This window comes from Protomyctophum bolini (assembly GCF_963924005.1).
Source record: "Protomyctophum bolini genome assembly, chromosome: 12".
NCBI classification, from domain to species: Eukaryota; Metazoa; Chordata; class Actinopteri; order Myctophiformes; family Myctophidae; genus Protomyctophum; species Protomyctophum bolini.
Genome location: NC_137873.1, coordinates 18477633 through 18616554, shown reverse-complemented (window position 1 = coordinate 18616554; position 138922 = coordinate 18477633). Strand labels below are relative to the sequence as shown.

At 42.4% G+C, this 138922-nt stretch overlaps 4 protein-coding genes across 8 annotated transcripts; 3 read left to right on the top strand and 1 right to left on the bottom strand.

Moving 5' to 3' along the window:
* Nucleotides 1-1901: 1901 nt before the first annotated feature.
* LOC308324857 (calcium-activated potassium channel subunit beta-2-like) lies at nt 1902-14126 on the top strand. 5 transcript variants are annotated; one of them, XM_080777175.1, is made up of 7 exons: nt 1914-2008; nt 4981-5183; nt 5723-5812; nt 6349-6471; nt 7153-7183; nt 8553-8748; nt 11152-14126. In XM_080777175.1, the coding sequence occupies exons 4-7, from the start codon at nt 6438-6440 to the stop codon at nt 11437-11439; spliced, it is 549 nt and encodes a 182-aa protein (XP_080633301.1). In that variant the 5' UTR covers nt 1914-2008; nt 4981-5183; nt 5723-5812; nt 6349-6437; the 3' UTR covers nt 11440-14126. The 5 variants fall into 5 exon arrangements, with proteins under 5 accessions (XP_080633298.1, XP_080633301.1, XP_080633297.1 ...); XM_080777171.1 differs by having other exon boundaries at nt 7010-7183; XM_080777172.1 differs by lacking the exon at nt 4981-5183 and having other exon boundaries at nt 1902-2008; nt 7010-7183.
* A 3162-nt stretch (nt 14127-17288) lies between these two features.
* Nucleotides 17289-52036, top strand: LOC308325890 (phosphatidylinositol 4,5-bisphosphate 3-kinase catalytic subunit alpha isoform). Its single transcript, XM_080778642.1, has 21 exons — nt 17289-17547; nt 18637-19057; nt 20843-21052; nt 22911-23161; nt 23821-24066; nt 25068-25153; nt 25754-25859; nt 26686-26838; nt 28558-28692; nt 29059-29183; nt 29564-29645; nt 30273-30437; nt 34082-34185; nt 34919-35090; nt 35830-35936; nt 36957-37078; nt 37896-37974; nt 41899-42069; nt 42696-42813; nt 44155-44306; nt 44809-52036. The coding sequence occupies exons 2-21, from the start codon at nt 18706-18708 to the stop codon at nt 45077-45079; spliced, it is 3207 nt and encodes a 1068-aa protein (XP_080634768.1). The 5' UTR covers nt 17289-17547; nt 18637-18705; the 3' UTR covers nt 45080-52036.
* Nucleotides 52037-55154: 3118 nt separating this feature from the next.
* Nucleotides 55155-59395, bottom strand: kcnmb3 (potassium calcium-activated channel subfamily M regulatory beta subunit 3; the record flags this gene model as incomplete). Its single annotated transcript, XM_080778936.1, has 4 exons — nt 55155-55568; nt 57192-57366; nt 58431-58634; nt 59313-59395. The coding sequence occupies 4 exons, from the start codon at nt 59393-59395 to the stop codon at nt 55155-55157; spliced, it is 876 nt and encodes a 291-aa protein (XP_080635062.1).
* Nucleotides 59396-62320: 2925 nt separating this feature from the next.
* On the top strand, nt 62321-81358 carry LOC308325166 (major facilitator superfamily domain-containing protein 8-like; the record flags this gene model as incomplete). Its single annotated transcript, XM_080777587.1, has 11 exons — nt 62321-62396; nt 63098-63283; nt 65190-65252; nt 65516-65635; nt 66396-66475; nt 70940-71210; nt 73412-73485; nt 77066-77279; nt 79042-79164; nt 79880-80010; nt 81061-81358. The coding sequence occupies 11 exons, from the start codon at nt 62321-62323 to the stop codon at nt 81139-81141; spliced, it is 1419 nt and encodes a 472-aa protein (XP_080633713.1). The 3' UTR covers nt 81142-81358.
* Between the last annotated feature and the right edge of the window lie 57564 nt (nt 81359-138922).

Genomic DNA, 138922 nt, shown 5'->3' with positions numbered 1-138922 from the left:
AGGCAGGCAGGCAGGCAGGCAGGCAGGCAGGCAGGCAGGCAGGCAGGCAGGCAGGCAGGCAGACAGACAGACAGACAGACAGACAGACAGACAGACAGACAGACAGACAGACAGACAGACAGACAGACAGACAGACAGACAGACAGACAGACAGACAGACAGACAGACAGACAGACAGACAGACAGACAGACAGACAGACAGACAGACAGACAGACAGACAGACAGACAGACAGACAGACAGACGTTATGGCTCCACTGCCTGCTCAGCAAGATCTATTTTTAGATGTAGAAAAACAAAGAAGAAGAATGGCCTTTCATATAACAATGCTGTTCCACCTCCAAATGTGTCTGAGAGACACGGCTTGTCATTCTTCTGGGACTATGTTTAGGACAAATATACAAATGCCATTCCATCTGCACACAGATGCCATTGTAACTTACAGTATATATTTACTATATAATATATAGTATCATATACAGTATATACAGTATTATATAGTATACCAGTAATACACCTGAGGGCAAGAAGCGACCTCGAGGTCGCGTGCACGCACCCGCCTCGTTGACGGCAGACTGCTGGGCGAGCATTGGCATTTTGGCATGGGGGATCAGATCAACATGGAATGAATTCTGTACTGGCCATATAAGGAGCATGTCTTGATTGTACAGGGTTTGATGAGGTCAGATCAACATATGGAATGTCAGAACAGGTCAGCTCCATACAGTATATGGAGATCTAAGGTTGGTAGTGTACAGGTGTACAGGGTTTGATGAGGGCCCAGGTAGGCAGGACCTGTTGAGAACTCTAGTTTTCGCCGGCTGCCGGGCACGGCTGCACTAATAACTTTGGGGCCGGCCCGTCTAGAGTTTGAAATTTGAATGGACAGGTATAAGTCAACACACACACGCACGCACGCACGCGCGCGCACGCACGCACGCACGCACGCACACACACACACACACACACACACACACACACACACACACACACACACACACACACACACACACACACACACACACACACACACACACATTATAGGCTATAGTTCTTCCATTTCTCTGTCTGGGCCACATCCTAACCCCTGACAGGTTACATATTTTTAATGTTCAGCTGTTATGGGATAACTCAACATGACTGTAATGAGTTTACCAACTCTCACCTGGGCTGGCTACTGTCCATGCCACTATCTAAATAACATTATGAGAGTGACCCATCACACTATATAGGCTATAGGGTTGAGAATGACCAGATTTCCACCTCTTCTTCTTTATTCTGACCTATATATTCTGACCAAAAAAATTATATAATGACGGCATTACCATTAAGTCCACACAGATCATTAGCCTACTCCACAACAACAACAACAACAACAACAACAACAACAACAACAACATTTAAACAGTTTAGTGTACCTACCTTTAATAAAGATCAACAAACAACATGTACCGTACATTGTAAATTTGTACATAATATTTAAATAAATCTAAATGGGACTGCCTCTGACTTTGTAAGGCTACAGTGACACCTTGTGGCCGAACTAAGTAACAACCATTTGATATTAATGATACAGCGCTGACCTGCGGTTGTTGTACTTACACAACAGAAGTTTGAACTAGAGGAACACAGGGGTTGTTAGAAAGAAATATGTCTCTCTCAAACGTCGCTGTGGGCATGCTGTAGTGTAGGCTATCTATTCTACTAGAAGTTTAACAACCTACTCACTCACACAGGACAGGCAGGGGTCGCCTGAAAGCCAGCTGTAGCCTACAGTTGAGTTGAGATTCATTGTAGCCTCCTTCAGTTCACCAACTCACGCAGGAGGGCATTGTGACGGTGCATTCCTATTACGGCATCCTGTTCACAGTCACTTGAGTTTAAATAAGAGGTACCGTAGCTGGCTGCTGTTCCCGAGAGTGCAGAACATGTTGGAGTGAGAGAGAGAGCCTTCATGCTGACAGTTGAATCCCCAAACTGGGATTATTTTAACAAGCTCCCAATAAGAGGTAGGACCTCACACTGTCACACATCACTCACAGTATGTCTGGCTAGTATAGGCTACAACTAAAGGCCGTTATTTTACTCTGACTCTGATGTAAATTACTCTAGATTTGAGATTTCAGTGTCTGTACCACATGGCAAACAGCCAGGCTATATGAGAAAGAAGACAAACGATTCTTTATGGTTTATGGTTATGTTTTTTCTTCATTTTAATAGATTCAGGAAGGCCTGAGGCAGCTTTTAATTTCAAAACACATTTTACAATGCACCTTTAAAGCAAAACAACACAGTGTCACATGCCTAAACTGAATTACAAATGAATAGATTTAGCATTTGAAGATTAAATTGATTTAACCTTACACTGTAAAAATAACAAAATCACACTCGTCTGAAGTGAGGGGCCGGGGCGTCCAGATTTTTGGGGACATGTTGATGTTCTCATGTCCGTGAAAAATGACACAGCCTAAATGTATTACGAGATGTATTTATATCAGCGAGAGGATGTACTGATTTACCCTAAACAAACATTAAAGTACATTTGGCTGGCACAAATGACATTATAATTTACCCTTAAAAAAACATTAAAGTCCATAGACTTGGCTGGCCTATGTAATTTTGGAAAGCCATGCAAAAAAATGAAACAAAAAAACATCATTGTTAATTTAAATAAGAGAGAATAGCCTACAAATGGAACTAAATGGCCCTATGTAAAACATGTAAAATATGCACAGCATATGGGTCACATGCATGCTGTGCATGCAACATGCATACAATGTTCCCTCTATGAAAATGTTGTGCATGTGCTATGTGTAAACTCAGCAGCACCATGCAGTACACCTGGCCACACACTAATAATCACGTCACGTCAGGCCAGTAAATGCTTCCCAAGATATTCTTCATCAAAGAGTCGCCTGATGGGAGCTAAGCTGTGAAATCCACTGTGGTCCCCCCTTGCACGTAATGTCATTGTCATGTTACAGTTACAGTTACATTCACTGTTGTCTTGGCAAGCTAGCCTGTTGCCTCCCACAATTTTCAAATGCTTCCGTCATACATATACTGTATATAGGCCTAGCATTCGGAAATTGTCGAGTAGTTGTCTGGCTACGCAAGATTACTGTAGCTTGTGCCTCAGCCAATTCACTGCCTCACAGGGTGTCTGCCCACTTTACGAGGGTCACAGATCCTTGTTATGGAGGACATTGGGACCCTGAAGGCCCCTAAAACCTGGGTTCTTCTTAAGTTCATCTGATTCTTGGATGTCAGGCTACCACAAAGGGATGGACCTTTGACCTACACATTCATTTATGTATTTGTGTTTTTATTTTATTCATGTGTTTATTTAATTTTGTTTATTTATCTAATTGTGGCAGAAATGGTCCTCCATATTAAAGCTCCACTAAGGAACTTTCCTCTTCTACACCCGATTTGACCTGGGTTTCCTGCGTTTTTTTAATTTATTTTTACCATTGAGCTAATAGAGTCTGACTGCTTGATCAGGGGATAAATTCATGTCAAACCAGAAACAGGATTGTGTCAGGGTCATGTCTCACCTAGACAGAGGGCAATGACTCAATAGAAGAACAGGGAGACAAAATACAATCAACCCAATTCTTATATTGTATTAACATAGTACATACCATACATACATACATTGGACAAAATTAAAATGTATTCCTTAAACAAGTTACATAATACCGCTTCATCCATAACTTGTGGCCTAGGACATATAGTTAATTTAAAGATATTATGGGACTATGTGAACCATAGCATCCTGCTAGCAGTACTGAGAGTACTAAGCATCTCGCTGCTCGCTCAGCCACAGAAGGTCCCTCTGCAGTGCCTTGTGAACATTCAGCCACAGAAGGTCCCTTTGCAGTGCCTTGTGAACCTTCAGCCGCCGGAGTACGAATGCATATGACGTCAATCTGTGATTAGAATAGCTCATACTGACCATGAAATAACCAAGTTTCACGTCATTTGCACAATTTTGTCCATGCCAACCCTTTCATCCACAATGTTCACAATTTTTCATTTTCATATTGTTGAAAGAACATTTCTGGTGTGTTTTCTTTAATCACATAATGAAATGTATATCAATGTCAGATTTAAAATAATAATAATAATAATATAATTATTATATATATATATATATATATATATATATACAGTATATTTTTATGTAATAGAGGATATGCGCGTGACATCATCATCATACACGGATGTTATGCAGGAACGACTACAAGTGGCAATAAAGTACTTTCTGGCCTTGACAGCCCATACATCCAAACAGAAATCTGATCTGATTGCATTAAGCTACATTAAACAACGTTAAACTCACTTTGCCACTCACGTTGCCACTCAATTTGCCACTCACTTTATGCATGCACATACCCTCTATATTTTATAAATCTCTCCATTTAAGACAAACCAAGGCAGCCGTGCCAAAGTCATGCACTGAGCCCAAAGTCATGCACTGCGCTTGAAAGTGACTCTACCTGTTCCAGCTTTCACACGACTGCCACATGGTCGTTCCTTATATGTGATTAGGGCAGAAGGTCACCTGCACCAGCTAGTTCAGCCTCTGTGGAGCGTGAAGCACTCCTGTATCATCTGCTGAACTCAAGTGCCTTTAATAGCAATGCCAAAGTCTGAGAGCCGGTAGACAGAGTCCAGGCAGTCAAACTGACTGTGTGTGTCCCTGTTTAGCTGAAATCAATACAGTTATGTGTGGAACTTGAGGCACTCCAGAGGTAATGTTGTTAGCATGCTTTTTGCTCATGAGAAATGTTGTACGTTTTGATGATACTACTGTCATTAATACTGAATGTACTTGTCATCTTTACTCTGTTGCTAGAAAGTATGCATGCACATGGCCGGCCGTTTTGTTGTGCGATATTGAAGCTGATTCTAAGTATAAGTTGTAGCTTCGGATTTCTTTTGGTAGTATTGTATTACATTGACGTTCTTTTCTCAGCAACATTTGTCGGTAAAGCAGCTGGGAGTGAAATTCAGCAAGGAAATTACTCATCCAAGGGGAACTTGTGTATTTGGCGTGTTCCTCTCTCTCACTCTCTTTGCTGCTCCTGGGGGAAATGTCTCATCCCTTACTAGAGTGAATAAAGTCATGTTTATTATGTTTACATGGGGTTGGACGCCATAATGCAGAGGATGTACAGTGTAAGTAACATAAGACTTTATACTGTATAGCCCATTGATGACAACTGTAAAATAATGATTAGACGAGATATGATTCTTTTCACAAGGTCATATTTTGGATTTATAGGCTTTAATACTAAATTATTATACATAATCATATAATTATTTATAGACAGCACAGCTTATCATCGTTCAAATTTATTTCAGCTAATTTATGTCTTTTGTTTGTGCATTTTTTATTTTGCGAAATGGACAAGTTAGACTTGCAACACGTGGCCATGTAAACGTCTCCTATATTACTTATGAATAACGGCCTGGCAATCTTCAAAGTGGGTTTTCATCGACCCTCACCTTAGTGCTGACCCTGGGGTGAACCAAACCTAATAACTCACAATGCCTGGATCATGTCTGCACATGACTCAGGGACTGAAACCTAATAATTTATGCTTCATCGTATGAACCGTGTAACTGATTTTCATCCATTATTTTTTTTGCGTTAATGCCTTTTAGCCTAACAAAGCTGCTTGGCACTGAATGCTGTGTTCGTTTCAAAACCGCAGGAGGACCCAGACAGAAACGGCAGTGTGGCACCACGAGGGGACCCAATGAGTTTGTGTTGACAGCACTAGGAGCCGTCCACACTGCTGCAGGTATGTCTCTCAGCAGCATTAACACCTTTCATCTGTTGCTATCCATCAGCTTGTCTCAACTTAACAGCATTTCTTTGTGTTTCAAAACGAGTTGTTTGCCTGGTTTGCACTGACCCCGTGAGCCTGGTGTGAGAGGGCTCCGCTCTGTTCCATGTGTTTAGGCTGCATCACATACTGAGGCTTCTTGTTGTAACGGTGGGTCGTTGTTTATATAGGGTTGTAAAAGAGTAAATACATATTGTTTCCTTTGTGCAAACGTGGATTTATTTTACGAGGCCAGTGTTTGATATGCACCAGAGGTACAGTATATTTTGTACCGCTCTTTATCTAAAACAAAAAGAGCTCCTTAGTCCTTATTACTTATTCACCTGCTTACTTTATCTAAATGAAAGTGAGCAGGTTTTCTTTTCAGAAGAAATAGAGGAGAAAATAAGTGCAGTTTATATGTTCAGGTGTACAGTGGACTACATTTACATAAATGTTTTATGGTTTGGGACGGATGGACATAAATCAACTCTATAACTCTTCCCACTCAGGTCTTTTCAACAACCTTTCCACTCCCCCCAGGGGAGCAGAGTAAGTCGTGGGTCATCAGGGAAAATGTTCTTCGTGGCAGGAGCCAGAAATGCTCAGGCAGGAGGACAAAGTAACAGCAGAAGGTAATGTGACTGTCTATAATAACTTTATATCAGTTATCGGCTCTGATCCAGTGATTCCCAACCTGTGGGCCCACTGGTGAGTTGTGAGGATATTGCAGGTGGGCCCCCAAATAATAATGGCAAAACACTTTTTGCCCCCCTTGATCATACTACAGCGTAGTTGCAAAAGCATCAAAAGTAGCAGATCTACAAGCTCGAAAGGTGGCGTGAAGCTATGTGTTTTGAGCTTGTAGAAATCTTGGACATAATGAGGCTTCCACCCGACAGGGACGATATAAAAACAAAACAAAAAACAAAACAATGGTATTTATTCTTTAAAGCCTTGAAAAATGTGTTCCCATTGTGACAGATAAATAGGAACTTAAAGTATACTACGTTATTTCCATTGATCGAATCTGGAACCTAATCGACCCTGATCCGGTAAAGGTTGAGAACTGCTCTAATAACCTTACCATGTTCTCCTCTCCTCCACCACTATACACTCTTTCAGCTCATGCCATTTAATCCCTTCAAATTATGCTTTTGAATTTCCTATCAGCCGGTCATTCTACCAGAAGACTCCTAAGGGTGATGTTTTGGACAAGAAGAAGCCTGTGACCGCCCTGAGGGCTGGTGAAGACCGGGCCATCTTCCTGGGTCTGGGAATGATCCTTTCCTCTGTTGCCATGTACTTTGTCCTAGGCATCACCATACTGCGCTCCTACTCAGACAGGTACCCACACTATGCACTTCTCCTACTCTGACAGGTAGCTGCACTATGCACTCCTCCTACGCTGACAGGTAACCACACTATACACTCCTACACACAGACAGGTACCCATACTGCGCTCCTACTCAGAAAGGTACCCACACTATGCACTTCTCTTACTCTGACAGGTGGCTGCACTATGCACTCCTCCTACGCTGACAGATAACCACATTATATACTCCTACACACAGACAGGTACCCATACTGTGCTCCTACCCAGACCGGTACCATTACTGTGCTCCTACACAGCAAAGATTCTTGAGCCAGTGGGCCACATTTGTTTTCACCCGGTCCTGTGACTCATATTTTGTCAGTCAGCTGAGGTGTGTTTTCTTACTCACTGCTTACAGATGTTGTTGTTGTTACAGAGTTGTTTTGAAATGATATAATGAATGGGGTATATACAATTATATGACACATAAATAAGGAAATCCTTTCCACAGCTGAGCTGACCCTGCTGGGTCGAATCCAACCTCAGGCACTTTTATTGCATCTCTTTCCCACCTTTCGAGTCCCTCTGCTGTCCTAAAATAAACAAAATATACAATGTCATTGAATAAAATAGTCTACAACTAGAACTGCACTCTGCCGAGTGCATACTTGCTTGTTGCACACTAGTAGGCCATAAATGGCCTACTAGTGCGCAAGCAGAGCGCGCAAGTACTTTCGACCGCTGGAAACAATCACATCTCAGTATCTCTGTGAAGGAACGTTTGAAATGTATAATCATTACGTGTAACTATTTGCTACCTAACTACTTTTTTACAGAAAAATGAAAATGAAGTTACAACATTACGTCATCGCTGAGAACTGCGACCATACGGTCCCAGTTCTCAGCGATGACGTAATGTTGTAACTGGTCCCAGCAAACCAGGCACAGACTTACGGTTGAAAAAAACTTGGCTTCACTTTGAAGAGACCAAGTGAAATGATTACTTGCGCGCTCTGCTTGCGCAAGTAATTATATGATGTGCTCGTTTGGGGCATGGCTGCCGTTCAGAACACATGCCAATAGGGAGCTGACCAATTCTGGATAACATGCTCTTCTGATTGACTTCCCACTCGACACAGCACTTCCTTGGGTTATCACTCCTCAATCCTCAGCAATAAACACATGCCAAGTGTTAAGTCCACCGGATGAGCGGTTCGCAAGATAGTGTGCCTGCAACTGTGTGGGCTGATACTCAAGAACCGTTCAACCGATTGACTCCACATTCCACACTTAGCTATTTCTTGAGTCAGTCAGCCTCCAAGTGTGAAGATATGTGAAGGACATGTAGTCCTTAAATTGTTTTGTGCATTAAAATGTGATTCTCATTCCATCCCGCCGCAGTGCATGGACAGAGGAGGGCATATGTGTTGTCGTCAACTCGTCCATCACGGCGGACATGAACTGCTCCTACAGCTGCGGGTCAGACTGCTGGCGGGCCTCCAAGTATCCCTGTCTGCAGGTGTATGTCAGCGTCAACAGCACAGGCCGCGTGGGACGCTTGTCTCACAACGAGGAGACACAGGACTCTAACTCTGAGGTGAGTACAGCGAGCGTCCCAGGGAACCCTCTGAGAGTGGCTGAACCCAGGGGTAGAAGTAGGCTACCCAGGGGTAGAAGTAGGCAATACCACCATGTAGAAATACCGGTAACTAGTCAAATGTTCACCCAATGTACTATGAATCCACCCATCGAATGCACAGGAATTACTATAAATGTCCCCCATCGTATGGGCTCAGACTGCATAATTCAGATAGTCTGAGGAGATGAGATTACCCAAATTACTCACTAATGCCCATCTAATGGTGCGCTTTTTACTATTGGTTTGTTCTCCTAGCCACCCCCGCCCACCCTTTTAGAGGGGGGGTGAGTGAAAATTACAAAAGTATTACTCATCTTTTTTTTGAGTGGTGCAACCACTCCAAGGAACAGCAATGTCCCTATGGGACTATGGGACTATGTGACTATGTCCCAATGTTTAGAGTACCAGTAGGGGCAAAAGTGGCGCTGTTGTGCCAGAAACAGAGAGAGAGAGAGAGAGAGAGAGACAGACAGGGGGAGAGGGCGAGGGGAGAGGTGAGTTGCACCACTCAGTTCACACGGGTATGATTTATTTATGTATATATCTTTCAAAAATAGTATAAAATAAAGCTTCATTGGTTAATATATGTCTTGTAATAATAATCTCAGCAAACTAACTAGTGACGTGAAGGTTTTCAGATAATTGTAGAGTTTTTTGGGGGGGGTTTTTAAGTACCATATTTGCCTCTGAGATGTAATGGAATAGAATTATAAAGTTATATAAGTAAACTTAAAAGTATAGCTCAAAATTGAACTTTAGCACAGTAGTTAAGTAAACGTGTACTAGTTACTTTGCACCACTGGCTGAACCATAACGTTGGCACATGCTGTCAGATGCCGTCTTGGTTGCCTAATTTAGATCAACTCTGGTACCTTCCAAGAAAACTTTATCGGACCTGGATTACTTCCCAGACACGTGAAAGGCCATGAATATTTTGTCAGCATGACAGATCTATTTGGGGTTATTCAACATTTCTGTTCATTTTCAGAGTAAAAATGTCTTGTAACTTTCTGATTTATTTTAACGCCCACACACAATGCAGCAGGTCAATCATGCTTGCTCTGTGTGGTGAAAATGCCTAAGGGGCCGGGTCCACTGAGTGCAGCAGCGTATGTTTTGAATTGTTTCCAAAGGGAGTGCTGTGTTTTTGGAAACGGCAGCAATGTGAGGCGCCGAGCATCTATTTTGCACGCACGTGTTCACATGTGGTTGTTGAGAGCTGATATATTTTTAACCGGTTCTGTAAAGCACTTTGTAAAGTTGTTTTTGTAATTGAGTCCAGAACTCGAACTTGAGTCCTGGCTAGGATTTGAGTCCAACTTGAATCACAGTAACCCATGACTTGTGACCTGACTTGGACTCAACAATCTCTGACTTTGCATTGAAGTCAAGTCTGTCCGAACACATTTTTTAAAGTAACTTTCAGGATTTCACTGTGTAGAGTTCACTTACGGTAAATGATATGGTATGTGTGCCAGAGGAGGGTGATTGGATGAATGACATGAATTTGATTTGTGCCAATAATGTGCACTTTGACACAGCCTTGAAGCAATGTGTATTGGTGGAGCAAACACTTGGTCATCTACACTCTCCCCAGACCAAAAGTAGAGGATAGCCATGACAAAAGACTATACACTTATCATAACCTAGTTTATTGGTGACCTTTTTCCCCAGCTGAAACAAACAAATAACGCTTCCAAATATCTGAGTTGAAAATATATCAGCTCTCAGCACAGGCCTTAGGCATTTTCACCACAACGAGCAAGCATGATTGACCTGCTGCATTGTGTGTGTGTGTGTGTGTGTGTGTGTGTGTGTGTGTGTGTGTGTGTGTGTGTGTGTGTGAGAGGACCGTGTCCCTAGACTCCCCACAAGTATGGTCAAATTTGAGAAATAGACATCAGTGAGGACCACATTTTCCTGGTCCTCATGAGATAAATGGTTATTTTATGTTTAAAAAATTATTTTTACAGATACGTTTACAATTAGGAAAATATTCAGTTTGTTGGGGTTTAGATCAGGATTAGACATTTATTGTCTGCGGTGTAAACGTCTTTAAATATATACTTTTTGAAACGCCTATGGGGAAAATGAATGGGGAATTATTTCCTGGGCCACTCGTCGTTCTGTAAGGGGGCGGAACTGTGACGCTCTATAAGCTCTGCTAGCCGTGACAAGGACTATACACATGGGGGGAAATTCTTATCATAACCAACTGAGTTGAAAATATATAGGTGTGTGTGTGTGTGTGTGTGTGTGTGTGTGTGTGTGTGTGTGTGTGTGTGTGTGTGTGTGTGTGTGTGTGTGTGTGTGTGTGTGTTCGTGTGCGTGCATGCGTGCCACAATCTCCTGTCCCTGCAGTGCTTATATGTGCCGAAGTGCCTGAAGGACAGCTGGCTCATGCACGCCATGGTCATGAACATCTCGGAGCGCCTGCAGGTGCACCAGCAGGTGCCCTGCTACTACGACCCAGACGACCAGCAGCAGGGCGTCGTCCTCCTGACCCGCATCTATGGACACAGTGCCGTCTTCCACTCGCTCTTCTGGCCCTCTTGCATGCTCACGGGAGGGGCCCTGATCATCCTGATGGTCAAACTGACACAGTACCTCTCCACACTGTCCGAGGAGATTGTGAAGTTCAAGCGGTGATAGCCTTGGATCAAGACTATACCACAGATGCATTTTATCGAGTCCAACTTTTGCTTTCTTATCTTCTATGATAATGACCAAGACTAAGATAGTCTTGGGCCCTAGCCCCCCTATAGTCAATGGACATCCATGCGCAAATTCCATACTTCTCTGGCCGCCCCGTCACTACCGTCACTGAGGCATACAGTGAACTTCTGACAGAATCCGACACAGACGGGATTAAAACACATATCTTTTGAAAAGAACAGAATAATGCAGTGCATACCGGTTCCTAATGTCTACATGGCTACAGTGTCTGTCGGTGGTGAGAGTAGAGTAGAGATGAAGACTATCATAAGATACGAAAGAAAATGTCAGACTCGATAAAATACACCTATGATAGTTTCGATCCAAGCTAAAGCAGTGAAAGCGGTGGGTGGCGGAGGGCCAGCAGCTGAAGGGAGCCACCCCCCATCATATGCCGGAGATGACACTAAGACATGAAAGGGATTATTTTAACCAAATGACCCCCCCTCACCTCCTCCTCTTGCAACTTCTCCGCTCTGGCGGGAGACATTTAGAACAGCTGGCTTCTTTTCCACACCGACGATGGAATGGTTTTTTTAAAGAGCACTGAATGTTCGAGACAGCTAACTGTCAAGCGTGTCACCTCGCTAGCGGTTAACGCGGAGCAGCCGTGAAGATGACTTTTAGTGTGCATGCTGTCCAAGAGCAAGCAAAAACACTTGTTAAAATGTTAACAAGGGAGCTCGGTGTACCTTGTTGTGGAATCCTGAACATGGCATTTTACAGACTGAGCATGTGTTTGTTCTTTCACCCCAGGTGATAATACTGAGCTGAATGTGAACCGACAGAGGAAGACTATGTTATGCTTGCTTGCTTGTAGATTTGCTATTTTTGCCCGCGCGTCACGGTCGTACGATGAAGTATAAATCAGACTCATGTTGGCAGTTGATTCTGTTGACTGTGCTAAATGGTGTGACTTTTCCAAATCAGATCATTTTGATACCCTGTGTGATTGTTATGAAACACACAATAAAGCATTGTTTTTTACCCACATTCCCAGTGAAATAATACATTATGTTTTCCAGGCAAATACCCAACATAATCAGTGACTTACTGAACGGATGTATAACTTCAGTGATTTTTGTTACTATCAAGTTGTCATCAATACTGTTGAACACAAGAGATAAATATTAACCACTTTAACCCTAGTCTCTCGAGACAGACTGTGGGTTCTCAGATTGCTTTAACCCTGACTCCATTTTTGGCATGTTTCAGCACATCTACAAGCTCATAGATCTAATCTATAAGATCTGATTTGGGGGAGGGGGGGTATGGCTGGTTACGTGGTTAACATATAGTTTACCAAATTACTCCAATTTGTGCCAAGACGTCTCCAGACATCCTTGGGAATTACTTTTTTTGAGGTGTGCACATAACCAGGTAGAATGCTCACAATGTCACTGGCTTTCGTTCCATGTCATCCTTCCTGTTCCTCTTCATAGTATCTAATAGAACACAAGTAGTGCAAATAATAATTGGCCCGATTTTGCTAACTTTAACACCACAAAACACATGAACTGTATAGGCCTGCATACACATTGGGTACCTAGATCAGTGGTTCTCAAAGTGGGGTCTGGGGACCCCCAGTGGTCCATGAGGGGGTTCTAGGGGGTCCCCAGCTAATTAGGAACCAATAGGACCCATGCAGGTCTGTAACTAAGTGTACAAATGGAACCAAATGGTAGTTATGGGGGTCTGTGGCCCAAACTGGGGGTCCTTGAAATTTTAAAGTTTGAGAACCATGCACTGATCTCAATTAGTAGCTTTTGTGGGAATGGTGGTAAAGATACTGATAGTGTTATAAATGCGGAACTTGAGAAACAGAATTTGGACATGGACCCGCATTTGATACACAGTTGTAACTTGTATCCCTGGTACCAGCGCGGTTTAGATGAGAGAGTTGCGACAACTCCGTTCACTTCGTGGGGCCAGTCCAATGTCTTCTATATACTATTAGACTTCTATTGGCGAAGAGCATGGCATAGTGTCATAAAGTCCTGGGCCGGAAGTTGACAGAATGTACTGGACTCAGCCCAGCTGATCTTAAATCCCTTTATTTTAGATCGTTTTTTGTAATAGTACAACATAAACATTACAGAGACTTTGTTGTCACTGGTTGCACACATGCCTAAAACTGCTGATATCTGCTGTTCTCATTGAAAACAGTGTATTTCAAACTCCACCTTGTCACACTGCATAGCTGCATGAGCAGTGCTCTAGTGCTATTTTCTGCCCCCTCAATGACGCCACTCTCTTAGTCTATACACCACTCTGCCTAGTACTAAGATCCTCTGTGTAAATATTACTCTCAGTCAGAGTGTATTTTGTATACTATACAGTATGTTTGTTTTTTTTTTACTGTTGAGTGACAAAACAATGTTGCCCAATATGAAAATCATCTGGGGACCCCCTCAAAACCACATATTGAGAACCACTGAATTAAACAATGCTACTGCAATACATTTAGGCGAGCCATTTGCTATACTGAATGTAGACTACCTGGCAGCACTGTTAAACACAGCTGTTGCCACATGAGTGATGAACCATTGTATGATGAAAGCTGTTGTTTAAATATTTCATTAGACGTGATCGATGATTTGAATAACAAAACTGCAAAGTGATCTTGTCTCATTTTTCCCCTCTCCTTTTCAGTGGTGTAAGTCGTAAGAAGTAGGCTACTCAGATGTGTTACTGAAGTAAAAGTAAAGTCCTGTATTATAAAGTAAAGGTAATTGGCTTAAAATGTACTTAAAGTACTCATTATTCAGAATGTTCCCTTTCACAATTATTTTTCAAAATATAAAAAAACAATCTCAAAATGTTAAAAAAAATTGCGTATCTACAACCTACAATACAACGTGACACGTGAGCTTGTAGATTTGATATTTTTAATAGCTGAAGTATCAAGGAAGCATTAAAGAATAGAAAGACTTAAGTAAATTAGCATACCTACTTATTTATTTTTTGTAGGGTAAGTGATATTTTTTGGTTAAAACATAAAAGCTAAAGCTATATATTGTTGCGACCAGTTATTAACTATGGAATCGTGCGTTTTTGTCACTCAAAATCCCCATATGGGGCGTTTTTCCTCACTCAAAAGTCTCGTGACATCACTATGACATCATTATCCCCATACATGGGGAAAGCCCCATATATTGTGCCCAGGTCTCGTGACATCACTATGACATCATCAAAATCCCCAATGGGGATTGGGGAAAGCCCCCATATAGTCCTGACGTCACTCGATCATCCCCTGGTTCTTCTCGGTTCACGGAAGTAATTTATCCATGGAGAATAACATGGGGTCATCTTAAAATCTTTTCATATAAGCATTGTGGTCCAAAAATAAACAAGCTGTCTCTGCGTTATTGTCAGGGAGGTGTCTCTGTATCGTTTGCAACAGTCAGTCAGTCACTCATATCATATCATATGATACAGTCTGTTTCTAGCAAAAATGTAACTAATTCAGTAGCAGTGCCAAAATAGCGTTTTCTCTCAGTCAGTCGATTCTTCATATCCATATTGAGTGAAATGGCCAGGATGACATGTTTATTGTTCAAACACAGTACTTATATGAGGCGATCTCATATATTCCTGCATAACTTCCGGGTATGATGATGATGTCACATGCATACCCTCTATTGTGCCCAGGTCTCGTGACATCACTATGACATCAGGGATGATAGTAAATCAGGGATCATATCATAGTAAATGCGACCTGCTGTCGCAATTAAGCCCATATATGGAGATCCCTGATGTCATCAATATTAGGCTATATGGATGGATCTGACATACTGTACGTGTATGTCAGATCCGGTTCTGACATTCCATATGTTGATCCTTCCCCATCCATACTTCCTCTTCGATGTCAACCTTTTGACTGATACCTGTCCATTTAAACTCTATACGGGCGTGCCCCAAAGTTATTTGTGCAGCCGCACCTGGCAGCCAGCCACCTGTGCCCTCATCAAACCCTGTACACTCAAGACACTGCCACTGCTGCCACCCTTAGATCTCCATATATGGAGCTGTTCTGTTCTGACATTCCATTGTTGATCTGACCTCATCCTGTACACTCAAGACACGCTCCATATATGGCCAGTGCACGCGACCTCGCCCTCGGGCGTCTTACTGGTGATACTTTGCTATAGAGTTTGTTCAGTAACTAACAATCATTTTCGCCTTGATGAAGACCTCTCATGGTCAAAACACATTGGCAGTTGCCTTTTAATTCAACAAAGGATATCCCTCTTTTTACTACAGTGTCTGTTTTTCTACATTTTCAGGAATAGGTTGCAAAATTATAATTATCAGCTTCATTTTTATAGTCTTCCAGTTACAATTTTGTCTTTGTTTGTGTCACCAATTTCTCTTGTTGAATCTGTATGCTCCTGATTGGATGAAATTCATGGTATTCTGATCTGAAAATGTAGCCTATTTTCTGTTTAATGATAAGCTAGAGAGACATGGAGAGCTGTTACTGAACAAACAGCTATAACGAGTACTATCAGAATATAGAGCTATTTAACACTTATCAACCAAATATTTATTAATTTGGTTGATTTATTTATTACCAAATAAAAATAGCAAATGGTCTAATGCCTTCCTGGAATTTGATTCCTGCTGTAGAAATATTTGTCTTGGGGCTTTGCATTACTACTGTACCTACAAATAGAACATTGTCTTGATGACTCATGAGCACATGACTCTGGCAGATATACTGTACTGTAGGCTCGAACCATTCAACTTACAGTAGCTGTAGGCTATACAGGCTGACCACCGGTCCACTGATAACGGATACTGGACTGATAACGGATAACGGATAACTGATAACGGTTAATTAATTGACATTAATTAATTAATTGACATTAATTAACATTATTAACCGTTAATGTCATTTTTTAATCATAAATATGAAATAAAATTACAAAATGAGTCCATCACACAATAAGGGTGTTGTAGTAGTCTACAGCAATATCGAAAATGCCAGGGGGCAATTAATTAGAATGCCCCACCGCCCCTCCCCCCCTTTTCCCCTCACTGTATATGTATCTTTTCCCTTTTTGCTTCCTATATGATGAATTCCTGTTCTGTTTTTTAACTACATAGAAGTGTCTATTTGTATGTCTCTAAATGTTTTGATGAATTGAACAATGTGGACCCTGTTGTAAACAAGTGTAATGCTTAATTGGGTCGTCCACTCACAGTTAACAGTCTTTGTATTGAGTTTGTGCTTGAAATGTACTGTAATTCTACAAACTGTTAATAAATATTTCAATCAATCAATCAATCAATCAATCAATCAATCAATCAAATCCATGTCATGTCAAAGCATTGACATGCTATAACAATGAAATTGAAGTGGGAACTGTAACCGAAATTAAACTGCGACGGCCGACGACAAGCTTCAGGCTATTCCTAAACCCAGCGAAACCATGAATAGGCAGAGCAGATAGAGAAGATAATTAAAAACAAATAGGCTACATATGGTATTTTTGACTGAAAACTTTCACTTTTATTGCCAAGAGTAGGCCTACTTATACTTTGAAGTACTGGAGTTGTGTAGCTACTTTTGTCCAACACCGGTGGACTCTTTATTTTATGTAATATAGTATTTTCTACACTGTGGTATGGTTACGGTATTGCTACTTTTACTTTAAGTAAAAAGAGTACTTTCTCCACCAGTAGGTGGTGGGCGGTCCGTTAGGTTATGATGAGCCTGATGCTGCTGCTGCTACGCTAGCCGACGCTGTGTGGAAGCTAAGCACTTCGCTAGCATTGACACCGCTTGTGTTTATGTGGGGAATGGAATGGCACGATGATGATGGACAACAACACGATGGAGCTCCTTTACAAGCGTCTTCCTCAGCGATACACTGACAGTATCATCAACAGCTACCGTTAGAGGGATCAGGGACCGAAGACAGGGGCCCTTTGTCGTGGGGTGTCCCCTGCCCTCCCCGGTGCGGTGGTCCCCCTCAGCCGTGTGGATGGACGCGAGCCCAGCGACGCCCGGCGGTCCAGAGGTCTAGGACGGGACGGGTACCTCCTCCTCCTTCTCTAGCTAATGCTAATGCTAAACGCTCCAGCTGTCTGCATAGTATTGGCGGCTAACCCGGCTAGCTGCTCTCTGCTAGCTTGGCTAGCTGGCTGGCGTTACATTTGGGTGGTTTAGTGTTTTTTTTTCTGCTTGTGAAATTATGTGTCGAGACTGAGTCAGCTTCATATATCCACAACATGGTTTGCGAGATATTATATATATAAATATAGTTTTGTGCATTTTACTGCTAAAATGTAGTGCTAAAATGTAGCTTGTGTTTGTTGCACAGTTGAACTTGGGGGAACATATCTAGCATGTCCCATATTTTATCAAGGAGAGGGAACAGGAATGCAACATGATAGCATGTAGTGTTAGCCGCTGATGCTAACCACTGTTAGCTGGTTTGTTTACATTGTTTCGTATCCGTTTCATGCCACATCTGTATTGATAGTTTACACGAACTGACGCATATGCTGCGTACTTTGGACACACGCTGGAATACAGTTTAGCGCCGTACTTTACCAAATCGGATAGTGTTTATATTTAGTTTTTATTATTTATCCTTTATGACAGTTGTTAGCGTTAGCTAACTTTAGAATGGACGTGGGGACGTCCCCTCCTTTATGGGCAGTTGGATCATTAGCAAAGTTAGCAATGACATTTAAAAATGGGCATATCATGTGTTTGTTGTTGTCACCAGTGTCACACCTGCCACTTTATACGTCATACACATTTTTTTTTGGCTAACATTATGTTGTAAGTGGGGTGGGGGGTGTCTAATGTTAATGCAACCAAGCTAATGTAATTTACATTACAACACACTCACGCCCAGGGGTATCCTTCCATTTCTCTCTATAAAGTAACCAAGGTATGACCCATCCTGATGATGATATTTGGTTACTTTGCATGTACATTCTTTTTCTGCTGTCATCGTGCAAATCTGCCTCCACTCTAATCATGTTTTAGCATAAACATCTTGCACGATTATAATCGGGTCACTGGCTCTGATGTAATAATAATCTCTCTCTCTCTCTCTCTCTCTCTCTCTCTCTCTCTCTCTCTCTCTCTCTCTCTCTCTCTCTCTCTCTCAGTGGATAGACATTACTCAAGCTAATTACCAGGCGTTGTGCTGAAGACAACAGACTAGCGGCACCACCACCATGCCTCCCAGGCCGTCCTCGGGGGAGCTATGGGGGATGCACTTGATGCCCCCCAGCATCCAGGTGGACTGTCTGCTGCCGAACGGCATGATCCTGACGCTGGAGTGCCTCCGGGAAGCCACGCTGATCACAGTCAAACACGAGCTGTTCAAGGAGGCGCGGAAGTACCCGCTGCACCACCTGCTCCAGGAGGAAACCTCCTACATCTTCGTCAGCGTCACCCAGGAGGCGGAACGGGAGGAGTTCTACGACGAGACCCGGAGGCTGTGTGACCTCCGGCTCTTCCAGGCCTTCCTCAAAGTCATCGAGCCAGTGGGCAACAGGGAAGAGAAAATCCTCAACAGAGAGATTGGTATGACGATCATATGATCAATGCCATTTGGCTATTCTGAGTGGCCAAAGAGCATTGACCACGCCTCCAGGTCTTTAGTTTACTCAAGTTAGGGAATAAGACCTGGTACTTAAGACACACAAAATACAGCCCCTTATGTCCAAAACATCAGGATTTAAATTCAAAAGTAGCAGATCTACAAGCTGAAATGGATATTTTTGTGTGACGCTGTACTAGTATGATCAAGTAGGGTGTTATTTTACGAAAATACACAAAGTTAGAATATTGAGATAGGAGGTTTCTACCAGATGGCAGCGATATTGTGTTGGGGATTTTAGTCCATTATTATGATATGACATGCTGCCTTTCAGATCCAAATGGTAATGAAAGTGCATGCTTTTTATTAATATTATTTTTATATTATTATTGGGTTGGTGCCCCAATCTCCATCCTCCGTGAGGAGGAAGCCCAAAAGCCTTCGATGAGGCCTTTAGGAGGGCCATTCGAGCCACAAGCCTGCAGTACCACCGTTGCCCAGGTGGAGCCTGCAGAACCATTGCGGCTCAAGAAACCACCACTCCTGAATGAAGTGTCTGGTGCTGGGAGTCTGGTGCAACGCACAGGTTCTGGCGGTACTCCTGGTAAGAGCAGGAGTGAACCTGGTGAGAAGTAGGAGGGGCCTGGACAGGAGTCAACACACAGAGCCTAGTCCCTCCACATGCCAGAATTGTGCCTCCTAGTCCCGGCAGAGTAGTTCCGGAGTGGTTCCAACGGATTGTGTGGCCCTGGTCTTTCCCTAGTGGGTCTGATTGAAGGTAGATAGTAGACTAGATACTGGGACGTAAGTTGGTACTTGATCACCCCGGTTGGGTCACCCGAGTGAGGGATATTATGTTCGCGAGACCCGAAACCCCGATGACCTTGGGATACATCACTGAGGATACGTCCCAGGTGCATCCAAGCGATGTATTTTCGTTCGAAGGCCAAGCAAAATAAATTATTGGACTCTGGTTGCCGACCGAAAAGTCAAAATCCGACCGAGTCACTCAGACCAAAAAGGTCTTTATATGGATATATATGCAGCCCAACAAAACGTAGCCTACACCTGCCCAAAGCCAAAGTTTTTCAAGTTGTTTAACGACGTACTCGACTTAAGCTACTACGAGTAGCTTAAGTCAGCTTCTCTGTCCCGGAGAGCACGACTGGTGGATTGACAGTTAGTTGACGTTACTGTGTACTGGTTTGTCTTGCGCTGATTTGAATTAAAACACACACGTGGATAAAGAAGAGGGAAAAGTAGGAGCTGTTTTAAGTGCATTGAGTGTCGCGCCTTAATATTCCAAGAGACGAGACTTTTTCTCTCACACTCTACTGCAGCCGCAGTCTGTAGGGAACCTCTCTCTCTCCGTCTGTCCACATGTATGTCTGCCTGGCTGGGTCGGGTCTCTCGGAATGTAACAGATTTATTTTTTATTTCGGAACAATGTTTTTTGGATCCATGAAGAGCTCTACTGTGTAGTGTGTGTGTGAGCTAGCTAGCTAACGTTAATGTGTTTTTTGTCTTTTAACCTGTAGCACTAGCTAGCTATACTCGGGAAAATATTGAAGTTATTGAAAAAGAAGCCTATCCATCATTGCCGTAGGGAAAAAAACAATATATAATAAAATAAAAAATATATAATAAAATAAATTCCCTACAGACTCAGCCCAAAAATGACAGCCAACCGGAGACCAATCATTTATTTTGCTTGGCCTAATGTTGTTATTGACTTGACATTAATTCTGCTCTCTCCTGTCATCCCACAGGGTTTGCCATCGGGATGCCCATATGCGAGTTTGATCTGGTGAAAGACTCTGAGGTGCAGGACTTCAGGAGGAACATCCTGAACGTTTGTAAAGATGCTGTGGACCTCCGAGACGCAAACGGACCCCACAGCAGAGCCTTGTATGTGTACCCCCCCAACGTGGAGTCTGGAGTGGAGCTGCCCAAGCACATCTTCAACAAGCTGGACAAGGGTAAGATTCTAAAAATGTTATCTAAATCTTAATGGATCATTCAGTGATTTGGGTGATTTGGAAAACCCCCCTGTCTGCCCCGGTAACAAGATGTGCACAATCATGCACTACAGTGGGGTGACACGCGACAGGCCAACAGCACATACACCAAGACCCGCCCCCGCTCGATCATGATTAGCGGAAGGCCCCTCTCTATCCTGATTGGATGAAGGCTGTGCCACCTAGCCAAAGTTTTACCCCCAGGGGTTAAATGTTGACAGGGAGGAACTCCTTATATGGTCAGCACACTATAGTAGGGAGGATTATCATAACAAAACAAAAAAATATGTGATTTTTGAATTAAGTGAAATCACTGAATACGTTCTTTTTCTTCATAAAACGGTTAAAGGTATTTAACCGTTTTATGTCAAATGTCAGTCAAAATGTAAGATTGAGTACAAATGTTCGCTTTAAAAAAAACTGATTTCCACACATTTTCACTATATAAAAGAAATTGCTACAAGCACTAGAAGAAGTGACGCACTATGAATTTAAAAGTTAAAATATGGAGATAAGAGGTTTTCTGACTGACGGTAATGATATAGGGCTTACACAGCGGTTAAATAGAAATGATATAGGAAGGATAGTGCACACTGTCACATCCAAGTGCTGAGGTGCAGGACAAACAACAATACATGGAATGCAAATTAAAGTTAAATGAAAACGAAACATTAGATTACTTAGACATTAGATTATTTCGTGGTTTTTCTGGTGGTGAGGCCCTTGACATTGAGTTGGGGCACTGACAGGCCTTGGTTTTCAACGGTACTGGGGATGTCCCGAAGGGGAAATTCTCATGATTCACATGATCTTTCCCCAGCTATTGCTACTTGTGTGGGGAAGACTGCATACAGGCTGTCGTCTTGTTACCCAACAGGATTTATTTGTGTACATGTGTACTTCTGCAGAAATAAGATACAAACTAGATAAAATGCCCCTCGCGGCACAGGTCTCCACCAGGGCAGGTCAGGTTGTGGCCACCTGTTGGTGTCGCTATAACAGGCCAATGTGAAAAGGGTGGGATATATTCCTCAGCCTACTAGGAAAGTCTGTGAAAGATTTCACGTAAATTGCACGCTGAATTCATGATTTGAGGCTTATTGTTCAAAATGGGCCAATCCTGCAAACTTTGAAAGCCAATGTTGGCCAATTAGGATGGAATACGATATATCGGAAAGATCCGTCTTGAACACATGACTATAGAGATAGTTAGATAGAACGTTTTGCGGGATTTTTGGACAGAATCTGGAGGAGTAATATAAAAAAAGGTGTTTTTCTTGGTGGCGCTATAACAGGCCGTTGTGGAAAATTTGGGGCAGAGGTTCATCATTGGCATCCAGGGAGTGTGCGTGCAAAATTTGGCACCGACCGGGTTAGCAGCTTGCCTGCCATTGCTGGGGTTATTGAGTTTGACAATATCGATCGAGTTTCAGTATCCAGCACTCTGGTCTGACATTACACACAACCTCCTCCTCTCTCCCTCCCCTTCTGCCTCTTCCTCTCTTCATTCCTCTCCCTTCTTAGTCTTTTCTTACATATCGTTGCTGTCGGGCAGAAACCTCTTATCCAAATTCCAACTTTTTGTGTTTTTGTTTTTGTAAATTAACGCCCTACTTGATCATGCTACAGCATCACACAAGTATCAAAAGTAGCAGTTCTACAAGCTCGAAACGTGGCACGAAGTGGAGCTTGTAGATCTGCTACTTTAGATGTTCACGAATCTTGAAAAGTAACTGTTTTGGATTTACATATGAGGTTTCCACCCGACAGAGACAATATATTTGACGTACAGTACATGCATATATTTGTCTCTCTGCAGGACAAATCATCGTGGTGATCTGGGTGATCGTGTCGCCTAGCAACGACAAACAGAAATACACCCTGAAGATCAACCACGACTGCGTGCCGGAGCAGGTGATCGCTGAGGCCATCAGGAAGAAGACGCGCAGCATGCTGCTGTCCCATGAGCAGCTCAAGATGTGCGTGCAGGAGTACCAGGGAAAGTACATCCTCAAAGTGTGTGGCTGTGACGAGTATCTACTGGAGAAGTACCCCCTGAGTCAGTACAAGGTAATATAATCCTATTCTCCAGAGAGATCTCAGCCTTAACGTCATCCACTCAACCTAATTGCAGAAAGCAGCCTGACATTTATGACACGAGATTGAATTTTAATTCGACATCCCGGTGAAAATGCGCTGATGCAAGCCTGTGACATACGGCTCATATATACGATATACTCACAGCATTAATACAAAAATGCAGTTATAGTTCTGCTTCACCTCAGTGCCAAAGATGATGGTACTTGCAACTGTGATACTCCCAACAGCCAATTTCACAATAAACTTGGAAATGGAATCAGAGAGAGAGAGAGAGAGAGAGAGAGAGAGAGATTCACTCTCTTTATTTACTCTGGCAGTAATTTAGTTTAGTTTAAGTTTACCACAGTAGGCAATTGGTGCCCCCAAGCTAGACCTTTTATTGACCCTGCAGGGAAAATTCAGTTTCAGGTCCACCTTAGGGGACTACCTCAGGGTCACTTTGATAAAGGACCAGGAAGATCTTCTGTTTACAAGATGGCCTCTCTGCCCACTCTGTTACGGTGGGCGGTGGCCCATCAAAAACAAAGTACTTGGGCATCTGAGGTGTGCTTGGCATTCGTTGCTTGCTTGAAAGATAGTCCTAGTGTCGTTCATCGTATTTGTTGTCCACCCCCACCCCCCTCCAACAGTACGTGCGTAGTTGCATCATGCTGGGCCGGATGCCTAACCTGATGCTCATGGCAAAAGACAGCCTGTACTCCCAGCTGCCCATGGACACCTTCACCATGCCGTCTTACGCCCGCCGCATCTCCACCGCCACGCCCTACATGAACGGCGAGTCGGCTACCAAGTCACTGTGGACTATCAACGGAACGCTCCGGATCCGGATACTGTGTGCCACCTACGTCAACGTCAACATCAGAGACATCGACAAGGTACGGCTTACAAATAGTTCAAAACAGTGTGTTGTGCACATCCAGTTTGTCACTGGTTCTGGACACACAATGACAGTTTAAATCCCCCCAGCAATAGTAGTTTGGGGGGGGGGGGGGAATGAAGAAAGAAAATAGTACCGGTAGTTAATATAGCATCACAATCGTTTTAAGCGCTTTATCCATTTATATGTTGGCTATTCATTTTTGAGTGGTGCAACCACTCCTACAACCAGCAATGTCCGTGTACCTGTGTCTATGAGCACGAGTATGTTACTTATTTATACCAGTGGGGGGCGCCAGAAACAGAGAGAGGGGTAGTGCTGTGTCTCTAATGACAGAGAGAGAGAGAGAGAGAGAGAGAGAGGGGGGGGGAGGGTGGAATTGCACCACTCAGTTCACACGTGTGTGATTTTTATTATAACAGATGTATAAGCTCACAGCACGCCACTTCATGCCACTCTGCGAGCTTGTACATCTGCTATTTTTTAGAACTTTGGAAAAATATATACAGAATTTTGAATAATCTTAAAAAAAGTATTCTCGGGGTCCCTGGGACATTTTCATATGGGGGTCCACGTTAAAATGTACATCAATTCGGGGGTCCTTGAAAGTTTGAGAACCACTGCATATGGGACTGGGATTTTAGAAGTGAAACCTAGTAATACTGATTACTGACTTGGTTTCTGCTATCAATTGTACTGAACGTTGCGCTGAACGTAATTATCAGAAACCGTCAATACGGTTGAATTTCTACAATGAATCTTTTGTTTCCTTCTGGTTCATGGAATTCCGCACAGAGGGAATCAATGTCTTGTCTTCTGGTTTAACTTAGCAAAACAGATGGTTCATACAGATGTCACTCATAAACCAATTTTCCTCTTCTTAGTATTATGAAATGTGTTCTCAAAAAACAAAACATTAGAATATAAAGTGTTTTGTGTGGAGTATCAGAATTGGATTCCATCAAACTGAATGTCCTTGTCCTTGTGGTTGGCTTTCAGATCTACGTCAGGACAGGGATTTACCACGGTGGGGAGCAGCTGTGTGACAACGTTAACACTCAGCGCGTGCCTTGCTCCAACCCCAGGTATGTTGCTGTTGAGCCCAGCCTCATTTATGTCTTCAAGTAGAGGTTCACCGATACAATTATTTTTCTATACCGATTATTACTGGTTATTTGTCGATATCGAGTACTTATCCGATACCAATGTGTAATTAAAAAAATAATCGAGGACAGTGGTTCTCAAAGTGCGTCCCTCAGTGTTCTTTGAGTGGGTTTCAAATTGAACCCTCACAGGTGAAACAAAATGCACCCTGGTCCATTAGGTAACATTTGTACATTCTCAGCGTTATGGTTATGAAAAGAAAATGTTTGAGGACCATTCTGTTCTAGGAATAAATACATATTCAATTAATAATAGTTGGATTGCAGCTCCAAGTTAGTTAAGAGGATGAAACGGTAGCATTACAACAAGTTAAGAATTACAAAAATTACTATTTTAAAAATAAATATCAAGCGATTAATTGCATGGTACTGGAATGGCATAGACTGGCTGATACCGATGCCAGCATTTTGCACTATTGGGCGCTTTTTCGATAATGGTATCTGTAGAACAACTCTGTCTTTAAGCCTCCGCCATCGTCGTGACCGTCTCTCAGGTGTGATATTGTGTTTTTGTGTTGGCAGGTGGAACGAGTGGCTGAACTACGACATGTACATTCCAGACATCCCCTGTGCAGCCCGCCTCTGCCTCTCCATCTGCTCTGTGAAGGGCAGGAAAGGAGCAAAAGAGGTGAGACCAGACAAGTAGCTCTATCAGGGGTAAACTGGACACCAAGGTTTGCCCTATTGCCGGCCTGGGGCTTGTAAAAAATAAATAAGTAAAGTGTTTTCTTTTGTCCCAGGGGCTGGGAAGCAACCTCCCTTGCTTCACTATTCACACAATCTAAAGTACTGTATAGGTCAATGAACACGATTGAACGTCCTTGCAGCTCTGTTCAGAGCACCCTCTCTATATATATCTTCCTTGCTCTCTATCATTCTGACTATTCAATAGAAAGTACTGGTATGTTTTGTCCACCTACTTTGCCTACTGAGTGTGGTGAATGTGTTTCTATGGTAAAAGAAACACATTGTTGATTTTTGTTGTCCTAGAAAACTGCAGACAAGCATAATATAACATGAATACAGCAATTTCACTTCCCCCAAATTAAGTTCTATAGCAGGACTCAGTTTTGTGTGTTAACAGACTGCACATTTATGTGCAGAGTGAGATTTTGAGATAAAGACGCTAGACAGTATTTGCACTAACATCAAACTGTATACAACCCGATTCTACAGAAATGCAGCATCGCTATAAAGAGTAGGCTAATGAACCAGCAGATGTGAGGAGAGTCTCTCTTGTAAAGTACAAGCATTATTTATTTTGACAATTGGTATCGGGCATTGTCAGTAATTTCTTTGCATTTCAGTTTTTTGTCATATCTTCCCCATGCAACTCTTTTGTTTACAAAGCCTAAAAGCCACACAATTAAATTGTTCATTTCAATTTGACAGCCCTATGTGCTTTTTTTCATCATTTTGAATCCATACGTGTCATTGGTGTGTGTCCCTTCCAGGAGCACTGTCCGCTGGCCTGGGGCAACATCAACCTGTTTGACTACACACACACGCTGGTGTCGGGGAAGATGGCTCTGAACCTGTGGCCCGTCCCCCATGGCCTGGAAGACCTGCTCAACCCCATCGGCGTCACAGGCTCCAACCCCAACAAGGTCAGAGGTGTTCTCAGACCCCCTGGTTGTTGTTTTCCATTCATGAGTGTCAATTCAGCTGTTGAGAAATGTTCATACAATTTCAAACATTGTCAAAATGGGTGGAAATAGCAGACCTACAAGCTATGCTATTTGTTGTGAGATTGTAGAGCAGATGACCACATTAAAACAAACATACCTGATAACCTTCTTATCGTCATTGGCAGTCACTTCTATTGAAGTTATTTGTTTTATAATGTTTGTTTAAGAAGCCCAAAGACAAACAAATATAATTATTATGTAATGCAATTTCAAGATCGTGACAGCCCTACAAACGGCTTAACCAGAAAAGTTGGCAATAGATTGTGGATGTAAGCACGCACGCATGCACAGAGGTTGACATTAAAATCGATTAGCAAAATTAAAAAACATACAGTAGCTAAAACAGTTATGAACAACCTCGGAGAACAAGTTTTCCAGTCTGTCTCTAATGCAGTGGTTCTCAAAGTGAGGTCCGGGGTCTGCTATTTCTTTTTTTTCTTTTTGAAAAAGTGCTTTAAAATCTTCTCTTCTGCGGTGGTCCCTGGCACAAAGCCTTCTCAGATAGGGCTGAGCGGCTAAATATATATCAATTTGGGGGTCCTTGGCACAAAAAAGTGGTCTAATGGCTCTTTAGCACTACATAAACTAAGCGAACGGTGTAATAAAACATAATTCTTAGGTTCTGGGGGTTTCCATACGGTGTGGCTGGGTCGCAGATGAGCTTCAGATCTAAGAGCACACAACGCGTCATCTGTTATTCGTTTAGCTCAGTCGTTAGAGCACTCACCTCTTGACCACAAGGTCACAGGTTTCGCGGGCATCGCCAACTCAGCGAATGAGTAGCACGGCTTGGGTGTGGCAAGTCGTGCGGTAAGTATACTGGGAGCTGATGATAGGTGTTGCGCTCAACCACAGCAATCCATCTCCCACGGGTCTAGCGCACTGCGAAACAGGGATGTACTCCCGTGCTCTGGCTGATGCCGACAATAAGCCTGTCTGACCTACTTACTACTACTATTACTACTTATTAGTTTTATATAAAATGGTTCGTTTATATAGCACCTTTTATGCAAAGCGCTTTACAATCATGTGCATTACATTCACACACAAGACGGCAGAGGAAATCATGCAAGACACCAACCTGCTCTTCAGGAGCAATTAGGGGTTCAGTGTCTTGCTCATGGACACTTCGAGTAACACAGTGGGAGCCCGGGATCTACCGTAACCGGAAACCTTCCGGCCACTCTCTTCCTCCTGATCCACTGATGTGATATACCTGGAACGTTTCTGGTTGTGGAAGGTTCTTGGTTACCCTTTGTAGTGGGAAAAAAAGCCATAACATGGACCACAGTGGGAAGCCACAAAGTTTCACATTTCTGAGAGTCACTTATAAATGATTCACTGATACAGTACCTCTGTGCCATGTACTTAATGTGCCATTATTTTGGGGTTCTCAAACTTTCATTTCAAGGACCTCGGTTTGGTTACCGGTATTTAGTTTGTCCTGCATAATGCATGTTTTGTTGAGGGTGTCTACTGTTGTATACTATTTTTCATTATTGATGGTGTTCCTCTGTTAGCCTGTACCTACAGTGTTTTTCTTGCCCTGTAACTGTAACTGCTGTACTGCCTCTGGAGACTGAATTTCCGTCTTGGGGTCAATAAGTTATTTTCTTAAATTTCCTTTCAAACATCCAGGAAACGCCCTGTCTGGAGCTAGAGTTCGACTTCTTCAGCTGTCCTGTCAAGTTCCCTGACATGGCGACCATCGAAGATCACGCAAACTGGAACATCTCCAGGGAACTGGGCTTCAATTACAGCCACACCGGTTTGGTAAGGCCTAGCAAACGTGTGTGTGGTGTGTGTTTTGGGTGTGTGCGTTTTCATCATAACAAGGTGTGTGTGTGGTCTGCGTACGCACACATATGCATGTGTGTGAGCATACCTTTAAAGATAATTCATTAAAATTTTGGCATTTTAGCAGACACTTTTATCCAGAGCGTCTTAGAGTATATTTCATGTCTCCTTATTCCACCGATGGTATATTTTAAGTAAACAGTGCAAAGAAACTAGGACACCAGGTAAACATCAAACCTAGCACCTAAACAACATTGTGTCTCAATAGCAACCCACATGAAACTATGATCTAATTATAATATTGGCAAAGATGATTCATTTGTTGTGGTGTTATTTTTCCAGAGTAACAGATTGGCACGTGACAACCCTCTGACGGACAGTGACAATGAACAGCTCCGTCTGATTTGTAACAGAGACCCTCTGTCTGAAATCACAGAGCAGGAGAAAGACTTCCTATGGAGACACAGGTACAGTATGGCTGTCTGCTTGTTGAAAGTTGAGCACTACATCGATTCCTCCTCTATGCCAATTTAAATACATGCATTAAAAGGTCATTATAAATATGGAAACTATTCAGATTTTCATTGCGTCTTTGAACAATGTATTGGAAAACAATTTGTTAAAATGATCTGATGAAAATTATTGGTGAATTGCCATCATTCATGGGACACACAGAGTATTGAATATCAGTGTTGTAACACTTTTAAGCTCCTCTGTTATAGGCTGACCAAACTGTTTTAACTTACAATTGCTCATCCAAATAATATACAAAGTGAAATTGTGCAGACATGCTTTCATGTGGATGTTTGTATTTTCAACTATTCAATCTCTTCATGTCTTATTTCAGACACTACTGTGTCAATATACCAGAGATTCTTCCCAAGATCCTCCTGGCGGTGAAATGGAACTCCAGAGATGAGGTTGCACAGGTGGGGCGTCTCACGTTTCTGCTACTGACACAGTTACATTGTTGTATGGCACTGCTCCGTTGAGTTCATGTTAGACCAGGGGTCTTCAACAGGGGGCCGGGGACCCCTAGGTGGTCCTCAGAGGTATTGCAGGGGGGCTGCCAACTCTTTGTGTGAGATTATATTAACCACTTGAACCCTCACATCCCTATTCTGAGGGGAACATTAGTCGGAAATAGCAGATGTGCTATTTTTGGTGTAGAGGGAAGCAGACCAAGTACAGAGCCAGTATTGATGGTTTAAGCAGTTAAATGTCTGAAAACACACATTTATCATGAATCCAATATGTAGTGGGGGTCCTGCTTCATCTCTCTCTCAGCTAAGGGTTCCTGGGCCTGACAAACACTGAAGACACCTCCCTGTGTTAGACATTACTTTACATTACCTTGATACCACTCCGATAACACATTTATTAGTAAACACTTTCTAATAGATTCTAAAGTAGAGTCCCGACGGTTGTGCGCTTTTAGAGCTGCTATGTTTGCTGTTTGCGGTTACATACCGTATTGTATATAGGGTTAATATACAATCCTAGTCATTCTGTAATTTCTGTTCATTCTAACCAGGTGTGTTTTGTTTTATGTCCAGATGTACTGCCTTCTGAAGGACTGGCCTGCCATTAAGCCAGAGCTCGCCATGGAGCTGCTGGATTGTAACTTCCCCGACCCCATGATCAGAGAGTTTGCTGTGAAGTGCCTTGAGAAATACCTAACGGACGACAGACTCTCACAGTTCCTCATTCAGCTGGTTCAGGTGTGGGACAGGTTGCACCGTTACAACATGGCCTTCATTAACCCATTTGACCCTTGAAAGCCTATAGTGTTACTACGTTGTTATACTGTGCATTTCAATCCGGGAAAGCATCTGTGCTATTTTAGATGTATATAGCAAAATGTATTAACATTTTTCAGAATTTATATTGGGATTTAGAAGGATTTAAATGGGTTAAAGCAAGTAAGCCACACAACGGAGAGCTTAAAAACAGCTGAGATTAAATATTAATGATACAAAGCTTGTCCATTTAATAAGGGATGCACAACTTGGCATATTTTTACTTGCGCAAGCAGAGCGCGCAAGTAATAGTTTCGCTTGGTCTCTTCGAAGTGAAGCCAAGTTTTCTTCAACGGTAAATCTGTGCCTGGTTTGCTGGGACTAGTTACAACATTACGTCATCCTTGAGAGAGTACATGGTGTGTATATGATGTAATGTTACAAGTTACAAGTTACAAGTTACAACATTACGTCATATACACACCATGTACTCTCTCAAGGATGACGTAATGTTGTAACTAGTCCCAGCAAACCAGGCACAGATTTACCGTTGAAGAAAACTTGTCTTCACTTTTTGGAACCAAGTAACCACAGTATACTGCTAATCAAATTACAACTACATACTCTGTATGTAGTTGTAACTAGAACTGCACTCTGCCGAGTGCATACTTGCTTGTTGCACACTAGTAGGCCATAAATGGCCTACTAGTGCGCAAGCAGAGCGCGCAAGTACTTTCGACCGCTGGAAACTATCACATCTCAGTATCTCTGTGAAGGAACGTTTGAAATGTATAATCATTACGTGTAACTATTTGCTACCTAACTACTTTTTTACAGAAAAATGAATCATTGATATGTGATGAAAAAAAAGGTATATAAACTGGTATATAAACTAAAATATATTATACAGTGTAATTATTTTATTACTTATTGTAAATTGTCAATTGTTTTAAATGTATTTCATTTTGTACTATAGTGATATTAATACTAAATCATGATCAGAGTAATATATGTCTCTAACTTCAATTTCTGTAATAATACTTTCAAATTTGTTGAAATATACATGATCTAAAATACTTCCGAAATCTGTAGTTGGATTTGTATCTCAGTGATGACGTAAGAGAAATGGTCATCTGTGTAATCTGGTCCCACCAGATACCACATTACGTCATCGTTGAGAGCTGGGACCAGAGTACACGGTGTGTATATATATGTATGACTAGCTCTCAGTGATGACGTAAGAGATATGGTCATCTGTGTAGTCTGGTCCCAGCAGACCAGGCACAGATTTACAAATTACAAATCACATTACAACTACATACAGAGTATGTAGTTGTAATTTGATTAGCAGTATACTGTGGTTACTTGGTTCCAAAAAGTGAAGCCAAGTTTTTTTCAACCGTAAGTCTGTGCCTGGTTTGCTGGGACCAGTTACAACATTACGTCATCGTTGAGAACTGGGACCAGAGTACATGGTGTGTATGGGAAGCACCCTATGATCCGACGGACCATTGCTCCGAAGGAGCATTGGTCCGAGGTGCGCTGGGGGTCGGGAGAGGGTGGGTGGTTAGGTTTAGGTGTCTGCCCCGGGGGAGGTTAGGGTTAGGGTGAGGGTTTGAGGTAGGTTGTCGATCGGACCAATGGACCGTCGGCATATTGACGCGGACCCGGTGTGTATATGACGTAATGTTGTAACTTGTAACTAGTCCCAGCAAACCAGGCACAGACTGTATGTAGTTGTTCTAGTTACAACTACATACAGAGTATGTAGTTGTAATTTGATTAGCAGTATACTGTGGTTACTTGGTTCCAAAAGGTGAAGCCAAGTTTTTTCAACCGTAGGTTTGTGCCTGGTTTGCTGGGACCAGTTACAACATTACGTCATCGTTGAGAACTGGGACCAGAGTACATGGTGTGTATATGACGTAATGTTGTAACTTGTAACTTGTAACTTGTAACTAGTCCCAGCAAACCAGGCACAGACTTACGGTTGAAGAAAACTTGGCTTCACTTCGAAGAGACCAAGCGAAATGATTACTTGCGCGCTCTGCTTGCGCAAGTAACTACATACAGAGTATGTAGTTGTAATTTGATTAGCAGTATACTGTGGTTACTTGGTTCCAAAAAGTGAAGACAAGTTTTCTTCAACGGTAAATCTGTGCCTGGTTTGCTGGGACTAGTTACAACATTACGTCATCCTTGAGAGAGTACATGGTGTGTATATGACGTAATGTTGTAACTTGTAACTTGTAACTAGTCCCAGCAAACCAGGCACAGACTGTATGTAGTTGTTCTAGTTACAACTACATACAGAGTATGTAGTTGTAATTTGATTAGCAGTATACTGTGGTTACTTGGTTCCAAAAAGTGAAGACAAGTTTTCTTCAACGGTAAATCTGTGCCTGGTTTGCTGGGACTAGTTACAACATTACGTCATCCTTGAGAGAGTACATGGTGTGTATATGACGTAATGTTACAAGTTACAAGTTACAAGTTACAACATTACGTCATATACACACCATGTACTCTCTCAAGGATGACGTAATGTTGTAACTAGTCCCAGCAAACCAGGCACAGATTTACCGTTGAAGAAAACTTGGCTTCACTTCGAAGAGACCAAGCGAAACGATTACTTGCGCGCTCTGCTTGCGCAAGTAACTAGAACAACTACATACAGTCTGTGCCTGGTTTGCTGGGACTAGTTACAAGTTACAAGTTACAACATTACGTCATATACACACCATGTACTCTGGTCCCAGTTCACAACGATGACGTAATGTTGTAACTGGTCCCAGCAAACCAGGCACAAACCTACGGTTGAAAAAAACTTGGCTTCACTTTTTGGAACCAAGTAACCACAGTATACTGCTAATCAAATTACAACTACATACTCTGTATGTAGTTGTAATGTGATTTGTAATTTGTAAATCTGTGCCTGGTCTGCTGGGACCAGACTACACAGATGACCATATCTCTTACGTCATCACTGAGAGCTAGTCATACATATACACACCGTGTACTCTGGTCCCAGCTCTCAAAGATGACGTAATGTGGTATCTGCTGGGACCAGATTATACAGATGACAATTGACAATTTACAATAAGTAATAAAATAATTATACTGTATAATATATTTTAATTCAGTTTATATACCTTTTTTTTCATCACATTTTCTGTAAAAAAGTAGTTAGGTAGCAAATAGTTACACGTAATGATTATACATTTCAAACGTTCCTTCACAGAGATACTGAGATGTGATACTTTCCAGCGGTCGAAAGTAGGCCACTAGTAGGCCATTTATGGCCTACTAGTGTGCAACAAGCAAGTATGCACTCGGCAGAGTGCAGTTCTAGTTGTATATGTGAATAGTAGTTACATTATTGGTCGTTTTGACTTAGTGCTGATTAGTTGGCTATTCACTATGAATTGAGAGAACTAATTGGTGCAATAAAATATTTTGTTTCCAAAATGCAAGTATTGTGCTAGACATTGTGTTGTGTGCAGCCCTACCGCTAATGGCATTTCAAGTATGTCCCACAGACGCATGCTGATTTGTCCCTCATTGGCTTCAGTGTGTTGCTTGTGAGCACAGCATTTTACAGCACATCCTTTGTTGCCTGTACCCAGGTCCTGAAGTACGAGCAGTATCTGGATAACCCGCTAGCACGCTTTCTGCTGAAGAAGGCTTTGACCAACCAGCGGATAGGACACTTCTTCTTCTGGCATTTAAAGTGAGTCAATGTCACATTCCGTAGCTGCGTAAGCAGCCATACGAGTTGTTTATGTTCATGTTGAAAAGGTCGGCTCGTGTGAATGTCATCCGACAATCTAGTTTCAGGTCCGGTTGAGCCCGTTGGAAGTGTCATTGCTCTGTGGAAAATGCTGACCTCAGTGTTTTTTAACACAGCGCCCGTGTGTTGTGAGGACGTAAACACTCTCTCCTCCGTGCCTCCCTCTAGGCCTTTTTGATTATTTTCTTAACGATTATGCCATTGATTACTTTTTCAATTTATCAAATCAATATTTTCTTATCTTTTATACATGAGCGAAATGACTTGAATGTGGTTAATCTATTAGTCTGATTAACCACTTAAACCCCACGGTGTTGCACAAAATGAGCAAAAAATGGCTGATCTACCAGCTCACAACGGTGACATTGTGATTGCACAGCGCATTGTGAGCTTGTAGGTCTGCTATTTCTTCTACAGAATTTTTGAGGGGCACTAGCCCCTCCTATATTCATCTATAGTGTAGATTATTGTCCTAACACAAACATTAAATACCATTGACAATGAATGGAGAAATTACGTCATATGTGTCTGAGCAAATCGATATGTTACGTCATAATTATGTAGAATGATAAGAGCTTCACACGGGTGTGAATTATTTTTCTATTTAATTTGTATTAAAATCGATTCACCAACTCATCAATCGATTTTAATTTGATTAAATTGTTCCATGCAGGTCGGAGATGCACAACAAGACGGTGAGCCAGCGCTTCGGCCTGCTGCTGGAGTCGTACTGCCGGGCGTGTGGCATGTACCTGAAGCACCTGAGCAGACAGGTGGAGGCCATGGAGAAGCTCATCAACCTCACCGACCTGCTCAAGCAGGAGAAGAAGGACGAGGCCCACAAGGTTGACACACCCCACCACCACCCGTCACAAAACATGTCACCCCCAGCTGAAATAAAATGTTTTTATTTTATTTTATTGGCTCATGTACAGTACAAGCTACAATGCTTCATGAGCTATTTTGAAATAGCTGCCTGGTGTATGAAATGGAGCGAAAGTGGTTAAAACATTATATTAATAATGTAATAACATATATTTTGCTGGGGAGCCCTTGAAACTCCCTCAGACGACTTGAAGCTGTTTTTGTACACATTATTGTAAGCAATGCACAATCTCGTACTGTGCGGAAATCCCTACTCAAGCCAATGTCAAGTACGTCAGATAAAAGTTTTATTTAGAGCTGCCAATGTCAATGTTCAGCGACAACAACTGCATATTGTCTGTCGGGTAGAAACCGTTACTTTTCAGCATTCAAATTCAAAAACGGCAAAAGTAGCAGATCTACAACTTCGATCTTCTACTTTTGATGCTTTTGTGGGATGCTGCAGTATGATCAAGTAGAAAACAAAAGAATAGAATATGGAGATAAGAGGTTTCTGCCTGACGGCAATGATATGTATCCTCCCAGTGTGCCATGTGTGGACCAGTAACTGATGTAGCCTGGCTAATAATCCTAACTAATATCTAATATCACACTGTCGTAATCCGCCGGCAGTCAAATTGGTTTTGCCAACGACTGATTCACGTCTGGCTTATTAGCCAGGCTAAAACTGATGAGCTGTGCTGTGCTGTGGTCTCTCAGGTCCAGATGAAGTTCCTGGTGGAGCAGATGAAAAGACCCGACTACATGGATGCACTGCAGAGCTTCACCTCCCCCCTGAATCCTGCCCATCAGCTGGGAAACCTTCGGTACAACAAGCCACACACTTCGTAAACCCCATACGTTGAACCACTTAATTCTTTCTCCCTCAACAACCCGATCTCTTCCACAAAAATAGCAGATCTATAAGCTCGTAGATGACCGTTTTCTGGATGTTAGTTGGTTAACCACAACATTATGTGTTTGCCCGCTCAGATGATGCCTATAACCTTCTGCTTTGAACGGCAGTTTCTTTTTAAACCATATACAGTATGGCTATACGAGTCCCTCAGGGCTCTATACTACCGGTAGTATATTTTCTGTTATTGTGGTGACTGTGTGACAACTTGTGAGCTTGTCGATTTGCTATTTTCAGCGAAAGCTTTCCCCACATATGGATGCTGTAGACTAGGAAGAAGAACAGTACTAACCATGCACTCTGCAACCTGATTAACACCCCCATCACCCAGGATGAAGTTCACCGTCCTTTCAATTAGTAACACCTAGCGCCCAGGACGAAGTTTTATCAAAAAGACGGAGGTTATTGATATCAAAATCGATCGCATCGCTCCACAGCCTGGGAGCGCCTGTTGCGTCGATGTTGCGTAACACTAACAGTGGGACGTCATCGAAAATGTCCCCCCCCCCCCCGTTTTGCTGACATATAATGTATGAAACAATTTTACTCATGTACTTGACTCGAATGAGATCTAATAAATAAAATAGTGTGCTATATATATGTAGCAGGTTCTAGCACAAAAACATTAATAATTGTAAAAGGATTTATGATCCAACCTTATGAGACCTGAATGTGCAAAATGTCCTTTGATATGTATGAAGCAGTGTCGCTTTTTGACAGAATTTTTTGATTTAGTTGCAGTCAATCTTTTGAATAAAAAATTTAGTTGGAGGCGCATTTTAGTCATCGATACAGATCCCATCATTGATCCTGTCGGGGCTTTTTCAGTTTTCTTTCAAAGAATTTATTTGTGCGACTCCCTTTCGTTTTGCGTGACAACCTTTTTTTCTGCCCTAACTCCCTCACCACATTGCATGGTTTGGTTTTCCAGCCTGGAGGAATGCAGGATGATGTCGTCGGCCAAGCGGCCACTGTGGCTCAACTGGGAGAACCCGGACATGATGTCAGAGCTACTCTTTCAAAGCAACGAGATCATCTTCAAAAACGGAGATGGTGAGCAGCTCGGTCTCTCACACACCAGTGAACGTGGAAATCTGCTATTTTCACTATTTTAGAAACATTTTGCTTTGTGACACCAGGGTGAAAGTGGTTCATATAATAATAAAACTTTATTTGTATAGCACCTTTCATGACATGAAATGCAGCTCAAAGTGCTTTACAGAGGGGCACGGTGACACAGTTGTTAGTGCTGTCGCCTCACAGCTAGAAGGTCCTGGGTTCGATTCCCGCTCGGTGCTGGCGGCGTGTTTCCTCCTCCGTCATCAGTGCCCATACCTGAATGTGTATGGTAGATAGTAGATGTGTCATCAGTGCCCATACCTGAATGTGTATGGTAGATAGTAGATGTGGTGTTTCCTCCTCCGCGTCATCAGTGCCCATACCTGAATGTGTATGGTAGATAGTACATGTGCTACTTCTGATGCTTTTGTGTGACACTGTAGTATGATCACCACGTAGGGCATCAATTTACGGGGGGGAAAAACCCACAAAGTTAAAATATGGAGATAAGTTTCTGCCCGACATCAAAGTTATCTACACTTTTGCACACGGTTCCTCAACCTGTTATCGACACTGCATTCTCACTGGAGCTACTCAGGGATTCTGCCGTTCCATAATCCATACATGATGACCCAACTGAGGACGTTTATAATGCATCACACACCTGATCAAAGAGCTGCTTATCATCTGAGACTTAACTGAACATGACCTCTCTTTTTTCTCATTCTCTCCCTCTCCCCTCCCTCTCTGGCTCTCTCACTCTCTCTCTCTCTCCTCTCTCCTTTCATCTGTCTCTCCGCCCCTCCTCCAGATCTGAGGCAGGACATGCTGACGCTGCAGATCATTAGGATCATGGAGAACATCTGGCAGAACCAGGGGCTTGATCTCAGGTACCTGCTGCTGCCTCCTCTTCACACACTGACATGAATAGTGAATGGACCTCATAACCCCTGTGCACATTAATAAGCAGTTCTGCTATTCATTAAACATGAAGTCCATCGTCCTCTGCAGTCCACATAACTCCACTCAGGAGAGGGAGAGGGAGGGAGGGAGGGAGGGAGGGGGAGAGAGAGAGAGGGAGAGGGAGAGAGAGGCTTATGTAAGTCAGTAGTTCTCGAACCTTTTCCATGTCCATGGACCCCCCCAAATTGATAGATATTTGGCAGCGAAGTTGAGCAAACCCCCATCTGAAAATGTGTGTTTGTGCCACTGGCACAAAATGTTTGTACCAGTGACCCCCATAAGGGCATTTCACTTTTCAAAGTGTGTGTGTCCCTGGCACAAAACATTTTCAGATGAGAGGGTCCGTGGCCAAATTTATATATCAACTTGGGGGTCCTTGATATGAAAAGGTTTGAGAACCTACGTGACGTCCATGGGCTCAGCGAAGAGACGTGTGTGTTTTAGAGTGTTATGTAGGTCACACGCTCAGAGTACGTACACCTGGAGGGACAGGAGGCAGTTGGAGCACAATGATTGCAGTTTGATTATGTTTACAACAGACTTTCTGTCCCAGGAGACTTTTTTTTATGCTTAACGTCGGATCAGTGTAGAACGTCAACAAGGCCCTGCCCTTGGTTTCTTGCTTACTAGGTGCATATTATCACTGTCTGGTGAAAACCTTGTATGTAGTTTCTATCGGGTAGAAACCTCTCATCTCTATATTCTAACTTTTTTTATTACGTAAATGAATTCCCTACTTTAGAATATACTACAGCGTCACACAAAAGTAGCAGATCCATAAGATCATGACACGTTTTACACTGAAAAGTAACAGTTTTGGACATATGAGATTTCCACCCGACTGAGACGATATGTTCTGTGCATTAATTGGCTGAGCTACCAGGCACCCCCCACAGGAGACATTTTGACATGTCATAAATGCTTAAAGGGATAGTTCAGATTTATTTACCGTATATTACCAAATAGTAGCCCGGGCTGTTAATATGCAAAATCGATTCGGACCTAGGCCGTTATTTGCCATAGGCTGTTATTTATTTTTGCACCGGCCTGCACAAGGCCATTATTTGTTTTAGTATATACATACAGTAACATGTAGTGCAAATATTGTCTGGAACTGGTATTACCGTAATACTAATAAAAAAAAACAAAGCTACAGTACATACAGTAAAGCGTTTACAAGTATACTGTACAAAACAACATATAATGGGCACAAAGGGGGCCATGTCCACATACAGTAACAGCGGGACAGACAGACAGACATGATCTGCAGGGTCTCAGCTGCGTTCGCTTCCCGCGTTTGCGCATCTTACTGGTAATACTGTACAGGGTTCCTACCGCCATGAAATTCAATTAATTATTTTTAATTTTAAAATACAGGCCTAGAAAAGGTAATTTGGAATTCAAATGTTCGGATATTTCATTTCATAAATAACAACCTAACAACATAGTGTTAGTTACTTTTTTACATCTGTTCTTTTTTCCATGTTGTCTTGCTTGGGGGGATTGATAGCATACAATATCCTCATTAATGCATAGGCCTGGAAATGGGGTAAAAATACATTTGGAAATGTTGTAGAATATGAATTGTTAAAAAAAGAATTGTGGGAACTAAACTTGTGGGAACCCTGACTGTAGCAATCTCAATGCTATACCGATACTCATCATCCTCCTCCAATTTAGTGCAACAATATTATACAAGACCTACAAGCTCACAGCGTGCCGAGGCTCGACGCATTGTGAGCTTGTAGATCTGCTATTTCTTTGCACACCGTCCACGGCTTTTTGCACCGGCCTGCACCTGGCCATCATTTGGTTACATACAGTTCCATGCAGTCATCTTTTTTTAGTATGGTAAACAATAAACATTGCAGGCAATGCATTTTGATTTAATTGTAAGTAAATTGTATCAACACACAGGTGTAACCACTACATGTTCTGATTGAGCAAGGGGAAGCAGCGGACAAATAAATTATTTCATTATAAACTGTAGGCCTACGTACCGGTAGATTTAAATTGAATAAAACCATAATTTATTGGCCTACACTATACACATAGCCTACTGTGTGTAGTCAAGTGGCTAAACCCCACAGGTTAGGTTACAGGCGATTGAAAATGTAATGTCAAGCAGAGCCATGCGGTGCACGTGCCGCTAGCATCTCACTATATGCCGATAGCATCTCACTATAATTTAATAAAAGCATATAAAAAACATGAATTAAGCACCCAATGAAAATTTACACTTCACGGATTATAGGCCATTTGGAATTAGAAGAATCGGTTGAAGATTGGCCGAGAATAGCACGATTTAAATATCAACCTTTTTGTTGCGCTATGAGGACTTGATCATGGTGGTGGTGTTTTATAGTACTATACTTGTGAGGACCTGGCTGGCACACGCCGCGCACCGAAAATGGATGATCTGCTCTGCAAGCTCACAAAGCGCTGTCATGCAACACTTGTAGCTACACGGATGACAATAAACATTTCACAGAATATATACCACTTTGCATTAAAACAATTGGTTGTGCATAGGCTGCATAGGCACTTGTGAAACTATAGCCTATAGATTTATTTTATGGATGTGGAGGACTGGTGTTGCGCTGTTGTGATGTAAGTGTCGTGCGGAGATCTGCAAACTCAACACGGTGAACACGCATATAATAATATAAATGAGGGCTGAGGCTGATTAAGTTTGCAAATAACGGCCCATGGGCGCTTATATGGACGGTTATTTGAATATGGACGGTTATTTGAAGGAGGCGGTTATTACGCAAAATGGTGTCAGAACCTGGGCCGTTATTAGGTGCTGTGCAGCTATTTGAGCATGGGCTGTTATTTGGTAATATACGGTAACTTAAGCCCCGTGGTGGGAGTTCTGCTCTGGTTTTGGTGAAATATGAAGTAGTTCCGGTCATTTTCTGGGGGGCACACCTCTATCACACGGAACTATGTTTTTTGTGACCATATCACTAAGCCCAAAAAATAGTTCCACGTGATAGAGGGGTCAAAGTTGAACGAAAGTTGAGCTAATATTTTAGAAATGGGTCAACAATACAAATTATGCGACACAGGGTCAAACTATTACTGGATGTTTAGGACCAGAAGTGATCTCGCCAGAGTCGCTCTATTGGGTCAAAATCGGCATAATGGTGACGTTACCGCCACCTTCAGGACTGAGTGTCTAATACTATAGGATTGCCCCGTAAGAATGAGCTATAGTGTGTATATCACGGATGTTTCTATTGGCATTAGAATTATGAATAAAGAATATGACCATATGTCACTCAAAAGCTGCTATTGGGGTTGGTAGTCTAAGGGTTAATATTTACCAAAACCAGAGCAGAACTCCCACCACGGGACTCGGGCAATGAATTAATACAGTTGCAACCACTATATTATTGGTAAGTATTTCATACAGCTTAAGTTAAAAAAATCTGAACTATCCCTTTAAATGCAGCTGACAGTAGTGACATGAATGTTTTATTGTCATATAGGTGTGTGCCAGAAGCACAGACCAACTCCTGCACAGTTCACACACATCATATCAAGATGTCTGCCGTGAAGAAGACACACACACACACACACACTACCAAAGATTATCTTTGTGAAAAAAGTACTCTGTCTTTGACTACACAGAGAAAAGAAAGACATCCAACATATAACTATCATGCTAATTAGGTTCCTGACTTCCCGTGCGATTCTAACTTGCATAGTTGTCTCCTAAGTTGTTACACACTGCCAACGCACCCCATACCCCTTTCAATTACTTTTATTTTCCTGTCCTTCTCGTTACACTCTCTCTCTCTCTCTCTCTCTCTCTCTCTCTCTCTCTCTTACACACACGCCTCCAGGATGCTTCCGTACGGCTGCATGTCCATCGGGGACTGTGTGGGTCTGATCGAGGTGGTGCGGAACTCCCACACCATCATGCAGATCCAGTGCAAGGGTGGACTGAAGGGGGCGCTGCAGTTCAACAGCCACACGCTGCACCAGTGGCTGAAGGACAAGAACAGAGGAGAGATGTGAGTATAGCAAGAATCAAGAAGGTTCCAGTTGTCACTGCTCATGCAAGAAGTTAAATGCTGTACCACAACCAAAAGAACCAAAAACTAAGATGAAACTAGAATAAGAATAATTAAAAAGATATACTGCCAAAGGCAGTATTCCGATCAGCATTGCAGATATCTTAATATGTACAGTACAAAATAAAAACTCACAGTACTATGGGGCTACACAAGAAGGCAGCCTGTGTGAGCCACACAATATATATATAGCAATAGCTATAAGTCAGCGACTCGACATTGCATTCTAAATGCAGCCAAATAAATGTGTTGGTTTGCAATTGACTGAGTGGAACTACACCGCATTGCAGTTTGAAATCCACACGACAAAGTGTTCACTTGAGCATTATTTTCATCCAGGGAGAAATCAGTTTAAATACTACGAGGCAAGCCTCATAAATCATTCAAATATGATTGTTAGCCTGTATTAGACTATTAAATTGAGGTTCTGGTTGCGACACCTCCTGTGAGCTGCATAGGGCTCCAGACGGTTCTCTCAACATTGTACTTAAACAGTAATTGAGTAAATGTGCTTGGTAACTTTCTACCAGTTGTTGTGGGTGATGTATTCTTTGACATTTATCCAGGTACGACCAAGCCATAGATCTGTTTACGAGGTCATGCGCAGGCTACTGTGTAGCCACCTTTATCTTGGGCATAGGAGACAGGCACAACAGCAACATCATGGTGAAAGATGACGGCCAGGTAATGTTTACATGATCCACAGTCTTTGTTTTGACATTTCACATTGTTGAGTAATGAGTATTAAGCCTGATTTATACTTGTTAGGCAAAGTTGCAGATAACACGCATTGATTAAAGTTCTCAGTCACCACAACTGATTTCAGTCTTTTGGATTCCATAGGAGCCAGCATGCTACACAAAGAAAATAGTCGCTCTACAAGTTCTCGTAGATAGGCCTTTACAGCATTTGACGTGGCCAAACTAGCCATATGTTTAGAAGCATTTTCCATAAAATCGTATTGATCTGGGATATTTCATAAAAGCAATGGTTAAAGCCTCAATCTGTGGTTTCTTCACCTGGTTGGCAGTATGTAAAACAGCAGGAACAACATTACTAAAACATCATAATGTTACATATTGTGTTAATTATATTTGTGTTCATTCACACCGTTTCAGAAATCGCATGATAGGATACAAATTGTTAAAGGTTGTGAGATTTTATTTAGCTTTAATCCATGTGTCACATGATTGCTGCCTAAGGGGCCGTGTCCACAGGAATCATTTCATGAGCGCTTTGGATGTCATGTCCATTGTATTATGATGACTGTGGTCACGATTCATTGTCGAGACGCAAATTAACAGGTTTTCAGACACAGCCGGGAGGATCAGCAAAAAGCCATATGACCATTGATCACGAAGAAGAGCCTTCCAAAACACTGGTTGAAGCGCTCTGGGTGCTCAGCCAAGAAAAAGCTGGACACCGAGAACGATGTAATGTCGTGATGCTTGGTAGGGCTGTCATAATCATGACGATTATCGTCTGAAAAGAGCCTGCTTCACTGAGAAACACAAACAGGAAGCGGATCAGCATGGGATTTTGTGATGGCGGCACGTTCCATATTCTGTAGGACTGTGACTTGTGTTTTACACAAGATGGTGCTGTATGCTGGTGCAGACATGTCAAATAACCTAAATATACTCCAAAATGACTGGCATATTAAAAACAAAAAGAATCATTAATAATGGAAATAGATGATCTATAAACTGAAGTTATGAGCTCGTAGATCGGCTATTTCCACTATATATATATATATATACCGGTGTGTATATATTTTTTTAATGGAAACTTTATGTAATACTTGTGAGGGCCAGCAGCGCTGGGAAGGGAAGTTTATCATAGAAATGCATGGCAGACAGCCGCTATCAGCTCAAAATACACTTTTCTTTGGGCCCCTTACAGAGGTGAAGGGAAAATTGCAAGCCTTAATGAAACAGGGCTGTTATAAAAGTGTGACATCTAGTGGATGAATGTTGTTCCTTTAAGCATCATTCTTTCTTCTCTTTTTTCCCACACATTTCACAGCTTTTTCACATAGACTTTGGCCATTTCCTCGATCATAAGAAGAAGAAGTTTGGGTACAAGAGGGAGCGCGTGCCCTTCGTGTTGACGCAGGACTTCCTGATTGTCATCAGCAAAGGAACACAGGAATGCACAAAAACAAGGGAGTTTGAGAGGTAATGTTGGCCGTGTGTTGTTTTGTTTTCTGTTGTGCTTTGAAATGTATCAAATTCACAACAAAAGGTCTTCTTTTTTATTCTCCTCACGTTAATGCAATGCTGGCTTTAAAACTAGGAAAAGACAACCCTTGTGCCATATCACATTATTTCGATCATATTACGATCGCATTATTATTATCCAATATGCTAGACAATATTTAGTCTAATATCACTATCTATAGAATATCAACATCGTCTCTTGTCGGGTGGGAACCTTGTATGTCCAAAACTGTTACTTTTCAGGATTCAAAATGTATCAGAAACCACAAAAAAACCCCACAAAGTTAAAACATGGGGATAAGGGGTCACTTCCCGACTGCAACGATATATCACACAGATCTACTTGTGGTGTATTGTTGGACCCCTTCTCTTCTTAAATCATCACCACTCCTCTCGCCCCCCCTCTGTCCTCATGGTCGTCCGTCCGTCTATCTGTCATCTCCACCTCCGTGACCACCAGGTTCCAGGAGATGTGCTACAAGGCGTACCTGGCCATCCGGCAGCACGCCAACCTGTTCATCAACCTGTTCTCCATGATGCTGGGCTCCGGCATGCCCGAGCTGCAGTCGTTCGACGACATCGCCTACATCCGCAAGACGCTGGCACTGGACAAGACGGAGCAGGAGGCCCTGGACTACTTCATGAAGCAGATGAACGACGCCCACCACGGCGGCTGGACCACCAAGATGGACTGGATCTTCCACACCATCCGCCAGCATGCCATGAACTGAGGTGGCAGCTCGCCTGGGAAACGAGGCTGACTTAACGGTGCTTTTTCGACTATGAGAACTAAGCATATCGTACCCTGCCGTGAAAAGGTATTTCGCAGGTTCTCGGATTTGTTTTCCTATATACGCTATGGCTCGGGTGAGGTTCTCGGAACCTGATTTGGGCCCTGCTGCTCAGGAGGTGGTTACAGCCATGAGTTCTTGTAACCCAGGGCTCAGAACTTTTCAAATGCGAAAATAGCTGTTATACAAGCTTTATACGATGAACTGTGAGCTTGTAGATCAGCTATTTTAGCTTTCTTTTTTTTTTTAGTATTTTTTTTATGAAGTACCTCCCTGACTCTGGAAACTTAAACAAAACAAAAAAAAACATTTCGGAACTTCTCGGTTCTGGAAAGTTACAGGTTATGTAAAAGGTTCTGGGTTACCGAAAAAGAACCTTAGAGGACTGCCGGGATGACAAACGGGGCTGTGTTGCGGTCTGATGTACCGGGCTGTGAGAGTGGAGAGGAAGAGGGCGCACGCAGCTATTGCCACACACAATAAAGATGTAGATCATGATTTCTCCACCTGGCGCGTGTGACTATGAGCGCTCAATTTTCCAGCACGCCGAGAAGCGAGGATGCTGGGGGGCGCCGACCAGGGTCAAAATAATCCTAAATGCTACAAGGATTTTTAAATATCATCTGCCGCCCGATCCATGGACCTGGGAGGGTTGAGATGGTGAACTGAATGAATGGTATTTCATGTAGGAACAAGAGGAGTCAGTCTGGTGCATTTTGAACATCGTTGGCCTTCTCGATATGTAGGCCATTCTTTTTTTTTCTCTTTTCTTCAAGTGCAACAACACTCAACACACTACACTCATTAAGCATTAAAGATGAGAACTTCGCCAGGGACCCGGTCCCCTATATAAACGCAGCCAGCTCTGGTCATAAACCACATTGTACCCACTACATTACAATACCATGTACAATACATGCTATGAACTGATAAAATGGCAGATCAATATCTCAGCCCGTGCCGGGCATTTTGTCAACTGAGCAGAAATCCTCTTTACAACCCTAAGAAACAATCACCAACCATCTTATAATCATGCCATTTGACCATGTGTGTCAATAGCACTACCAGAAGGTCTGTCGTTGTGTCAGTACTATACAGTACATGGTAAAATCCTCTCGGAGAGAGTATCGACAATAAAATATATAATGACCAACCTGCACCTGGTACAGGAGCAAAACGTAAGGTCGTCACCTCTTCACTGAGCAAAACGCTCCTGGCTGTACCAAGCAGGTGTGGCAGTGCGTGCGGGTATATCTTTCATTGTTGACGTTAACTGCATTTTGCCTACGCACCTGCTTCAAGCCTTTTTAATCTAGGTATGCGAACGTGACTTTTTTTAAAGAACTGAGAGAGTACGAATCTGGTTACATTAGCATTTTCTCAAGTCGAGTCAAAGTCGAGTCAAAGTCTAGCAAAGTTAAACGCTCATGAAAGTCTGCCAAGTTAAAGTTTTTCTGAACACGACATCGGAATACTTCTGGCTCCCCGTCTGTAGTAGCAGGGAGAACGAACCCTTCATCTGTGTCATAAAGGATGCCAAGAATTCTGTGCAGCGTGGGTCTGCTTCCTTCACAGATGATGAGCTCCATGCTCCTCAGCTTCACAAAGTAGAAGTCTCTTGTGTCGCACTAGGCGATATGACTCCATCGTCAATATCATTATTATTTTAAGCTTTTGCCTCGATTACGAGTAATGAACTTATTTTATTTATTGTGAAAATGTCCGATCCACAAGCTCGCAAAGTGTCGCGATGGTGACTCATGAACTTGTAGATTATAATACAGGTTTAGGTGGTTAATGAGACTAATCGATAGATTTGTTGATATCATGAATCATCGATCATTCGATTAATTTACATCAGAAAGATGAAGTTGGTTATTGGTTCCAAATATGGCTTTTGATTAGGGATGTCACGATTGCCGATTAATTGTCAAGCAGATAATTGCGATTAACAAATAGCACAGGACAGAAGAAAAAAAAGACTTAAATATTTACAGAAAAATTTACATTTAATATTTTAATTTTTATACTTGAAATGGCCACCTAGAAGCTCACAATGTGTTGTGAGCTTGAAGATATGCTATTTTGGAAACTATTTGAATGTGATTATGCAAATGTCAAACTGTTACTTTTCAGCATTCAAAAGTAGCCAAAGGTAGCAGATCTACAAGCTTGTGCATCTGCTACTGTTGATGCTTTTGTGTGAGGCTGTGCTATGATCAAGTAGGGCATTAGTTTACAAAAAACCACAAAGTTAAAATATAGAGATAAGAGGTTTCTGTCCGGCAGTTAATTGCCCAGCCCCGTGTTGTCATCTTTGCCCGCCGCTGCTCCAGGCTTCCATAAAAAGAGCTGACTGCGTTCTCTGACGAGGAAGACTTTATTTACGAAACGGTAGCAGCGATAATAAATGGTTGATAAATTAGCAGAGGATTTTACTGTGTACCAGCAAGTCTGCGGTTATGAACGCTAAAATAACATTTAACACTTTGAAAGCGTTTTTAATGCTCTCCCTTCCGGCTGAAAAACAATGAATTATTTCCATCTGGAAGTCGGGGGAAGACACGTCGGATTCTCTCTCAACCTCCTTTGAGATGTATTCATAGTCTCATTATGCGTAACTGTGCACATATTCCTTTTTTGTCCTTATTTTATACTGAGCCAAAGCACTAGATTATAGCTCCACTACGCAGCAGTCTTATTTAAAAAAAAGTAAAGTAGAAAAAGTCACGACTATTCCAAGTCCCGCGTGTCTTGTAGCACTGATTGCTCTTGCAGTATTTTATTTTTATTTTATTTTTTTGGGGGGGGGGGGGTGTTTGTGTTTTTTTTTGTGTATTTGTGTGTGTGTGCGCGCGCGTGCGTGTTTCCTTTGTCTCTGCATCAGTATTATTCTGTGTGTCGAATATTCGGGCACAACATGTCTGCCGTCCGTTCCAGCCCAACCCCCCCCCCAGTCGGATGCAAAACACAGACAGAAGGACTTGAGAAAAATCATTATTCTTCAGCCTACCAGGACGGCTCAGGTCAGGTTTTGAATTCACCCTCTTCTTGTGTTATTCAAGGCATATTTCTTTGTCTCTTTTTGCTTAGTTTATTTTTTGTTTGTCTGTCACTGGGAGGAAATGACGTGCAATGCTCTTATTCAGTGGTTCTCAAAGTGGGGTCCAGAGACCCTCAGGGTTCAGGAGAGGGTTCCACATGTATCCTTAACATGTCTGTAACTGAGTGTACAATTTGAACCAAATGGACCTTTACAGGTCCATTTGGTTCCAATTGTACAGTCAGAGTTGTGGGGCGATCGTTGAAATAAAAACAAAGTTTGAGAACCACTGCTGTTATTCTACGCTGTGCAGTTAATACTATGCAAAAAGTGTGGACTCTTAACATGTACTGTACGTAGCTCGAAAAAACGAAACACGTTGAAGCTGACACCGGAAAGACAAAAGGACATGCGTACGCAACACAGCCATTAAAGGTGTCTAAGAAGTTGTACAGGCTACAGTACAAACAGACATGCACAGTCATGCACTGCAACGGTATCTGCCATTTCTTCCCGAACAGGCTATATAACTCTGAAAAGAACTGTGAAGAGAGCCCCCCCCCCCCACCCTCAGAGCGTTACTCGGTGCACGAAATCGATTTATGGGACATGCAGGAAGAATCAGCAGAAGAGAATGTTTTGTTGTAGATTTTGCGTTTTTGGCCCTCCTAAGTCTTTCCTAGTCCAGGCTGGGCTGAGCCTGACATAGGACTGGTAACACACTACTTTTACTTTCTTTTTTTCGTCATCACTACGTTTGATATACAATCCTACGTTGGGGACAAGTTGATCCAAGACAAAAAAGAAACAAAACAAAAAAAGTTACCGAAGTGGATTTGTGGTTTTAATCCTGAAGTGTCTTTATTCCCACCTTCTATCCTATGATTGTTGTCCTTATTATGTACTGGAAAGTGATTTGTGATGTTGGCTCGCTGCATAGACACAGAAGCGGTCAACAGACGCCACCCCCACCCAACCCAAGCTTAACCAAATGACACAAGAACAACGTGGTTACGCTTTTCCTGGACACTTGAGTATGTCCGAGGAAAGTTCAAACTTAACCTTGAATGGATGCTACCTTTGTTTTTTAGTTACGGACAACTGCCCAGGAAAGTGGTCCTTACAGTTTCTGTACGGGATACAGACAGACGAGTGGGCGGGACCCATTTGAAATGAGAGCACTAATAGACCCCATTGACGTACAAGTATAATGCCACAGTATGTGGAAGAGCTACCTTCGCCACCTTTAACTTTTTGTTTTGTTTTGTTTCTTTGTTAACTGTCTTTCCATTACTCTCAAGTCTGGTTTCTGCGTGGTTGTGTGCCGGTGTCACAACACCGGCAGCAGTGGTCGACAGAAAGTACTCGCAGCCAGTACTTGAGTCAAAGTAAAGATACTCATGGTCAAATATTACTTGAGTTAAAGTGCCGGATTACTTGCTTTAAAAAATGCTTAAGTATTCAACAGGACATGCTGAAGTATTCAAAAGTCAGAATTACAAAGTGCATTTTCTTTTTATATATATTGAACTTTTGACATTTTCCATAAAAGCATTCAAAGGTTTTCCAGAAATCTTTGTGAGGCTTTATGAGCTTGTAGGTCTGCTATTTTCACTATTTGAAATGGGGCTTAAGTTATTAATTCATAATATTTCCCCCTTCCTAGAAAGTCAAAAGTACAATATTTGTCTTGGTATCATTCATAAGTATCCAAATAATACAAATACTCCAGTGAAGAGACACACAGATTTTCATCTGTCGGGTGGTCACCTGATTTGACCAAAACTGTTCCTTTTCAGGATTCAAATTCAGAAATGCCTAAAGCAGCAGATCTACAAGCTCAAAGCGCGTCGCTTCACGCTGCATTTCGAACTTGTGGATCTATCTACTTTTCATGCTTTTTGTGCGTTGGTTTACGAAAAGACACAAAGTTAAAATATGGAGGTTTATGCCCCGTCGCCAGCGATATACTTAACATAATACAGTTCTTAATTAAATGCAATTGGTGTGGTTACTGTGCACCACTGGCCGTCGTGCAACCAGACATGAATCAGTCCTCACATTGTACGAGGTCCTCAACGTGCTCCTTTGTTTTCGTTTGACCCGGTGTTGTTTGTTTACTTGAAACTCGTGTATGAAAAACCTTTTTACGTTGTCTGAGGTACAACACATGTCACAATGAAGGTAACAGATTTACTGCTACTGCAAAAAAAAAAAAAAAAAGTGAAAAAAAGTGTGCAAATGCTTTCCTTGAATAACTCTACAGAGGTAATATATTTTTGTATTCTAAAAAATGTAGGCAAACCCATTATATAACTATGAAAATGCTAACCAAAAAAAAGAAAAGAGTGCGAGAGAAACAGTCGAAATTATGCATTTTGTACAACATCCTCTTATGTTCGGTGGTTCTCAAAGTCCTAGTACCTCCACATGTACCCTTACAGATCTGTAACCCTGAGAGCGTACAAATGGAACCAAATGGACCCGTCACACAGTCTGAGTCATGGAGGTCCTTGAAATAAAATACAAGTTTGAGAACCACTGTTCTTATGAATCCCAGTAGACGGCTTCTTGCTGAATTAGTCGCTGTCAGATCTGCACCTAAGTTGCCCCAAGCTCGATTTAGACCATTCATGCATGAAATAGAAAAGTCCTATTTGATTGTACAACGATATACCTGTACATCCTGTTTTTCATATATGCAGGATGTGAAGTGATTTAAAATGAGCATGTCCAGACTCGGAACACGTAGAAAAAAATGTGGCTGTACGGACAGGTCGGACAGAGAAAAATGATCACCCAAGCTGTACGTACAGGTGCAATATTAGTGAGTTTATCATCATTTAATACAATAGGATCAGCACTTTTCTGTTTCATGAATTGGAGCTTGTTGCAGCTTATAGTAGATGCAGATGGGGCATCTAAGCTGTTTGTGGCTTGATATGAATGATAAACAGGAGGTGATGAGGAATGAAGGACAGGAAAGTGTAGTGGCGTTATTGCAGATTGGAAGGAAGCCACATTTATACTTCATGCGGCCGCGTTGCTCCTGATTTTATTTTTATTTTTTTAATTAGGGGTGCATAAAGCCTAGGGTTGCATCTATTGATTATTTTCTATCCATTACTTGAACGAATAATCGCTTAAGTCCTATTTAATGTTTCAACATACAACAGTAACGCACAAAAATAGAAGATTTACAACCTTACTGTGATCTTGAAGATCTGCTATTTTTGCTAAATCAAAAGTGTTAATAAATAAATGTTGTTTAAATACATTTCATGCAGTTAATCAGTCGAATCAATTTAGTCAATAAAATGTATCGACTATAATTGTGTAGTGTTCATTAGTTGATATAAGAATTAAAACACTAATAATTGACGTTTGCACCCCTGAAATCAGTTATATTTGGGGAGTGGCGCAGTCGCATGATAAAATATAAATTAAGCCTGATTTATATTTCATTGCTCGGAAGGTGTGATGCCGAAAATATTCCGACCTACAAGCTCGCCACGCGCCGTGTCCGTCGCTTGTAGATGGGCTATTTCAGGCAGGCAACACAAACACACGTACGTCAGGGCCGGTCAGGGCACACATTGGGCTTTAGGATCTCAACACGGATAATGTCTGTAAGCACAATAAGGATGGAGGGAGAAGCAAAACTCTGCATGTTAAGGAACCTGTCGCATTATGTGTATCTTACTCATCTGTAAATATTCATCTGAAATCTCTAAAAAACAAATACTCTTTTACTCATACCAATATGACCACAGTGTCTGATGAGAACATGTATTCATTCATCCATTCATTCATCCATTCATTGTACTGCTAAATAAAACATGTCTGTATATGAACTCTGAATATACCTGAAAAAGCTTTTATTTTGCTTTGTACATTTTCCTAATGTGCTTTACGTTGTATTAAAGGGTGTGAATTACAAACAAAAACAAAGGTTTCCTGTGAAAAAAGGCTAACAGTGGTAATCTCTTGATGCCTAGGTGCTTGAATTAGAGGTTCCATTCGCTAGACTTTTCACCAGAGAATTTGACTTGAAACTATTTGCAGTGGAGAAACCTAAGTACACTGTATATTTTACTATACTTGGAAGTAGAATTATAGTTAACATAACACTATAGAAATTCTCGGTTACAAGTAAAAAGCCTGTATTGCCTGTATTGGCATCAAAATATAATAATTAACATTCCAATTTTGGAGCTCTGGCTCATGGACTAAGAAGTAAAAACCAAACGGAACTGAACCTGTTCAATCCCGGTGGAAAAGGGGCCTCTGTGTCTCATTGGTGGGCTGTGGACAGTTCAGACACCAAGGACTTTGATGGGGATTCCAAGCTACAGACTTTGTCTTTCTGAAAAGTTATAGAATGCTGAAATAGAAGCCGTTGTTATTGCCTTCATTGAAAACCTACCTACCGCTGATGTCACTGGTAGTCATGTTTCTGAACTGTCCACACAGTCCTCCCCTGAAACACAGAGCCAATAGTAGACAGAAATGGTGCCATCTTTTCGTGAGCATGAGGACCAATTATACGAAGATACGGTTGAAAATGAGTGGTCTGTCTCCCATTAAAATGTTCAATCAATTCCACAGAGGATTGTCACAACTTGCGCTTAATTGTGGGCTCGCTACAGCGAGCACACACTAGTTATTGCCAGCCTATGTTTATTTATTTATTCTTTATTCCGCCGTTTTTTTGACACCCTACTACTTCCACATACTTTATGCTAGAAATTTAGTTCAAACTTCAAACTGTTCAGCTCTTTGAAGTGATTGTGGCTTGTATTTTTATTTTTACAAAGTTTTATACTTTTTATACTTTTTAACTTTTTAACTTTTTTTTTACATCCTTTATAATGAGAGTCGATGGAAGAAAGGTCCCATTTTTCACAGTTAACTTTTTTGAGCTCTTATTACTCCGTCATACTTTCACTTTGAAACTTCATTCAAACTTTATAATGTACATCTATCTTTGAACTTTCATTGGTGAAAAAGTTGTTTTGAAAAAGTTTATACTTTTTAAAATATTTAACTTTATTTATAGTTTTTGCCTCCCATAGACAATGGATGGGATTTATCTCTAAATCAACCTCACTTTTGCAGCCTCATTACTCTGGCATACTTTGTCGTAGAAACGTGATTTAAACTTTAGAACGCTCACACGACTCTGGACTTTTTCGTGGTTCAAACCGTATTCGAATACGTTTAACGGTTTTTCCAAAATCGCAGTTCAATCGCAGGCCGTTTCGCGTAATTAGTGCCATTTTAGAGTGCGGGCCTTCTTTGACTAGAGTGTGGAGACTGAAATTCTTTCCTTGAAAATTTACCAAACAAATTGTCGTCCCGGCCAAAGTATTCATTTTACACGCATGTTCTTTTGTCATTTTGTAGCCACACATGTCCTCTTTCACACAATGTGACCACCAAAGCACAGAGACATACAGAATGTGAACTACGGCCTTTTAAGTGACACAAAAACAGTCAATCTGCTCATTGACCTCCATTGTATAATTCTTACAAGGAAATTATCGCGCTGACAATTCTTAACTCGCTCTTATAACCACATTTTCAATCGTACCAACACCACAATCGCACATGGTGTACCTCAATATCTCAGGCCACTCACAGCGAAAAAAATATTTGCATTCGACTTTTACTTTTTGCGATAGAGCAATTTGTTCGGGGCATAGTTTCCCCCCATTCACGGCCATTATAATCTCCCAGTCATAGTACTGGCATAGAACTTGGAAGTCTTTTACGTCCACAGCTGAGACATATAAGGGCTTAATTACAGGGCTGACATTAAAGTTACAAGATCTCAATGAGTTGCTCTGCGATACCTTGTGAGCTTGTAGGTCTGCTATTTGTGCAATTGGCTGGCCTTTACACAGCTCTCGCAAGAGCACGCACACGCGCACACACACACCCTGTCTTCCTATTGGCTGGCCTTTACACAGCTCTCGCAAGCGCACGCACGCACGCACGCACGCACGCACGCACGCACGCACGCAAAAAAAAAAAAGTAATTTTTTGAAAAAAAGTATTTTTTTGAAAAGAAAGTATTTTTTTGAAAAGAAAGTATTTTTTGGAAAAAGAAGTATTTTTTTGAAAAAGAAGTATTTTTTTGAAAAAAAAGTATTTTTTTGAAAAAAAATGAAATTTTTTGAAAAAAATGAAATTTTTTGAAAAAAATGAAATTTTTTGAAAAAAATGAAATTTTTTGAAAAAAATGCAAACTTAAAAAAAAAAAACTTTAACCTTTTTTTTTTTTACTTATGAAAAAAAAATATATATATTTTTTTTACTTATTAAGAAAAAACTTGAATTTTTTTTTTTTACTTAAGAAAAAACTTTAACTTTTTTTTTTTTACTTATTAAGAAAAAACTTTAACTTTTTTTTTTTTACTTATTAAAACAAAACTTTAACTTCTTTTTTTTTTACTTATTAAGAAAAAACTTTAAAAAACACTTCTACAACTTCCACATACTTTATTCCGCTTTATGCAGTTATTTATGCTTATTCTTTTTACACATTTTATACATTCTTTTTTTTAACTTTTCCTTCAGCTTTAATACATTTTCTACTGTACATTATATACATTGCGTCTTTTGGCGAGCCCACGCAGTTTCTGTAGGGAACTGCTTTCTAGTTTATATTCTGATGGTGTCCCATGCTGGAAATAGCATATTGGCTATGTGTTGGCATGGGACAGCATGAATTAGGCATCATCGTGTGTATTGTCTTTCCCACTGTATCGTGGCCCCGGGGAAATCTTTCGCAGTAAATGGCATATTGATAAGCTCACAAGGCTTGCTATTTTCTGCAAAAGCTTTCCCCAACAATATTTTTGATTGATTTTTGATTGATTCTTTATTTTACAATAATAGAAAACGGAGACCTCAGCAGTATAGAGCCCTGAAGGACTCCGGTCAACCATATTATGGGGGTCTAAATGGCTAATTAGACACATTCCTGTGGGAGGAGGCGTTCCCGCCGGCCCTCCTGAGCAGCCTGTAGAGTTTACCCCGGTTGTTCCTGGAGGCCTCGCCCCTGCCCTCCGTGCCACTGTCGCCGCCCAGCTCGGAGCACAGCTGTGCCAGACACTGCGTCAGCTTGACCAGGGCCACCAGCAGAACGCCACCGCCCAGCATCAGCCCCGGCCACAGCAGCGCCCACAGAGCCCTCCGCAGCGTGTACTTCCTGTTCAAGATGGCGTCGGTCGGGCGCTTGGCGGGGTCCGTCAGACACGGCAGGGAGCCCGCCCCACCGCCACCACCACCACCCGGCTGTTTGTCCAAGCTGCTCTTCACTTGGAGCACCTCTTGCTGGAGCGCCGCCACGTCCATCTGACACTTGGGTATGTAGAAACACTGGAAGGAAGCCATCGTTTTACATTTAGAGTTGGGTTTAAATAATAGAGGGAGTGTTCACGTTCAGTATTCCTGGTAATTTAATAGTGAGATGACGATCCTGACATTTTCAAGTAGTAATAGTATAGTCCCGAAATCAGAATCCTGTCCTGTTTGTTTTTTTTTTTCTTTTTCTCTCACATTTCCATTAATATCTGACGGGCAGCAACCTCCTATTTCCATATTTTAACTTTTGTGTTTTTTTCGTAAATGTATGCCTTACTTGATCATACTACAGCGTCACACTGTTGCGTTTCAAGCTTGTAGATCTGCTACTTTTGAATTTGAATCCTGAAAAGTAACATTTTTGGACATACTGTACTATATGAGGTTTCCACCCGACAGAAAATATGCAAATATCATTCAGCATCATGCTTCTGACTTCTGACGGGTTCATATATTTAAACTACATATGTAAACTTCCTTGAATAAGCGCTTATGTGCTCATTTAAGGAAGTTTACACCACGTGTTGAATATCATGGAAAAGTGGTGACATTTTTGTACTACTAAAGTTCCGTGCCTAAACTGTAAATGGGATTTATAGGCTATATGACAAGAGCTGACCTCGAGTCACAGAAATTAATGATTGGGTGAGCAGGCTTAAACGGAAATTGTCGAGAAATTGGTATGCAGCAGAGTTCCTCCCTAACTTACTGTGATGTCATAGTGATATACACTGTGATGACCTTCACACAAGACAACATGATCAAACTGCCCTGAGATAAAAGGTATTTTCAGGGGCAAAACATGAAGTATAGTAGCATTATAAAATACAGCATAATATACTGTATATTAGTGGGATAGTATAAAGCAGTGGTTCGCTTTTCATGTCAAGGATCCCCAAATGAATCTGAATTTGGCTGCGTGCCCAGTGCCCACATCTGAAAATATGTTGTGCCATGGACCCCATACAAGATTTTTGGAGAAAAAAAGGTGAAATTAATTTTACCACAATTCTTTCTCTTAAACCTCCCTGAAAGTATTTTGGGGGTCCTTGGCATGTAAATGTGGGCTAGTGCATTGGTTCTCAAAGTGGGGTCCGGGGAAACCATGGGGTCCCTGGTGGGGAGGGTACCAGGGGCAGGGGTCCCCAGCAAAGTTAGTTAATATAGCATCACAATCATTTTAACCAATGTAATCATATTTTACACATGTGTCACTTTGTTCCATGCTATCAGCTTTTAGATCTGTTATTTTTTTTAAATCATGGACATGTGTGCAAATCTCATATGCGCACGCACACGCCCAACACGCAGTTTGCGCACACACAGCTTGTGCACACAGTTTGTTTTAAAGAACATTTTTTGCCCAAATCTTTGCTTCTTAAGGCCTGGATTCGAGCCTGAATCGCTGCGTTCCGTGAATCTGTTTTGTCACTATTGACAAATCAGATTCTCGGAACGCAGCGATTGACAAAACAGATTCACAGAACGCAGCGATTCAGGCTGGAACCCAGGCTAAAGGTCCCTGGCCCAAAAGGTCCCGCAGCCAAATGCATATCATTTTGGGGGTCCTTGGCATGAAAGCCTCTGGTTTTAGAACCTCTAGTGTTGTGAATACAGGCCAGATCCAGGCCTTCGTACCTCCAGGCCGAGGTGGACGGGCTCCTCGTCGTAGTGGAGCAGAAGGTTGCGTTCAGAGCCGCTGGCGTTCACCAGCACCCTGAGACACGGCACACTGCTCACCCCCCTGCACCCCACCCAGTCCACCAGGAGCTCTGTGTGGGACACCACGCAGCGGGACTCCACCTCCCACTGACTGCACACAACACACACACACAAGCAGATTAGCATAGATTCGCTTCTCTATTAATTCATGTAATGTGTAGTTTCAGACATTTAACCACTTGAAGCCTGAATGCTAAACTTGACAATTGGCTCTGTACTTGGTTTTCTCTTTTTTAAGTGGTGCAACCACTTTGTGTGTGGGTGGGTGGCTGGGTGGGTGCGTCTTAGCACGAAAACAGTATGTTGTTTTTCAACAAGGAACCAAACACACACGCACATATTAACTGTATATATGGTGATTTCGGGTGTGCCAGTACAGTACAGTGCAGGGTACAGTAGAGGGACCCCCACATGGTAACTCTGTAATTTCTCAACCGTTTCGGACGTGGGGCGGCTCGCCGGAACTCCCCCGCTTTCCCCAACCCCCGGGGACCCCACACGGATTTGCATCACTTACTTCACACGGGTGTGATTCTTTTCCCTCTACACAGCAAACCTTTGCCAAAAATACGTCTCACTCACAAAAAGCACACAATGCCTCACGCTAATATTCCCCTCAGAATCCGATCACACAAAGATTTGGAGGACCCCCTGTAGTAACTCTGAGGACCCCCTATTGAAGTCCCCTACTGTGGAGGAATGTCTCACAGGGTTCCCACGGTCTTGACATTCCTGGAAATATGTGCATATGAGGGATAAAACGGTTTTCCAGGACTGGAAAAGGTTTGGAATGAATCAAATGTTTTGGAAAATGTTTGGATACATATCTGCGGTCAGGCAGAAACAAGCTGTTGTCGGGCAGAAACAAGCTATGTCCAACATATTAACTTTTCAGGAAACGAAAAAAAACCCAAAAAAAACACAAAACTTGTGGTGGTCGTGAATTAATTTAGTCAGGCGATATTAATAAAATCTGGGAATACATTTCTTACCAAGAATTTTCTTCACCAATGTGTAAGGGTGTCTACTAACATATCCCACATTGGTTTATATTCAAACACCCTAGCCTAGGGGAATTTTTGACAGCTGCTGAAAGTTGGGGTACCATCTTGTTTTGTTTTTTGTTCAGCTAAATTGTAATGGTGTCCTCCTGACCTGTGCATGTAGGGTTTGACGGTAGTGAGCACCACCACGAAGAACATGAGCACGGAGAAGGCCATCATGGCGAAGGCCAGCAGGATGGCCCTGTCCTCCCCCACGCTGGGCAGGGACTTAGCCCGCTCTTGTGCCGTTCCTCCACGAGCGTCCATGCCTCTCCGCCACGCCTGCTCCTGATGCGTCACCGGCTGGTATAGCTCTCTACATGACACACACACACAGTCACACATGCACACACACACACACACACACACACACACACACAGTCACACATGCACACACGCACACACACACACACACACACACACACACACACACGATTGCCAATGTGGACTGACACACTTATACTATACCTCAGGTTTTATGCAGTATTCATTCATGGCAAAATACAGAAATATTTGTCAGAGGACGCAGCAGGTTGGCGATCACCATTTGAAGTATATAATGTGCCCCCAGAAAGCATTCTTAAAAAGACTACTTCAACCACCCATTTTCAACCATATCTTCTTATAATTGTTGGTCCTCACTAATGCTCATTCAGTCTCTGTCTCAGAGGAGGGCTGTAGACGGTAAACGGTTTGGTAACTTATATTTAACATATATTTAACATATACTTTTTAAGATCAATGGCTTCTATTTGAGCATACACATTTTCCAGTAAGAGAAATGCTGTAGCTTCCAATAACTTGGAATCCGCATAGACGATATCATTGGTAGGCAGGTTTCTGAACCTGCCTATTCTACCAATTTGACACAGAGAAAGTAGACCGAAATGGTGCCATGTTTCAATAAGCATTAGTGAGGTGGCCCAATTATATGAAGATAATGTAAAAAATTGCTGAAATGCTCCTTTAAGCAGGTTTCCCCTCTACGTCTTACCGCGTGTTTCGCCTGCGAGCCTGCAGGTTGATGTTGACGGGGACACTGAAGGACCTCTGAGGGGATGCCGGTTTCAGGAACATCCCCACTTCCTCTGACTCATCCGCACGCACACACACACACACACACACCTCTCGACTTGGACGTATCACAGTCTCCTCAACAACTGTTCTCTGTGTGTAAAGTCAGTCAAACATCCCTGGCCTCTTCCAGTAACATAAGTCTTATCAGCAGAACACTCCAGCGTAGCATGGCGACCGATGCAGAGTGGAGAGCAGGGAATTACCTTGCTGTTTACCTAGGCTCAAAGGTGAGCACCACACACCTCACGCCCTCGTCTCTTGGGTTTCTGTGGCGGTGGGGGAAATTAACCAAGCTTACATTCACTCAGGTACTGTACGATTGAGGTATGAGTCCATTTGTCAATAGTAAATACTTCTATTCCACTACAGTCCAGAGGAAAATGCTGTATTTTTACTACAATTATTTGTAGATTTTGATTATTATTACAAAACATAGATTAGCTACTTAAGCCCTATTTTATAGTTTGGCTATTAGAAAATAACCAATGTACAATGTAGCTTGTAACAATGCATAAATCAGCGATGTTCAAAAGATTTAACAAATGAGAACGTGTGAAATCACCTTGAAAATATATTGTACTATTGAACTAAAATATGGGTACTTTTAGTTAGCTACGTAGCCTACTTTATATTTTGATGCCAATACTTTAGCCCTGACCCCGAATAGTCGACTAATGGATACAAAAAATTGGCCAATCAGGAAGTTATGCAGTTATGACAGCCCATACATACATACACACTTTGCCACTCGATTTGCCACTCGATTTTCCATTCACTTCATGCATGCGCATACCCTCTATACATTTATACTTTATATCAAATAACACTTTGAATAGATGCCTAATTACAACAGTATTGCTACATTGTGGCATTTTTTAAGTAAAAAAAATAATCTTCCAGTGTATTTAGCTAGGCTCAAAGGTGAGCACCACACATCTGCCACTCTCATCTCTCTGGGGTTTCTATAGAAACTGACCCAGGAACACCAGGTAGGAGGACACTAATGGTCTCCCATGGTGCACCTCATCGGAAAGCTCCCCACGCACGCACGCACGCACACACACGCACGCACAAATAGGGAATTTGTACATACTCAGATGAGTTGTATAAGTAGTAAGTAAGTAGTCCATCATACTGTTTGCCAGTTCCTCTCCAAAAAGCAACTGTACTGTCCCACCACTTATCACATTGTCCTGGTGAAAAACGTTGGTACTACCACGGTCTACTACTGTATAGACGTTTATGAACGAATCCATTATTCACGACATTTCTATATCAAAACAACTTATATTATTCATTGCGTGTTGATTATGGGTGTTTCAATAACATGGAGGAATAGGGAAGGAATTATGTTAATACAACAAGCCTAAGGCTCTAGGGGTAGCACAGCAGCTTGTAAATGGAACTGTCCTGTCAATAAAACAGAGTGCATTATCTCGCATAATGCACTCTGTACTGAATGTGAATATGAATAATATTATGTGAATATTGTTTCAATAGGTCTTCTTAGCACACACATGAACCCTAGGGTCCGTGTGTGTGTGTGTGTGTGTGTGTGAGAGACAATCATTGCTGTCGGGCAGAAACCATATTCTAATGTGTATTTTGGTAAATGTATGCCCTACTGATCATACTACAGCGTCACACAAAAGTAGCAGAACCACAATTCTGTGACGCTTTTGGAGCTTGTAGATCTGCTATGTTTGAAGTTGAATCCTGAAAACTAAGTAACAGTTTTGGACAAATGAAGTCTCCACCCGACAGAGACGATATGACAAACAATACTATAGTATGAACGCTGAGTTCTATTTCTGGCTCCTCAAACTAAGATTAACTGTGTAGCCTTATGTAAATCATAACCCAGCAAGACATAGGGGGAGTGGACGACGGGGCCTAACTCTAAAGCGAGTGTCTTGTGTGAACGAACATCGCTACCTTTGTGTTGTGGTGAGGGAAGCAGCTGTCACTTGATGGCCCTGGAGAAAATCACATTAAAAATGCATCATTCGCCCTGGTGTGCGTCTAGTTTGCCTCACACTGTAACCCAAGACACGGCCTTGGCAGTAAGGCCTGCAAAGAGGTACTGCGGTGTTGTCGACTAGACCTGGGACAAGGTTTGTGCACTTACTATTATAAAGAAATATTACCGGTACATGGAAATGCACTGTGTTGTTTGGGAATTGATGAGATGGTGTATAAATAACGGTTATTTTCCCAGAGATTGTTCTGTTCGATTACTTTTTTGATTGATTGAATGATTGAGTATGAATGCTGTCGAGCAGAAACCTTTTTTTTTTCATGAACAAAAGTATCAAAAGTAGCTCGAACGCGGCACGAAGCAACGCATTTTGAGCTTGTAGATCTGCAACTTTTGATGTTTTGGTTTTAATTCTACTACATTTTCCAATGGTGTCGTGAATATAATATTCACGACATAGTCGTAGTATACTAGTAGGGTATAATAGTGAAAACATCAGCTCTAGAGTCTAGTTGTGAGATTCACTGGCCCACAAGCTTGCATATCTACTATTTTCACAATTGTTTTTAAGTTTGGGGGAGCCTATAATGACATGCCCATGAATTGATTATTTTATTAAATTATCTATTGATTCTTGATTTTAATAATCGATTCAATGATGTCTTCTTTTGTACAGGTAGAAGAAACTCTACTTCTCTGGAGAACAACTGTACTTTATCTTTCACCATAACAGAAGACTGCTCAAGTCTCCATCTTTCCTCCCCCATAAAAATACTGTAGCAACAAATTCCTGTGATTATCCGGAACAGCACTTCTCTATAATTGGATGCACAGTGTTCTCTATTTTCTTGAGTTTCCTCCTCTGAACGAGGTCGTCTTGGAAGTGACTTGGAACATGTGGAGGCAGACGTTGATGCCTAATAGCCGGGAAGTCTTTGAACGTATTAATGGATAACCACAAAAAACGGACGTTCACCTTCCTCACCATTGGATTTATATTCCTGTTGAGTGGCATCGAGTACGGTACGTTCATTTTGATCTGCTTTTACGTAGTATTGTTATAGATGTGATGCTGGCGATGTGTGGAGTTTTAATCTGACATCGTGACTCGTTGACTCATTGCAGAGAACATGGGTTTTTTGTTGATCACATACACATTGTTGTGCATGCGCGTGTGCACTGTGCACACACACACACACACACACGTCACACATCAGTGGTGGCAAGTAATGAAGTACATTAGTACATTGAGTATTCTACTGTGCTTAAGTACAATTTGAGGTTGTATACAATTTGAGGTATGTTTTCTTTTTTTACCTGAGTCTTTCCAATTTTCTATACTTTGGTACTCAAATATTATACTTATTACGCCACTACAATTTTTTGAACACTTGCATGTGTAACTAGTAATTGAGTTACTTTGAAGATCTTTTTAAAGGATTGTGAAAAGTCATTATATATTGTGAAGTCTGTAGAATTGTAATTACTTACTGTAAATGCAAACGTACTGCTTGATGACATGGATAGACAGACCCTTATGAATATAAATAACTTAATGTCATTCACCTTTTTAATTCCCACAGCTCACGTTCCTCCACTTGCACCTGATTTTAATTAGGGAGACATTCTTGGGCTGCTACGTTTTTTTTAAAATCTAACTCAAGAGGATGGCCAGACGGTGCATTAGTAATACTTTCTTTCCCCCTCTGTCTGTCTGTTCTCAGCCGTCATTCTGCCTACAATATGGCGGTACCTCCAGATCTTGGAAGCCCCTCCCTACTTTCTGGGCCTGGGTCTGTCGGCCTTCAGTCTAAGTGGTCTGCTGATCGGCCCGCTGTTTGGCTTCTGGTCAGACCGCACCAGAAAAACAAAGACCATCATCCTTTTGTCCAACCTCTTTGAAATTGCCGGTGAGCACGCTGCTGATTTGAGTAAAAATGTATTCCAAAATGTTCACATTTCTTGGTCATGTCTCACATATACTGTAGACACAGGATCTGACACGAATTTTTACCTGTTGGTCCTGATGGTCAAGACTGACCTGTTGGTCAAGACTCTACCGGGGTAGAGTGGCAGGTAGAGAGGCCGGTTCCCAGTTTGATCCCGTGCTCCCCCAGAGTTTATAGTGTTAAAGTGTCTTTGAGCAATATATGAAGTCTGAACCCCTAATTGCTCCCGATGTGCAGGTTGGTGCCTTACATGGTTTCCTCCGCCACCGGTGTATGAGTTGTGTGAATGTAATGCAAAATCTATGTAAAGTCAAGTGCTTTGGATGAAAGTGCTATATAAATGCACCATTTACCAATTTATCCCCTGACCAAGCAGGCAGGCTCTTTTTGCTCAATGATAAAAGTTTTACACTTAAGCAGGAAACCAGTTTCAAATCCAGGGTAGAAGAGAAAAGTTATGCTGATTTAAAGTTAGGGTAAGTGATATTCTTTGGTTAGACACAACATTTACATAAAATGTTAAAGCACTAGGAGTCTCTTAAATATAATCACTTCCAATTTACTTGTTTGTTCTGTATCCTGACTGAGTTCTCCATCCTGATTGGATACAATTGGTATGCCGACCTGAAAATGCATGTTCTGTTTAATTTTCTGTTATTGAACAAACACTCTTCTAAAACAATGAGTAATATCAGAATATAGAGCTTTAAATTACAGTACATTGAGAATGTTAATGCTAGGATTTAATTTAGCAATAAGGTTCATATGTCTGTCTATATAATGCACATGGAGTGCACTGCTTTGCTTTGACAATCAGGACACTCTTGTGGACTCAGAACAACGAGCACTTTAAGTGCCAAGCGTTCAAGTGTGGATAATGCGATGGGCCGAATAAGCCAAAGCATAGGGTGCTTGCTGTGCACTTTATCCACACTTAAGCTATATAGCTTAAGTGTGGATAAAATGCAGACTGCTGGGGAGCAGCATTTGGCTACTCTAAATGGTAAGTGGTGCATTTATAATATAGCGCCTTTATCCAAGGTGCTTTACATAGATTGTGCATTACATTCACCCATTCACACACACATTTATACACCGATGATGGCGGAAACCATGCAAGGCACCAACTAGCACATCAGGAGCAATTAGGGGTTCAGTGTCTTGCTCAAGGACACTTCAACACTAACTCTATGGGAGCCCGGGTTCGAACTGGCAACCTTGTGGTTTCCAGCCACTCTACCCCTGAGCCACCTCTTTTCCACTATGGAGGGTACCTGAAACCTTAGAGAACGTGATGTTCTCGGGATGGTATCCTGAAATCAGGATATGACCACTACCACTAGTACCAGATCAAATAGGATTGATTCATTGATTGACTACTTTATCAATGTGTTTGTTAACAGTACAGGAGTCAAAGGTTATGCCAAAAGGATAACGCGAAACACTTACCTGTATAGCGGGCTTGTTTCCATTGTGGTCTATTGTAATAAATGTATTGGTCATACATACATACTGTACAAGACAATATATATTTGTAAAAACCTCAGTAGCATCGAAAGGTATTCTATTTACAGAGAAAGGAGGGGGGGGGGGGGGCGGGGGGAAGAGGATGCTACTACCAAGGTTAAACTAAGAATTGTATTTTAAGGTCAGCCATTCTTTACAAAGATAACAGTATTTTGTTACACACTAGTGGACACTGAATATTCTTAAATGAAAACAGCATTAAGGCATAAAAGTTATAATTTACATTGATTTCACCCAGTGTCAATTATCTAATGTAATCCTGGGCGCTACACTTCCTCTGCCAACCTGGGGGGAAATGCCATCTGATGCCATCTGATATGTCTTTTCTTTAAATCCTCAGGTAACTTCATGTATTTCTTGGGATATTCAAAATGGCTGCTGTTGAGCAGTCGACTTGTAGCAGGTGACCACGAACGCACGCACACACGCACTACTATACATCAACATTTTAGGACAGTGATTTTATAAATTATTTTTTTAATTTTTCATGGCATTTTTAACCCTTAGGCCTAGACTAAAAGCCAGCAATATATAGCAGGCCTACAAGCTCGCAACAAACACAAACACACACGCACACACGCACATTCATACATTTTGTAAATAAATTCATAATCAATGAAGGTGATTTTCTGTGGTTTTGATGGTTGTTCTTGTGATGCATGTCAGGTATTGGTGCAGGAGCCGGCTCCTCCATCTTTGGTTTCCTGACGCGGTGCACGCGCTCAGAAGAGCGTGCCGGCGTCTTCGCTGCTATAATGGCCTGTCGTCAGGCCGGCCTTCTCATTGGTCAGTATACAGTATCTAAAATAGATTAATGTTGTTCAATCTGTCCATTTTATTGAAGTGGTTTGACATGGATTGAAGTTCTCAGTTGGCACGACTGATTTCAGTCATTTGGATTTCATAGAAGCCAGCATGTCATTCTGTGGAAGCGAAGACAGCTCTCTACAGCATCTACATCTCTCCATGCATCTGTGTCGCATTCACGCATTGAGAGCTGTTGATAGGCTGTTTTGTGTTACTTTTTAGAGCATTTGAAGTGCTCAAACTGGCATAAAATCCTAATGGTCTGGGATATTTCATAAAAGTGTAAGCCTTCACCTGGTTCGCAGTATGTAGAACATCAGGAGCAATATTATTAAAACATCATACTTTACATATTGCCTTAATTGTTTAGGAAACAGCGTGGGGGCTCCTTTCACAATGTTTCACAAATCACACACTCTAGGACACAAATGTTCACTCGTGAGATTTTATTTTGCTTTAATCCATTTATGAAACATTGTAACCTCTTTATACTTTAGAAGTGGTTCTCAAACATTTAGTACCCCCAGTTTGGCATGCATTGATTATTAGGGCATTGACCCCTATAACTCCAGAGTTAAATGAACGCCCTACTTGATCATACTAGTACTTATTAATACATTTTATTAAATGAACCTCATGTATTGAAAGAGATTGTGCAGTTTTAAGTAACTTCTGCTTAGGTGCATCCATCCTTATGGGTTTTCATTGAATCTCTCCTTTCCTCTGTTGTGTTTGCCAGGCCCAGCATTCAACCTGTTTCTGAGACTGTGTGATTTCAACCTGGGGCCATTCGTTGTGAACAAGTACACAGCTCCTGGGGTAAAAGATCATCCTTAAACCATTCTGACCTGAGATCAGATTCTAAAAATGTCTTCTACATCCTGACAGTTTTCCATTCTGACCTGAGATCAGATTCTAAAAATGTCTTCTACATCCTGACAGTTTTCCATTCTGACCTGAGATCAGATTCTAAAAATGTCTTCTATGTCAGTCGCTCTTTGATTTTTTAAAAATAGCAGACCTACAAGCTCGCTATGAGCTTGTAGATCTGCTATTTTTCAATAGCTAAAGCATAACATGATGCTAACACCAAAACGGGTTCCCGCCCAAAATGGGTTAAACCTGTGGTTTCTCGCACGTCAGGCCCGGTCGTATGCTTATTGAATATTGACCCAATCCACTGAAATATCTGACGTGCAGCTTTGTTTCTGCGCTTGGGGCCCTGTATCCATTCCAGACATATCCATTTCCATATCCATTTCCACATATCCATTTTCCATCCTCTCTCTCTTCATAGCCTGTGGTTTCTGATGAGACATATTTTATATTTTTCTAAAGCACTGTCAGATAAAAGATCAACCACCTAGGCCACATTATAGGGACTGATAATCCTGTGTCTTTTAAAGTTTGATCTTGTTGAAAGTTTATCTCCAAGTAAGGAACAATTGCTCAAATATGATGTGTTGTGGAACTTGTAGATCGTCTCTTTGCAATTTTTGCATTTACAACTTTTCATATTGAAGGAACCAGCAAATTATACATTTTTACATTCATGTCTACTTACATTGTGCGAATGTGCATTATAAACAAACCTAGACTTCATTATTATGCACAGTATTGCATACATACTTACGTACATATACACACAAGTATCATACATGTATACATACCAATATGTATTAATTTATTATTAATTTGTCCTGTAGGCTATTATAGACCTGAAGTGTCACCCGAGCGTTTTTGAAACTTTTTGAAGATATTCGCCTATAATGACATGACCAGAATATGGACACAAGCTAGACAGTGCATAACAAATCCTTTTCACAGTCTACACACGTACTTTAGTGTACATCACAGCTTTTCCAAATGTGTATGACCCATATCTCTGAGCTACAAGTTACATTTTCAGAACCCTCAACAATATGTCAATAACAAATGTACTGATGTATGATTCGGCTTCTGCGGATTGTGAGCTCAAGGAGATTTCAGTCCTCCATCGATGGAGTGGAATGGGGGTTATTCTTTGACCCGCAACTTTTTGACTGTATGGCATGACAACCCACAAAGTTATGATCGGATTTTTTCAACTTTGTGAACGGTTTGAGCATGGGACAGGAAAGAACTGATTAACCACCTTACGTACTTAAGGCCTATTCATAGTCTGGACTTTCGGTGGTGAGGTGACCACCTCTCTGGTGGTGAGCTGACCACCGGAGCTGAAATAACGTTGAGCGGTGGTGAGTAAAAACAGAGAGAATTTGGAGCGGTGGCGGCTCGTGACGTCATGTTGTAGTTTGGTGGTCACCTAACCACCGAAAATCCAGATAGCAAATAATTATAGTCTAACTCATGTTGATAATGGCATGTTTTGTATTGCGATTGTGTTCCCCAATGATGATGATAATAATAATAATGCTTTTGTGGTCTTTATGCCTATTGTGCTACTCATTTCCTACAGCTGTGCTGTCCTTTTTGGAGATAACATATACACTTGCAGTTAAACTCAGAGTTAAAGCTGCCAACTGGAACTTATTTCAATTAATAAAATGAAACAAAAATATATATTATGTTCCCACTCGCTTGAAATGCGTATAATGTACTGGTACTGCATGTTTACTTTTCACAATTTATGATACATATTTCGTACTGTCCGCTCAACCTACCCTGTCAGAATGCCTGCATTGTTATTCTGTCACTTGAGAGCAGGGACGGATTAGCCTCTCAAGGGCCCCTGGGCCGATCATTTTTGAGGGCCCCCCTGCGCAACATTTATCAGGTTTTTATTAGCAATTTGCACAGCGCACAGATGAGAACACAAAATACAGTGCGCGCCGGTGCGCGATAAGGCATGCAGCATAGCATTAGCATGATAGCACATTAGCACAGATTCAGAAGGAATTGCTTGCAAAGTTTGTTTGTAATGTTCAAAGTTTAAACGTATCTTACTTTTAACCAAACGCGGGTGAAACAGCGTGCAGCCGTGCACGCACGCGCGCGCACACACATGGAGTGGACGGATTGATGTTTATCAAAAACAACCCTTGTTTAGCGTTTGCTTACAAAAGCGTGTGCCCAGCGTAAATGATAATGCGAATGACCGAACTGGCTGGATTACCGTATTAATATCAGTCAGTCAGTCAAAGCCAAGGAGAATGTTACAATACTAATTCACCATCGAGCAGCCTCTGCACTGTCTGAATGTCACACTAACATGATAGCAGGATAAAAACGGATAGCCTGTCTATCCATCCATGAGCAACATATTATCTATCTAGCTCTGGTCCATAGCTCTAATGTGTTGCACGTATTAGAGGTATGGAATGGAACAGAGCTACTATCGATCTATCTACAAAGTATTAGCATAAAACAAATTGATTATATATATTATATGAAAACAAACATAACAATGATATGATGAATATCACTATTTTGTGATAATTGCTGAAAAGATAGTGATATAATATTTTGACATATTATTTCCACCCCTACCTCATATCACTTCATTAAAGAAAAATCACACCCATGTTAAGTGAGGGGCGCTCTTGTCATCATACATCAGATATCATCTCATACTGGCCAATCAGAATGCCTGTTGCCTGTGATTGATTAGCTGATTTGCTCGTTTACATATGACATACATTTTCCCTTCAATGTCAATGGCGTTTAATTTATGTCATATTTAGCAGAATTTTGACGAAATTTCTCTGTTGATAATTTTATTCATTTCACTAAGGTCCAAGGCCAATAAGGGTAACAAAATACAAATACAAAATATGTAATTTTCTCAACAATTATGACAACATTTATTTAAAGTAATAAGTGATGATAGCCTATAAAGTTTTTGGTGCTGCACAAAAAAAATCACAATATTTAATTATTCATAATATATTTGAGCATTTTGAGGCAACAACATATTAATATTTGCAAATCTGCCTGAAACAAGTAATCAACATAATAATCCATTATATTTCTAGTCTTTATAGCTTCAGGATATACCTATAACTCCTGGTGGTCAGGGACGGGGTGGGAGTGACTCCCATTAACTTACAGCCTTCAAGGCCCCCGGCGGCCTGTGGCCCCTCTTCAATGGGACCTCCAAAGTGGGCCCCACTTTGGACCACAGCTTCACAGTATGGTGGAGCAGTGGTCTGCAAAGGGCCCACTTTGACGCCCAGCCTGTAGGGCCCCAGCCCCCAGGATCCTGCCGCAGGATCCTGGGGCCACAGGGGAGCCTGGGGAGCCACAGGGGAGCCTGAAACGCAGCGCAGGATTCCTGCGCTGCGTTTCAGGCTCCCCTGTGGCCCCTCCTCAATGGGACCTCTCAAAGTGGGCCCCTTGAGGACCACTGCTTCACAGTACGGTGGAGCAGTGGTCCTCAAAGGGCCCACTTTGACGCCCAGCCTGTAGGGCCCCAGGAGCCTGCGCTGCGTTTGAGGCTCAGACCGAGGGAGAATACAGAGCAGAGGAGGGGCCCACACACATTTGAAATTGGTCCTCAAAGGGCCCACTTTAAGGGGTCCCCAGTAGGGGACCTCCATTCTGGGGGGTGTTAGAGGCCGGGCTCCAGGGGCCCTTGTCAGTGCCTCAAACCCAGTACTGCGCGACGCGGTCCAGTTTCCCGCGAAGGGCCCCTGGGAGCCAAGGGCCCCTGGGCCGCGGCCCAACTGGCCCTATGGCTAATTTGTCCCTGCTTGAGAGTGACAGGTCTCATCAACAAAATGCTTAAAAAAACAATGTTGGTATTTGCTTTTCTGTCATTCCGGCCAATCACAATTGTCGTTCATTACTTCGCAACAGGATCTACACTGAACTAGGGAAATCTACTCGCTAATCTTGTTGTTTTTATTGATAATTGTTTTAATTAGGCTGTCTTGTTGTTTTGTTTTTTTAATTATTATAATTTTATTGTTTTCTATACTCCTTGTTCCTTGCTTGCTTTTCCGGTACCTGTTTTTATCCTGTTCTTATTTCAATATTATGATTCTATTGTGTTATGCTTCTTGTAATCGTCGGCATCATTGAAAATAAGGGTCCTGCCCTCTATACATTATACGTACAATACATGCAGTTAGTTCAGGCAGACAACTCAAATCATATTTGACACTTTACAGGGAATGAATGAAACGAGACAGAGCCTTGACGCTAAATACGCTTATAAATATTTATGCTCAATATGTTTATATTCATGCTCAATAAATAATTATATTTATTCAATCCACGACTTGTCTGACTGAAGTTCTGAACTACATATCTCTCTCCGCCCTTCCCTCATCCTCGTTGTAGATCTTCATGTGCCTAATGTGGACCCTGCTCCAGTTTGTCATCCTGGGTCTCTACTGGGACCTCCCCCCCATCGGCGCTGCGGAGGGCGGCGGCGGCGTCATGCTGACGCATCTGAAGGTGGAGGAGGAGGAGGTGCCGCTGGTGGGCTCTGACGAGGAGGCGGTGCACACCTACAGCGCCGTCAACTCGGACGACGTAGAGACCACGTCCACGTCGTCTGAAGCAGAGCCTCCGTCTGCCGCCAAGGTCTTCAAACACCTCGGCTCTAGTGGTGAGCAGAGAGACGGTCAGACACTCAGTCAGGTGGTACATCAGCTCTAGTGGTGAGCAGAGAGACGGTCAGACACTCAGTCAGGTGGTACATCAGCTCTAGTGGTGAGCAGAGAGACGGTCAGACACTCAGTCAGGTGGTACATCAGCTCTAGTGGTGAGCAGAGAGACGGTCAGACACTCACTCAGGTGGTACATCAGCTCTAGTGGTGAGCAGAGAGACGGTCAGACACTCAGTCAGGTGGTACATCAGCTCTAGTGGTGAGCAGAGAGACGGTCAGACACTCAGTCAGGTGGTACATCAGCTCTAGTGGTGAGCAGAGAGACGGTCAGACACTCAGTCAGGTGGTACATCAGCTCTAGTGGTGAGCAGAGAGACGGTCAGACACTGAGGTGGTTTAGAGTACCACATGGTTCCCAAACACTGGGTCGGGACCCAGTTGTGGGTCGCGGACAAATAGTTTTTGGTCCCTATACTTTTTTCTTTTAATAAGTAATTTCATGAAGAAATAAAATAAAAATAAATTCTATAAATTAGAAAACAAATGTTTAATAAGTAGTAAATAGTCGATCTACACGCTCACATCGCGACACGATGATGAAGCGACGCGTTGTGAGCTTGTAGATCTGCTATTTTCACTAATTTGGGTCCCCATGATTTAGACTAGAGCAGTGGTTCTCAAAGTGGGGTCCTTCAGGGTCTGTAACTCCGAGGCCCATTTTCCACCGAGGTCGAACCGGTTCAGTTATTTTTTCCTGCCTAATAATTGAACTAGTTCAGAGTGTTTCCACTGAAAATGAATTGGTTCAGAACCCTAAAAGTTGGTTCGGAACTGGAACCCAAAAAAATGGCCGCCAGTTCCGTGAAAGCACCAAGGTTCCAAGACTCTAGAACGGAACCTGTTCTGGAACCAAAGTTATTTTGGTGGAAAAGGGTCCTGAGAGTGGGCGTTGCATTGGGGTCACACAGATCGGAGTGATTAGCCTCATGCATATCAAACTGGGCGTCCTTGAAATTAAAAGGTTTGAGAACGCCTGGTACAGGAGTACAAGATGGAAGAGGTTTTACTAATGCTCATGAGCTGTGATGCACTGTAGTAGAATATTCACTGTTAGTCATTTAACCCACACACACATGCATACACGCACGCACACACAATCTCCAGCTTCGGCATGAATACAAAAATCTATGTAAATGTATTCTTAGGTAACTCCAGTGTTTGTTAGTGTGTGTCCGTTGTATGTCAGATGTGTGTTAGTGAGTGTCAGAGTGTGTCTGTTGTGTGTCAGGGTGTGTATACATATGTAGGCAAGCGTCCTATTGGATTAGTGTCGAGGGAAGTTTGTATCAGATACCAGTAGTGTGTGTGTTCCAATATTGATGAACAAGCACTGGATGGTGTGTGTGTGTGTGTGTGTGTGTGTGTGTGTGTGACTGTGCGTGCGTGCGTGTCAGACCTGTCCTATTGATTCCCACTCTCTTTGAAGGGGAAGAATGGATGACTGCCGTAGTCGACATTGGCGGACGTAATAGATACAGAATTCATAATGTAGCAAAACATTCTGCCCATTGATTCCGTCGGCTCTTTGAAGGAGAGCTGGCAACACTCCAGTAGCTTCGATTCAAAGTGGAGAAGAACCTTCCAGCATGCTGGAATGCACATAATAGAGCATTCTAGTGAGTGGTGGAGATAGCCATGAATTATTGATCATGCCTGACGTTTTGAGTGAGGATTAAAAGCCCCTGGTGGATCTGCAGCGACCAGGTCCGTTTCATGCCTTCTTTTTTCACTCCTACTAGCTGGAGTTTTGCTGTACTTGCTGCCTTACTGTATGAACTACAGCGTTTCAAAGTGAGGCACATGACCCCTATGAGGGCCGCTAGGGGGAAAGTGCAAAGGAGAGAAAAATGAATATATCATAGATGGGTAGATACTGTAGGTAAGTACAGTAGGTAGGTACTGTATCTAGGTAGGTAGATTAGGTAGGAAAGTTTGATTGATTGATTTATTAACAGATTGGAGAATTACAGTACATTTCAAGCACAACCCAATACCAAACTGTTAACTGTGGAAGCATGGAAGCCTTCTCAATCTCAGCCACTCACTGCCAGTGCTTCTCCACCTGTTCTGGATCACTGGGCCCACTTGAGAATCACTGTACTAAACTCTCTCTCTCTCAATCTCTCCTCTGGTGTGTTAGAGTTGCTTCGAGAAGAGGTGGTGGTTCTGCTCACGGCCCAGTTCATTACTCTCTTCAACCAGACGGCTCTGGAGGTGAGTGCAGAGTGCAGAGTGTGAGTGGGGGGGTCCAAAAACAGTGGTAGAAATACTACTGTTACAAGTCGTTGCTGTTGCCGGGCAGAAACTTCTTATCTCCTATTCTAAATCTTGGTAAATTAATGTCTTTGATCAGACTACAGTGTCACTCAAAAGTACCACATCCACTACAGATCTGCTACTTTCTTTTTATTTGAATGAATGAAGTTTTGGACAAAGGTTTTCAAAATTGAAATCATTCAGAGCTTAATTGAATATGTATGTATATTTTGTAACAATAATATAAATATGCAAATTAAAAGAATCATTAATGGAGTAAATGTACAGAATTTGCCTCTGAGATGTACTGGAGGAGAACGATTGAAACAATTGGAAACATTTGAAATACTCAAGTAGGTATACAGTAAGTACCTCAAAATTGTACTTAAGTAGAGTCTACTTACCCCCAAGGCCACTTTAAAGTTGCCACTTTAAAAGAACAACACTGATTAAACAGCTGGCAGAGACTCAGAGGAATACAGTCGAGTCGATATTGTGTTCCTGTTATTGCACGTTACTAATTACTATAATGGGAACATGATATCCACTCACTGCCTGCATCACATCTACGGTAAATAATGACAACCCTTTCTCCCCTTTAGGCCAATGATTAAGTGTGAGTCTTAGCTTGGGCCAGGGCCAGTGTGGGCCAGGCAAGTTGTTTTCTTTCTGCAGATTCTGCTGTTTACATGGATTAAAGTTTTCTGTTGCCACGGCAGACTTCAATCATTTGGATTCCATAGAAGTCAGCATGTCTTCTATTCAAGCATTAATGGACCGACAATAGCCTATCTACAAGCTCACAACACATCGACACGTTGTGAGCTTGTAGATTGGCTATTTTTGGTTATTCATTATTTTATGTTTAATGAGTATTTTAATTGGTCAAACGAGTTCAGAAGCATCTTCCAATACCTGGGATATTTAAAACAAAGGTTAAAGCCTCTATTTCTTATTCCATGTTTGGCTTTATGTAGAAGAGCAAGATTGACAACAATATGACATCATTTTACACATTGTGCTAATAGTTTAGTAAAACACAGCGCTAGTGTGTGGGGGCTCCTTTCATGCCGTTTCACACATCACAGATTAGGACTTTTCAGTCGTGTTTATTGTGTCGATGGACCATGCCATCTCAATCATTGGCAGGTAGCAGGAATTTACACTGGTCCTGAGGAAAGCTAAGAGAGCGCATATACTGTCACGATTACTGACCTCGACTATGCAGATGATGACATCGCCCTAGCCTCGGACACAGCAGAGAAATAATGGGAACCGCTAGTAGCAGTAGAAAAGGATTGCAGGACAAGGCACTCGGGTGGAGCAGTTGTAAAGTCCCTGGCTTAACCACTGCAGAGTTTGTGGGTTCAAATCCAACATGGTGCATTCAGCTTTGTCGGGCGTCTATGCAAACTCAATTGGCCCGTGTTCAGGGGAGGTAAGCCAGGCGGGGAGGCTGACATTGGTCATTGCACATACTCTGTAGTCTTGGCAGGCTCCTGTCAGCCGGGAGTGTTGTGCGGGGGGAGTATTCCTCCTGGTGGGGGCTCCTCACTGGCAGGTGAATCAGTTGGATCTGTTGTGGGGAGGAATTAATTGGCACAACAACAAGAGGGGGTAAAATATTTGGCTACGCTAAATTTAAGGGGAAAAAAAGAAGGAATAAAAAGAAAAGGAGTGCAGGAAGATTCTCAAGCTTTAATGACATGAAAACCAAAATAATGGCATTTAACATGGAGGACAGAAACACCTTGAGATAGTCAACGACTTCAAATATCTGAGTGCCTGGACTGCCTCAATGGAACAGGTTCTGAAAGTCTCTGCGGCACGTGCTTGGAATACCTTTGTATTGAATGAGGAGAGTGTGGAAATCTGGCATATTGGGAGATGACCGCAAGAGGCGGCTGCATGTGGCTGCAGTAGAATCAGTACTGCTGAACGAGGATGAGACATGGACACTCACAGTAGAGCAGGAAAGGGTCCTAGATGGTGTCTGTCTACACAAGAGGCAGCTTGATGTACAAGTAGGCTACACTACGCCAGTATGTCTCAGGGACTAACGCTCAGTCCAACCCTTGATGCTGAGTGGCAAGCACTTTTATAGTCCTTTGGTATGACTCTGCCGGGGGATTGAACCCTGACCTTTCAACTCTCAGAGCAGACACACTAACCACAAGGCCTCTGAGCTGGTCGATATTCAATCAATAAAGGTTTATCAGTTTATCTTAGCTTGTGAGGATATTTTAATGTTGAAATAGTATATAAATTTCAGTCATAGATTAAAAGATACTTTTACTGCAGAGGTGGGGAAACGTGTGTTTATGATTATCAGACAAAGACATTCATTTATTTATTCAATGGAATAATGCACTTTCCTCTGCAGATAGTCAGACTTTATTATTAACATCATGATTCATTATTCTGTGCATTATCCTCATTAGCAGTCTATAATAACTACGGTAATAAGACTTGGCTGGTGACGGTGGTTCATTAGAACTGTCAAGCCTTGGAATAGACAGCGTTGTAGATCACATACCCCAAAAGATTTCCCACCCCTGTTTTTACCACCCCTATGTCCCTCCCTCCCCATCTCGCTCCTTAATTTGGGGATTTAGTATTGTGTGAGAGGTGTGGCCCCGTAAAATGTGTTATCTTGTGCCAGAGCCTAAGTCCCTAAAACACCTCCATTACCCCTTACATTATGTGGGCGTTACAATGATTAAACCAATCACCGTGCCACCTGCCATTGCCTTTAAGAGATCCATTCTCCATTTAACATTATGCCCAGTGATTTACACTGGAAGAGCGACACACGTTGCTGCCTTGAAATATAGCATATTTATATTTGATACAGAGGCCGGGTTGTTTTGTGTCCAGTAGCTCCAACACAGCCTCGTGCAAATCTAATAACTTCTTTGACTAGACAATTAAACACAATAAGCACAAGGAATTGACACTGCTGATTATAGTACAATTCCAATCACAGAGATTTGTGGAGAATTAAGACAGAATGAGACCTCTGAGCTGTTGTGTAACATTACATGACTCAAGCCGAGGCAGCTCCAACTCAGGTCTCACCGTCTCAGAGGAGCGCATTAAGGAGCGCATTCTTTTATCAAACTGAATTCGCATTATGGGTGGTTTGAAGAGGCACTTTCCATTGTCCTAAACCTGTGTGCATAAGATAGAAAATATAGGGCATCAACACGCCTACAGACACACCTCCACCCGCAAATATAGGAGTTGGCAAAATTAATAGTGGGTTGTGTGGCCGCAAGATAACGTTTACGCATAGTGGAAGCTCCTAAATGCGTAATTCTCTGAAAATGTTTATTACTTGAGGATAAAGCATGGCATAAGATGGAGCCCCAAAAGTTTAAATTTGAAGATAAGAGGTTTCTGCCTGACAGCAACAATATGGAAAGGTATACGGCATAATTATATAGTATACATTTCCTACGAGTTTAGTTAAAAGAGGCCTGTAAATAATATTCCTTGCTCTGTCTCTCTTCACCCCCCCCCCCCCTCTCTCTCTCAGACCATGGTGACTCCGATGACTCAGCGTTACTTCAGCTGGGGGGAGCTGGGGAATAGTGTGATGTACGGCCTGTGTGGCGTGGAGGTGATCCTGGGCTTCTTCTTCGTGCGCTGGCTGAGCAGCCGCGTGGCGGACCGCGCCGTGCTCGCCGCCGGCCTGCTCATCTGCTGCGTGGCATGTGTCTGGTGCCTCATCTTCCTCACGGACCCCCGAGGTGACTGACTGCACGTTCATTGACCACTTGTTCATTATCTCCCAACTACTTGTTGGTTACAAACAAATGATACATGAATTGGTCCTCACTAATGGTCATTATGAAATGCCACCATTTCTGTCTCACTCTGTATCTCATTGGTGAGCTGGGGACAGCTCAGGAACATGCTTACCAATGACATCATTGCATGATGTCATTGACATGTCAAGACATGACATCATTGCATGATGTCATGTCTTAGAAGTTAGTTTAGCATGTTGAAATAGAAGCCATTGTTCTAACATAAAACTAAAAATCTTTCTTCTTTTTCTGCACTGTCCACAGCCCTCCTCTGAGACACAGAGTGAGTAGACAGAAGTGTTGCCATGTTAATAAGCATTAGTGACAGCCAATTATATGAAGATACTCAAGATAGGTTGAAAATGGGTCAAGACTCAAGAAATGAAACAAATCTGTTTCTGAGAAATATTTGGGAGCAGAAAATGGTGTGCGAATGTATTGATTTGTGACATACTTGTGCGTGTTCTTTTTGGCTGTTCGTTCAGCCTCCTCTACCACTTGAGGTTGAAAATGGGTGACTGCAGATTGTGTGCGTGCGTGCTTGCGTACATGCCTGCGTGCGTGCGTGCTTGCCTGCGCGAGTGAGTGAGCGTGCTTGTGTGGTACTACTGGGGAGTCATATAAGGTTACACTCTTGTTGAATTGAGTGTCTCTTGCAAATTATGTCATTGAACAGCAGGAGGCAATAAAGCTGCCAAACATGATCTCATGTTTATGTTGGCGTGTGTGTTATATTACCCATCACGATTATGAGTGACAGGCACTGGACAGGAGGCGTTCGTTGAGTGGTCCGTTTCTGGGGAGAAACTCGATACAATGTGAAAGAATTACTGGAAGTAATCTAATTACAGTGAAATGGTAACTGATTACAGGTGCCTTTGAAACATGTACTGTTATAATATGCTTGCTTCACTACTCGGAACATTGTTAAAATTGCATTTTTGTGGTGGGAATGTTGGAAATTGGAATGCTTGCTGCTTATAGTTTAACCAAATGGACCTGGGTCCATTTTACTGTGCAGGCAAACATTTACACAAACAGTGTGGTTGTAGATCACAATGATAATCCATCTGTCAAGTGGAATCCTCCAAGTGGAATGTCCAAAACGGTTACTTTTCAGGATTCAAATAAAAATATGGCAAAAGTAGCAGATCTACATGCTCAAGCTTGAGCTAGTGGATCTGCTGCTCCTTTTGTTGTTTGTGTGACGCTGTAGTATGATCAAGTAGGGCGTTAATTTACATGAGATCGGAGGTTTCTGCTCGACAGCAATGTAAATACCAGGAATCTCTGTGTGTCCATCATTCTGTATGTTCTTCGTGCAACAACAAATCATATAAAAATCTAAATCCTGACCTAAGTTTTCTAAAAATCTAACTTATGTTGCTATGAACTGTAGCCTGCATAGCAACAACTATACCCCAAAAGGGGTTCCCATCTGAAAGGTAAAAATAACCCAAAAGGGCTTCCCGAAGTTCTCGTCCTATATGTATGGGTTAATAAAGATGTCAAATCAAATAGACAAAGAGATGGATCAGATGGAGTCATTGCTGTTTTAACTGACGGTTAAAGTGGGCACTGGGTAGATGGTGTGAATGTATCATGCATGTTGTGCTTGGGTGATGGCTGATGGGTGACCAAACATGGATTGGAAAATGGATAGCAGATGCATTTTTATATCCGTCTCCTGGTCCTCCTTCAGGTGGCTACACGTGGGAGCTGACGGCCTTCATCGTGGGTGTGTTTCTGCAGCTGCTGGGCCTCCCGTTCGTGGCGGTGTCGCAGGTGTCCCTCTTCTCCAAAGTCACGGCAGAGAAAACGCAAGGTGGGGTACACTTAACTTTTCAGCTTGAGACCCAAAAAGATACGTTTGGTGTTCCAATATGAAAATGCATTCATAAGACACTTGTGAAAACACATTATTTTGACACATATTTTGACTATGCGGCTTGAGAGTGAGAATCCTGAAAGGTAACAGTTTTGAACATATAAGGGTCCATTCGACGGTCGTGTTTGTGTGTGTGCGCGTGCGTGCGTGCGACGTTAAACTGCTCCGTTGTAACTACCACCGTTATTGTAGTGGGTGCAGATTTAAGATGCATTTGCAACCTCTGTGGACTATGTGTGCTTCAACACGATCGCAAGCTTGCATACAAAAGGTGCTGCTCACCGGCGATGGAGTATACTGACTCTGCCTGGCGGCCCCTCCCGTGAGTATACCTACAGGCTGGGAAGAGAGGCGTCGGACCTGGCCTTCTACAGATGTGTCTGTCCGCTGTCAGAACAACAGTGGGTGGATTTTGGGCCCATGGGATCAGCTACGATATACGGAGAGCTATTTGACAGTGGGCGGCAATGCTGGAGTGGACTGGGAACTTTGTTTCCTTTGGTGGAAATGCCCGCGGACTGGTTGTTGGAGGGGGTTTCGAACTTAGGATGCCTACGCTACTCATTGCTTGTTGTATCGTGACGTATGTCAATTTCCTTTGTGTGGACATAAATACATTGTTGTGTGTGTGTGTGTGTGTGTGTGTGTCCAGGCTTCAGTCAAGGTGTGCGTCGGTCAGTGGGAGGCTTGGCCACCATCCTGGGTCCTCTATGGGCTGGAGGTCTGACCAACAACATGTACATTATGCTGGGCATGATGTTGGCCCTGCTCACCATGATCACAGTAAGTTTAGAAGAAACAAACACAGCTTTCTAATAGCCAACATGTTAACATAATGCGTTTAAAAGGACGGTTAAGTATTATTTTTATTACTTGCGCAAGCAGAGCGCGCAAATCCTGCAATCGGCTGCGTATGTCGGTGTTGTCCACCGTATGTTGGTGTTGTCCACTGGCCAATAAGGAACCACCATTCTTGATGACATAACTAAGGTACGTTTGGTGATCGGCTGGGTATGTGTGTATGTATGTCGGGGGTAAGAATGGTGGTCCATTATTGGCTGTTCATGGTGACGTAACTAAGGTTAATTTCAAGGTTGGATTTAGGACAGCAGTTGTAATAGACATTAGTTAGTAGCAGTTCTTGCACACTCTGCCTGCGCACAAGTAGGCCATGTATGCAAGGCGCAAGTTGGCACCTCGGCAGAGTGCATTTCTAGTTATGATTGCTTTTGTTGTTTTCAAGGAACGGGCCTTTATGCCACCAGCAATACATATCTACATCCATTACATTGTGAATAGTGAACTGGAAACACATGTCGTCTCTGTCGCGTGGAAACCTCACGTGTCCAAAACTGTTACTTTTCAGGATTCAAATTCAAAAACGGCAAAAGTAGCAGATGTACAAGCTCAAAGCGTGTCATCTCAATATTCTGCTACTTTTGATGCTTTTAGTTTTGTGTGACGCTGTAGTATGATGAGGCATTCATTTAACGAACAAAAACACAAAAAGTTAGAATATATATACGGAGAGAAGTGCTTTCTGCCCAACAGTGACGATATGAAGGTGTCATGTGTGTTTCCGGTTCAAACCATGGCGCCTAGCCAATCAAACAAAGCTTTATATCCACCCACACATCTTGGGTGTGGGTGGATCTTAAAGATCTCCTGCGTTTCTGAACTTGTCTGAAGTTCTCCGCACTGAAAGGAAAGACCTGACAGTCAAACATACGATGACGTGAGCAGACCGACCCGGAGCATATAGGGGTCCAGAGCCCGCAGGGTGGCATGATGTGCAAATGACTCCCACACACGTGATGCTATTTTGGTTCGCAGGTGATGACAGCGCTGTCGTACAATCGTCTGATCGAACCCAGACCGGTGCAGAGCGCCCAGAACTCAGACAGCGGAGGGTAGAGCCACCGGCTGGCTGGCTGTGGTCCCACACACCTGATGGCACTCGCTATGTCCCTTCAAGAGACAAGCTGTTTTTGTTCAAAACTTTTTTTTGTTTTTGTTTTGTTGCAATGGTTAAAGTTGTATATTCCAATAGTATTCATGGCCGTAGAACAGTGGTGGTAACACTCTAAAGAGTGTACAAATGGAACCAATGGACCTGTAACGGTCCATTTGGCACCACCTCAAAGAATCTTGAGGGTCCCTGGCCCCCACTTTGAGAACCACTGCCATAGAGTGTTTGTTCAGTGACAGTGGTCTCCCCATCTGTCCAGCTCTTTAAGTAACCTTGAAGCCTATCTCCTGTTTCTGTAGTGTGATGTAGCTTGATGTCCCCCAGCCATGATGAACAAGTACACCCAGACAGTGGACATGACCACCAGGGAGGGATTTTATGCCCAATCCAACCCTTGATGCTGAGTGCCAAACAGGGATGCACTCAGTCCCTTTTGTATAGTCTTTGGTATGACCCGGCCCGGTGGATTGAACCCTGACCTCCCAAATTCAGGGCAGACACTCTAGTCTAACCACAATGCCACTGAGCTCTTTAGTAAACAGAAAATACCTTTCAGGTCGGCATACAAATTTCATCCAATCAGGAGAGAGAACCCCACAGAGAAAATGTGTCTGCTTCAAGTTCAAATATATAGTGTTCCAGTTCCAATTTCTGGGCAGACCCCTGTTACTGAACAGACAAGGAATATAAAGCTATTATAACAACACTTTACAACACTTACAGGTCCATTTGGTTACATTTGTATGGATATATAATTAACACAGGATTTTACTGTGTTAAAATACACATACTTGTCATACAACACACTTCAGTGCTTGCCGTGGAATCAGTATTTAACAGACACAAAGATCCCTTCCTATGTTTTAAACCTTTGTGCATGAGTTCTGTTGCAATGGGTGTGCCTTTCTGTATTTTTAAGGCTATGCTGTTTGAACATGTCAAACAGTTCATTACAATTGTACACAAGGGGGCACCATTGCTCTCAGATGGACAACACAGCAGTGTAAAGTGAATCTGCAGCAGTTTTCGATTGTAGCCTACTATTTATAATCCCAAGTGCTCAGATAACCATATAGTTGTTTTGTTTTTTTTGTTGTGTTTTTCTAAGCAATTTTCTTATTTTGTTGGTTTAAGCATCTAAACAGTGCATTGTCAGTGGATAAATTAAGCCATTAGAGAAGGAAACATAACCAGTATATATTAATATTGTACTTTTTTCTTTTTTGCACAATGATGGTTGATTTTTTGCTGTTAGAATGAAAAGGATAGATAAAAAAAGATTCTTTATGTAGCGATAAAAAGGAGTGTTTAACCAAATCTGCACTTGTTGGTAAAAAGAAAATAAACATTTGGAGAAAAACATATTGCATGAAGTTAAGTATTTGCGTACAGTATATATCATTTGAAAATGTTAAGGATGGACAGCCACACACTTGTAGGCAGTGGTTATCAAACTGCATGGGGTCTGGTGACTCCCAGGGGCCAAAATAATCGTATACGGGGTCCCTGGCACAAAGCGTTTTCAGATGGGGGTCCACGGCCAATAACATATCAATTTGTGGGTCCTTATTCTGAAAATGTTTGAAAACCACTCTTGTAGTGTAGAGTAGACCATTCTATGTAACATGACTGGATGTTGTAGCGTGGATTGTCCTCTAGGAGGTGCTGTGTGCTGTGCATTCCAGCAGAATGCCCACAGCAAAGGCTGCAGTGCAACATCAAGAGGTTTTGTAGCTTGCCTTTGTACTAGTGGCCATGGTTTGAGCAAAATCTCGTTGTCTTTATGCATATTCACAGATAAGGCTGAGTAACCTTTACAACGCTCTACACTCAGCATGCCTTGTTTCGTTTCAGGCGACTTCAGCCTGAAATGGAAATTCTAATCGCCAGGAGTCGGGGACATAATGTATGAGTACTTTCATGGCCTAATCAGCATATGCAACGTACTTGACATTTTAAGAGAGATAAAGGTGTTCTAGAATTAGGTTAAACTCAAAGTTGTGCACATTGGGATTCCTGTTATCAGTGGTGGACAAAGTACTCAACCCCAGTAGGATACGTATAAGCAGATACTCCTGTGTGAAACCAACTGGGTTCAAACCCTGCATGGTCTCATGTTCTATGGGCTTCACACAGGTTACAATCACATGATGATGAGAATGTAAATCATGAGTGACATGATACTGACCATGATACTGACCATGATACTGACCATATACTTGACCATGTACTGACCATGATACTGGCCATATACTGACCATATAGGCCTACTGACCATGATACTGTTCATATACTGACCATGATCCTGGCCATATACTGACCACAATACACTGACCATGCACTGACCACAATACTGTCCATATACTGACATACTGACCACGATAGTGACATGATACTATCGAATACTGGACAACTCACCCCGTTGCTTGCCCGTTTTATCCTCCCGGAATTTTCCCCAGTGAGGGGGATAACTTATAATATGCTATTGGCTGTTTGTATTCTTTTTGGAAAAATATAAAAAGATACTCTTATGGAAAGGCTATATAATTTTACTTATATTGACCCCAATTTAGTATAATTTAGTATATGTAAGGTTTTGCCCACTCAAATGGTACCTGGTCAGATAATCCCCACATAGCATACAACAACTTCTATAAACCAACTTCACTGTAGTAGCCTTTTCATAAATTATATTTGGCTGTCTGCTGTCGTGAAAGTTTATAGTTAGAGAAATTCAAAGTCCAGCTGTCTGCCGTCCAGCCTCTCCCACCCCTCACTGGGGGAAATTCCGGGAGGAAAACGGAAAAGGGTTGAGTTGTCCTGACCATACTATCACTATTATACTAAACATGGTACTGCCCCTCCCCCAATTGCGAAACCTGATCTGGACGAGCCCCCAGTGTACTTTAACCTTGAGCCTGGTCTGGCTCAAGCATCCACTGCTATGCCAACGAGATCCAAGCATCCACTGCTATGCCAACGAGGACCAAGCATCCACTGCTATGCCAAAGGGGAAGCCCTTTGGCATCTATATCAGGCTTTGGAGATATATTAGGCTCCTGGTCTATAGGCTGGGATTCTACAATGCTAACCGGTAAAAAGGAAAATCGCTACAAAATACACAAACTTCAAGTAATTAACCAAGGGCATTACCATCTATACAGAGAAAATGTTTTCACTTTCTGCTATCATTGTGTAGTGGTTATGATTGGGATATTTGATTTCAGTTTTTACTAAATGTATCACGGTATCATAAACACACACGCACGCACGCACACACACACACACACACACACACACGCACGCACGCACACGCACGCACAAAGGCACAACAAACAAAGGCATGATGAAAACTTAGAATAAAAGAAGCAAAACAGAACAGCAAAACCTCAAAACAAATACATTAAGTATAACAATAATAAAATATAATAACATTGCCCAAAGAAGCCTCAGGGTATTCAACCAAAATATTATTGCATCATTAAAAAAAAATCTCTGTACTTCCCTGGGAGAGATCCACTAATTACAAACATCCCTTCACTAGCATGCATTCTTCTCCCTAGCTGTGTAAACACTGAAATGGTGACTTATCTCATTTTGGAATTAAACTCCTAAATGAGGAGTTATTGGAATGAATAAAACATTACCTATGTTAATTCACCCACTAGTTGGAGGTGGTCTCTACATTGAGACCATTTAGTATTTAGATCTGGAGGTGGTCTCCTCATTGAGGCATTTAGACCCTGGTGTCAGGTAGCAGGAAACACAGCAGGCTGGAACCCAGGCTAGCAGGAAACCTACTGGTCAGTAAAGGACTAGCACAAGTGAGACTTCAAGGCAAGCAACGCATCACTCTTCCATAGGAGACCGTAAAGCTATGAAGCAATAGCACATGGGCATAACGGGCAACGGATAAGGGATCTCTAAAGGCATGTGGCACAATGATTGGTTTAATTATTGTAACGCCCAAACACCTATGCATAATGTAACTGAGGTGTTTTAGGGATTTTTTCGTATAAATGAATGCCCTACTTGATCATTCTACAGCGTCCCACAAAAGCGTCATTTGTCTGGAAAATAATGTTGTTAAAAAAATAGTGAAAAATCGTATCGTGAACCTCGTATCACGAGTTGAGTGCCTAGAGATGTTATCATGAAGTAGACATTACACGGTATTGAACGCTGGATATCTTTACTGTAGTTTGGACATTGTGTACAATTATACCTCATAGGTTACGCACTTTTTTTCATTTGAAGCTATAACTTAAACGAATAGCTTAAAATTATCTTTTTTGTCAATTTGCATATTTAATGAGACCCTGCTTAATGAAAACTATTGGTTACATGTAGGTTAAAGGAGCACTGACCCATTTTTAACCTCATTTTCATCTATGGTCCTAATGCTCATAAGATGGCAATCATGGCACAATTTCTGTCTACTAACTCTACCTCATTTGTGTACTATATGGACAATTCTGAAACCCAGCTGCCTACCAATGATGTCATTGATAAGGATTCCAAGCTAATAGAAACTACAGTACAGCCTTTCTATTCCTGGAATGTTATTGAATTGAAATGGTGCCATATTATAATGAGCATTAGTGAGGAGTTGACCACTTATATGAAGATATGTTTGAAAATGTGTGAAGTGGTCCTTTAACTTAACGTTAATTCGTGGCCACAACTGAACGGCACCAGTCAGAAGTTACTCTCCTTCGTTTTCACCCTCTTTAATTGGCCACGGAAAATATAGCCGAAATTATTCAAGCCTATCCTATTTGTATTCTGATTACAGTATTTGCTTCACTCTCAAGGTGCCCAGATTGATCTAGTCCAGTGGTTCCAAAGCTTTTCAGGTCGTGACCCAAAAGATAAATTAGCTAGATGTTTGCCCGGGACCCACACTAGTGAAAATCTACAAGCGCATAACACTGCTGCAAACTTATATATTGACTATTTTCACTACTTCTTCATTATTATTATTTTTATTTATGGAAATTCTTAGATTTGTTTGTTTCTTTTAAAACATTTATAAATAAATAAACAAAAAATTATATATATTTACATTTATTTATTTTAAATGTAGGAAAGTTAAATAGGTTTTTTTCTTGAATCGTGACCCATAAAAACTGGTCCCCACTGTTTGGGAACCAGTGTTATAGTCTACCACTACCACCTAACTGTGGACTTTCTTTCCTCTCCGCTTCTATATCAGTCTGTATGCGACATACAACCCCTGAGCAGGACACAAATAGAAAAGTCACGGTCCCAAGCTTGTATGTTACATATAGCCAATAGCCATACCAGAGGCTGCCACGAGCAGCACACAAGTTATGAATTTTTAAAGGTACAACGGAAGAGCCATACGCCATTTGATGCTTAAGAAGTGTTGTTTGAACGTTGGCTGAGAGTTCTTAAGCCTCTGGGATGAAATTCATCAAGGTAATCTCAAAGCTCATACTGCCGTCTGCCCGAAGAAGGAATACCCTCAGAGATACCGATTTAACCGAAACCTCATAAAGTAGACACTTGATGGCATGCAATTTGTGTCCTCACCAGTGGTGGACAGTAAATTAGTACATTTAGCTTGAGTGTGTTTTGACAAGTGGCAACCAACTTGTCACAAGCATACTCCTCTAACTATAGAGGGTATATGCGGCATGCATAAAGTGAGTGGAAAATCGATTGGCAAAGGGAGTTTAATGTCGTTTAATGCAATCAGATAGGACTTTTCTGTTTGGATGTATGGGCTGTCAAGACCAGAAAGTAGTTTTTTGCCACTCAGTAGGCGTTCACGCATAACTTCCTGATATGATGATGTCACGCGCATACCCTCTATTAGGCCGTTGTGGATCCATCTTGTAGATTGGTTATTTTCGGTTTTTCACTATTTGAAAATGTATTAGTTGACATGGAAGCAACAGTGTCAAGTGGTGTAACTGGGTTGTGTCAATACGTAACCAGTATTTTTCATAAGAATATGTTAATATACATAATATGCCTTCCTCACTTTAAGGTCCTTTTCTGTGGAGTCGACCCATGCGCCCAGGTATTTAAAGTCACTGACCTCCTTTAGGACAGTACCCTCTATTGTTGTTGGGGGCAGTCGGGCAGATGTTCTTGACCTTATGTTATGACCTCAGTCTTCTTTGCATTTAGCCTGAGGCCAACATTAGCGCACTCCAACTCCACTCTGGTCAGGAGAGCCTGTGCCTGCCTTACGTGGTCAGATAGCAGGCAGATGTCATCAGCGTAGTCCAGGTCTGTGAGGTCTTGTTGTCACTGGAGATTGTGGAATATTAGGACATTCGATTGCGTTATTTTAAGGCACACGTTTGTGAAGCGGGTTGAGTAATTGATTCATAAATGTAATTAGTTTTACATTTTATTATTATAAAAATAATAATAATTCTTATGGGGGTCCCGGACTCCCTGGCACAAAACCTTTTCAGATGGGGTTCCGTGGCCAAATATATAAATTTGCGGGTCCTTGGCTTGAAAAGGTTTGAGAACCACTGCAGTATTCTTATTTTCCAATATCCAATAGTATAGTTTGACAATTATTTGAGGGCCTGCTTGCAATATCCCCACGGCTCACCAGTGGTCCCTGGGCCACAGGTTGGGTCTATTGGTCTATTGGCGGTGCAATTGATGGATTCAGATGTTGTACCCAGTAGAGGAGTTGGTACAGCTGGTGCTAAGGGACTATGAAGGTAGATCTAATGAAATAGGAAACCCATCTCAACAACACTGGCTTTTATTGAATTGTATTTCTCATTTTTAGCATCGTATGCTGCATTCACACTCCATTCCATTGACAGCACTCTCCAAATAAAGGGGAAGGGGACATGATATCTGTTTGCCAATTAGACATGGCTGTCGTTAGTCAAAGTTGCACATTATGTCAGTGGAATATAGTTCATACGCCCGCATCAAGAATGTCACATCCACAGTGACGGTTTAGGCTAGAATAATTGGAAATTTCAGCGCTGACGGGGTAACTCATTATAGGCTGTGTAATTCTATTTTCCTCTATATCAGAGGGGGTGGGTGGGGCGTATGTTGTGAAGGGTTTGAGTGATTGTGGGTTACTTCCAATTAATTGGAGTTTGGGAATAAGCAAAAAAATCCAATGGTTGGTTAGGCACTCAGTGATGTGGTTAGTTCAGTTGTATATACTGTACTGTACGTATAGAATGGCTTGTAGTATTGAATTATTGGCTGTTTAATTAGTAACTGGAGTCAATAGAGAAACATATGGTTCTGTGTATGGCATCATACACTTGCATGAAGATCCCATGTTCAAATCCACCTCTCTATTGTTCAAGGTTTTGTTTTAGGTAAAAGACTGCTATATTTATATAAGGTATTGAATTAATTAATTTGAGTCTAGTTGAAAGCACTATAGTAGTCATATTCGTATCAAATCTGAATATTATTTAGCTATTGATATCTGTGCTCCGGCATTGAGGAAGCAGTGATTCTATTCACTCACTGTAATTGTTTTTTGAAACAGGTGTGTGTGTGTGTGTGTGTGTGTGTGTGTGTGTGGGTGTGTGTGTGTGTGCGCGCGCACGCACATACTGGCCCACTGCACTAGAGGTTCAGTGTTGTCCAGCAGCTAAATGTTGGAGTACTTTTACATTTGGAAGGCTAATACAGTACAACAACACTTTTAAAGCACTAGGAGACCACTGTTCAGTGTGTTGGTGTGAGTGTAGTCCCACACAAACATTGTTTCCATATTTTAGTGCCAGCTGGCCTACCACAGTTACAATTTGAGGCCAATATACAAAAGAACACTTGAAAAACATTCGGGGAGAGCTGTTAAGCTTGAAGGTATAGTGCAGTGAGTGCTCTATCTCAGAGACATTCCTTTTTTGAGTCCCATACTTTCTGTAATTAATATACCAAACATGGCGCTTACCTGATATCTATGCTGCTTGGTTACTTATTTTCTATGGTGCTTACTGAGTACCTATGCTTCCCTGTCTTCTATGGCGCTTCCGGTATACACCAGTTTCTAATCAATAAATCATGACAAAACTGTAAATATATGGCTGTACAATGTATTGATTGTTAAAAAAATACGTGTGCATAATGTCTGAACAAGGTAGGCCTACAGTAAACAAGATGATGATGTCATATCAATGACATCAACCCCGCACCTGTCCCTCCTGTCCTTCCAGCTCAGTGGCTCCCAGGGGTCCTTGAGGGGGTCCCAGGGGGTCCCCCAGTGAAATGAGTCATAGCATAATAATGAGTTTAACCACTATAACCCTATATGGCTACTTGAAAATAGTAACCCACAATATTCTTTCAGATGGGGCTCTGCGGTCAAATACATTTTGGGGGCCCTGAACTGAAAAGGTTTGAGAACCACTTGCTCTAGCTTATTGGAATTTCCACAACTACGAGAGTATAGCACACCACTGCTAACAAGTGCTGTGCAAAGACATCTTTAATAACCAGCCGTGATCATTAATTCTTGAAGACATGTGCAATGCAGTGTCGCACCCAAGAGAGTGTCGTCGCCTCGTGTGATTAGCAGTCATGTCAAAATCATATGACACGCTGCGATTAAAGTATTATTTTAAAATTAATGTTTCATTTCAATGTAAGAAAATAAATGACTGGGCCTACTTGTCATGGCTGTTTCGTGACACAGCTTGAGGCTATGTCTATGAAAAATACATGTTTCATTTATTTATTTGGCTTCCTTTCAGCATATTGTGTTTTTGTGTTATTTCATAAATGAACGCCCTAGTTGATCATACTATGGCGTCACACAAAAGCATGAAAAAGTAGCGGATCCAAAACTCATTTTGAGCTTGTAGATCTGCTAAATTTGTTATTTTAACAATATAGTGGTCATCAAACCTTTTCATTTCAAGGACCCCCCATTACTCTGAGAATGTAAAATGGAACCAAATGCCACCATAGGACTCCATTTGGTTCAATTTGTACACCCTCAGAGTTGTAAAGGTCCATTTGGAACTCTAAGGAACCCCCGAGGGTCCTTGAACCCCACGTTTAGAACCAGCCACGGGTCTATTGTGTTTAACATTGGGAATGATGGAGCAGCTTTTGAAGATTAAAAGCCACATTATGTTTTGTCAGTTAGAGGTAATTGGTCGCAAAAAGAATAACAGCATATGATTTAACTGAAGCCAATTGATGCATAGTAACAATTATCTTACCGGCAACCGAGGGGGGCAGAGGGGGTTCCTGCCTGCATTAGCTGGCCCGAGGACAGTTGTTAATGGGCCGTAGATGATGGACGACGAGTTATAGTCAGATGAAAAATACGAAGGGGAATGAAATCAGGCCAGCTACATTCGTTCCATAAGTCGTTTTTTCTCCCCCTCTCCTGCTATCTATATTTCCTGCTGAAGGATTGTGTCCGGACAGTTACATTTATAAAACCATTTTCATTTTTGCAAGAACAGGGGCCTATATTTGTCCGGGAAGTAATTTGGTTTCCAGGGTTGAGACCATCCATTAAAAACACAGTTTTGAAATAGACGTCAGTTGGGTTTGGGAGCTATAGACGTTGTTTTCCCATCATCATACTTCTCTCCTGTGTTGCTGTTGTTGGCTTCAGAAGGATCTAACTGTTGGGATTTCATTGAGTGGTTCCTGCCAAAGCGATGGAAGTCAAGTATATTATGAAATGTTAAGCGTGCGTGTGGGGAGTGCGTCTGGTCACAGAACAAGGAATCCTGGCGATCAATTAAATGAAAATGATTCCCTGTCGAATGCACCGGATTATGTGTGTGAACAGGCATAATTGGATGAATAAGAGTTTTGAATCTCTACCTTGTAGCAATATCTGGACGGGATGCTAATGAGGTAGCTGGGGACTGAGGAGAGAACAGCAGCCTCATACAGTAGCTCGCTATGAAGTGGATGTAAATCACACTTTTTTTCCCTTTTTTTTTTCATATCCCATATATGCATATTCAGTTTAATATGCGTCTGCCTAAACACAAACAGCTCTTATACCGTCAGGAAAATGTATATTTGATTTATTCTTTGTAGCATTGGTGCACTAGACTAGGCCTGTGTGTGTGTGTGCGTGCATACTGTACATATTACGTATGTACCGTACAGTATTTGTATGTATAAGTATAGTATTTGTATGTATGTACATGGGCATGAACCTATGAGTGTCAATTGTATTCATATTGTATTTACTTATTGTTTCTCATTGCTGACTTAATTTTGGTTTCTGTTTTCTGTGCTGTTGCAGCCCTTTGGGACATCCTTTGCGATATTCCTCTCTAATACATTTTTGATTCGACTTGACTCGACTGAACCACGGATATCCACTCTCTCTCTCTCTTCCTCTCTGCATACCCACAGGCCGAGCTCCCCATGGCCGTGTTTCTCTGTGTCCTGCGGATGCTCGCCGGTGGAGAGCCTCAGATTCATTGGATCAATTACCTTCCACCCACAGCCGTCGTCCACCCACACATCTGTGGCTTTGGCGGAATGAATCCCTCTGGGAGATACCCTTCAGTGCAGGGCTTCTGCGGAAGACGGGCCTGACGGCACAGCTCTTTGATTGGAGTTCACGCTATTAGAAATGGAAATATTTCAGATTATTACTTGGCTCATTTGCGTTAAAGGGCCCTGGCTGTGTGTCTTGGGGGGGCTTGCTTTGTGTGAAGACTGGGTGATGGTTATTGCAGAGGAATGCCAGAAGAAAATAGAGGGCGTTAAAGAAAAATAACCTCTTAAGCCCTATTTCAAAAATCACACCCGTGTGAACTGAGCAGTGCAGGCTGCTCAACAATACCGCTGGCCACTATATACAGTTTATAGTTATAGTGCTCAGTGTGAATGACCCTTTAGACACTTTAGATCACCCAGCGGTATTGTAGCTGTTTGTATTACAGACAGACGGACGGACATACAGACATACACACACAGCCAGTCATTGGAGCGTTTAGGCACCACTCAAAAATAGCAAAAATATCTAGGCTACATATTTTTGTGTTCGCCTATTACAATAAACCATATAGCCTATTAGGCTATAGGTTTAATGGTTAACAAGAATATATAGCCTACATGTGAATTGTGTCTTGTCACTCATAGAGGGCCAGGAGCGGATTGAGATGCAATAGACGATATGTTGATTTCAATTAATTTGCACGCACGTACACACACACACACACACACACACACACACACACACACACACACACACACACACACACACACAGTGGAACAGTGGAAATATGCATAAAATAACTGAACTTGAGGTTAAAAGTGGAATACCACGCGCGCACACACACACACACACACACACACACACACACACACACACACACACACACACACACACACACACACACACACAGTGGAACAGTGGAAATATCCATAAAAGGACTGAACTTGAGGTTAAAAGCGTATTCTAGGGCGTGGCATTTGCCGTCCCCCTGCAGCCCTAAAATGACGCCCCGGAAGGAAGGCCATTTCAATGCCACTCTATCAACCAGTGAATATGCTCATCATCAAAACCGCTCGGCTATAGTCAGTGTGCAGTGAAATTAGCTGGTATTTCATGGCATTCCAATGGCGCGCGTTACTCAGCATATCTCTAAGGTGAGATAGTGAGCACTACGAGTGTGCGACTTATTGATATTCATACTGCCACCTCATTTTGCAAATGTTAGTCACGGGTAGATAGATAGGAGCCCCGTCTAACCTCCCACAGTTAAGAAATGATGGTAAATTAGAACTCAGGCAGCCTCTTGACATGCCTGCCTCCCCACTCTCTGGCAGGCAGCACACAGTCACAGCATCCTCATGCATGAAAATAACACTATACAAATCAACAGCAGTGGTGGAAGAGGTTAGTCCAGATTTTGGACTTACCACATTGTAGAAATACTGCACTGCAAGTATAAAAGGCATAATATTACTTAAGCCAAAATACAAAAAGTATTGACTATGTATTGACTATAAGTGTTGACTATAACTATAGCAAAAGTAAAATAACTCCTTATGAAGAATGTCAATTTAGAATCTACCAGCAGGTAGACTGCATGACATATCCCTAAAAACATTAAAACAATAACAACCAGTAAGATGCCTAAGGGCACGCATCCGCCTCGTTGACGGCAGACTGCTGAGCAGGCGCTGGCACTTTGGCATGAGCGTCAGATAAACATGGAATGAATTATGTACTGGCCATATAAAGAGCATGTCTTGAGTGTACAGGGTTTGATGAGGTCAGATCAACGTATGGAATGTCAGAACAGGTCAACTCCATAATCTAAGGGTGGTAGTGGGGACATTCTCTTCAGTTTACAGCCGAAAGAAAGTGGTGCAAGACAAAGCTACCTGATGACCTTTCCCACTTTCACTCACTCCTCTCTGCCTTCTCCCTCTCACTAACCACTGCTAAAACCTCTTTCTACCACACCAATCCTGTACTTCTAACCCAAGGAAGCTCTTCTCCACTTTCTCCTCCCTCCTTAAGCCCCCTCCTCCCACTCAACCTTCATCCCTCACTGCTGATGTCCCTCACTACTTCGAGAAGAAGGTTGATGATATCAGCAGCTCCTTTCCCCCCTCCCCCATAAAGTGGCATCTGACTCAACCAACACTAACCCCAACATACCATGCATGTCCTCCTTCTCTCATCTTTCCCCAGACGAGGTCCTACAACTAGTGACATCCACTAGACCTACCACCTGTCCTCTCGACCCTGTCCCGTCACCCATCTTCCAGACCATCGCACCTGATCTGTTCCCCTTCATCACCTCCATCATCAACACCTCAGTAGCGTGTCCCATCTGTCCTCAAGTCAGCCAGAGTAACACCATTCCTCAAGAAACCAACCCTTGACCCCTCAGATATCAAGAACTACAGACCGGTATCACTCCTTTCATTTCTGTCTAAAAGCATTGAACGTGTTGTCTCCAACCAGCTCTCTCTCCATCTCTCACAGAACAACCTGCCGGATCCCAACCAGTCCGGATTAAAAAAGGCCCATTCCACAGAAACTGCCCTGCTGGCAGTCACAGAAGCACTACATGCTGCTTCCCTCTCTGCTCTCCTGATTCTCCTAGACCTATCAGCAGCATTTGACACAGTGAACCACCAGCTGCTCCTAGACACCCTAGCGCAGTGATACTCAAACTCCGGCCCGCGGGCCACTTCCGGCCCGCGGAGCAATTTTGACTGGCCCGCCAACCAAATGTCCTCAATTTCATGTATCCAACAAGCTTTAAACTGAGCAGATTGGACCTTGCGTTCCAGAGATAATGATCAAAACGGTGGCGATCCGTTTGGACTGGAGCCACCGTCATTTTAAGACTCAAGAGCAACCTAGAACCTGTCACTCAAACTTCACACGCACGCCCATTTACACACACCTCCGTTGCGTTGACTCGACCACTGAGAAACGGTCGCGCACCCACGGCAAGCGGCGCACAGAGCACCGTGTGTGGAGCTTAGAGTATATATGAATAGAGACGGCACCCAAGTTCTCCTCCCGTCCACTTGCATTGAGTTGCTCAGAAGCGCATGAGGCGAATCCACTCCTCCTTCCGGTTTAGGAGCCCTGTGCATTCTGGATTTTTGCCCTCAAACACATGAACGCGCGACGACCGACACATGAACTAGCATCGTGCGTGTGTGCGTGTGCGTGCTACTCGTGGTGAACGCGCATCGCTATGTTGTATATCTCAGGCTCTGACGTGACCTAGCATCTAGCCGAGCTGAGTGGCTAGCGCAGTAAAGGCTAGTGGTTTTGAGGTGGCCTTTTGCGTCATACAAAGTGAAAGTGTAATAAAAAAAATTATTTTATTGCTCGAAAAGCTTCCTTACAATGACATTGAGTTGACGTGTAGGTCTTAGGGTAAGCTGTTGCATAATCGCTATTTCGCACTCGGAGTTCCATGCTGCGGCAGAGAGCTGGGATGCAGCCCTGCTCACGTCCGTTTGTCCCCTCTCACCGGCCGGGCACAGCCTAGTGCGCACACGGTATAGCCTCTGGTAGTCATGCAGGCTGCTCTCAGCCGGTCGGACTCTAAATGTGTGAAAATAAAATGTATATAACGTACTCAAATGTGTTAGTTTTACCAATATTGTTTGTTCATGTGAAATGTTTGTTTATGCATAATGAATTGATGAGAAGGCACATCAAAACGGGGAAATTGCCGTACTCTTTGAGTGTGTGTAAACGTATGTTTTCTCATGCCAATAAAGCCCATTGAATTGAATTGAATTGAGTGTGACTCTGTACCAAATAATAAATTGCCTCAACTGATCGTCTGACCTGTCCTAGATTATAAGCCATGAAAATATTCTGCATTCTTTCCCATTCTGCAGCAAGGGGCGATATAATGCTGTGATTCATTCCACTTTACTGACCGTTTCATTGCCTATATGTCCGATTGTCCGTCATGAGTGTGTCAAAAACACACTTAAACTCGCTTCAAGAGATTAAGCCAAAATACTGTGTCTGTGTTTTGTTGGTATTTTCAAGGGGTGCCAGCCCCTCCTATGCCCAGCTTTGTGTTTGTGTGTACCACATAGTGATGATTTCATTGACTGAGCACGGAATGTGATGTATGATGATGTATGATGATAAGAGTGCCCCTCACTTCAATGTATATTCTATCCAATGGATAATTGGATAATTCTATCCAGAATAGAGCCATACTGTGTTGATGTTTGTATGATTGTATGATGATGATTGTATGATTACTTCATCTTCTGGTTTAAGCTGGGACACCTGTGACCTTCAAGCTAAAATTTAAATTACAGGGAGACAATCTTACCACAACATGCAGCTTACTCAATCGGTTAAGACATACATTTATTGTTTCATTCTCATTCTGTTCTCATTGGATATCAGAACTGGATATCATCATGTCAAAACTATGCGTCTTCATGATCATTTTTGTGGAATCACATGGACTATAAAAAAATAATGTGTTTTGTCTTTTAGGTATTTTAATTCTGGTAATAATAGAAATATTCTAAAATATATAACATAATCTAATCTGGTGAACATATAGTACAAGTGCCTAATGAAATATATCGATTATCTAAACAAACGAGTACAAGCTCACAGCATGTGAGCTTTCCATTTTCTTTAGCTATTTAATGTAAAACAAAGTGGTTAATGAAATATATCCAGCATATGGTGTCATGTTCCTGAACCAGGTTTTAACAATTCACCTCTGAATGTTAAATGGGGATTGGAAAAAAAAACAGATTCCATGTGACCTGTCCATTTAGACTTATTTAAACAAATCAGATTCCAATCTGGATGTGGCACAGATAGATCTGATTCAGGCTAGATTTGGCTGTCAGTGTAAATGGTGCCTAAGGGAAATGTGTTCTCCACTGACCTTAGAGTATATATACTCTAAGGCACTGACCCCCCCTAGTGTCCAAGTTCACTTATTCTGTTAATAGGACCCAAGGAAGATATTTAGTTAAAAATGTTTAAAAGAAAACGTTAAATATTCTGATAGTAAGCATTGCCATAGCATCCCATCAGGAAGTAGTACCTTGGATGTACAGTATTCCAGTCCCACTGTTGTTTATCCAGTGTGAATAATAGATTATTTTAAAAATCATTGCAATTTGATCTGTGACTTTTGCAGAACCCAATGTTTTAATTCAGAGGTTGGTTTAAAATGAAAGCATTTTGATTATCTCGGTAAGCACATCAATACGAATCTGGGTTATTATTGTGGTTATCTTAGCACTTCATCATGGATTCCTTGGGTGAAATTCCCAGTTTTACACTTCACATGTGACATAGAGAAATTCTTCCTTGATCTCCACCTTTTCTTAACTGCACTTTGTCCAAACAGAATAAATGTAATTTACACACTTAACCATAATTTGATTTTAATTGGAAAATTGATCATTTTCAGTGTTATGGAATAATTTAACCATTGATTTTAGACTGTAAAGACACGGCACTGCACAGAGCTCCACGACCACCAGTCAATCATTCAACCTCTGCCCAGGGATGGAGGCTTGAAGACGGGGTAGATGGAGAGACATACGCCTGGCAGAAAATGACTTTCGCCTACTTGTAGGTTATCAAACCATGTATTTATATCGGTAAATAATCATGTTGATGCTAAATCAACATTAACATTTCATGTACAGCTGCTATTTAAAAAAAAAAAAAAAGAATTCGGACTCGGGAGTTCTACAGCAGAAGCCTATGGTAAGTGAATGGGAAGTCCCTGGCCGTCAAAATGACATAAGCGATCTTTATAATCTTAATACTTGGTCACAAACCAACTATTTTACAAGAACAATATTGATGTAACTAGAGATTAGACAAATTATCTATATTTTATATACACAGAATAATAAGTAATGAGCAAAAGTCCTGATGCGACATTTCCTGGTTTTAATGCGGTCAGACTCTCAGCGCTCCGCTCTGGGGCAGAGCTCAGAGAGCTGGCTGAAATTTGCTGGAGTGGGCGGAGCCTAGTGCGCGTTCATGTGTTTGAGGGCAAAACCTTACCAAACTGCAATACCTTCTTCGGCCACTATGTCCATTGCGCTTCAAGATTTCCTCTGGGTGTCTTCTCTATTGTATATATACTCTAAGGTGTGGAGGAGGAGAGAAGGAGCAGGAAGTGTCGGGGAGTCACGCTGCAGAACGGCGTTGCATGTTGTGTTTAGTTAGCTTCAGTATTAGCTCTAGTGTTGCGTGTTCGCCAGGATGATCGGCTGCTTTCATTCCAATGTCCTCCTGAGCAACTTGTTCTCCTGATCAACTGAACAACTTGTTCAGGAGGACAGCGTTGGTTCAGAACAAGCGCAACACACTTTGTGCACCACACACCAGTACTGTCTGTGTGTGTTGCTACTGAGCGTTCATGCACCCTTTGTAGCGTTTGATTGTTTTTATTTAATACTATATTATTGTCAGGCCTTGCCCTGACTGGCATCCCAGCAACCAATGTATAGGTACCATTTCAAACCGCTACATATTGATAACAAATTAAAATCGCCAATTTTCGTTTTTTTGGGGCAGGATGGATTTGACAACTTTAGCTTAATGTGCCCAGTCATAATTGACTGTCATTGTAATGCAAATGAAAGAGAGATGTACTGTAGCTCTACTTAACTAACTGTATCATCAATGTTAACCACTTGGCAGCTAAACAGACAGCTGGGTATACTTAGTCTTCCAGGTAGAAGTATAATGTATTTTTATTTTATTTAGCAATATAGTTTTAACTATTTATTTTCCCAAGTTTATTAAATGGAAAAGCCATGTGTGTTGAATGTGGGCCACGTCATAAATTACATTGTGAAGCAATTGAAATAGAGATGCTCACTCAGAGATCTTTAATGTTAACCCACTTGATAGCAGGCAGGCAGACAGACAGGCAGGCAGGCAGGCAGACAGACAGACAGAGAAAGGCAGGCAGAGACAGACAGGCAGACAGACACACACACAGGCAGGCAGACACACACAGGCAGGCAGACAATGTAGTTAGTTTGTTTTATGGAAAGTTGTTTGTGTTGAATGTGCTAATTGCACAGCATTTTTTAAAAGAGAGAAAATGGCCAAGCCATAAAATAATGCACATTGTACTTATCTTTTCATACGTTAGGTGGAAATAAAGCAAAAAAGTATAAAGTATCATAAATGTTGTCCTTTAATCAACTGGCCCCTTGCCATTTTCATAATGTGGCCCACAGGTTCAGCTATTTGAGTATCCCTGCCCCAGCGGATCTAGGCATCGGCGGGACGGCACTAAAGTGGTTCTCTTCCTATCTCACCGACCGGACCTACCAGGTTTCCTGGAAAGGTATGCTATCATCCCCCCGAACCCTCCAAACTGGGGTCCCACAGGGATCTGTACTTGGTCCCCTCCTTTTCTCACTGTACACCAAATCCCTTGGCACTATCATCTCTGCTCACAATATATCCTATCACTGCTATGCCGATGACACACTGTAACAGAGTGGTCCTCTGTTACTTATGTTGCACAGCATATTGGCACTTTATTAACTATTAACAGTTGTATTTTGCAGTGATTTTATTGTTTAATACTGTTTCCTGTTTAGTTGAGATGGCCACTCAGCCAACAAGTTCCACCTGGGGAAATGCTTGGTGATTAACAAACATGAGGGGCAAGTGCAATGTGGGTTATAGATGCCATATGTTTGGAAAGTGCAATAATGTGGAGTTCTATTGTTGAGGTTTGATTGAATGCCTAACAATTGCCGGTGATGTGTTTCAGTAAGGATTGGGCTGGACCATGTCAGGATAGCGGGGGGTTAAGATGTGCTTTTGGGATTGCTTATTTATGTTGTAGTGTTGAAGGACTTATTATATAACTTGTATAGTTCATGTAGTTCACAGAAACTTGTAACAATTGTATGGTTTTATGGTTATTTATTTATATGTATTTATTGTATGCTTATGTATGTATTTATGGTATGTTCTCATTTGAAGACACCCCTGTAAATGGTATAGTCCATTATCATTATCTCCAGCTGGGTATAAAAGGCTGCCAGTGAACTGAAGTCTGTGCTGGGAGTAGAGAGCTTCCTGCATTTATGCCAGTTGGTAGTGCTCCTTTGGTGAATAAACATACCATTGGTTAACCTTTACCAATGCCTCTGTACTGTTTCTCCAGCCACTAACACGGTCATTCTTACACACACTGTTTCTATCCTTCCCCCCCTCTGCCACTCAGGTGGAAGACCGCATCACTGCATGCCTGGCTGACATCTCACAGTGGATGTCCTCCAACCACCTCAAGGTGAATCCAGACAAGACTGAGCTTCTCTTCTTCCCAGCTAAGTCCTGCCCTATGCGGGAGCTAACTATTTCCGTAGACAACGCCCTGGTAACGTCTGTCTCAACAGCCAGGAACCTTGGTGTTGTCCTGGATAGTCGGCTCTCGTTTAAAACCCACATCACAGCTGTCACTTGATCCTGTAGGTTCACACTCTATAACATACGACTAATTAGACCGTTCCTCACCCAGGAATCAGCCCAGCTCCTAATCCAGACAACAGTCTTGTCAAAACTTGACTATTGTAACTCCCTCCTTACTGGCCTACCGGCATGTGCACTTAAACCTCTCCAACTGATCCAAAATGTCGCAGCTTGCTTGGTCTTATACCAGCAAAAATTCTCACATGTCTCCCCTCTGCTCCGCTCCCTGCACTGGCTCTCGGTCGCTGCCCGCACAGAAAACAAAACTCTGATGCTGGAATTCAAAGCAACCAAAGGTATGGCTCCCCGGGGGAGCCATACCTTGCAAGATATGGGGGAGCCTCCCCCATATCTTGCAAGCATGATTGAACCCTACAAACCCCCCCGTGCACTCAGATCAGCCAACGCAGGAAAGCTGGAAGCACTTCCCGTTGCATTCAGAACTGCAGCATCACTCCCAATCTTCTGCCGTAGTCTGAAAATCCACCTTTTCATACTCCATCATGGCCCATAGCACTTACCCTACCCCCTTAGATAGCACTTTTTAGACTTTGCATTTGAAACAGACTTATAGCATGTCAGGTAGAAAGCACAATAATTGCATTGTATAGTCATAGCACTTCACAGTACATATGTATAGCATAGTATAGTAAATATGTATAGTTTATATGTATAGTGTCATTATGTAGATATGTTCTAGTTACGTTTCATGATAAATGCATTTTATATATGTGATGTATACCCATGCTTTTTTGTTCTTGGCTAATGTAAATCGCTCTGAATTAAGAGCGTCTCCTACGAGACCTGGGCACCATGGGGCAGTATGGAGATATTGAGTCACTGGGGGCATTCCCATGTATGGCGATATTGAGTGATTGACGAGAAATGTACAATTTCATAGTAAATGCATCCTGCAGTTGCAATAACGTGGCACTTGAATCTTGATTGATTGACGTCCTGTCAGCTCCCTTCACTGATTCTACAGTAGGCAATCCCACAATGCAATACTTTGTTTTCAAGAGTGTTGCGAGCTAACGCTACAAAGTTATATAAAATGTGCGAGGCAAAGATCCCAAAAACCGACTACTTCCCTACAGAATGGGAGGAAGACTTTTTTCCCCCCCACAATGGCCCAGTTGGATGTGTGTATGTAAAGTTTTTTTTTTTTTTTTAACTTTCTCTTAGTTATAACATAACAATGTAACAAGGATAGGCATTAATAAGCTACCAGCATCTGCCTATACCTCATTGATCATGTCAAATTAGTTTAATACATTCTTGTAATGTTCCAATGGCATAAGATCGAAATAAACCATTAATTAATTAATTAATTCATTCATTCATTCAAAGTCAGCATCGCTATTCCAAAGAAAGGAAACATGGAGAGACATCTTCACAATTCTTTATGTATTTTCTACAAATGAAATATAAATTTGGTTGCTAGATGTTGTTGAGCTGGTCATTTTAAAAGTAATTCTCAAGTCAAAATAGTGTGGGCACCCCTGCACTAGACCAGAGTTTCCCTCGACACCCAATTCAAAATGTAAGTATTTGTATTATGTACGAGGCCAGCCTTTATAATTGTGTGGGCAGGGCAGGCCTGTCACAGCCCTGTCACAGGGATGCCATGCCCTGTCACAGACATGTGACATGATACTGACAATGATACTGACATCATCATATCAGTATCATGGTCAGTATCATGATACTGACCATGATATGGAGACACGATGACCAGTACCATATAGACACAATGACCAGTACCATATATATATATATATATACACCATAATATGGTATATACGGTACTGTATATTTTTTTAATAGTTCAACCAGCCGATCTACATCGACACTTGACACTTGTAGCTATTTTAACAAAAATGTGTTTACTTTCAAAATAGTAAAAAAAAAAGGCAAAGTAGTTTAGGAATAAGGGGTTTAGCATCATGGACGAAAATAGAACCCGTAGAGTTCGGGCTGCTATGCGGCCCTCACACCTACTGTATACTGTATGTGTCACACCACCGATCCGACCGATGTGCTCATATACAGTATGGGTGTATACAAGGCGACTGCGACACATTGTGAGCTTGTCGATCTCCTATTTTCTGTACAGATACTGGGGTTTTAGTGGTTAGGTACTGCACTTGAGTAAATGCACTTTGTCACTTAATTCCCACCACTCGATTAATAGCCTCTTATAGATGAAGCAGAATCTTCATTTATAACAGCATCTTCATAATATTTCACGTGATTGAGCACTGTTTCCAAAGCATAACCCACACACGCACTTGGCAATGGCCGGATGCTCGGTCATGCCTATAGCTCCCTGGCAGTGTTAAGGTCATGGTTTATCTGTGGACGGAAACCAACGGGGGAGGCCATTGATCTCATTAACAGTTTGCGTGAAGGATATTATAAAATGATGAGTGCTTCGTGGGAGGTCAGCCAAGGATCAATATGAAATCCAATCCCATTTATAATCCTGCTGCGCTTATGGAGCGGCAGCAGGCAGCCCGTGCTTGGCTGTTTAAACAAGGCCATGTTTGTCACTGTAACACAATGCTCACAAGGATGAATGAAAATGATGAAATGGTATGGAAGCGCCTCGGAATCGAAGGCCATCAAAACGGCTTTGCAAGGCACTTATAAGTCTGGCCAATTTGTCAACAAACACACAATGTACGTTGACGGATGATAAGCGAGGCGCACAACAATTAACCACACATGCACGCACAAACACGTTACACACTGGAACATTGTGTTCCGTTTTAACTTGATGGCTGGGTAAAGAACCGACGTGGAGGTGAGGTAACAAACCATCGCTTTTGAGGCAGAAACCTCTTATGTCCAATTTTTTTTAATGTGTTTTCATAAATTAACGCCCTTACTTCGTCATGTGTCACACAGAAGCAGCAAAAAAATAAAAAGCCGATATACTCAAAATGCTAAAAATGCACATTGGCACTGCGCCACACTTTGAGCTCACAGATCTACGAATTTCCGCAGCTTTTGAATTCTTCTTGAATTTCTGAAAAGTAAATTATTTTTGGGGCTACGAGGTTTCAACCCGATAGCGACGATAATAAAGGACACTTTGTTAATAATTGAGATAATGCAGGTATAAAGCGTTCAGTGTGTCGTCATGTAGGCCTATGTGTCCTTTAAGGAGATTTGACCGCTCCTATCTGTGGCTGTGTCCTCTCCCTCTCAGACACACTGTCTTCACTTCAAGGATTAGACTACTTAATATACATATCACACAGGGGATTAACCCTTTCTCACACACACACACACACACACACACACACACACACACACACACACACACACACAGTCGATTTCGGAATGTGCGCTCTTGGAGTTACAAATAGATAAAACTGACAAGTGAGAGTTAGTCTATATATATCTCATAACCCCAAACACGGTGCGGGTCAGATGATATTAAGGCTGGAAATTTCAATTCCATAGAAGCTCAATTGGCTCATCGTCAGCCCTATTGCTTGGGAAAGAAGTTGATGGAAGAAAACCATCGCCGCTCTCCCCGCACGCCCCCGAAAACTTAAGAATTGAACCTTAAAGATCTCCCATGTTTGGGTAGCCAATTAAGCCGTGAGGTTTTTGTTTGAAGTTCTGCTACTGAAGGGAATGGGTCTTGCCAGTCAGGGCCCTGGAACACGGCAGGGGGGGGGGGGGGGGGTTAGGCTTTTGGGTTCCAGGTTCCCAGAGCACCGCATCGCATGTGTAATCCATGCTAACATGCATGCAAATCTCATCTATGGCTGCACACAATGGTCTGTCTGTGTGTGTGTGGAAGAAAGAACAGAGGAAGAAAGAGAGGGGGAGAGAGAGAGAGAAATAGAGAGATGTAATGCCATTTGCTCTGCTCTCCTCTCTCTCTTCCTTTCTCTCACTCTCTCTTGTTCTCTGTCTCTTTCTTTTTCTCATTATGTCTTTTATGTCTCTCTCTCATTCGTAGCTCTCTCTCTCTCTTTCACTTTCTCTCTCTGTCTCTCTCTCTTATAAGTATGTCTCTCCATGCCAGCGTGTGTGTGTGTAACATGAATCATGATAGGCCTGCAGAGAGATATATAGCGAATAAAATCCATCCATCCATTTCTCTTCTCTCTCTCTCTCTCTCTCTCTCTCTCTCTCTCTCTCTCTCTCTCTCTCTCTCTCTCGTTCTATCTAACTCTAGTTTTCACTTTCTTCAGTCTCTATAAGTGTAAGTCTAAGGCAGCATATCCTATCTGCCAGGTAGAAGCCTCATATATCCAGAATGGTTACTTCACAATTCAAATTCGGAACGACATCCCAAAGCATGTCGTTTTGTGTCAGTGTTTGGAGCTAGTCGATCTGTTACTATACTATAGAAGCTTTTGTGTGACTCTGTATAGTGGTCAAGTCGTGCGTTAATTTACAAAATAAAATTAAAATAGAGATGAGAGGTTTCTGCCCGACAGCAACAATACAGTATGTACCATAATAGGTCTGCAGTGAGAGAGAGAGAGCGGTTCAGTAGAGGTACAGACTGGATGATCTGTCCGAGGGTCTCCATATTCAAACGTCTACATAATTAAGCAGCACACTGTTATCTGCAGACGTGTCTGAAGGCAGAAGACGCAGAAACAACGCAGTGGAGGAGAGAAGAAAAACAAAAGAAGAGAACGTTGTAAATTCTTGGCACACATGCTCTTGGTTGCAGTTGTTTCGCTTTTTTCTTTATTATCATTCTCTCCGAGTCGCATAATAACAAAAGTTGGCAACCTAGAATCTCAGGGGAAATTAAAACCTTTGTCTTATCCCAGCCAATTGAGCAGGGCCCTTGAATCTATTTATGTGTTGTCGCTGCCACTTGCCGCATGCCCACTGAGCTCCAACGCAGAGCACTGTGGGAGGCAGCTGGATGTGGTAGCGATAGGCCAAGAGGTGTATTATCCTCCCATCCACAGAGCAGAAAAACAGAGAGCACCCTTATCGTTGCTGTTGTCGGGGCAGAAACCTAGTATCTCCATATTTCAGTTCACAATAGGCTCTGTGCAAACGGAATAACTCTTCCTTCCTACCTCCGGGCCCCTTCCCGACTTCCTTCAAAGGTGTTACCGATTTGATACTATACTAATTAAGGCTCTGTCCCATTTAATGTACAGTGGTTCCCAAACTTTTTAATTTCAAGGACACTCAGAGTTACACGCCTGTTCGGGGCCATTTGGAACGCACTCAAGGGCATTTTGAGACCCAGATTGTGTACCGTGTAGAAGAGTGTTTCCAGTGAGCTAACATGCACAATAGCAACACCCTGACTCTGGTCAAACAGTCAGGCTGACTCTGTTTGACCAGAATGGTAAATAGCCTTCATTAGTATCATCGGTAACACCTGTGAAGGAAGTATATGGAAGGGGTCCCAAGTTCTTTTCAAAATGGCATGTGTGCTATTTAGGCATTTAGCAGACTATACAGAGCGACTTACAATAAAGCATTTCCTGAAATGTAACTGTTCATATGTCCAAAACTTTATAGCAAAAGTATAGCAGATTAATAATCTCGAAATGCATCGCTTCGAGCCACGTTTCAAGCTTGTGGATCTGTTACTTTTGATGCTTTTCTGTGAGACTATAATATGTTCAAATTGGACGTAATTTACGGAAAAACTAAAAGTTAGAATACGGAGACATGAGGTTTCTGCCTGACAGCAATGGTATGGTAGTGTGCGCTAGGCCAAGAAGGTGTGGAGGGTATAATCCTCACACCCCCTGCAGCTCAGGACCGAGAAACTGAGCCGCGGTTTGAACTTATTTTACATCTGTCACTATCATGTATAGATTTATAGGATTAGGCCACACTCTGTTTTAGTGCTTGGAAGAGGCTCAAGGCTTTCATGTGAAACATTGGATTAGGTGGCGTGTATGTGAGCCTTTGTGTGTGTGTGTGTGTGTGTGTGTGTGTGTGTGTGTGTAGCCTCTGTCTCTTCAAATGGATATGGCCCTTTGCTCTGGCATCCATCCACTTATTCTAGTGTGTGTGTGAGAGTGTGTCTGTATGCAGGCCATGCCTTGAACTTTATTCCATTCTGATAGCATTGTGACGTGTGTGTGTGTGTGTGTGTGCGTGCATGCGTGAGTGCGTCCATGCATGCGTGCGTCCATGCACGGGTCAAATAGCCCCAAATGTATAGTAGAATTTGAGAAATAGACATTTAATGGAACCATTTAATGGACACAATTTTCCTGGTCCAAGAGAAATGGTTGTTTTATGGTTTTAAAATATTTGGAGAGTTAGGCTTATTAGGAAAAGATTCAGATGCGTGCGTGCGTGCGTGCGTGCGTGCGTGCGTGGGTGCGTTCGTGCGTGCGTGTGTGTGTGCGTGCGTGCGTTCGTGTGAGCGTGCGTGTGTTCTCCCAAGTTTGCACCTCTGTTGCATTGTGGTCCCATGGTTGGCAGACCATAGCTCAGCGGGGGGCCTTCAGTCCAATTTGCCATCGTTTGTCACCATTTGTTCACCCTGCAAACAAAACACTGTCCCCTCTGTCCCTCTGTCCCTTCTGTCAGTCGCTGTCACACATGGGATCAGCTGCCCTCCCACCAAAACCATTTTTCCTTTTTTTTTTTTTTTTTACAACAATCGCTGTGTGTTTTTGGTCCGCAGGCGTTTCACAGTTTTTGTGCACCACCATTTTACAACTAAGTATATATTAAGATTTAGTTGCTTTTTGAAGTCGCTGCAGTTGGGCAGAAACCTCACATCTCCATATTTAAACTTTTTGTGGGTTTTTTCGTAATTTAACGCCGTATACAATACTTGATCATACTGCAGCGTCACACAACAGTATCAAAAGTACTTTGATACTTTGACTTTTTTAATTTGAATCCTGAAAAGTAACAGTTTTGGACATATTTTCGATATATTTTCAGTTAATTGCCCAGCCAGGAGTGTGTGTACGTACACGTACATATCATTGCATTGTGTTGCTGCTGGCAACTGACAGGGTATTTTTTTAAATACATTAGTGTATGTGATGTTAATTAAAAGATATAGCGGTGGTTGTAGTATGACAGGCTCTTTGTGCGGGGGAGTCAGCAGGCTCCTGAAGAGGCAACGCTGCTCTCCATTCTCTCCGGCTCTCTGTCTCTGACTCCCTCCATTGTGCGGTGGCCATTGTCCATTCAGTTCCCCGGGTTTCGTGTGTACCTCGGCCCGACCAGATATTGTATTTTGGTGGATATCTCTATTGGCATTTCCGAGGTAATTGAATTACCCCGCTTGCAAGGTCACGCGACACAGGCCACATGGCAAGTCACTCGCTACTGTATGAGCAAAGGGCCTGATCCTCACATGCTGGGAGCTGCGGTTGGTTGGGAACTTGGGTGGCTGGCTGTGCTGTTCGCCGCATTCCTCTAGTGGTGTCCTTGAGGTTCCAGGGGCTCCCCAGCAAAATTATTGATAGTTAGGAACCAAATGGACCCTTATGTGTCTGTAACTCTGAGAATGTACAAATGGAACCAAATGGACCCTGTCTCAGAGTTTGATAATTCACAGGTGTAGTGTAGAACTGTAGATTGGGGGTCCCAGATATTGAAGTTATCAAATGGGCATGCATGGCCTAATGCATACATGGCCAACTGGCGGCCCCCATCTTCACTTAATTTGGCCCACTGGTTGGAATACTGATATATTATTGATTTCAGCTGCATTTGAAATTAAATTAAATTACATTTTTACTTTTCAGGATTCAAATTAAAATATAGCTAAAAAGGATTCCAATTAAAAAAACACGTTTTGAACTTGTAAATCGGCTATCTTTGCTACTTTTTGTTTCGTAGAGGTTTCTGTCTGACAGTATATGCATGTGGCCCTCTGGAGTGAGTGTGGAAATATAGTGGCCCTTTCCATTATCAAAGTTGCCCACTCATGGCCTAATGCATATATGAAACTGAGATTAAAATGGTTGAGAACCACTGCATAGCTGTACGAATTCTCTTCTCTTATGGGGTCCCTGATTTGTTTTCAAATTGGGGTCCATGGATTAATATACGGTCCTTACCATGAAAACGTTTGAGAACCTCTGCTCTAAAGTGGTGGTTCTCAAACCTTTTCATTTCAAGGACCCCCAGTTTACTATGCTTTAAGGCCATGTTCCTCCATGGTTCTTTAAGTTCGTTCCAAGGACCTGGCTTCAGCTGAGAGAGAAACAAAGCAGGGACGCCCAGAACTTGATATAATGTGTTGCATAAATTCAAGTTTTTTAGAAAGCCTTTAATTTTCTGTACTGGCTTTCAAAGCTAAGCTGGCCATAGTTAACTGATTGTTGCTTCAATGCCTGTCAACTGAGATTTGAGACTAGCTTGGAAATATTCAAAGGTTTTTCAATGGGTTGTCTTCAAGTGCTGCTGCAGCTTTGATAGATGGCTTCACATATTCAGTTTGTTTTTAGTTTACTTCAGTTTATTTCAGGCATTTATGTAACAACATAATATTTATAATTTCATGGGCAATTGGGGTGGCAGGGGCGGTCTAGGCCTATAGGGAAGTTCCTCTCACACAAATATTTGGCTGCCTCCCTGTAGTAAATCTGAGGAACCCCTAGGGGTCCCGGACCCGGCCATTATGCACCATAAAGAGGAGTGAGTTGATTAAAGACGGTGGAGTTCACCGTTAGTCGTAGAGGCACGTGACCCTTCGACGTGGTCAGATTACGCACAGTGATTTCTGACGGTCGGGTCATATCAGTCCCTCCATCTTTTGCTGGCAGAGCAGAACATCCAAAAAGCATGTTAAATGGCTCCACACGCCTCCATAAAAACCCAGAGGAAGGTCAGGGCAGTTAAAGAGTCCGCTCCAGCCTTCCTGGGGAGGCTCGGGGCTCTTTGGGACTGCCTGCAAATGGACAGGCAATAAACTTTAGGTGGCGTTTTACGACCCAAAACAGCTAGGAGTGAATCCAGTGAGGGATTCGGTTTCGAAACCTTTGCTCTCTTCTTTCCTCATCCTCCTCCACTCCTTCTGCTCCCTTTCCTCCTCCATGTGCGTCTATACCTCCCGATAAAGCCCCCTGTGACGTCCAGTGGCGGTAGAACTACGACCAGTTTTTCTTAACCACTTAAACCCTCTAGTCTTAGTGGAACCGACTTGAGTTACAACTGCACTGTACTTTATTCCATACACCAAATCTCTTTGCCAGTGCCAAAGATGGCAGATCTGCAACAAGCTCACAATACGTTGCATTGTGATTATAGAAATACTTCAGCACCAACGTATTGGTCTATAAGTTGATCTACAGGCAGGCACACAATGCGTTACTTGTTGTGTGCAAATTTAGATCAGCTATTTCTGAATAGACAAAGTATAAAATAGGGCGTAATTAGTTAATGTATGTTTTGTGTTAGTAATCTAAATCTGCAAAGTAACTAGTAACTAAAGTAACTGTCCAGAACTGGAGTAAAATGCACAATATTTGCAGAGGCAATTACGCAAATATTGGAGTAGCCTATTGAAAAGGTTGAGTATCAAAATAATGGACACGCTCAAGGTAGGTGTCAGTACCGGTACCTCAAAATTGCACTTAAGTACAGTACTCGAGTAAGGGTACTTAGTTACTTTCCAACCAGCGGTGTTGTCCCAGCTGCAGGTCATTAGAAGAAGCGGCAGACAGACGACGGTTCCATTAGGCTGAGTGGCTGGCTGTGTCCCTGGTCAGCAACGATGGCCTTGGTGACAAATATAAGCTGGCACAGAGCGAGGACGTAGGCTGAATGCCCGGCCCCGCCGAGAGCTTGGGGGTGGTAGCAGATCGTCGCTGTCGGGAAGAAACCTCTTATCTCCATATTCTAACTTTCTGTGGGTTTCTTTGTAAATTACGCCCTACTTTATCATACTACAACGTCACACAAAAGCATCAAAGGTAGCAGATCCACAAGCTCGAAATGTGACACGAAGCGAGGCTATTCGAGCTTGTCGATTGCATACTTTAGCAGGTTTTGAGATATTAATCCTGAAAAGTAACAGTTTTGGAGATGTGAGGTTTCCACCCAATAGTAGAACGAGATGTCTGATGCAGAGCCACACACATTCCCAAACCGCAGTAAATTAGTGTCTTGTTTGAAGTCAGCCGCGAGGCATAAATCTCATATTCAGATCAGTTTGTCGAAGAATCACGCACATACCTTTGTTATCTCCTAGACTCATGATGGGAAATGATGAGCAGTGGTGGACAAAGTACTCGACCCAGTACTTGAGTCGAAGTACAGACACTTAAAGGTTATTCAACTACAAGTGAAGGTTGCTCCGTCAAAGTTGGACTGGGGTTTAATAAATACTTAAGTGTACAAAAGTACATGCTTTTAAGTATTGCAAATGCAAAGATTTAAAAGAAAGATTTGAATACAAATAGTAGTGAAAATAGCAGATCTTGCAATGCTCACAACGTGTTGCATCACAGCATTCCCAGAAATGTAGTGGAATGGAAAGTGCCATATAATATTTGCCAAGTATCCTAAAATTTAAATATCCAAGTGAAATTTGACTTAAGTAACAGTAATCAAGTAAATGTACTTAGTTTCTGTCCTCCACTGGCTGTAAATTTGTGTCTTGTTTGAAGTGAGCCGCGAGGCATATAGCTCATATTCAGACGATGTTGTGGAGAATCACGCACATAGCTTTGTATCTGTGAGTCTCATTATGTGAAATGAGCAGTGTCAGATGTGAAGGAAGCTATTAGGAGGAGTAGCCAGCCCACTGGTCTATGGTAATTGGAGACAATGGTGCCGAGACAGGTTTTATATCACTGAATACAGAGTAAATACTGACTTGGCTCTTTTTTTATGTTATTTACCCTCAGGCAGTGTTTATACGCCAAGTGTAATTCATAGAGCAGTTATTGTAAAACATCAATTCATGTTTTGAATCAAGAACTGTGCTTGGAATCAGAGGTGTATAGTTGGCAGCACACACGCTCAGACTGGGTGTTGAAATTGTAAAATAAAGCTGTGCTATCAACCCAACAGTTTCTTGTTTAAAGACCGACAAATCGTGTTTTTTTGTTTTGGTCAATAGCTTTTGGGGAAGCTTAGCCGTGAAAGTACTGCTAGTCTCTTGCGCTCTGCATTATATTTCCAAAGCATTAATATAGAATTGTACGGTTAAAATAAATTAGGCCTATGTCTGGTTTTCAGACCAGTATTCAATGAAAACAGAGTTGATGCACGGCACGCAGCTAAGACGAGTAGTGACGCTTGTAGGAGAAATGTGCGCGTTGTGCACGGTATCTAACCTCGCCAGAAAACGAGCGCTCCTTCCTCGATCTGACTGATCTTCCACATGTACTGCAACAATACAGCATATGTTGAGTCTATTTATTTGGGTATTTAGTTGTATGTATATTAATGTATATTGTATTTTATACCATACTGTATGTATCTATTGTTGTTTTTGCAGAGCGTTTAAGGTTCTCCGTGGGCTGTGGGCCTATACCCAAATTCTGGTAGGTAGATCAAACTTATGCATAATTCATATGATATGGAATACTAAACGAGGGCAAAAGCAAGGAATGTTTATTGAACGACTAAAATACTTTTTTTTTTAATAGAGATGATTTGTTTTTTTCTTTTTCTGATGACTTGAAGTAGCCTACACCAAGGACATTCGGGGAGGGACTTTAAAACCAAGGTGCCCTAACATTACAAACTATAGTCAACACTAAGTGGTTTATAAAAGCTGTTCAATTCATTACAGTATGGTTTCTCCGTTTTTGTCAAGGTGGTAAAATGTCAATGTGCAGACCTTGCGCTGACCGTGGGTCTATACCACATCTACTTGTCATGCAACTTTATAGCTTACCAGGCGTACCGACATTATGAGCAAATAAACACCTCCATTCAACACGAATGTATATATATCTTAAGTGTTTGCTACACTCAATATATATAGTGCAAGCCAGGTTAATTCATTTAGTATGTAATGGTCAAATCCAGTAAAGTCTGACTCAAAAGGAATATACTGTACATCACTCACATTGACCGTAACCACTTAAAACCGACAAGCTCACAACTGTAACACATTGTGAGCTTGTCGATCGGCTATTTCCAGCTAAAGCGTTCCCCACAATGAACTGAAAATTGAAAAGACACTAGCCTGAGGGACTGTGGTCATCCATGGAGTTTAAGTGGTTAGGCCCTCTAAACTTGGTTGACCCCCACTTTTCTACACCTGTTTATCTCTTCCCTCTAGACACCACAGCTCACAATACGTTGCTTTTGTGATGCATTCATTGTCAGCTTGTAGACTTTTTTTCCTGTTCTCCGGTTGTCATAGCACGCCCAGAATATTATACGGCCTGGGACGCTAGTGTGATTAAAAAAAAAACTAATTGAATCTTAAATGAAACTAGAGAGGTGAGCCCAGTGGAGTGTCAATCTCGGCCAGGAGGCACCATCATTCTGTGTGTGTGTGTGTGTGTGTGTGTGTGACTGTGTGTGTAAAAAAAATCTTCGAGCTCCGAACCTCTAACCAGGCTGCAATTCATGAAATTGATCCTATGGGGGGGCGACATTGCATAGTTTATCAGTGAAATAAGGCGTTCATAACACCCCTGGGAAAGATTAATAATGGTGCTTAACACCATTATTATTAACATCTAAATCTTATAAAAGCCTATATAAATCCAAAATAGTATTAATAATAACACAACATGGCACGTCACGTCACCAAATATGGCTGTCAGTCCATCACGCCTCGTGACACGCTCGTAATTAAACTGCTAAACTGTTGTATACTTACTGTATATGTTGTTTATTAATAATATTGGTTTAACATACATTCCTCTTCCCTTTTAATTTTCATATTTTGTTAAAATTGGAAGCCTTATATTTGAGGCCTCTAAAGTTTAAGAATCTACAAGCATGGAATATCAAATGACCTTGCAGGCTTATGCAAAGGAAAATAAATTAATTTAGATGGCATGTTTTTGTACAGAGATGCCAGGTCTTTTGTAGACCTGGCATTTTGTAATGTATATAGACTATGTACAGTTTACACTTACAGTATGTACTGTATATAGTTTCAATATACAGACTATAGATTATTTTCAATATAATGCTGTTTATAGTCTGATGATAGGTTTTTGGTTGAACTGTCTATAGATTGCATTTTTTATGTATTACGTCGTGTTGTCCTTGCTGACTGTAAATCACTCCGTCTGCTAAATTCTTAAATTGTAAATTGTAAACAGCTTTTTGCTACATCCAAGCATTCTTATTCAAAGCTAATTAGACTAGATGATGGTCTCAAATCAAATTCACACTCCAGTCTGTACTCCTCCTGACTCACCTGGCACAAACCACAAACACCCCACCAGGACACTGAACCGTCCATACAGTGTCTAATTCAACAGGTTACGCTGTAAATTATGTTGGTGTGTGCTGGTGTTTTAGACTCATTTGAACCCTAGTGTCCCTATTCTGGGTGGAACATTAATTCACCCAAAAATAGCAGACCTATGAGCTCAGCTATTTATGTGTTTTAGTCAGTTACTGTTAAAGGACCTACTCCATGAATTTAAACCTTTCCCCATTTTTTAGTGGTGCAACCACTCCCTTACGGAGCTGTGTGTGTGTTTGGGTGGGTGGCTGGCTGGCTGGGTGTCTGGGTGGGTATGAGCACGAAAACAGCATGGTTGTTTTTCACCACCTGCGCAACCTAACAGTATAGTACCTACAGTACAGTGACAGTATAGTACAGTAGAGGGTACAGTAGAGGGACCCCCACATGGTAACTCTGTCATTTCTCTACCGTTTCGGACGCGGGGCGGCTCAGGCCAGTTTGATGCTTTTGAATATTAATCCTGAAAAGTAACAGTTTGGGACGAGATTTCCACCCGACATAGACGATATATATATACATTATACATTATTCTATTTATTTTTTAATCAAAAACGTCTTTATCTGTCTGTGGGCTAATGCATGCCAAACTGGGGGTCCATGGAATTAAGGTTGAGAAAGACTGGATTGTTGTGGGGCTGTTAAGCCTAATTTATGCTCCACCATGCAACGCCGTTGGGCGACGGAGTGTGAATCAGGCTTTTTGCTCAACACAAAAACCAGAGTATGGGGCGGAGCCTCGACAAAAACATGTCAATCTCAAGCCAGTGCTGTCCAAAATGCCATCCCCCTAATCCAATCAGGTGTGTGCCCTAATCTTTAACCCACAATTTACAATTTAGGCATTTCATTTAGCAGACGCTCTTAACTAGACTTCTTACAGCCGTCCAGTGAATGTCTAGCCTGTGCTCGGCGTGCCACACATACTGCATCGTAACATGATCTGCACAGTTTGAAAAATAAAGTCCTGAATTCAGACTTCCGGAATTAGATTAAGTCCCCCTCCTCTCAACCACCCTAATCCTTGTATTCATCAGGTACTTAGCATCCTTAATGGTAAACCACACCGTTCCTATTTTGAAAACATGTTGATATCGTGCAGATGGTCAGAAGTTCACAACCCTGCAGGAGCCTGTGGTAGAAAATAACTGTGTACATCAATACTCCAAGTACTGTACTTGAGTCAAATTATTTTTTCTTCTTCTTTTCTTTTCTTTTAACTTTACTTTACAGTATTTCCATTTAATATACATCATACTTCACTAGATCTCAGAGGCAAATGTTGTGCTTTTTACAATTTTACTTCACTACAATCATTTGAAAACTTTGAATACAAGACTTTGTAGATTTATATTATTATTACAAAACATACTTTAACCATAATGTCTATTCAAACTTATATGCATTGGGATGCATATTTTTTAATAAACTGAAAAAAATTCTTAAGTGTATTTTGATACTAATACTTTTGTACTTTTAAAAAGTAATTTAAACCATTGAATGCAGTAGCCTATTTGTTACTTGTAACAGAGTACATGGTGGTATTGATACTCAGTAAAAGGTCTGGGTACTACAGTACTTCCACCATACCAGGAGGTGATGAGCACTTATCCGTCTGCAGCAGAAGCTTTGCTGTCACAAATCAAAAGAAGTCTTAAAACGAGTTCATTAATAATTTGCATCCGGTGTCCTATAATTCATCCTTTTGACTCACTTTCCCACATACACATTTACACACACAGGCAGACAGACAGACAGACAGACAGACACACTTTTATATTGTGGGAACGGCAGAAGCAATTCTTCTGAAATTGCAATTTTTACTTAAACCGATGGCCCATGCAATTAAGCCTTATCCCTAACCTTAAAGGACGACTTCATCCATTTTCAACCTTTCTTCATATAATTGGTCCTCACTAATGCCCATGATAATATGGTGCCATATTTTCTTCTGTCTGTGTCTCAGAGGAGGGCGGTGGACAGTTAAAGAAATCCTCCTACCAGTTTCATAATCTTTTGGCAGGTTTTTTTCAAACAATATTTAAAAATGTGTATAAGATTCTTATTAATGCGAGAACAATGGCTTCCATTCTAGCATGCTAACTTTACATTTATATAAAACCTGCAGTTTCTAATAGCTTGGCAGTCTAGGCAGGTTTTTGAACTGTCCACAGCCCTACTCTGAGACACAGACCGAGTAGAAATAAATGGTACCATGAGGACCAGTTACAAATTTGGAATGACAATTTTACTTTTACAATACATAAACCACACGTGCTTGTGGGGATGGCTAAAGCAATTTTTCTTCTAAATGCAATTTCTACTGAAATGAATCCCTATCCCTAATCTTTTTATTAAAATAAAGATGTATATTTATTGACAATGCACACATTATCATCATATCACTCTCTGTAAAAAAAGAAAAGAAACGAGGCATACTGAAAAAACCAAAACACCATGAAAAATAAAATACAGAAAAATAATACAGTCTCTAACCTCCCCCAACCCCTGTCAAACCATAATCGGAACAGAAATGATGGAGCTTATATGTTAAACTAATTTCACCCACTGCAAACCAGTGGTGTGACAATAAAGTTGTTTCTGATTCTGGATGTTTTACTAATTGAAAACGCAATATAATTGTAATACAATTACACGTTCTCTCAGACCAGAAATAATTGTCAATTTTGGACAATTCTGGGAATTAAGATTTGTAGTCCACACAAGGACACCAACACATTACCCCCCCCCCCACACACACACACACACACACACACACACCTCCACGCACGCACGCACGCACGCACGCACGCACGCACGCACGCACGCACTCACTCACTCACTCTCTCTAGCTGTGTTGTTGTTTCTTCATGCTAATCTAAAAGGTCTCTGTCACGGCGAAACCTTCCCACCAGAATCAGATTAGGGGCTGATGAACTTTTGCACACAAAAACTGTAAAGTAAATGTTGTCCTCGTACAAATGAATGCAAACCCGTTTAACTAACTGAATTTGGTGTTGTGTGAGTGCCTGTGTGGATGCTTGTTTTGTGTTTTACTGGCAGAGAAGCATCCTGCTGGCAGCACTCCGCCTGTGCCCAGGGTCCCCACTGAGTCAAAGAGTCTCTCTTTTTACTTTATTCAAAGAAACTAGCTTTCCTGCCAAAAGAGTGGGAAAGTAGCTTTAGTTCTGGCCCTTAAAATAACACTGCAAAGTAGAGACTGTACCAGTCAAACCCTAATGCAGGACAGGCCATATAGCTACTTGAAGCAATTGAGCCCTTATTGTACGATGAAACCAAAAGGAAAGCCAGTAACTGTAGTGGAATTCATTTTTTAATATTTTGCAAAATATTTGTCTACAATGCAGCTGTTAAGCTTTTCCGGGGGTCGACTTGAAAATTTCGAAAGCATTCGCCGACCACCCATCTGGCCACTGTCCAGCTGCTGTGTTCAGTGGTCAGATGGGTGGGCTGTGTGTATCTTCAGAGCATGTTTGTTGTTTAAACAGTATTTCAATAATCAATTACCGGTAATCGATTGTGTTCCGGCTTGGCTCAATGGGACCAACATAGTATACTTTAGAGCTGCACTATGTAACTATCTTCTTCTACCCTGGATTTGAACCCGCTTTCTGTGCTGAAAACCGGTGCTGAAATGTTATCCATTGAGCCTGTTTGCAGGGGATAAATCTTGACCATCAGGTCACAATTTGTGTCAGATCCTGTGTCTACTGTCTAGGTTAGACATGACCTTCAACACGATCTAATGTCTCAATAGAAGAGCAGGGAGACAAAATACAACCACCCCAATTAGTTATATTGTATTAATACTCTACCATACAGATTGGACGAAACATACATACACATAGCGCTGCTTATATCCTCATGGCCCACAGGTTGCGCATCAGGGTGAAAGCGGTTAAACATCATTTGTATTTGAACAAAACAATATCCCATAGTTGAGCACTTTACTGCAGGACAGAAAGCTTTTAGTTAGATTCCACTGAAGATGAGTGTAATTGTGTCCTTTGATCAGCGCTGACAAACTATATTACATTATTCTTTTCGGGCAGTTTCCCATGTATTATGGAACGAAACAATGTCACTGAGAAAAAAGCAACGTAGCAACGTTATGGATGGCCGGCATACAATACCTCAGATGAATCTACAAGTAAACATACAGAGGCCTGAGAATACATGGAATCATATGGCAAAACGGACACGTATTTATCCTTCCCTCTCTCATGATAAAAATGTAAGATTAAGCCATTTGGACACAACCCTCAAACGTTTTGATGTAGCTGGCAGCTTTTTTTGTTAAAAGGTCCCACTATATATTCTGATAGCAATCATTGCTGTAGACTAGAGTGTTTGTTCAGGAGCTCGTCTCCCTGTGTAGGGATGGATCTCCAGCTCTTTAATAAACACAAAATACATTTTCAGGTGAGTTGCCAAATTTCAGTCAATCAGGAGAGAGTACACATTTATCAGCCAATCAGGAGAGTGTACACATTTATCAGCTTCAATTTGATACTGTTCCAGTTCCAATTCCGTCTGCAGTGTCTTCATCACTCCCAAAGTCACTTGTTTATTCTGTATCCTCTGTGAATTCTCTCTCCTGTTTGGATAAAATTTGTATCCCGGCCTGAAAATGCATTTTCTGTTTACTAAAGCGCTGGAGAGACAATTAAGACAGACAGTTACTGAACAAACACTCTATAACACAGAATATAGAGCTATTTAACACAGATTTTAACAAAGGAAAATCACTTACCCTACCTTTCACGTTGTTCCAACGCGTTTATCCAGCCTGAAGGATTAAATGACATGTTCTTCTTCAGTTTCATTTTAATTTATCTCTCGGTGTAGAGGTGACTCTTGATGACCTGCCTGGGATGGGGTTGCCATGGCGATTAATTAGCTTACAATTTACAATTTAGGCATTTAGCAGACACTCTTAATCCAGAGCGATTTACATTAAGCAAGAACAAAAAAGCATGGGAATACATCACATAAAAGCATTTATCATGAAACATGCGTAAGCTAAGACAGTAACAGTGGAATATCTATGAAACTATACATATAAACTATACATATATAATACTATGCTATACATATGTACTATGGCGTGCTATGACTATTGACTACATACAATGCAATTATAGTGCTGTCTACATAACATGCTATAAGTCTGTATCAAATGCTATCCAAGTCTACAGAAATGCTATCTAAGGGGGTAGGGTAAGTGCTATGGGCCATGATGGAGTCTGAAAAGGTGGGTTTTCAGACTATGGCGGAAGATTGGGAGTGATGCTGCAGTTCTGACTGCAATGGGAAGTGCATTCCACAGTTTTGGAGCCAGAAGGGAGAAGAGTTTGGGACGTGTGGAGTGTTGTCCCAGTGTTTTTAGTGAGGGTACTTCCAGCTTCCCTGCGGTGGCTGATCTGAGTTTGTAGGGTTCAATCATACATGCTCCCCCATAAGATATGGGGGAGCCATACCTGGTTGCTTTGAATGCCAGCATCAGAGTTTTGTATTCTGTGCGGGCAGCGACCGGGAGCCAGTGGAGGGGGCGGAGCAGGGGGGAGACATGTGAGAATTTTGGCTGGTTGAAGACCAAGCGAGCTGCGGCATTTTGGATCAGCTGGAGAGGCTTAAGTGCACATGGTAGGCCAGTAAGGAGGGAGTTACATTAGTCGAGTTTTGACAAGACTGTTGTCTGGATTAGGAGCTGGGCTGATTCCTGGGTGAGGAACAGTCTAATTCGTCGTATGTTATAGAGTGTGAACCTACAGGATCGAGTGACAGCTGTGATGTGAGTTTTGAACGAGAGCTGACTATCCAGGACAACACCAAGGTTCCTGGCTGTTGGGTCAGACGTTACCAGGGCGTTGTCTACGGAAATAGTTAGCTCCCGCATAGGACAGGACTTAGCTGGGAAGAAGAGAAGCTCAGTCTTGTCTGGGTTCAGCTTGAGGTGGTTGAAGGACATCCACTGTGAGATGTCAGCCAGGCATGCGGTGATGCACTCTTCCACCTGACTGGCAGAGGGGGGAAGGATAGAAACAGTTGTGTGTCATCGGCGTAGCAGTGATAGGATATACAGTATTGTGAGCAGAGATCATAGTGCCAAGGGATTTAGTGTACAGTGAGAAAAGGAGGGGACCAAGTACAGATCCCTTGTAAGGGGGGTGTGCTGCCAGAGCCTTTTCTGAAATGCATAGGGGAACTTCATTCACAAAACCAGCAAGAACATCCTTAACAAGAGCTAAAAATAGCAATGCTAACTCATTTTGAAAAGTTGCAGTATACAGTATGTGTATAGGCCAACACAGCTCTGTTTAGGCCTACATCAGTGGTTCCCAAACCTTTCTGAATCAGGGCCCACTTGAAAAGTGTTCCAGGCCCACCCATCTGTCCACTATATGTGCATTTTCAGAGCATGTTTATTTATTGTAAGGATCAATCAATTGATTGTGTTCAGGCTTGGTTGGATCAATGTAACTATAAAGTAGTATCGTCTCTGTCAGGTGGAAATGTCCAAAACCTGCTTTTCAGGTTAAAATTCACAAACAGCAGAAGTTGCAGATCTACAGTAAAAGCTCAAAATGCATCGATTTGTGCCACATTTCGAGCTTGTAGATCTGCTACATTTGATACTTTTGTGTGTGACGCTGTTGTATGATTAAGTAGTAGAAGTTCGGTATCAGTATCGGTATCACCATGATAACATATTATTATTATTATTATTATTATCATCATTATTATTATTTAATCATTTAAAAATATATATTTGGGGACTATAGGCCACTATAGCAATATCATCATGGGCCACCATTGGGCTCCGACCCACAGGTTGGGAATCACTGGCCTACATGCAAATACGGATTATGAACCTTAAGTGAAGACATTTAGCCCAGCTAAATGGATTAGACTGCATTTATTTTAATTTGCACTCTGTGTGTCATGCTGAAGTATTTGGGTGAAATGAGCATTTTCAATAAACGCCTACAGAGTTCATGTTCTGAGCACAAACACATCAACATGTCAAGCTAGCTATCGAGTCATTCACATGAATTGCTCATGAGTTTATTGACCGGAATATTAAGTAGTGTAGTGCTTGAAAATAGCGTTGCAGTTGGGCAGAAAGCTCCTATCTCCATATTTTAACTTGTTTTTGTCTGTAAATGAATGCCCTACTTCATCATACAGCGTCACACGAAAGCATCAAAAGTATCAGATCTACAAGCTCAAAACGCAGTGCGAAGCGACACACTTTGAGCTTGTAGATCTGCTACTTTTGCTATCATTGTCTCCACCTGCTGAAGGAATGGGGAGAGTATGTTTTGCACTCCGTACGTCTGTCCATGTTGTGTCCTTCATTCCGTCCGTCCGTCCGTCTGTCCGTTCGTTACCAGCTAATCTCCGGCACCGTTAACACGGTCGATGCCAAACTTTGCACACACACTCCCTGGATGCCAACGATAATAATTAATAGACTTAATTATATAGCACCTTTCATACATAAAATGCAACCCAAAGTGCTCCACAAATAACAAGCAGCGGAATGCCAAAAAACAAAAAAAGTAGGTCAATACAAGACAAAATTGTATCAGAACATTGAATATGAACACAAGATAAATCTAAACAAATGCCAAGTTGAAAAAGTTTTCAACTCGCTCTTAAAAACATCAAGGGAGGTCGCCCTTTTAAGGTGCAGTGGTAGTGTATTCCACAACTTGGGGCCATAGACCCAGAAAGCGGCCTCACCGGTGTTCTTATGTTGAGCTTTTGGTAATTTTAATAGAAGAGTCGATGAAGACCTGAGTGTTCTAGTGGGAACATAAAAATGTATGGAATCCTTAATATACGAAGGTGTCAGGTTATTAAGTGCTTTATAAACAAATAAAAGTGTTGACAGGACTGGACTAATGTGATCTCTTCTCCTGGTATTTGTTAATATTCTGAACGATGAACCTCTGCCCCAAATTGTCCAGAACGGCAACGCCAACATGAGGCAGCTTTTCATTTTTCTGCACCAATCTGCGCGAAACGTTGCACGCACTCTCCCTAGAGACCTTGCCTGGTCGAGATACAATAAAACAGACAACAAAAACAAAAAGCACAAAAACAAAACAAACAAACAAAATAAATTGGCGAGCAGCACATACAGTACACAATGGGGCACTTTTTCTAGTTGGATTTGAATCCCAAAAGTAACTGTTTTGGACATATGAGGTTTCCACCCAGAAATGACATAATGAAACATTGGCGATCCACATCTCATTTAGCAAAACTGCTGGGGGTTTTGCCTGTTAATGTAAAAAATCCCATTCCATCCAGACTGTTTGACTTGAAATGTACATACCAATGACACTATAATGACTTAAGGGTGCAAGTTAGAGTGAATATAATCCCCATCCCTGCACATTTCGTCGAGGTAACAATGGCATGAAATCGGTCTTTTCAGTGCATCTTGCAAAGTATGCTATTAACACTCCATAGGCCTATGTCACTCATTGTTTCTGTCGAGTGGAAACCTTGTACTGTATATAAACTGTTGGTATTTTTGCTCATTTTGCCTGACACTCTTGTATGATGAGCCCAAATCACCAACATGGTCGATTCGCACGGGATTAAAAACACAGACGTCCTCCATGATTATTCCATATTACCTGAGGTCCTGGGGTAATTCTAATCCCGTGCGAATAGGGCTATAGTGTCTGAGCAAATATACAGTCTATTTTACGGCATGATGATGTATACGATGATAAGAGTGCGATTGTTTTATCTGAATCCTGAAAAGTAACAATTTTGCATGGACATATGAGGTTTCCACACGACAGAGATGATATGTTGAAATATGCATGGAGATACGAGGTTTCTGCCCAACAGCAACATCATCTTATCCAGAAATCGCTCCTTTACAGCCTCTGTCTCTCACAAAGCACTGTGCAAACTGTCAGAGCTTGTAGATCAGCTGTTTTCACCAAGCAACGCTGTGGTACGACTGAGTATACATCAGGAGTCAGTCTCCATCACACACCTCCATTTTTCATTAGGCCTCTATCCTTACAAATCTACCCGTGTGCTAACAAGCCGCTAAGCTCCCTGACTGAACAGAGAGAGAGAGAGAGAGAGAGAGAGAGAGAGGAGTGGAGGAGAGAAGTAAAGAACAAGGGTACACAGAGGGAGAGAGAGGAGGAAAGACAGAGGGGGGAGAGAAAGGGGGAGAAAGAGAGGGAAGAGAGAGGTAGGGGGAGAGACAGATGGAAAGAGCAAGAGTGAGGGAAGGGGGGAGAGAGGATCAGAGAGACATGCAGCACTAGGGTGGGTGTGTGTGTTGGTAGAGATTCACATGTTTTTACGTACAGCTGGGGCTCAATTAGTGTCCATTTCTCCTAATTAAGTACACTCTGCCTGGATCACTGGTGCAAAAACAAATGTTTGTCAAATCATCTGCTGTACTGTAGCTGGATGCCCCACCCCCTGTGGCAGGCTGGAGGACTGCTAGGTTGCATGCATCTCTCTCTCCCCCAGATTGGCCCCAGATATGTATTTTACCACGTGGAAGTGTGATGTGCCAGGGACATGATTTTTCTACATAAAAAAGCAGATCTACATGCTCACAATTCTTGTAGATCTGTTTTTGAAAAGCCAATTCATAAAATAGAGTTAAAGTGGTTTTGATGCTGACCTCCTGGAAACCTGTGATGTGACAATAAAGATGATTATGTCACAGCGTTTCGTTGGCAGATGTTTTCCATCTGGTTCTGTGTTCTGTGTCTTTCTCAGTGACTCCAGCCACCTTCTCTCACTGCATCCATAAATACTCTTTAAACACTATAAGACTATATATATATATATATATATATAGTAAGAAGTGAAGAGGAAAAGCCAACGAGTGTTTATGGATGCAGTGAGAGAAGGTGGCTGGAGTCACAGAAAGACACAGAACCAGATGGAAAACATCTGCCAACGAAACGCTGTGACATAATCATCTTTATTGTCACATTACAGGTTTACAGGTGATGTAAAACAGTGGGTGAAATTAGTTTTGACGACCCCCGAGCTTCGAGCTATAGAATTTGAATGCTGAAAAGTAACAGTTTTGAACAAATGCGGTTTCCACCCGACAGAGACGATATGCTGTGTGTGTGTGTGTGTGTGTGTGTGTGTGAGACACACACACACACACACACACACACACACACACACACACACATATTGTGGCAATACCTTGGCACTTGAGTCTTAAGTTAACAGGGACTTGTATTAGATTGCCCCCGCATAAGTGAGGAGAGAGAGAGAGAGAGAGAGAGAGAGAGAGAGAGAGAGAGAGAGAGAGAGAGAGAGCGGTTACGCGACCGTCAATCTACCCGCGCCATCTGCGTACGGTATTAATATAGCAGACATGGTGGCGGGAGGGTCAGTCTCCTCCAAAATGATCTGTCAACCCCTTTCATCCCTGCATCCCGCTCTTATCTTCACCCCTCCTGCTTCTCCCTTCTCTCCTCTGTTGCTATGGTTACCGTGCGGCAGGGGCCGGGCTGAGTAGCATCGCACCAAAAAAAAAGAAGAAAAGAATAGGAAAAAAGCACGCCCGAGTTTTAGCTAACGAACAACTATAGTTTTGATACTCTCTGCTATGCTATGTGCACTGCTGTAGTAGCCTAGCTCTGATCCACCTCCTTCTGATCTGTGTTTCATGATGGAGACGTTAACCACTTAAACCCCGGCATCTGTTTCGTGCGGGAAGCTTTACAAGGAAATAGCCGATCGGCAATCGCTGTGAGCTTGTCGATCGACTATTTTCTTCTAAAATTTCCGTAACAGAAAACGAGACACTTGTATAGAGCCCTCAAGGGACTCTGGTCTACCATGGTTAAAACCACAGGCATAGGACTGGGCCGATTTGATTTCAAATCCATATCACGATTATCACGTAGTAGTTAATCAGACTAATCAATTTAGTCAATTCATAAATTGTCATATATATACAGTATATATGACAAGAGGCATTGGATATATTTTTGGTTAATAGCCCAGCCTTTAGTGTATCGTTTCAGTAGGACTGCATGAGACGGAGCTACGTTGTGCTTCGAGCTGCATTTTGGACCAGACTGGACTGGACTGGGGCTGGGCAAGCACCCCCCCCCCCCCCCCCCCCCCTCTCTCTGCTGCCTCATTATCTACAGCCGACAGTATATATTTCTACTGTTTTTTCCCATCAAGGTGAAGTAAATTGCTGGAAGGTAGCTCTGGTCCATCTGTTAATATAAGGATTATATGGACCAGAGCTAGCGGGAAGGTAACTCACCTCTTCAAACTCCATCTTAGCCCGTAGCACTTGCACTATAGCCTCAACGACCTTCCAAGCGTATGCAAAGGCTAAACTTATGTTATTTAGATACCATATAATGTATACATAGCAGCACCATATACAGATATTCTAAATTGTAAGGTAAACCCTTCTGGGCTGGACTGACCTTATAATGTCATGATACTTGTACTCTCATAGATAGATGCATGAATCGTAGGCTGAGGAAATCACCCATGGCATCAAAACAAAGAATGCTTTTGGAGTGTCCACTGAGTAGCCTATGTCTGACTCTGAAGTCTATGGCTATGGCCTATGGCTTCAACACCAAGAAGTGATGAGAATAGTGAAGAAATGTTTTCTAACTCACTCTGCTTTAGGCACAAATTATTATTTTGGTTTTTGCCTTTTAATTTTTTTTGGAAAATAGCTTAACCACAAAATGTTTTTTAATGTCAAAATGATTTAGAACAGAACAGAACAACATCAGCTCACAACATATCATTCACACTGCAACACGTGAGAATGCAGACGGGCAATTTTTGACAATTTTATGGTTAAGTGGTTAATCCTCTGCCTTATGGCTGTAGTGTCATATGTTGCAGTTTATGAGACATGACACGACAGATCCACTTGGAAAGAGAGGATGCGCAGCCATACACACACGCATGCACACACACACACACACACACACACACACACACACACACACACACACACACACACACACACACACACACACACACACACACACACGCGCACGCAGAGATGCTTAACAGTCAGTTGCTCAGTCATCTGAAGCTATTTGTTGTGGTTGAACAACACTTCCCAAATGGGCCCTTATCTCCCGTTGCCTTTGTCATGGACTCCTTTCATGTTTGAGGAATCAACCATTAGCATGACAGAGCACTCTGAGCTCGTTGAGGCACATCCCCTCTATTCTTGCAAGCCCAAAAGAAGGTAGGCCGCATTAGCACGCTGCACGCACACACACACACACACACACGTACACGTACACGTACACACACACACACACACACACACACACACACACACACACACGTACACACACACTTCGATATTTGAAAATAGCCAATCTAAAAGCTCACAATGTGATGCAAATATCTGCTATTTAAAAATCACACCCGTGTGAAGTGAGGGGCGCTAATATATTAAAGTCTAACTCATGTTGATATGGTGATGTAATGGTGATGTAAAACAAACGGTGCAAACACATACATTAAACGCCAATAATAAAGAAACAATATGACGTAAATGACACATTTTCCTTTCATTGTCAATGTATTTACAAAACAAACATTGAACTAAAGACAAACAAGCACCGGCCCTGAGCAATTTGGTGCCCTAGGCAGGATTTTTCGTGATGCCCCCTTGAAAAATTACCATGGCCCCCTTGTGTTCTAAAGCACTGTGGTTTTGCTTGGTGGATGCCCCCCTCCCCTCATGATGCCCCCTAGACAACTGCCTGTTCTGCCTGATGGGAGGGCCGGCCCATATTAAACCTGTGTATAGGAGGGGCTGTTTGTGAAACATTTGAAAGAAATCTTTGTATTGGAGTCCCTGAACCCAAATATTTTCAGATCCACGGTCTGCGGATGAATACATGCTAATTTGGGGGTCCTTGACATGTTTGCAAACCACTGGTTTAAACAACATTAGAAAGAAAGCCCAAATTAGCGCAACCCGCAGCTACCAATACAGTATGTACGGTAGCTCAGCCTCTCCAACAGACAACAGATTACGACAGACTGACAGTCCAATGAAGTCGGGAGGGAGATCAGTCGGTTGAAAGGTGTGAAAAGAAGTTGCTGAGAGCCGACACTAACAGATGCCTACTAGGCTTTCGAAGTTTGTACCCACCGTCCATTCAACAGCAGATTTTCAACAATAGACCCTTTCCAACACTTACCGCCACCGGAGAGCTATACCTTTACAAGCGACTTTACAGAAAAACAAGCCCAAAGTTGCTTATGATACGCAGGCCTGGCAACACTGACGGGGATGGATCAGTTTGCTATGCTCCACTAAACGGTCTCCAGCAGGGTGATTAACGGGTGTTAGTGCCCCGCGAGCCTTATAGGACAGGGTGCCACCACCACGCGTCAGAACGTGGCATCCACTCCGATGTGTCACCACTGCAGACCTCCGGCCCAGAGCTCACCCCCCCCCCCCCCCCCCCCCCCACACACACACACACACACACACCGCTTGAACGGAATAACCTGGGAGAGGGACGAGAGAGATGAGGTCACTTGCAGGGGTGTGTGCGTGTGCCTGTGTGTGTGAAAGACAGGGGCAGGCGGATAAATCACTCTCCGCCTGTAATTTTTGAAGCCGTGTTGTGTTAATTAGAGGTTGTTCATCATGCGGCGGAGGGTTGAGGCGGTGACAGTCCTCTGCAGAGCCGTGTGTGTATGTGTTTAATGAGAAGACCACGGCGGCACGGACAGGTTATTACGCCAGGCAAAAAGCCTGGGATCGGACCATATGTCCTATTTGTTGATTCCGCCAAAGCGTGGTGTCACCAGCCTTCACTTTTAAGCTCTAGGAATGGAGGAGGGTGTGTGAACGACGGCAGTAGAATATAAAGAAATATGTGCCACAGTATCCTATTTCTGGCCTACAAAGTGCACTTTCATGTGAGATGTCTGGGGCTGTTGACTGTCTGGCTTTTCAAAGAAGCCAAAGTGATGAGCACTCTGTCCAAAAGAGGAGGCCCATACGTATAGACAATTAGCATGCGTGTGAATGGGAGCTCGGAAAAGAAAGGGGGCAGAATATGCATTTGTGCGTGTGTTTGCGGATGAGACGGGTATAATAGACGGGGGGTTTGGGGGGTCCCATGCACACAGGCAGACTTTGCGTTGAATCACAAATCCCCAACAGGGAGGGAAGGAGAAAAGGGGGAGGACGGAGGAAGAGATAGGGCTTTAGGCCTTTGAGTAAACTGTATAGGAAGACCCCCCTCTACTCCCCCCCCCGAATCCCCATCCCCACCCACGGCTGAAGCTGGGGTCTCAGAGCAGATGTCTCGAATTGTGGAAGAAAAGAAAGGGGAGAGCAAAGAGGCTAGTGGATCCCTGAGCTTAACTCTCGGAATCTGAAAGGCATCCATGGTGGAGCGAGGTGGGGCTGGGGCGTGCTGTTGTTGGGTCTGCCAGGCGGCCATGCTGCAGTCCCATGGATTTTTTTGTTTGTTGAGACGTTGACGCTTTCAGAGTCCCCTTTGTTTTGGCTCGCGGGACAACGTTATAGGACACGACCGAACCAGGAGGCGTGCAGGCCCGGCCATGGCATGGCATGGCATCAAGCAATTTACATGTGGGGTTGTTGATGTTATTTTTACTATATCTTGCCCGTTTCTGTTGGGCAGAAACCTCTTATCTCCATATTATCCCCCCCCCCCCCCCCGTAAATTAATGCCATACTTGATCATACTACAGCGTCAGACCAAAGTATAGAGGAATCCACAGTATAAATGGATCCTGTAGTTGTGGGGTCACGGTGCCAAGCAGTGCCAAGCAGTGCAGATATGATTGCCGCTCTGTGGATTTGTTGCGACTGCAGGTCGCAGTTAATTATGGAATCTAGCATTTCCCGTCAGTGTGTGTGTTGGTTGGTTGGTCACCCCATGAAAGCCCCCCATGGTCATCGTGACATCACATGACATCAGCCCCCATTTATGGTGCCCAGGTCATTGTGACATCACGTGACATGTCATAATAAATGCGACCTGCTGTCGCAGTTAAGCCCATATGTCGAGTCGGTCGGGCCCACGGTTGTCCAGAACCACCACAAAAGGCCCGGGCCAGAATCCATATTTGGGCATGCCTAACAAATAACTCCATATATGGGCATACAAGGGGTCACAGAAAGAAAGATGTGTATTTGGCGCTGCACTGCGGCGACATGGACTAGGGCTACGCTTGCATGCGGGCCCTTTGTCTAAGACAAATTTCTTCCTCGGGAGACTAATAAAGTATATCTCATCTCATCTCTCATATTTGGGCATGCCTAAATATAAATACGGGTTCGTCCCACCGACTTCTGACATCTGACATCATTCTGACATCTGTATAGACTCCATATTCACTCATCACACCCTGTACAATCAAGACACGCTCCATATATTATGGCCAGTGAATGCGACCTCGCCCTCAGGTCTTTATAAGCTTGTGTTGAGTTTGTAGATCTGCTACTTCTTCTGTTTTTGAATTAGAATCCTGAAAGGAAAATATTTGGATATTATGAGATGTCCCCACTACACAGACGTTATGCTGAAAAGTAGCTGGAGAAAGTGAAAGAAAAATCTGAATTTTTAGAAGCAGTCACTATGGTGTCACGGTATTGTGCCATGCTATAGTCCCTCGAAGGTCAACCCCTCTCTGACGTTAAGGGAGAGGAAGAGAGAGAGCGCTCTATACGTGTCACCCAAGATTTGCATTGTTCGAGGCGCGTTATCTGCTTATTTGTAGAGGCGGCAGAGGCGATAACGAGTAAAATGGAACCAAATATGCTGCAGTGTTATTAAATGGAATGAGACCTTTTTTCCTCATCCACAGAATGCAACGTGATCTCGCTTCCATCCTCCCTTGTCTTCTTTCACACAAATCACACACACACACCCATGTCGCACACACATCAGCCCACACGCGCCACAAACAATGTCGGAACAAACAACCATACATCCATAGTCCACACACACACACACACACACACACACACACACACACACGCACGCACGCGCGCACACACACGCAAACACACAAGCTTGTGGCAGATTCTTATCGCCTGGAACTACCTGTGTATTTGAAAATAAATGGCCTGCCAACCATTTGATGGGCCTGGCTAGAAATCCCACATGCTTATACTGCCTCGGCTGCTTTCAAGTAATCATCCCCATGGTAACATCTGACACCGGCTATTCATCATGCCGACCATATAAACTCCAGCATATTCTCAAGTCACTCACTTTACTTCTTTACTATGGTCACTGACAAATATCTGCACATAACAAACACCATGCAATTAAATCCTTACCACCTTGTTAACGTGTCAGCTGAGATCAGCAGCGGGAGAAGTAGGCGATTTATTTTGACGTAGTAAAAGTATAGCAATACCATTAATGTGGAAATAATTCTCCTGCTAAAAGTGCATATTATTAAATGATACTTGAGTTAAAGAACCAAAAAAATAATATTCTAATAGCCAAGAACATTTGTATTTCAGATGTAGTGGAGTATGAGTATGAAGCATTAAAAAATGGAAATACTTTAGTAAAGTAAAAGTACCTCCACCTCAAATGCCTTGTGGTAGAGTGTCCACCCTGAGACTGCATGGGAGGTCGGGTTCAATCTTGCGGCTGAGTCATATACCAAAGACTATAAAATGGGACCCAATGCGCCTCCCTGCTTGACACTCAGCATCAAGGGTTCAACTGGGGGTAGATCCCTGTACTAGCGTCATGTTCCATGGGGTGTACTTGTACATCAAGCGGTCTCGCACTACAGAAACTAGAGTTAGCCAGTCCTGCCCATTGGTTTCCAAGGCTACCTCAAAATTGTACTTAAGTACGGTACTTAAGTAAATGTTGGCCTACTGCAGTCAGTGGTTCTCAAACTGTGGGTCGGGATCGACCCCCAGGATCAAAAGTAATCAACAAACTATATTACTATATAAACTGGTCAAACATTCGTCAAATTGTCAAAATATACAAGCAACAATTTGACAATATATATCTGTGGGAACTGAGTCAACTCCTACATTCCAAGTGCTTGTCAGGGTGGGGGGTCCCCAGTTCAAATATGATTATTTTGGGGCCTACTTTCGTTACCACTGCTTATATGGCCAGGGCAGGGCCACCGTCAGACAATATATATATATAATATAATAATAATAATAGGCCAGGGCAGGGCCACCGTCAGACAATATATATCCTTATATGGCCAGGGTAGGGCCACAGGGCAGGGCCACAGGGCAGGGCCACCGTCAGACAATACATATCCTTATATGGCCAGGGTAGGGCCACAGGGCAGGGCCACAGGGCAGGGCCACCGTCAGACAATACATATCCTTATATGGCCAGGGGCAGGGCCACCGTCAGACAATATATATCCTTATATGCCCAGGGGCAGGGCCACCGTCAGACAATACATATCCTTATATGCCCAGGGGCAGGGCCACCGTCAGACAATACATATCCACACTAAACAAAACCACGCACTTAAATTCTAATCCGCTTGCTTAAAGGTGTCAGCTAAAATACATGTCACTAATCTGCATGTATGAGCGTTTGTTTGTCACCGTGTGTTTGTGTGAATACACAAGTGTCATGTCGCATTAAATGTTGTCTGTGATTGACGTAAATTGATTTTCATTGATTTGATGATGTTGACAGGTGGTTGGTGGGGAACGCAGACGCTCGCAGACAGTCTGCCGTACGCTGACGGGCGCCTGACATTTACCTAGGTGGATGAATATTCATCAATGCCAGACTTATTGACCGTGTTATGACGGGCATGAATGGAAATTTCTTTGGTTTATAATGAACCTGGGCCAGGGGGGGGGGGGGGGGTGTGTGTGTGTGTGTGTGCGTGTGTGCGTGTGCTTGTGCGTGCGTGCGTGCGTGTGCGCGTGTGCGTGCGTCTAATTAAATGGACAAATAATTTGAGGGGCAAATTGGGTATTTCTGTAAGGAATTGTTTTGCAACTAACCATTTGGCTCTGACTGGAAGTGATAAACAATGTTTACGTTTTAGAGGCATTTCATATCATGGATTCATGGTCCGTAGATAAATGTGAAAACAGAAAGGTGAAGAAATATATTACAAAAGACGCAATAATAATCTGATTAAAGAAAAACAAGAAGACAAGCAAATATCAGTTTACGCTGCATTAGTCTCAAACTTGTCAGAATTATATTTTGATCGTTTGATAATTACACAGCTTTTAAAGCTAACAACCAAGAGTACATCCAAGTGATACGATTGGTGGTTATAATTTAATCAGTAATCTGTGAAACATTTGTTGAATAACCAATGTAAAAAAAGAAGAAAAAGCAAACAAGAAAAGCCCTGCAGGGACCACTGGAATGTCACATTTGGTACAGCGCTACAGCCAATTCATGTTTTATGCTTTTTGAACCATCAACTGAGATCTTATAAAAGATGCATTTGTGTGGCTTTCAGTCCCCCTCAGATGTGGGGGCTAAACTTTCACTGTGCACTGCAGCATGTGACCGTGTGGCCTTCATGCATAGCAAATACATCTGTTTCACTGCTGGGCCAATGTATCGCAGCACAACAAAGTATACCCAACCCCCACAGCGCTTTGAGTCAAAGTATATAGCACTGCTGTCGTACAGAAACCTCTTATCTCCATATTTTAACCTTTTGTGTGTTTTCCTTTTCGTAAATCATACTACAGCGTCACACAAAAGCATCAAAAGTAGCAGATCCACAAACTTGAGATGCAGCACGAAGTGACACGCTTTGAGCTTACAGTGGTGAGCAGTTGAGAATGGCAGTGATACCACTTGAGGACCTCCGTGGTGCCTCTGTGGCACCTCACCCCTTTTAGTGGTACCACGATTCACACTTAATTTAAAGGTGTCAATGGGTGTAGTGTGGCAAATCAGCCACAGTGTGGCACATGTGAGTCCATGATTATTACTTTTGATGCGTATGCACCGTCCCAGCAAATTGTGCCTGATACAGCAGGTCAAATGTCTAAAAATACATGTCTAAAAATAGACGTGTTTTAGAAAAAACGTCTTCCGAAACCATGTACTATAGTATGTAGTTTGATTAAAAAAAAAAAAAATCCTCCAAAATCATGAAAAATGACACTCTGTCTTGATGATTTTCATTTTTCTTAATTATTTTTTAATGCTATAGGGTGCTATTTTTCACGATTTCGGAGGATTTGAAAAAAAAGGTGAAAATAACAGAAAGGTGACAGACCATGTCCAGTGGTATTAAATTGGCGACCCGCGGAACGCCCCCCTTGTGGCCCTTTTTTTTGGCTAATGAAAGTTACAGGTATGGTGTGTGCGATATGATGGCATTTTTACTGTTGAAAGAAATGTAAATTAATGTGATTGCTGTTGGACCTCTAAATTACAACAAAACAAACTAAGGCGCTGGCTGTGGTACTTCCTGGTTTACCAGAACGGGGTTCAACTCCCTGCGGTGCCCTGCTCAATTTGTTGTATATAAATGGTTTATTTTTATATTGTGTTGCCGTTTCATAGATGATAACCCCCAGGTTCTCTACTGTGTTTGTACTCCATACAGTTATGTTACCAAGTCTATTTATTAAGTGACAAGCCCCCAAACAGTGAGGACGCGAAGCCCACCACCATTGGCCAAAGGGAGGCGCTATAGCACTAAAACTGAAAATGCAAACTTTAAACGGGAAAAGCTCAGGAACTGTTTTACCGTGAGCAATACAACTTTGATACACATCCTTCCAGCCGGGCTGACAAGCCAGCCAGCTCAGAATGATAGCTCAGCAGCAAGCCCAGAGCTCTTATTCTGAGCTGGCTGGCTTGCCACTCCGGCTTGTTCTGTTGCTGCAAGGCAGGGCGGGTCAGACCGGGCCAGGCAGGCACAGAGCCAGGCCTCGAGAGAGGATCAAGCCTGGCTGAGCTGACTGAGCAAGGCTGGTATGGCTGCAATGGTTGACTGCAAGGGCTGATGTGCACTGGCTTGGCAGCCTGACTTTCTACACTGGCTGACTGGCGGAGCTGGCTGGCTGCGTTGGCTGACTGGGCGGGCTTGCTGGCTAGCTGGCTTGCTGGGCTCCCTGAGGGAAGCTTTGGGATGGATCTCTAGGGGCATCGGCTTGTGTTGAGCCTTCCAACGGCGTCTACCTTGATCTCCGTCCTAAGAAAGAAAGACAGAAAAATAAGTCACACAAACTCAACTATGCAGCTTCCACATGAGGAAGGCAGGCACGCAGGCAGGCAGGCAGCTGACTGCATGCTTGCCTTTGTGTTCTCCAGGTGTTTTTTGAAGGAGTGTCCTGTCCAGTGTAACTCCAAGTTACATGGGGGGGGGGGTATGGTTGGAGAGTTTGTGACCATCCCAAGTGACGCTCAGTTCGTTTTTCGCGTCTCGGTTTCTTCAGGTGAAAGCTGCATAGTTGGGTTTTTGATGGGTTGGGTTTCAGGTGGTTGTATTCTAGTAGCTTGACATTTCTTGGAGGGCACTTTCAAGGACAGACTCAATCTTTTGCAAGTTGCTTGTTGGGTGGTAATGCAGAGGTCGTCGGCGTAGATGAAACGCTGGCATTCTGTTGGTAGTGGCTGGTCGTTTGTGTAGATATTGAAAAAGAGGGGGGCGAGCACGCTACCTTGTGGGAGGTCGTTCTTTTGGGCTTTCCATTTACTCCTCTGGTCATTTAACTGGACATAGAAGCGCCTGTTGTTGAGGAGGCTTTTCCTGACCATTGTGCCGTGTTGGACAGTGTCTCTGAATGCTGCTCCAGTTATTTGTTTTCCCTCAAACCCATCCTCAATGTGTTGGGTGAGGTTGAGCTATGTCCAGCACAGGAGTGGCCGGGACGGAAGCCAGCTTGGTCTTTAGTCAGCTTTGTATCTATGAGTGACAAGTGACAACGAGGCGTTGGAGTATCAGCCTCTCATAGAGCTTGTAGGTGATGTAAAGGAGGGACATGGGTTGGTAGCTCTTTGGGGATAATGGGTCTTTGCCAGGTTTGGGGATTGCAACCACTTTGGCCTTTTTCCAGACAGAAGGGATGGTTTTCTGTGCCATGCATGTATTCAGCATCCCCACGAGCCAGGTCTTTGCGTTAGGTTCCAGGTGCTGTATCATTTCTGCCAGTATGTCATCAATCGCTGCTGCTTTTCTGGGTTTCAACTTTCCCATTGCAGTTTCGAGTTATTCTAGGTCGAAGGGTTTGTTTTGAGGCTGGCTGATTGTGGTTGGTCTGATATCACTGTGCGATGGTATTCTCCTGTGGGTCGGCGGCGGTGTTGGTTAAGACTGTTGGCCACCAGTTGTGATGCAACAGAGTTTGCTGTGACCGTTTTGATTATGGGTGGCTCCCTGAGGTCCCTGATCCCCATGGGGTCCAACAGTGGTCATTGAAGCGTACACACACGCACGCACACATGCACCTACACACGCACATGCGCATGCACACGCTAACCAAATATAACTCTGGGAGTGTAACACATTACAGGTCTGTAACTCTGAGAGTATATATGGTGGCCGACGGGCACGTACAGGTCTAGTGTAACCAAATGGACCATTTGGTCCATGTCTGTAAGTCTGAGAGTGTAACACATGTAACCAAATGGACCCTTACAGGTCCAACACTGGTTATCGAAGCTTGCACACACACACACACACACACACACACACACACACACACACAAACACGCACATATAACCAAATGGATCCTTGCAGATTCAACACTGTTTTTTGTTAATGAAATGTCGGAGTTCGACAAGAGTAAGCAAATACCGGTAATTCGAAAATGTTATTTTTGTGCTTTTGTGTTTCTCTTCTTTATATATTACTTCACTGTTGAAATGTAACACAAAAACTAAGGCACTGGTGTCGTACTTCTGGTTTACCGGAACGGGGTTCAACCCCCTGCAGTGCCCTGCTCAATGTGTTGTATTTACATGGTTCATAGCCCATGTTTCATAGCCCATGTTTTTTGAAATTTTGAAAAAAAAGGTTATCCTCGTTTCTCATCATTTTGGACCGTGGGCTATAGCCCATATCGTACGGCATACTATGGCACGCCGTTTTTCATCATTTTTGAGGATTTGAAAAAAAAAAAAAAAAAACGATGGGTTATAGCCCATGTTTTTTGAAATTTTGAAAAAAGAAATCCAGGCCCATGAATTAGAGGATAAAGCTCACATGTTACCCAAATAGTTGAATACACAAAAGCTAAGGCACTGGTGTCATACTTCTGGTTTACCGGAACGGGGTTCAACTCCCTGCAGTGCCCTGCTCAATGTGTTGTATTTACCGGAAAAATTGAGTGTTGCGGAGGATGAGAAACAATAGCAAATTACGGAGTGTTGCGGAGGATGAGAAACATTAGCAAATTGCGGAGTGTTGCGGAAAAATTGCAGTGTTTAAAAAAAAAAAAAAACGATTGGTTATAGCTCATCGGTTTTTGATTTATTAGAAAAATTGCGGAAATTGCGAAAATTCCGGAAATTCCGGAAATTGCAAATTGCGGAAATTGCAACTTGCAGAAATTGGAAATTGCGGAAATTAAATTGCGGAAATTGCGGAAATTGGAAATTGCGGAAATTGCGGAATTTGGAAATTGCGAAAATTTGAAATTGCGGAAATTTGAAATTGCGGATGGGCCCATGTTTTTTGAAATTTTGAAACAACCAAAAGTTGGTTGATGATGTCACTCGCATACCCTCTATACTGACATGCTACTGATCATGATACTTACACGATACACTCAACTACAATAATTTGAAAACTTTACTTTGCAGATTTAGATTATCCACTTAAGCCCTATACTTTGGCTATTCGAAAATATAGCCGATCCGTTACTTTTTACTAGTAAAAGAGTATTTAGTAGAGAGTATTTATATACTGTGGTATACTTGCACCACTGGCTTATGTTCATGTCTGAAGCAATAGCAGTTTCAGCAAAGTGCTGCATGCGTTTCACCATAAAGAGGGTAGTTTTCCCATTGATGAGCCCACTGCTACAAGCAGCCACAGCCCCAACCCGCAGCAAATCACCATTCTGTTAAAAGGCCCTGATGCGTAGAGAACTCTACAGCCAAGCCTCTCTCCGGTCCAAATCTGCCTGCTTGCAAACCCCCTGTAATTGGAGGCATTAAACTTGCTTTTGGACAGGGATTGCAGATGAGCTTTGGTAGCTTGGATGAGGACTGAATGCTGCATTCAGAAAAGGGAGGTAGGCTACACAAGTATTGTCATTGCTGTCGGGCAGAGACCAAACCTTGTATCTCCGTCAAATAAATGTCTTACTTCGATCGTCATACAAGAAGTGACGTGATGCATTGGTATCGTGTAGATCTGCTATTTTCACTAGTTCTGAACGTTTTTGTTCCATTTCTTGAAAAGGAAACCGTTTTGGATATACAAGGTTTCCACCCAACAGCGACATTTTTTTACAAGCAGAATCTGACAAATGGCTGCCAATCCTGTCCCTGTATCTGTGCCACTGTGCATCAGCACCATGGTTATACTGTATGCTTGCTCACGCACACTGCTGTGTTTTCTGTGCGGGATAGATGTAAGCCATAATTGACTGTCAGGGGACGGTGTGTGCAAGGATGTTTGCCTCTGTTTACCTTACACAGCTAGTTGCAGGCATGTCCTGTCACTGTTTGCTTTAGTGTGTGAGTAATTCGGGCCGGAGGCTCTTAACCACTTCAGCAGAAACCACTTCACTAGTTGGAATAAACACACCATTGTGGAAGGTTTAAAGGTTTTATTGAATGAAAGAATGAAGTGATGAGGAGGAGAGTGATTATGAGGGGGAGGGCGAGGCTTGGGTTCCGGGGGGGGGGTCGCCGACCCTGAAGTCTTTGGGGAGGGGGTCGTGTGGCGGTCATCCCGCGGTACACATGGAGGCGTGACCGCGTGGCGGTCAGCCCGCGGTACGCTTGGAGGCGTGATCCCCCCGTGGGAACTGTGAGGAGGTGAGGAGAGATGGAGGAGATGGAGCAGTGGAGATGCTGCTGGTCTTGAGGTGGTGATGGGGATGGTGGCGGGATACGAAAAGCATAGAGGATGCTGGGTTGTCTGGGGCGGGTATAAGTAGGCTCAGGTAGATTGTCATGGAGGGCGGAGGATGGCGTGAAGGTATGGTCAAGGTGTGTTTCTCCGCCTCCTGAACATCAGTTGTTCCAACTCCATTTAATTTAGCCATTTTAAACCTAAAATGGTCTTCTCTAATGCAGTGCTTCTCAAGCTGCTTCCGTGTCAAGGGCCCCCAAACTGATATGAATTAGTCTATGGACCCCCACCCCCAGCATGTTGTGCTAGCGACCTCCGGAATTGTCACTATTCATGTGTATAGCCAAAGCATAAACTATAGGAAAAGTGCTCCTCGGGGCACAGGACAGGTAATTCAGGTATTCGACGAAAAAAAGAAAAGAAAATCATGCTTTTCAACATCATACTATATAGTATAGTATGTTGTTTTCAACGATAAAAGAAATCACACCCGTGGGAACTGAGTGGTGCAACTCCATGTGGGGGTCCCCGGGGGTCCCCAGAACATTCAGATATTCCAGACCCCCAGAAACGTGCCCAGGGGGCCCAGGCCATACATTGGGACACACATTACTGGTCCTTGGTCCTCATAAATGATGAGAATTATGCTTTTCGACAACATACTAGTATACTAGTACTAAAAATACAAAATAAAATCATGAAAAACAACAGACTATATTGTATGTCATTTTTCAGGGTCGGGTGCTCAGAGCGGTGAACCAATATAATCCAACGCATTGATCCCTGCGGCACCCGCCCCTCTATACCAGAAATCACGGTGGCTGGGCCAGGCTTTAGCTTTGAATCCTCATCGATGATGTCATTGGTAGGCAGGTTTCAGAACTGTCCACGGCCTGCCAGGTGAGTAGACAGAAATGGGGTCATCTTATAATGAGAGCATTGGTGAGGACCAATTATGAAACTATAGTGGGAAATGGGTGAAGTGCTCCTTTAAGTCTTGTACTTCGTCATCATTATATCATATCATATCATACTATCATATACTATAATTCACTCAATGTCTGAATGTCTGTCTGAATGAATGTCTGTCTGTCGTAGCTCCTCACTGCCTGCACCAATCGCTCCGACTTTTCACACAGGCATTGACCATAATATTACGGAGGTCTTTTTTCACTTTAACAAATTATTGATAATTAATTTATTAGTGCATTAAAATTAACCATCCACTTACAACATCAAAATGTCACTTTTCCTAGATTCCTTGGGTCATGACACATCTCCCCATATAGGCCACGCCCATTTGCGTCAGGATAGATTTTCCGCCATTTGGACTTTTCT

Coding starts and splice junctions, on each gene's coding strand:
- LOC308325890 (XM_080778642.1), top strand. CDS start 18,706: ATGCCTCCCAGGCCGTCCTCGGGGGAGCTATGGGGGATGCACTTGATG. Junction 19,058..20,842: donor AATCCTCAACAGAGAGATTG/GTATGACGATCA, acceptor GTCATCCCACAG/GGTTTGCCATCGGGATGCCC. Junction 34,186..34,918: donor TTCTTCTTCTGGCATTTAAA/GTGAGTCAATGT, acceptor TGTTCCATGCAG/GTCGGAGATGCACAACAAGA.
- LOC308324857 (XM_080777172.1), top strand. CDS start 6,413: ATGTTCTTCGTGGCAGGAGCCAGAAATGCTCAGGCAGGAGGACAAAGT. Junction 6,472..7,009: donor GGACAAAGTAACAGCAGAAG/GTAATGTGACTG, acceptor ATTTCCTATCAG/CCGGTCATTCTACCAGAAGA. Junction 8,749..11,151: donor CACAGGACTCTAACTCTGAG/GTGAGTACAGCG, acceptor CTGTCCCTGCAG/TGCTTATATGTGCCGAAGTG.